Raw genomic sequence first — 142,588 nt, 5'->3', positions numbered from 1 at the left:
TCCCCACATTGAGTCAAGTTTTATACAAATTGATTTGCAAGGTATTATTTTTACAGAGCGTTCACTTACTGAGATTTAAACATTTCTTATTAACACTACTCGTGAAAGAAATTTTCTTCAAATATCTAAAAGCACGAAAATTCATAACAGAACGTGCAAATATATTTCCTTAAAATTTGTAATTATTAACGAGTGGTAATACCATAATTATTGTACAAAATTATACTCCTTGAACTTACATACATATATCTCTCTGTGAATGAGCAATAAATCTACATGAAATGAATATGTATTCAAAACTAGTGCAAAAATGATTAGAATCAAATTTGCAAGAAACTGTTTCTTCGATCTTAGATGCATTGCTTTCGAACAACTATAGTTTGACTAGGCGAGTGTTCGATATTAGACAGAATCTGCAATTGCTACCCTATTCATGATAAATGCATGATACAATACGTGTAATTGCATACATTTCTCGTATCGATTGGCATGTCTTGATTTTGGCATACGAACTTTTTACCTAATTTCACGGATCGTACTATCGCTACTTTCGCAATGTTGAATGCAAATATGTGCACATACACTGTTTGAAACAATTAAGAGAACACGTTTTAATGAACGAGAATAATATTTTGTTCGATAAAGTTGTTCAATTAAAATTTTTGTAGTTACAGACTCTGCAATGTTCTTTTAAAAAAACGATTTTAAATTTTGTTTAAAAAGATGAATCTCCAATTATACAAGACAGTGTACTTGCACGAAAAACAATTTTATTGTTCATAGTTCATTGCACATTTTAATGACTAGATGCAATCCTGTGACTAGTGCTACCTAGTAGGAAAGACTAAGAGTTTGAATTACATGTATTTCTATATTACTTTTACATCAACAAATATTCAAATTCCTTCTCGAATTTCCTTCTATACTTAATTCTCTACGAAGGCACTGTTAAACCATACCAATAACACATGAGTGAGTAAAAAGAATTTTTGGAAAAGACTATAATCTTATTTTTGAATAGGTACATCGCATAAGAGTATTTTTTCTGTATAAAATTCGATTAAAAAAAGATTGCAGTTTTCGGAGTACAATTTTTTTTATCTTGAAGAGATATTTTTGAAAAGTCCTGTTACACTTATAAACAATCTCTACCTGGCAAAGTATGACTGATTTTTCGTTTATATCGATAGTACCATCCGTGTGCAAATTAATATTCGTAGGTATAAGTTGTAAAAAAATACAAGGTTCCTCGCGTGTTATTTTTATCACAAGCTGATCATTTATTTCCATACTGTGTAAAATAGAGATTATATCGTGTAGTTAAAAATACTGTTAAATCAACGTGACTGACAGTAGTACGAGCTTATCGCTATTTATGAATGATTAACGTTATCCATTTAAACGACTGATTAAAATTGGCAATATTATCACCAATTTATCTTATTTAAGTAGTAAATCGTCAATTATTTCAAATGCAAATATGCCAAAAAATTACTATCTTAAAAAGAATTATTGTTCCAAATTGAACGAATAAATAAAAAGTTCTATACAAATTCAGTGTACATGAATCAAACTAATCGCATTTTCATACCAAAACACTTTTTCCTACTATTTAAAAGAAGGATTGCATCAACTATAGCTTATTTTAAAAGCACCCTGAATAATCAAGAAAAATACCTAAAAAAAAATAATAAAAAATGCTTAAATATGATTGATAATTATGAACAAATTTAATGGTTTAACAAATTTCGTTACCCCTCTTTTTTAGAGTACTAATTACAAAAGAATGCTGCTATGATTATTTTTTTAATTCACTTAACAAATCTGCACTTGCTTGTGCTTTTTTCTACACGTTAATGCGTCGAAACAATAAATACATTTAACGTGTTGAAAAAGAAAGACTTCCATTCGACTGATTTTATTAATAATTTTATAAAGAATGAATATATCAAGAGATGGAAAACTACGAGGATAATGTTAAAGTTACTTCGTGGAACGTTTAGTGGACAAACGTTCGACTAGTATTGCACAAACGTCGATTAAGCGCTGATAAGGAATCTCAGCTTCAACAGAAAGTATATGTTGGTATTTTTACAGGCTGTTGAGGAATAGGGTGTAAAACGTGAAGGGTGTAGAATATTCATCACATCGAGCAAAAAATATTAATGGTAGTTTGGTAGAACAATGAAACCTTATAGGGTTGGAACCACTTGTTGTTTTTATAAATAAATAATTATCTTACCATTTTCTGAGTTCACTAGCTGAATTATGTTCTCTTTTGGAAATTCCTGGTCTTGACAGGTGTTTTCCACTTACTCGAGTAAAAAGATACTGTTTCCCCGCATGTAGAAATTACAATACAAAATCATTATCATTACATGCATACATCCTCCCAATTTTGATCACAGAAGTAACTTTGAAAATTATTTTGATATTTATAATTCCGACGTATTAGTACATCTTCTGCTTTCTAGTGAATCTGGAGACTCAACCAAAACCACTTCAATACAAACTGCTCTCATTCACTTTACCAAATATTATACGCCCCTCATCTCCTAAATCCTCTCCCTGAATCGTACATATCTACTTATTTAACATAGTACGCACGCAATTTCATAAAATCATAAACGAATCACGCGTAAAATTCATTGTCTTTGCACCCAGGGGCCCATCGAAGTCCCTCCACTAGCACTTGCCGCTGGACGAGACCTCATCACGCTACATCGAGGTCTGATACACTTCTCAAGTCATCAAATTAGCTTAGAATGCTGTTGTATTCTGATCCCTAAGGGTACGTGTTCACTTGATAGTGAAACTATCGCAAATTGCTCTCTAAAGTACTCTCAAATACTTACTATGGATCTTACGTTGAGAGTAACCGAGAGCTACTAAGGTAGTTGATTCAGTAGTCGATCGCTTAATAAGAGATATCGATTCTTTTAATGAAAAAGTACGTTTAAAATGAAGAAAAAGAGGACTTTTTAATAGTCAATTTATATCGTTTAAATTACTAATGATATTTAGTAACAAAGATAAGTAATTACGACCACTTTGGCTAATAAAATGCTAGGTCCAAAAATGCACGTGAAATCAGGTGGTCCTATCTACAGCAAAGATATAAATCTGCACTTTTTCCAGATGCAACCTTACCATACACTAATACTTCCTACCAAAAACACTATCTGTGAGTACTCACGAAAGCAATTCACAGTAGTCTTGCTCTCAAGTGGACGCGTACCCTGAAAAAGAGAATTAAAAAAGAAAACTCCCTCCGAAGAAACAGTCCCATCAAGCAACGCCCCCAGAAGGTCCCAGCCCGAGGTTCCGCCGAGCAGCCACAGGGTGCAAGGACTCAACAGAATTCACGTGCGTCCGAAATCACACGAGTATATTTCAACAAGGCTCAATGTTATCGAACAACGAGTACAGGCGTCCACGGGTCGAAGGCAGGCCGCGTCCCCTCGAAGCGAAACGTATGCTATCATCGGCGAGAAGAAACCACCCGATTGTCCGTTTACCCTTTCGTTGCGTCGCCGAGCGACTGTGTCTCCTTAGCGCCCTGGTCGAGGACTGCGTTCCCGATCACTGTTCACTCGCGGTCCTTGCTCAGGTCCGATGGCAGCTCGCAGTTGGACGCCGACGTCGCCGCCGACGCGGCTGTCGTCGGCGACCGCGGCGACGGCGACAGATTCATCCTGGACCCGACTGGCAGCGACAAACCCGCGGCGCTCATCGCGACGTTCAATGGTATCGTGATGAACGGCTGATTGCTCTGGGCCGAGCTGACTGGGGTCACCGTGCCTGCGAAACAATGCCAAAAACCTCTACTTGGGAAACAGGAAGGACAGGACCCAGCCGCAGGGGCTACCCTTCAACGATCGCTCGGTTCGGTGTTTGACGCTTGGAGGGGCACGTGAGGGGGGGGAGTTAGGCCTAGGGAGGAGTTAGGATTTCTCACCTCCTTCTTGAGAGATTTGCACTGGTTGACCGTTTTGCCCGATACCGAGTAGAACCCCTGGACTCGGCGAGTAAATGACTGTCTGCGGCATCTGGTACATTATACCTGCGGACAATTATGGGTGGCGTCTTGAGATGATGGGCGAATGTAGACATGAGGTTTTATGGGTATATTGTAGCCTGGGTGGTGATGGGAACATGACTTGTGGTATGCTCTGGGAATGATGAGGATTTCTTTTTCTGAGGTTGCTAGATATGTGCGAAGTATCGATGGCTATTTATTCACCCTTTAAGAGCTTAATGAAACTGTGAATTTTGGTAAAAGGATGTTTATTTGTTAATTCTTTGGAACACTTCTACACATTGTGACAAGTTTTTTATTTTTTACTTTATTTTTATCGATGAATTGCCATGCTTGATTCTCACTCAAAATGAACTCTTAAAGGATTGAGGGGGATGTACGACTAGAGAGATTGAAATTATAGTGACTTTTCTTAATTTTATGTTAACATTATTGCACTTGTCTTTTTTGTTTCTTTAGTCGTATCATTAGATATAGTAAGTCATTTTTTTATGTAGGAATATTTATGGTAGACTCCAGTTGTGGGAGCTAATTCCAAATGTGTTATTTGTTGCAGGGGTTTGCGGTACCTATTGTTATATCAATAGCTTTTACCTGAACGCAAAAAAGAAATTAATTTTTTAAAGTATACCTACTAACAAATACTGTTCCCGACGTGGCAAATTTTTTATTTGATTTGTAGTCTTGAATATTTTGGGGTATTAATATTTGGATTATCTAGCTCGTATGACGAGTTTGCTACAAATCAAACAATTTATCGAAATTAGATTTCAAGCCTTTAAAAAGAAGGAAACAATAGTTTATCGAAACTAGACAAGTCCCTAAAAAGAAGAAAATAGCAATTCATCTAAAATTAGACAACTCCTCAAAAAGAAAAAAACAACAATTCATGGAACCTAGACAAGTCTTTATAAAGAAGAAAACAACAATTTATCGAAACTAGACGAATCCTTAAAGACAAGAAAACAGCAATTCAGTCGAACTAGACAAATCCTTAAAAAGAAGAAAACAGCAATTCAGCTTAACAAGAAAAATCCAAATAAAGAGAAAACAGGAATTTATCGAAGCTAGACAAGCCTTTAAAAAGAAGAGAACAACAATTCTACTTAACTAGTCAAATTCTCAAAAAGGAGAAAACAGCAAGTTATCGAAACTAGACAAATCCTTAAAAAGAAGAGAACAGCAATTCATCCAAACTAGAGAGATCCCAAAACGAAGGAAACAGCAACCGAATCCTTACTTCCTTCAAAATTACCTACCCAAGAATTCCACTTGAAAAATAATTCCAACTTCTACCCAAATCCACAGAAAAATCCATTCTACAATAAGAGAAAGGCGAGACATGACCAAGGGGTGAGGGCCAGTGATCGAGGTTGGATATCAACGGTGTCGGAGTTATCAAAATTCCGGGGGAGACAGTTTGCCGCGGGGAACAATGGAAAGGCGAAAAAAAAAAAAAACCGTACGTCATGCTGGCGATCGGTAAGTCGGATGGCATCCACTCCATATATTAGCATCGATATTTATGTGTACACCTGCATCGGAGCGCAGCTTTCGACCGGATCTTACTTCCCAGTTAGGCATCGCGTCGTTGTCTTAGTTTGGTCATCGCGGCCCGTACAACTCCTTATGTACTCCCCTACACGGATAACCTCGTCATCGCTCGCACACTTTTCGCATTTTAAGTGTCCTCTTTCCTTTATCTTCTCCCCCTCCCCGTATCGTCCCATCTCGCTCGCTCCCTCCCCGTACCGCATCACGCGTTTACCTCTCTGATACCATTCTCCCGTTTCTACGCTCCTCTCTGTCTACCGACCTACCTGACTGATTGGATTGCACACGTTTGCTAGGCTACCTTAGCCTCTAACGATTTTCCACGCCGGCTTTTACCGCTTCGCTACCCGCGATCTCGCGACTCGTGGCACGCCCACGAGGAAATTCGCTAATTGCTGCTTGCACGCAGCTGCGATTATTTCGTTTTTCTCGGCCCACTGTTCTTGATATAAACTCGTCGCTGTGCCCTTTATTTCTTCGAGTTATTCGCCTATTTTCGTTCACTCTTCATTCTGATCAGATAAAAATTAATTGGCAGCATTTAAGTGGGAATTTATTTTCATCTTGATAAAAATCGATTTTGTTTTTTATATTTTTTATATAAGGAACTGTTTGGTGAATGGTCTTCAGTCAACGAAAAAGGGTGGTTGAGGAGAGATATAGGATCTTGTCTAGGAAAATACTATAACTATTTGGATATATGTCTACTAGAAACATTCAGAAAAATTGAAAATATTTTATAACACAGATTTAATAATAAAATATTATTGTTGAAGCAGTCGATTTTTGTATCAATTGAAAAAGAAACTATTTCCTTTTTGGAAGAGTAGTGCCCTCGAGACAGTGCCTGTATGCTCGTAACGAGTTACGATCCTATAACGAGGATATATTAACATTATGACAAGTGGAGAAATCAATTTTATTGCGACGAGATAGAATCAAGTGGAAATAGAATATAATACTCCTTGATTTTTAGGATACTTAAGCAGATTTCACTTGAAAGTTACGATTCATTGGTGACGAGCTTACAACGAGAAATACGTTTCTGTAAGTCTAATCCACGCATACTTTTGTCTTGTGAACGATATCAGTGAGAGTAAGTTGGTCAAAAGAAAATGTAAGAAACTAGAGAAAGCGTAAGAAGAAATTCCTTAAAATAGATTAATGATACTGACGTCATAAGTGAAAATATGTTATTTAACACCTATAAAGTATTGTGCCTGTTAAAGTTTTGCCTGTCTATTAAAATATTGTTCTATTGTATGGTAAATACAACTACCTTATATCTACTGCATTCGTTACTACATATTTTAATTTTTTATTTGATTAATAATCTACCTAAAATGTCTTATCACTTCTAAAAATAAGAAACTCTATCTAGGAAGAACTTTCGTTGCTTCCAAGGGTTGTCACTTACCCGAATGATTTTTTGGGAGATCCTTCGAAACGGGAGAATCACCGTCACTGGTATCTCCGTCGCTCTCATTGGCGCAGGTGTCTGATCTCGGTGAAGTGCCATCTTCCTGGAAAATACAAGAATATAACTTGTTAATGGGAGAAGTGTAAAATGATTCTACTATGAAACACATTAAGAAAGAAGATGGACGTCAAGATAAACGTCTTTAAGAAAGAAGGTAAACTAAAATTCAATGGTCACTCTAACGTTTCACCAAAATGGTATCCTAAGTAATTAAAAGGCATTTTCTATTTTCTACAAATTACATCGAAAAAGGAATGCGAGGCTTACAAAATACAAGGACCATTTAACAAAAGAATAGGCACACTACGTTTACATGTTACGTAACCGACGCACAAAGTACAAAAGCATCTCCATATTAGCGATTTGAAAGTGTCTTCCATTTACGAGTTAGAGTTCCAAGAACGGCGCAATAATCGGCTCGTGTATTTTCACACACGAAAGATCGCTCGGCGAAAAAACTCGTTGATTTCTTGCGTTTCCACGTACAATTATTAGCTTCCCAAGCTGCGAAGAGTAATCAGTTTAGCCACTCAGCTGTCTACCTACGTGAGCGCATGGCTAATCAGAGGCCTGCATGAATCAGATTTTCATTTCGCACGTATCGAGTTTCCCTAGAGAACGAGTCTCTTCGATACGAAATTTATGAATCATCCTTGCAGAAGTTGCTTCGTTAGCAGCTCAGCAAATGTCAATTCCTAACACCTGAACGCAGGGACAGAGATACTGCATGTTTCTCATGAGAAGTCACCTAGAAAGCATTACAAGCAATGCCTTCCAGGGGACTTCTCACGAGACACGTACACTGTCCAAGTATGGAAAAAGCAGAATCTCCTAAAAATAAGTTACTCCTTTTTTCCACTGAAGCAAGGCATAAAATGTTCCAAAATATCCAAAAATGCAAAAACCTCGATTTCACATTTTTCTGCAGCTACTGCCTTTCTCCGTAGTTGGACAGTATAGTGTCCATGTTCCAGAGAGCGAGGGAATCGAGTCGAGTAAAACATCGCGTCATAAGTGATGTTACAAAGATGTACCAGAACTGTAACGGGAGCGGTGGATTCCAGGACCTTAACGAGTGGCGGTCGGGAAACGAGCCAGAGGGGAGAAGACCGCCTGGTCCAGCCTGTAAATCGCAGATAACGCCTCGGTAATAATATCGGCGAGCCAATCAAACCGCCAGCTAACCAATCAATCAGCGAGCCTAGCGAGCAACTAAGCAAGCGACGAAACAACCGACGAACCAACTTACCTACCTACCCACCTAGCAGGGAGAGATGCGCGAGCTTGTTCGCGCGCCTTATATGGCCATCCGCGGCGGCCTGAACTCGTACACCGCGCTTCCACGGCAGATTCTCACAAATTTACGCAGGACTACGACGGTTTCCCCAGGTGACTTTCTCTCCCCCGACCGCCACCACCGACCAGACTTTTTCTCCGTCAGCGTACCGTACGGGGAGAGACCTATGCGTTTCTACATGGATTTCGACTCCTCTCGTTAGGGACACGTATACGTGTCGTCAGGACGCCGATCGCGTTTGCATCCGAGAGAAAGCAAATCGCGCCGCTGCCCACGGAGATTAGGAAGGAGGTCCTCTTTCGATGGATCGCGCGGTTATGCCAGATTGACGTGAGCTTGGTACCGCGGAAGGAGGTACCACTGTGAACCTCGAGGTTCAATCTGCGGATGTTGATCCTCTGTCTCGCTCTGGTTCCTTTCCATAGTGCTCTACGGTTCTAAGGACTGGGAAGAATTCTATAAGAGTAGTGGATCCAGACAGAGCCAGGTGCCATTGTGGTCGTTGAGATTCCCCTGGTTCTAAGTGATTTAGTATTGTGTAATTTGTATTAGTCTCAGATCCAAGGGTCCGAGAATGGCTTTGAACGTTCCTGAGGATTAGGGACCCCGAGGAATGGAACTGTACTTGAGGTTGAGTTTAGGAAGGTTGTTAAATTTGGAACTCCAAAGCTAGCTTAAAGGAAGTACTCCAGTTTCGAGGACTCCGCGTGGCCTCAGGCTCCAAAGCTGCAATCCATTTGTATCCAGGACGGCTGAAGACTAGAAAAACGTGGTGTCCCTCGGCCTCGAGGCGCAGAGGGAAGACTTTCCGCGATGCTCGGATCTCCACGTCGCAAGCTCGACTTTCATCAAGACTACTACTTGGCAAAGGATCTCTGAAAGCATGGAGGGCTGCGAGAGTCAGCGGCAGGCGTTGTCGGCAATCACTTCCGAGTCGCATTTGTACCCCCCATTACCACGGGTGTGTATAGAAGGCGCGACAAAAACCGGCATTCCTGATTCTTAAGTTGGACTCTATATAAGTATCTGCCATCGCGAACATTGCCTGTATATGGCGACAACCAGGCTTTGACAAAGGTGACCGTATATGGTATTCTGCTTCCACCTTCCATACCTTCTCTCTCTCTCTCTCTCTCTTCCCCTCGCTCTTTTTCTCTTTCTCCCTCTCTCTCTGTTTCCATCTCCATCTCCCCGCCTTCTTTCTCTTTCCCTTCCCTTTCAGCCCTCCCCCCCACCTGTTTGCTGCCCTTCTCTCTTCCGCCCTGGCTGGCTTCTTGCCGCCGCCGTCTTCGTTCTCTTCGTTTCCTCGTGCGCGATTCACCAGGGTGCCTCCTTAGCGAAATGCATCATAATCGTTAAGTCGTTAGATCGTAAATCATGCCTTCGAACCCCCGCCGCAACTGATCCACGATACGAGCTGTACGAAACCGCAGGAGAAGCGAAGAGGGGAGAGCTTTCAAGTGTGTTCCTGGCCTAATGGGGTGCCTGATTGTCGATCCGAAGACGCGAGTGCGATACCAACCATCCACGGATGGTGTTTCTCCTGCTTTGAGGATTTTTAGTATTGATAAGAACCTGGCGGTGTGTTATTCTTTATTCTTTCAGTATTGCTGCGGATTGGAGGTCTCCTGATATCTTCTGGTTAGGGGTCCTATGCTGGTACGCTTCTTTGGGTAAAGAGAGGGTATAGTGGACAGGATTTTAAGATATAGTTTTCGTAAGTTAGTTTGGCTCTTATCTTTGTGGTCCGTTTCATTGTTAAAGGGGGTAAGATCATAGGTGAACCTTATGGCTGAAAAGCTGAGGCGAGGCTGATGAGTCCATTAGAGTACAAGTATCCTAGGGTTCTAAAGAATTTCTTATAATCTGCAGGTGTAGAGCACTGTGCGTTAGCCCAGAGAGACCTACCTTGTAAATCACTGCGAAAAGGTAAATGACAAAGTGGAATGCTGTTCGTTGGTGTTTCATTTTTTTTAGTTCTAATTTCTTGCGTCACTGATTGCAGCATTTATAGAGTTAGTATATATTTTGTTTATATAATCCATCGAAATTCGTTGTTAAACAGCGTAATTACGTCTCTGGCAAAGTTATATATCGCACTTCGGTTGGCCTTCCTCTCTTCGATGTTTAGGATAACGAGCTGGTAAAAGAATTTCCTAAAATAAGCAGCGACTCTGACGCATTAGCGATTATTTTCATCTTCCTTTCGGCCGCTGCCATTACGTTATCTACACCAGGGAAACGGTTCTCTAACTACACAAATTAACAAATATCTGTGCTAAACGAGCTTCTTTAGACTAATCGTGGGAAATACACTCACGCACGGCTGAAAAACGAGAGCCTTGAAAGGATCTCGCTAGTGGCAGCAATGAAACGAAATTCAGCGAATCGTTAATGGTGAAAATTCTTTAAAACCACTTTTTCCTACCGTGCGCTAACTATCAAACTAGTTGACCGATAATCTGTGTACTTTATTTCCTTCAAGCCATTTAAACCGTTCGAAACCCTCAATACAGAGATCTGAAAATAACCGTAACAATTTCTTCAAGTTCCACTAGTTTACCTAAAATCCTTTGCTCACTTTTACGCACCGCAGAGTAGGCCACGTTCAAAATGATTCGATCGTCATTTAAGCCAGAGCCTGCCTCGAATGTGTTAATCCTTCTGCAATTCGTTTAAAGTCAATTTCGTTCTTCGTACGAATGTACTTGCCAGATCAGATTTGCAACGAGACAGCAGACAGAGAGAGAGATAGATAGAAAGAGATAGAAAAATGTCACTGCTAAATAGAATTCGAATGGTATCTCCACTACACAACAGGTGGGTGTTCTATACCTACCTGTTCGTACAACTGGCACCTCGTGCCAACCGAGTCTCGGCGATTCGTAAACACACACAGTCGTGCGGGACCGTATCCATTAAGAACGATAATATTGTACGGTACGTGTAATATAAATATTATCACAGTATTTTACAAAATACACTATTTACACATGTGATACATCAACTGGTCGCGCCCAGCCGTACAATCGTGATTGCTTCTCGGGATTATAATCGTAAATTAATATATCGTTATTTGTACTTTGTGCGACGGTAGAGAGACATATGCTACAAATTCGTGTATTTCCATTCAAAAATGCGGTCTCCCTTCATATACTCCTCTCTTCTCCATTTCTCGCGTTACTATCTAACGACGACTATCTACCTATACATTATACCTGGACTCTGCCATTTTTTTTTTTGTCTGTTTAATAATTAAGCGATACAAAAAGACAAACAACACACAACACGTACACACACTTAAAGCATGCGTGATGCGATGGGACGAGACGGTTTTCTCTACTCGGACGGAGGCTTCCTGCGGAGGGGATGAGGAGGAGGAGGAAGTGGGAGATTCCAGGGATTAAATTAAGAAGGTATTTTAAATACTAGCTACTTAATCTACGAAAAAAGAGAAAATAAAAAAAAAAACAAACAAACAAATACTACACATGCCACTTTCAGTACAAAAAAAACACATTACGGGAACAATGTACGATGCACAACAATGTGTATATATATATATCTATGTATATATATATCTATATATAAACTCAATGCGCAACAATGCCAAGCGTGCACCGCCGGGTCTACTGGCTCGGACTCGCACCCACGTACGACGATTTCTCGTTTCTTCGTTGTGTGGTTTTTTGTCCCAGGGAAAGGCGGAACAACGCCTCGACCTGAACGACATGAGTATTAAAAAAGGATGCCCCGCGCGCAAGGATCTCTCTGGTCTAGGGAACAGAAGAAAATGAGGGAAAACGCTTCGCGCGGACGGTTCGATATTTCCTTAAACTCCGACCTGGCGAATCCCACGATCAAGGTACAATTGTTACAATTGTGCGGAATACAGCTGAGTGGTTCGAAAACGAAGCGAACCGAGCCTACCAGCTGCTCTCTAGACGTTTAATTGTCGACTGGACTGGTTTTCCCCTCGTTCAGCGATCGACGCACTGCTCAGAGTAATTGGGGGATCACCTTTCCGAACGATTCGGGAAAGTGAGTTATTGGGCTGGCGCATGTGAAGCTGGACTTCCTTTTTCAGTCATGCGGACTGAGTTTTGCGGATGATGCTGTTGGGCACTGTCGAGTGAAAAAGGTGGAGACAGAGGAGCCTGTTGTTCCAACTTTTTGTGTTAAGGCGGTCGGTTCATATGCGCCGATCCAATGGGGCTGCCAGAGAAGCCAAATTGATTAACTCTGAGATGTAAAAAGTGGAGGAAATCGGATGATTTTTCTGGAGTTTAGAGCACGAGTTTATTAATTTAGCTTCTGAAGAGAGGAGAATTCTCGGTACGATGCTATTGCAGTGTCTTATAGTATCTCTCTCAATTTCAATCAGTAATACACAAATTTGTTCAAGTAAATTTTAAGCAATTATTTGAGTAATTGCAGTGCAGATTTTTACTGAAGTGTTGGGATACGATTCAGATTAGTGTAATGATAATTTTAAACAAATCTATGGATTACTGAATGTGTCGAAGATTGAAGTGATTCACCAATTATTTTAAGCAGGCTTCTCAATGAATTTGCCAGATGACAGTATTGAATGGGGTTCCAGTTCCTTTCGATAGAATAGCTGTCCCTAGACTTGGTTCGCCTCAGTTCTGCTTAAGTATCGTTGCTCGGTGTTGATCGATCAACTTTTACAACGTATTTACAAGGTCTATAAATAAATAATAAGAAAGGTTCCGCCGCCGTAAGTATTATAAATACGATTTAAGTGAACAAGAAGACGGGGGGACACATACGAGTATAATATACGCGGCTCCTCGAGTAATTCATCACATGAGCTACTACCCTAAGCTACAATTAACAAACTACCCCTCCTTTCTCTGTTTCGTTCGATGTACGATATTTCCATCGATATGTGCCCTCTGTTAACGTCTTATCTCGTAAACAATGCGACTCGAACGGGTACGTCGCCCGTCACTCCTACAATATCGTAGATAAAGTCTTTGGACTTCGATTAACGTATAGATCCAGCCGTCAATTTGTCTTCCTCGAACTTCACCTGTATCCTTCCTTGAATTATTCTATTCTGGTAATCTCTGCTGAGACGATCGATCGCTCTCAACACCTTCGTACCATAAGTGTAATTTAAATTTAATATTATAATATTTTTAGCCCGAGAATTTGAACTCCTAAGTCTTCTTTTTTAAGTTCAACCCTTCAACAGTTTAATTTGTCTAGAAAACGCAGCTTATATGCTGTTAAAGGACAAAAAGATCATGAATTCAACCCTTTGCACTCCATGTCCCATACTTGGTCTCATGTGAAAACAGTAATTAGTAGGATTCATGAAATAATCCTGTACAATAATACGTAAAAACATACAAAATATCAGAAGTAGAGAATGCGATATAATATTTGAAGGGTGAAGCAAACTTGTATTTAGTTTTCATAATTTCAGTAGTAGATATTCATAGCAAACTTGAATGTATATAAACACTCAGATAGTAATCACAGTAAGTTGTTCACAAACATTTCAATAATAATTAACTCTACATTCACTTTACTAGTATTAGGCGGTCCCAGAAGTTCATCTCGCAAACTTTCATTTACATTAATCCACAATATATTTCAATCTCCAAATGACCTAGTACGTACTAATTGCACGACGTTCCATCAAAAGCCAATAACCATTTCAGTTGCCCCTCTTAAGTTCCATTGAAAATTGCAAAGGGTTAGAAGGTTAATCGTTTCTTCGAAATGATCGTTAAGAGCGTAGATCCATCTCATCAGAATCCCTCGATCGTTCATCAGAACTGTGGACGGTGAATCTCGTATACATTACAAGTACGCGTCGACTGGACTAGATTTATACGTTGTAAACGGAGCAAGCTATACGTTTTCTCGCGCTCTGGATCGGTTTTCATTGAAAACACCGTCGTGCCCGGCTACCAAGCGTCGATCACCGTCCCTGAACAATCGTCGACCGCCGTGCACCGTCGAAGACACTTTCCTGAGAGGCCTATCCGTAACGCGCAATTGTGGGCCACGAATGACTTTCTTCGTGTGTTAAGTACCGAAACCTGCTATGTTAAGTACCGTCGACCCCATCCTAAGGATGACAGGTGTCCGTGGGACCTTCACGCGCGATATCGTCGAAAGGGGAGTTAATTGCTCGGACTTGACAAGCCTGTCGCAACGAATCGCCTTGATTGTCGTATCGAAAATTGTGCTAGCATCGACGAATTCGATTTCACTTCAATTAATTTAGGGGAAATCGTTCTAACACATCAGCTCGCGACAATTGCTTTCTAAAATTCCGAAGTTTGGATCGGACTCAACTAATCCTGGCTGCTGTTCTTCCTCTAAGATACAAAAATATGTATTTGACATTCTTTGCAATTTTCCTAGTTTGCTCTGAACATAAAGCAGTGAAAGGCTTCGTGGAATGGCTAACTGCGATATTCCAACAGCTACAGAATGCTGTGAAATAAATTATAAGAGAAGCACGTGTAGCGAATTTCAGTAAATAAAATACTAACACTGGAATACTATTTAATGTAGCTATGAAAGCGATCTAAGATCTGAATAAATACCAGCGAAGGATGCGAAGAAGTCGATAATACCTAATTTAGTTTCGAAAACGTCGCGATATTAAGTACTAACGCGCTGAGTGTTCTGAATACTAATTCCAAGGCGCAACTAACGTTATTCGCGCTTCGTATGAAATCCATCTTCCTCCCTGCGTGCGCGAGAACAAAATAACCGTACTTTCGTCAGGATACCGGATGCGACGCGCCTCATCGAGAATTTCGATACCTCTTCGTCCGGAAAAGAAAGTCGGATGTCGCCCCGGAAGTTCCGGCGCTAATTCGTTATTCAGCTTGCGCGACGCACGATTTAACGTCCACGTGGTCTCGATAACGAGGCATCGAGGAATCGTGATCCCCTGCATGCTTAGCTTTTTAAAGCAACCAACACCCTAGAATTCTGCAGCTCGAGTTCCAGTGGCGCTCTTAACGTGATACTCGAGTGACGATGCTGAACAATGTTCAAAAGGGTTTTCGTATAATATTTAGCCATTATAAGTTCGCGACTCGGTGAGCAGTACAATATGCACTCTATGCGCTAATGATTCTTCTGGAGTTTCAAGAAGATAAGAGAACCGCTAATTCTGCTCACCTATGGAGAAAGGCAGAAACTACAGAAAGATGGGAAATTGAGTTTTCTGTGTATTTGGATAATTTGGAACATTTTTTGTCTTGTTTCAGTGTAAGATAACAGTGAAAGATTTTACTAGATATTGTACTGTAATAAATCTATAACATTTTTTTAGTTACTGAAGTTTTATATTTATGATTAATTACCTTTTTGTGGAGAATAATCGTCACTTAAGTTTCACGTTCTATATTATTGGTGGAGACCAGATTCAAGGCGTTTAACGACGCGACGCTTGGCGTCTTGGACGGAATCACGATATAGAGAATACTATTTTGGAGATTTTTGAAAAAGATGACCCAGCTTCTCTGACGAAAGTGGAGGATATCATTTTAATTATCTATGCACCGAAGGTCTAGAATCTAAGATCTTTCTGAAAGTCGTCCCTAGGAGTTTAGAATTACTATTGAACCTCTACTAGGAGAGAAGCGTCAGAGATTGATACGACTTTGATCTGACAACTGTCAGTCAATCAACAGCACCTAACAAATAAGGCAGACGTACTTACATGAGCAGGAAGAAGTGTAATGATAATTGAGGTAACCTCGAAAGAATGCTTTTGAGTGGAGCAGCTGCCTAATGTGTTTATTGTGACTTTCCACGAGCCTAAGATATTTGTATAACTTGGCACCCAGGTGTTAACACGCTTAATGTAAATTCGACTGTTTGCGAAAGCCATTTCGGTAATCGTTACGATATCTGCCTTTACAGATTTTTTGTACTGGTAAATCTCTTGAAATATATGAATAAATGTTCTTTCACCGAGTTAAACTTACATAAAACGTAAGATATGGGCTTCCATACAATAATAGAAATATATATTATGCAATTGAAAATTCCATGCGTGCAACTGAGCAGAATAGTATTAGAAACTACGACCAAAAATTTGAAGCAAATCAGATGAAAATTGACTGAGTTATTGTCGCGACATATGTGAAACAGATGTCTAGGATAAATGTGAGAATTTTATCCCCTCTACTAGGAAGATCTGTTTTAGAACCAATCAAGCGATTACAGTGACATTCCAATGACTAATTCAAGCTTGAATTATTTTACCAGTGTTAAAGCTTTGAACGGTTGCCCAGTCTTTAGTCATCACCCACTTGATCCAAATATTCTTAATTCATGCATACTTAATCTTGCACAAGAATAAAAAAAACACATTCTGCATAATCGACTTCCTTCAACGAAGCCCCACAAATCCCTAACACCTGGGTCCTCTTGCAGGGTACACAAACTCAACCAAAAATTTACACAGCGAGCTACTGTCTTTCCCGACTACCGTGACACCTATTCCCACAATCTCACTACACCTCGTCCACCCACCCACGCAGCCAATAGCCATTACAAGACAGTCTGCAGCGCAAACAAACTCGACTTTCATAATCTACCTCGGTTCGACGGTCGTATCTATTAAATGCTCCGCGTTCTCTGGAGCGAACCAAACACGATTCCCGCTGACTGATCACAGGCACCTAGACAGCAATCGCCAAGTAGCAGGACTTGGCGGGTCCTGTCGTAGACACGAGCCTAAGATATTTGTCAGGAGCCAGGGGACCTGTTAAATGCTCCGCATTCTCTGGAGCGAACCAAACACGATTCCCGCTGACTGATCACAGGCACCTAGACAGCAACCGCCAAGTAGCAGGACTTGGCGGGTCCTGTCGTAGACACGAGGCGAGCCATGGGACCTATTAAATGCTCCGAGTTCTCTTGAGTGAACCAAACACGATTCCCGCTGACTGATCACAGGCACCTAGACAGCAACCGCCAAGTAGCAGGACTTGGCGGGTCCTGTCGTAGACACGAGGCGAGCCATGGGACCTATTAAATGCTCCGAGTTCTCTTGAGTGAACCGGACACGATTCCTGGTGACCGATCACGGGTATCTAGACGGCAGCCACCAAGCAGTGGGGCTTGGGCATGGCTCGTCGTAGACACGTAGCGAGCCGGAGGACAAGCGAGTGCCTGTTCGAGTGGGGTGGTACTACCGCTGGGGATGCGAGTGCGACATATGGGGATGGTAGGCGGCGTGATGGGGCGGCAGGGGCGAGGGGCAGGACTGCTGATAGGGTCCAGCGCCGAGCATTGGGCCCGGGCTGGAGCAGGGTACCAGGTGCGAGCTCGGCGATCCCGCGTGTGCATGCGCGATCAGGTGCGCGTGCTGCGCGTGCGAGGGTGGCGCGTGCTGCGAACCCGGCGGCGGTGGCGGCGGCGGGGGTGGCGGATGCCCGGGAGGCCCTCCAGTCGGGCCGCCACCAGGATATCCGCCGTGGAGCGAGCCACCGTGAGGCGAGCCATACACCAGTTGCCTTACTTTCTGCTCCTCGTCGGCTATGTTGTACGTCAGTTCGGTCTCCTCGAACCCGGTCGCGGACATCCTCTGGTCGCCGGACGATCCAGACGCTGGGGGGTCGGGGCTGTTCAAGCAGGTCTGGATCAGGGCCTTCCCGGCCTCGCTTGTTATCATCGGCTGGAGCTTGCGTGTCGCGAAGGTGTACACGTGCCCGGTCTCGCTGGCCACCAACAGCATCACCTGCGTGCCTGTCAGCGTCGACAGCTCGTACGCCTGCAACCAGAGACGATGATTAATTACGGTGGTGTCCTGGCAGAGTGATACGGCGGAATTGGTTCATTAACACGTTCGGTACGGGACGTTTTCGGTGTACTGGGATAGTTTCTTTCGGCTTGTTCTTCTCGGTTCTGCGATGTTCTGACGAATATGCCTGGCTTGCTCGGGGGATGAAGAGTTCGGGGATATTTGTCAGAACATCTGCTCGTTAGGACACGCATCCACTGTGAATGTAACCTTAAGGTATCATCCGTGTGAACGATTCAGACCGATTGATGTCTTATGACAATTATGAGATCACTGACACGAGAATGTTAGTGGCGTATTTTGTGCCACCAATTCCTAGCTTTAGAGGCTACCGACACTCTGTCGACGCACTGTTCACGATTGGCGCATAGGAAGTTATATGCTACGTCGATATTGCTTCGACAGTGGCAGCGAACGTGTTAATATGTTCAGTAGGGGACGTTTTTGAGAGTTCTACCCAGGATTTAGGTATCTTTTTCCTCTCTTTGTTCTGTGATGTCTCAAGACATCATCCGTAGGGATCGTTCATCCCCTTTTAATGTCATGAAATGATCAGTATTGGACATGTTAATGGATACAATTGCTACCACGTTTTGGTATCGACCTGATCGAGGGATCGTTCACTTGTGTTCGATCCTCGGACCTATTGATACACGAAACGTAGCCTAGGCGCATTAAAATCTAGCTAAAAGTCGATTACAAACTTAACAGAATTTTATAAAGAGTGATCCTGTAGCTTAGGGACAAATAGTACCACCACAACATCACAGAATATCGTGTTTGTATATAAAATCTGTCGACTTTTAGTTAAGAAACGCACAAGAACATTGTGGGCCTAATAAGTCACGAAGAGTCCCTTTTTAACCAATACCAATTGTCTACTTGTCCATTAAGTAGAAAAAGTAGAATTGTCCAGTCTATAGTCGGCCCTTATTTACACTGACAAAAGTGTCCGTCGCGTGCACCTAGGCTAATGTGTCAGGTGCTGAGTAAATTATGATGATTTAAATGACATATAAAGTATGATATATTATATCAATATGATTTTCATTATATTGGCAATATCTTGTTGATAAAAAACAGTTCAAACACATCAATTGGATTATTTTTCTAATGTAATTCCACATCACTAAGAAATTTTGCTTTTTCTCTTATTCTCATGTCTCGTCTTTCTCGTGGTTCAGTGGTTAGGTTAGCCATAATTCAGACCTTCCTTAAGAGTAGACTTTTGAAGTTAAAACCCACGAGTTTAATATTTTGACGCTGTCGGACCCAAATCATGGAACAACAGCTATAATTCTGGCTTCGAGAAATGGATTTCTTCTTTTTTATTTCTTCTATCGATTGGGTCTATCGTTATATTGTTGTCTTTTGATTAGATACTTGTTAACAGAGAAAATCTGAATACTATGCGCGGGAAGTTTTTGGGTCTGAGGAGTCTACAATCCTCATAAATCCTGATGAATTTATGGTCATTCTTTGTGGGAGACCGTAATAGAAAAAGTTTACAAAGATAGGTTTATGTACTATTTGGTAATGACTAGTAAGTGGAGCATTTCATCCATCTAACTCATTCCAGTAATGGTCGAGATTTACAAGATAAGAAACAAGTGTCTATAATTCTGGCAAAAAAATTTTGCCATATTTTACATAGAACAGAATGTGTAAAAGTAATTTTAAAATAATACTAATATTCATGTAAGATACTTTAATCTTTTTCCTACAAATTATTTATCATTATCATTCTACCAAAATGATGATTTTAACGCTATTTTTTTTTAAATTGTACAAGACAGACTCAGATCTCTTGAAAATGATAATAACTACAGAAGTGAGTGCAAAAATGCTATCGAATTTGATTCATCTCCACAAGTCTCGCAAACATAGCTTCAAGTATTATATTACACTCTCAAACGCCTTCACTTTTAAGATTTATCTTCTAGAAAAAAAAAGAAAGCGTAATCTGAAACACAAATTCATATGAAGATCTCTGAAATGCAGTAACAAGTACCTGCTGTTAGACCTCCAAACGTTAAACGCGTACCATGAACGCTTGATTTATTCAGCGATCCATATGGAGTACATTTATGCAAATTCTTGCCGCCTGCGCAATGATTAATGCACGATTTTTATAAATAATTAATTCGAGGCACGCAATAGAAAAGCTGGCTGCGCATTTTTCCTCGAGAGATCATACCTTTAACGATACGTCGATTACCAAGCTTCGCTGAAATGCTTCTTGGATACACCACGGATGGAATTCAAGCTTTTTACGTTTGCATGGAAACACATTGTATGGTTAATTAGAATTCTAACTAGTTCAACTTGTTAACAAAAAATGTGTTGGTTGAGGGAACACCGCATCCGTGGCGTAAAGATGAATAAACATAATGAAACGCTGTGAAATCGCGCTTCTGTTGTCATGTTATGGTAAAAGGCTCTTACATATTTAATGATGAAGAAAATATTTTGTATTTCACGAAGTTCATTTGAACTAGTAAAAGATTTCTCATCTGATATCTCATTTCTCAATTAAAACCTTTAATTAAGATTATGACGTCATTAATTATTTTGATACTGCTGATTCTATCACTACAATTTTATGATTAATATTTAAAGAAATCAAATATGAATTTGGTAATATGGTTAATATTAATATATTATTTTACTAATTACTTATGATTTTTAATGTTTTTTTAATGATTTTTAATGTTTTTTTAAGTTTTGTTGTAAAGCAATTATGTCAACTTCGTATCAAAACATGGCTAATTATAGAGACTCCGTCTTCAGAAAAGGGGAACAATCTATCTTTGGTTTTCTAAATTCGTATGAAAGATGCAATTTGCTTTAGGTTCTTCTACGGATTTAGCTGCGACAGCATTTTGATCAAGAAAGCAGCTGTAAAACAATCTAACTGTTGTTAAAAATTATCGATTTAATGTCAGAAAATTTCAGACTCTTTTCAATTTTTTCCCCGTAAACATTACACGTTTTTTACGAAGAAGAAATACTCAACAATTAGATATTACTTTCTAATGTAAATTCAATTAAATTTTGCCAAAATTAGAACATCATTTCTCAGAAAACTTTAAAACATTAAATGTATCAATTTAAACAAAGTTAAAGCTACTTCTGCCATTACTACTCAATGAAATTAACTTGAAATGGGACTTGAATTTCACATTGTGGAATCCACTATAAATATTTTCAAAAGATAAATAAGCTAAATGTTTTATTCTAAAGTAAAGCAGCACTATTTGTAAACTTATATTACAATTTCCCGAAATTTACTACCATGTTTGCTACAGGCTTCCGCTGACTAAATGTGTAGCTCAGCCTATTACAGTGTTGCTCAGTGTATTTTCATCCAAAATACACAGATAAGTTGCTGGCAAAATACGCATCACTGGTGGCACAGTTGTAACTCGTAAATCGCGCGGTCGTTGAGTCAAAAGCGCGCGTTTCTCGTGGGCAATCATCGATCACAGGACAATAATGTGTACGCTTTTTGTTCTATTAAGTTGGTACGCATGAAATGTCGATTTTACAAAATTTAAATCTCCCATGAATTAATACATAATCGTAAAACTTCTTATAATACTTATAAACTAATTCTAATCTATTATTGAATCTAATTTTATTACGTATCGGTGGATAATAAAAAGTTCTAAATTAATGTCTCTGCTTGTAGTTATAGATATATGTATTATACGTATTGGTAATACTGATTTATTTCGAGAATTCTTTCTCTCAATGGTTTTTTATCGGTAGAATCTTGAATTTCTTCTTGAATATTGCTGAAATTATAGAAATCATGACAGTACTGTTAAATTATTTGACGAATCTTAACTTTTCAGTAATATAACAAGAATAATCGAAATATTCGAGTTATTATTAAAATTAATGAAAAATACTCTGAAAATAATAAATAGTAATATCCTAAATGAATCTAACTGTGAGTTAAACAAAACGAGTCGTCGACTATCATAAAAAACAAATTTGACACGACTTTATCCGATAAACATATTACCCGCGACCTAACCTACCATATTTAAAATTGGCGGTAAAATCATCCCTGTAACGAATGCCTAGAAACCAGCTTCGATTACAATAAAACTTTACCACATACCCTTAGTTACCTTAAGAACCCCCAAAACTCACACCTCATCGAGCACTCGACAATTACAACAAGACAAATCGCTTTAAGTCGAAGGATCTATGCAAGCAGCATTCGAGGACCTTACAATTAAAAAACGATCATACTTAATCCTCGAGTGATCTCGATCAACTTGAGCCCAACTTTCAAACCCGTTACAAGACATCAAGAAAACCGACATTTCACGATCACCACCTCAACAAACCCCTTCACACCTTCACCTGAACCTCCTCGTCTACCAAATTCGAACGCACTGCAACACCTCGCCGCAAGAGGACACTGATCCGATCGCAGCAATCGATCACGATCGACGGCCGCGGCGCAGCTAGACTCGCCTACATGAAAATATCCCGGGACAGGTGTCGTGATACGAACCTTCTTCATTATCCCGGTTTTCCTTTTGGAGAAGGTGGTGTACCTTCTCAGCTTGTTGTCGATGTACTCCATTTTAATCTTGACCCGTCCCTTAGTCTTCTTCCCGTTCGAGGGTGGCGACTTCTTCGGCTGGCCGAGGCTGGTGAACGACTCCTCCAGGTTGTCGGGCACGCAGTCCGCGGACATCGACATGCCCTGCTGCTGGGACATCGCCTGCCGCGCGTTGCTGTCATCGTAGCAGACGTCCGACGCGGTCCTCTTCAGGCCCCGCTGCACGGATCCCACGCCGGCGTTCGGCGCGCCCGCGGCGGCCGCGGCGGCCATCATGGTGGCGCCACCGCGGCTTATTTGAGAAGTTGCAAGCTGGGAGGTGGACGGTCGGCCGTACATTTCCGAGCCAGCGTCGCTGCCTATCATCCCCATGCTGTACCCAAGGCTCGCGTACCGACTGTCTCTTCCGCCGCTAGGGTTGTCCATCACGGACACGCGCACATTTATTCCCTTTCCCTCGGCCCTTCTCCGCCACGGAATCGCGAATAGTCGGCGCAATCGTTCCCACGTGATCAACCATCTAGAGGAACACGGGACAACAACACGCACTGCACGAGCGCTCCCCGCGAACTGAATGCGCGCCGAGTATCGTAACTTGACCTACGTGCTAACGCGGTGCCTCCGCGCGTCCCTGCGCGACTCCTCGCCCCCACCACTCGCGCGGCACGCGGTGAAAAAGTAGTCCGTCGAACTGGCGCGGCCTCTTCCATAGGAAGATCCTCCGAAATTTCCCCGTGGAAAAATCGTTTGGGTCACGGTGGTCCTCGATCCAGCGGCAGTTGTTTCTCGAAGGGCTCTGGTGGTCGGAAATTCGGCTCGGAAAGATCGCGCGGAGTGGTACAAGAATCGGCGAGAGGGCGTCCCCGGCTGCCATATTTAGAAGTAGACGTTACCATATTAGGGAAAGTTTGCCAAATATGGTGAACAGAGGTGGTCCTTCCTTTTCAAATGATCACTCGGCGCGCCACGACAAAACACCAATCCAACTGACAGTAGCGCTTCCTGCACGCCTCTCCTCCCCCTCCTCTCTTTTACCGGTATGTCCTTCCTATTTCTACGTGCTTGCTAAAACATAAGGTTGATAAGCGGTTCTTCTCTGTGTAGGGCCGCTATTTCTTGCTCCCGTATGCGAGCTTTCGTGATTTTAGGTACTTTTGTTTACGTTTCGGCTGACCGCATACCGCGGTTCCGTTCGGTGGGAATTATTCGATGGATGATAACAAGGGTTGATATGGAACGCTGTGATATGCTCCTGAACTTGTTCGTTGCAATAAGGCATCATTTTTGAGGTGCTACTGTTAATCCTGGTGGACGTCCCTAAGTCCACATGGTCCTGACATGAATCACGTTTTAATATTTATAACCGAGTATATGTAGAACGTACTAGGCGTTAGGTAGGATAAATCTGTCAGCTTTGTAGATTTGATTCTAATATTGGATAAAGGAACCACGGTATTCGCGTCAGCTTGCGTTTTTTATGTATGCAAACGTTTCGAGACTGTTTCTTTTATTCGCGAATTTGGTCGTTTTAAGTGCCAGGGATTTGTACGAATTTTATGTGCTATCTGGTTTCTGTAACATATTGTAACTTACATAAGGAGAGTATAATTTACAGTCTATGTCAATAACAAAATTGCAATTATAGAAATTAAATATTACATCTGTATATGTTTAATGTACTATGAGTATTATACGTGAAAAATAAAAATTAAGGAATAATTCAATTATAATTTATGCATAGAAATTTGTATATTTATTTTACTTTTATGTATAAAAATTTATTTACAGTTGTATTATGCATTCTTATCAAAATTTGTTTAATACTTTATTTCAACACGATTTTGTTATGAAACTAATACCTAATTTTAATATAGTCTAATAGGCAACCCATAGAAATCTACTTTAACAGGTTCTTATAATTGTACATTGTATTACCTACAGAATAAATTATATATTAAAGAAATCTAATATCACATTTGCTCTTCAGCTATGATTTATCCCCTAGAACTTATTCCCCAGATGCTATTGCATGTGCTGCAGAAATTAAAGTATCATGAACTTCTCGAGCATATGCAACTTGTGCCTTTACAGTCATTAAAAACTGAGGATAAGTTAAAGCAGGTCCTTCTTGTGCTGCTACAGTATCAGTTCTTGTTGGTATTACAGACACAGGTAGATATCGCAAGGAACTGGAATTTTGTGATAAACATTCAATAGAAGTCTTCAAATGTAATTCTATTTGATCACAGATGGAATAAAATTCTTCCATGTTTTTATTGAAACGGTGATCTGGTTGGTCAATGCTCTTGAGAGATCCAACATCCACTAAACTATTCTGATGTAATGTTTGTGCTGCAGTTTTAAGGGCTATAGCCAATGATTCTCTCAATGGTCCAATTAATGATTTTACTTTGGATATATTGTCAAGTTTCTCTTGTGTTTGCTGCTGCTGTTGCTGTTGCTGTTGTTGAACCTGTTGCGGTTGCGCTTGCTGTGGATTTTGAGGAATCTGAGGATTTACAGGTTGAGTCATTTGCCCCACTCCAATAGCCCCTGGTTGTTGAATAGGAGGAATATTCATGGTGATCCTAGTAATTCAAGAGTGATAAAAAATTTATGTATCATAAATATTTAGAATATCGTAAAGTTTAATTCGGTAATTTTGATCTGACAGTTTAATTATAACCTTAACTTACAATCAATTATAAGCTATAAGTAGCTTCCCCTATCTTTATGGTTTAAGTTTTAAGGTATTTCGTACTTGACCATGGAAAGTATTACGAAAGAATTTTACCTATTTTTTTATTAAATACTTATTTGTAGAACAGACAAAATAGGTAACCTAAAACGTTTTGTTTTCGATGAAAACATACGAGCGTGTGATAATTTGCCACTAGAGGGCTATTAAAAAAAAAGGTTGTGACATGAAAAAATCAGCTAAAGAAATATAATAAATCTTATCGTCATTGATAAATCTAATTAACAAATTCTTAATTAAATATTTCCTTCTTTTTATTTCTCTATATTACAAATTTTCAAATATCATTATCTTCTACGTTCACATTTCGATTGACTTATATACAGGGTGTCTCAGAATCAAAAGGAAAAGGGAAAGGTAGTAATTCCATACGAAAATAAGTTTAAAGTGTAGAATAAAAATTTTTAATTTTAATTTTCGTATTTCGAGAAATGGAAGTCGAATTTTTATCGCTGCCTCTGAAACACATAAAACTACTTTAATATAATGTTTTCTGTTAAAGTGAGAAGTCAATTTTTTTAAAAAATAAAGTATAGTGCAGAAACTTTACCTTCCCGCTCATGCATATAGTTTCGAAACACCCTGTATATATCACTATACATATTCATAGAAACTACACCATGAAATTTCCCTAGAATAATCCATTTTTGTAGACTTAATAATATGTTAATGTCCTATATAAAACAATATTTATTAACGTATTATTTTTCTATTCGAAATCGTCTAACAGACCTAATAATTAAAAAGAGGACGATTATGTTTAGAAATGATTGAAAATGAAATCGAAAGCTTCAGAATCAGCCATAAGAAACGCGTTCTCATTACTTGATATTTGTTCCCTTTCTATATCTTTCAAAATGAAAGTACGATACCGGTCGTTGTCCACAATTTGAATTTACTGTTTTGCTTCTTGTGTACAAATACAAGAGGAACGATATTTTCAATCGCATTCCCGATTTATTTCATTTCAAAATGTATATAAAGTCTATGGTATTAGAAGGATTTAAATCATACGGGAAAAGAATCGAAATAAATGGTTTTGATAAGGAGTTCAACGCTATCACAGGTTTTAATGGTAGCGGGAAATCAAACATTCTGGACGCGATATGTTTTGTCTTAGGTATTACGAACCTTGGACAGGTATATCACTGTTTTTTACGTTTTCTGTTTCTAAAATTGTTTAGCTATGATTTAAACATACATTTGCGTTAAATACAACTATCTTGTTTTATAAATTATTATCTTATTACTGTAAAGGATACACTTAGTAATTATACATTTATTTTATTATTACATTTTTTATGATCAATGTTTCTCATATGATTGAATATAGAACATTTCATTCATCTTAGGTGCGTGCTGCGTCATTGCAAGATTTAGTTTATAAGTCTGGTCAAGCAGGTATTAAGAAAGCCAGTGTTACTATAACATTTGACAACCATGACAGGAATTCATCTCCTATGGGATATGAACACCATGAAGAGATAACAGTTACAAGACAAGTAGTAATTGGCGGTAAAAATAAGTATCTGATTAATGGCTCTAATGTGCCAAACAAGCGTGTACAAGACATGTTTTGTTCTGTTCAATTGAACGTGAATAATCCGCACTTTCTTATAATGCAAGGAAGAATAACAAAAGTTCTCAATATGAAACCTGTAGAAATCTTATCTATGATAGAGGAAGCTGCTGGTACACGAATGTATGAGACTAAGAAAGAAAGTGCTTTAAAAACTATTGAGAAGAAAGACAGCAAATTGAAAGAAATAAATGATGTATGATTTACTTTTGAAGATTATTTTACTTGACCTATTGATTTAGAATTTGATAAATGATGTCTTATTTCAGATTTTAAAGGAAGAAATAGGTCCAAGATTAGCAAAACTTAAGGAAGAGAAGACACAGTATGTAGAATTTCAACGCATAGAAAGAGAGTTGGAACACTGCAGGAGGATCTGTATCGCATGGAAATATGTTAATGCTTTGAAAGAAAGTGAAAAAGCAGAAGGGAATGTCCAAGTTGTAAAGGACAAAATAGAGGAGAAGATGAAAGGCATTGCTGATGGGGAAGAAGAACTTATAAATATAGAAAAGGAATATGATGAAATAGCAAAAAAAAGAGATGCAGTAAGTGATTGGATTAAAGAAATAAGCTATCATACTTTCATAATTTCAATGACAATTTCATTTCTTTTAGGAAGCAGGAGGGCAATTACAAGGTTTAGAGAAAGAACTACAAGAAGCAGAGAAAAAGCAATACAAATTGGCAGCTGAAGTTAATAGCAATAAAGAAAGTATCAAAGCTGCTCAAAAAGCAGTAGAACAATTGAGGACTAATATAGGAGATGATGAGAATGCCTTCACATCAAAGCAAAAGGTGTTTGCAAAAGTCGAGGGACTTTTTACTAACTTGAGAGAGATGGATGAACAAGATCATCAAGCGGTACTAGTCGCACAAGAAAAATATCAACAAATCAGTGCTGGTTTGTTACAAAATCAGGATGGCGAAAACGCAACACTAGAACAGCAATTAATAACTGCAAAACAGAATGCAACGGAAGCAGAAACGGAACGTAAACAGTGTACAATGACATTAAATCATAATAAAGAACAATTGAAAAAGAAACAAGTAGAGTTAAGAAACACTGGCGACGAGCATAAAAAGTACACTAAAGATCTAGAAGATAAACAGAAAGATGTGAAAAATTTGGAAAATGAATTGAGAAAATTAAATTATGAAGATGGCTGTGTGGAACAGCTTACGCAACAAAGGCGTAACTTGATAAATGAAATAAGAGCATTGGAAGAAAAAGTGGATTCTATTGAATCGAGATACCCTCAAATTAGATTCGAGTATCAAAAACCTGATCCCAATTTCAATCCCAAATCTGTGAAAGGAGTTGTATGTAAACTAATCACTGTTAAGGATAAGAAAGCAGCATATGCTTTAGACATTGCTGCTGGTGGAAAGGTAGAATTTCTATAAATTTATTTCATATTTCAGATATATTTGATATTTCAGTATTTTATTGATAATCAATTTATTGAATTCCAGCTGTACAATGTCATAGTAGATACAGAAGTTACTAGTAAAAAGATACTTCAACATGGTCAATTACAACAACGTGTGACAATTATTCCTTTAAATAAAGTAGGTGGAAGGGCCATGGATAATCAAGTACTTTCTTTGGCCCAAAAGATAGGCGGCGTGGAAAATGTTCAGCTAGCATTGTCTCTTATAGATTTTCCAGAAGAGACGCGACCAGCTATGACTTGGATTTTTGGACAAATTTTTGTTTGTAAAGATATCGAAACTGCCAAGAAAATTGCGTTTCATGATAATATTAAGAGAAAATGCGTTACTTTAGAAGGAGATGTTGTCGATCCCGCTGGTACTTTATCTGGTGGAGCACCATCAAGATCTGGATCCATTCTTTTAAAGCTAGACGAGTTAAAAATTATTCAAAATGAATTAAATGCTAAGCAGCAGGTGTTTAAAAATGTTGAAATCACTTTGCAAAATGTAAAGAGCGTTGCGGAAAAATATACTTCGATAAAGCAGAAATTTGATTTACGAAATTATGAAATCGGTGTAGTGAAACAAAGATTGGAACAAACAGTATATTATAAAATAAAGGAAGAGGTACGTTTCATGGGTTTAATATTTGAAAATTGGGTACTTATGAAAATTAATCTTTTCAGATTGATCTGTTACAAAACAATATCCAAGAACTTGAAGAGAAGATACAGCTAGCGCAACAAAATGAAAAAGACAATTCTAAACGTGCACAAGAATTGGAACACCAATTGAAAGACGCGGCTAATATTCGTGACAAGCAACTAAAACAAGCTGAAAACGAATTAGAAAAGTTAAAAAAGAAAGCTGAAAATAGTCGTAAAGAGTGGCAAAAACGTGAACAGGAAGCCAAAACACTTGAATTGGAGATTAAAGAATTGAAAGAAAGTATCGAAGCTGGAAAAAATCAACTGCTGTCGTCGGAAGAGAAATTGAATTCCTTACAAGAAACAGTAAATAAATTAGAAGAAGAATTAAATGAAGCAAAAAATAATGTAAAACGCTTACAGTCTGACATAAAAGAACAAAAAGATATTATTAATAAGCAGAATGCTCAAATGCGAAAACTTATGACAAGAAAAGAAGATATCATAAAACAAAATAAAGATGCAGAATTGGATATTAAAAAGCTAAATCATGAAATAAATACAATTAAGAGTTTCGCTGCAGAATGCAAACAAAAGGTCTCTGAACTTTTACGAAAATACGAATGGATTGAACAAGATAAGATCTACTTTGGAAAAACAGGTAATATGTCTTAATTTATAAAAAATTTATCATGCGTTTATAAAATATTTTTTTCATTTTTTTGTAGGTGGAATCTATGATTTCGAAGTCAATAAACCATACGAAATGGAAGAAAAAACACAGCGGCTGCAAACCACACGCGAAAAATTAAGTCGCAATATTAACACGCGTGCTATTACTTTGTTTGATAAAGAAGAAGAACAATATAATGAAATGATAAAGAAAAAAAGAATAGTTGAAAATGATAAACAAAAAATATTAGAAACTATTAAGCATTTAGACGAGAAGAAAAAGGAAACGCTGCTTAAAGCTTGGGAACAAGTATGATTAACTAATAACGAATTTAAATTAAATATTTATGTTTAAACTGCATTAAATAATTATTATATATTAATTTTTAGGTAAACAAAGATTTTGGATCGATATTCAGTAGTCTATTGCCTGGAGCAGATGCAAAATTGCAACCCCCTGAAAAACAAACTGTTATGGAAGGTTTAGAAATAAAAATTGCATTTTCAGGAATCTGGAAAGAGTCATTAGGAGAATTATCTGGAGGACAGAGATCTTTAGTAGCTTTATCTTTAATTTTGGCTATGCTCTTGTTTAAGCCTGCGCCCCTCTATATTTTGGACGAAGTTGATGCTGCTTTGGATCTTTCTCATACTGAGAATATTGGTATAATGTTGAAACGACATTTTAAACATTCACAATTTATTGTTGTATCATTAAAGGATGGAATGTTCAACAATGCCAATGTGATATTTACAACTAGATTTGTCGATGGAATGTCAACTATATCTAGAAGCGAAAAAATAAGAAATAGATAAATATATTATAAACATTTGTCTATATAACTATTTATATAAATAACTAAATATTAATTATAATAATTATGTATATAATAAATATTTTTAAAATAATCATTTCTGTACAACAATATAATTTATACAAATTGTTTTGCACATGACTGTAATATATAATTACTGTTATAGAAATACTAAACGTTGAATACTTTTAAATAATTACAAAAAAAAATTGAATTTAAAATACGAAATTTTATTCTATAGGTATTGACTTTTTGTTACTACGAAATATTTGTAGATGTAGAATCTACTAGTCATAAAGTATTGATAATTTACAGTATGCATTATACTTGAAGTACGTAATTATAATTTAGAGAAACTTATTTAAGTATGCGCCCTCTTTAAAGAATAATTTCTTACAATGCCACTATTTTCGGTAACTGAAAGAGAATCTATTATTTGTAGCCTTTTTCATTATCTATGTGTTCTATGTAAAATATAATATTAAGAGAAAAGCCATTCGTAATGCTAGGTTGGGTTTGCCAGGTTTGCCCAGTTAATATCTTTAAAGAAGGGATGTTGTTTTATCTGAGGTATTGTCATCCTTTCGTCTGGTTGATACTTTAGTATCTGAAAATACAGAAGATTTAATAGACATTGTTTCATATTTTATATTTAAATATAAAAGACAATTTACGAACGTACATTAAGAAGTAAAGATTTTGCATTTTCTGATAGCTTGTTAGGAATGTTAATTATGGAATGTGACTGAAATACGTTCGGATGTTTTACTTGAAACTTCTGAAATATACAAAGTGTTTAATGCTTATGCCATATTACATATTACAAATTTTGTTCTATTTCAACATACATTGCCTACTATTAACTCATACAAGATTACTCCATAACTCCAGATATCTGTTGCTGGAGTAAGACGGATCATAGGTGAGAACGTACATAATTCAGGAGATGAATATGGATATTTGTATTTTAATATATCTATATCGTGATTAGGAATAATGTACGTCAATTGCACGTGCCCATCATCGTCAAGTAATATATTACTTGGTTTTAAATCAAAAACTATAACTTCCTGTTGATGCAAAGCCTCCAATGCTAAAAGTATTTCAGCGGCCCAAAGACGAATTACGTTTTCTGGTACTATCCAAAGTTCTTCTTCTATATCTATATTGTTGTTCTTTTTCGATTCCATTAAATCTGTAGTATAAATATATTGTATTTGCTGATCAATCTGTTCATTTATCGTGCAATAGTCACTTGTTTCAATTTTGTTACTGGTTTCCACAGACGTATTTAATTCACAATTATGCACAGTGTAACCAGTTCTATTATTTTGTTCATCTATTGCGAAATGTGTGTCGACAGTTTTTAAATTATCTGTAGAAGAATTTGTCAGCTCCTTTTCATCGAAACTAAGATCTTTAGAACTACCGCTTAACGATGAACTATCAGTACTACATTGACTTTTTGTATTTTTAACATCGTTTAGTGATAAATAATTAGAAAGTATCACATTTTTGTCAGGTATTTTTTCAATTGTAGTGTGCCTGTTTACATCGTCAAATCCTAATGATATTGCATTAATATCTACTGATACTTCGTTCCAATTAGACTGATTTACACTGTTCTTCAAATTCAGTAATGTAGTATTATCTTCGCGATTCATAAAATGGTCAGGTTCACGTAATCGATTTACGACAGAATTACTTTCCTTTAAAGTTGCATTAACTGATTGTAGTAATATTTGTGCTTTTTCTAATAATTGCGTAGTAGATACATCGCTATACTTTTCATAGTTTTCTTCTACTGGTACTGAATGTATTTCCATTTGTACTTTAGGATTTGTACTTATTATGTTCAGATCTTCGAGTGACCCCGTAGTGCCCTCATTTTCATTTTCTATAGTGTTATTTCTTAAAATAATATTATCATCGTTGACTGCTTTATCATTTGCTGTATCATTCTCCAAAATTACTTTATCATGTATTTTATTACTGCTGACTTTATAATGCGATGTTACAAAGTCCCACAACTTTCCGCGGCTGTAATTATAATTGCATTATTGCACTCTAATTAATTTGAATAAATAGTAATGTACAATATTTTTAATTCTTACCTTAGATGTTGCAAAATTAAGAATACAGTTGTTTCTGTTTCAATACATGCATGTAACTGTACCATGTGTGGTACTTGACCACGTAATATGTAATTACTTATGTTTTCTTTATTAGTAGACAGTTTCTCTATAGCCTAAAATAAACGGACATTATTATCCAAATAACGTATGTGCAGGAAATAATTTAACATTAAAATTATTCATACTTTTACAATATTAAGACAGTCTCTTCGCATATCCTTTACAAGCATTACTGATTCTATAATTTTGAGTACTTTATAGTATTGAAGTTCTGATATAGGTTTATTTAATAATGAAACATTACAATTTAAATATCTGTTATAAAGTTTCTCAGCACGTTCCAAATATTTTTCTATTTTTTCTTTAATTATTCCAGCCCTTATTTTATTAGAATCAGATTCAACACCAGACCGTAAACTGGAGATTCCCATTTTGTATTGAGTAAATGCTTCTTCATATTCAGTGAGATCTTCATGCTTAAATGCTGCACTCATATGAGCAGCTGCAATTAAAATATATTGTGAAGAATCTGTGCATGATTGTGGTAAATCTGAACCATCATGTGTTGTTATTGAGAAACTTAAATCTTCAATAGATGAATTAGTTTTTGTATTACTATTTTCAGTTTGTAAAAGTGTAGAATCTTCCTCACTGTTAATATTACGATTTGCATCTTTATAAGAGTTATTATTCTTATTACAAATTACATGATTATTCTCCAAGTTACATATACTTTTCCCTGGAATGGAATTTTCTACAAGCAAATTATTAGATATATCATTGTTTATGAATGTTTTTTCACTTTCAACTTTGTTGTCTGTATCACTTAATTGTACAGACTGCAGTTCTTTAGATTTGCTCTCTTCTTGAGCTCGTTTTCTTTTACTTTTAGGAGTGGAAGTAGATAACACAGAACAAGAATTTGTTAAAGATGTTTGAATACTTTTTGGTTGTAAAATACTTTGAGAAACATTATCAGTAGTAGACAAAGAGTTTATACACATATGACGATCATCCTCTGCTGAAGTGTCAGAACTAACAGATATAGAACACTCATTTAAACAATAATCTGCATGACTAGTTTCAAAAAACTTTATGAAAATATCACTAGAATATAAATATGAATGCCTCCCTATAAATTCTAAAAATTTCAATGCACATTCTCTTCTTTCTTCAATTACTTCTGTCTCAAATCTACCAAAGAATTTTGGTTTCGGAAATGATGGAAAGCTTTCTTTAATCTGAGATTTTGAGCACAGCGTGTTCAATTCTGAATGCAACTTTTTAAAATCATTATAACGTTTCCATACAGAAACTTTAGAGACTTCTTCATGAGATGTTTTCAGAAATACCTAAAACAATAAAAACTATTGTAAATGATAACAAAGTGTTAATTTTGCATAGGAAATGAATAAACTAAACCAAATGTAAACTAAATAATTGATTTTTAATTTATTTATACCGACGTGTACTCAAAATGTTAATATAAACAATAAATTTTCAACTTTTATATTATTTCTACTTTGTATGCATTACTGAATTATTTAAATTTATTGAATAAAAATTGCCACGTAATTAAAATAGTTGTTTTATATCATACCACAGATGTGACTTTGTAGATAGTAAAGCCTTTTTTATGCCGAGTCGTTTCAGGAATAATAAAACGCCTCACCCATTTGTCTCTGGTGGGTGCCATCGTTTGTACACTTCATTAAACTGTAAAACCAGAAGCTCGATAAATTATCACTTTATCACTTTAATTCGTGTATTTCTATAATCGTACTTTCATGTATATAGCTTTTTTCTTCGTTTACGAGGCATGTATATTGCAACTGATTAATTGTCAGACACTGTCACTGCCATACACTTGCATTAGCGGTGTACAATTAAGTACGCCCACCGTTTTCAGTAACTATTCACAGTTCAGGTGTCTCAGCGCATTTTTAATCATTTTATTGTCTAATTGCTTAAGTCATGGTAAACGACGATCGAAGCAAGAATTCTCCTTTCTTAGCCATTTTTGAAATATAGTTGCGCAAGCGCCGTCACTAACTAGGTTACCACTATTATGATTTCATGTTAATGTTATGCCGTGTGACTATTTACATATTCTAATTAAACAATTATAATGTAAGAGGATCAACAAATAACACATTCCTTCGATCTTAGATCGTTTTCATTTAACTACCTGCGTAGTACTACGCGCGTGACAATTTAGTAAAGCTGATCGATGTATAAAATAGAAAATCGAATTCAAGCTTTACAAGGAGGTGGCATTTGTCATTGACCTTGTAATATTACCATTCTCTGAACTACGTAATAGTTGTCTCAAATGTTCTAAATAAAAATTTACAAATCTATTTACTGCATTTATGCAACTTCATTAAATTAAATTGGAGGATCGATTCCATGTTACGAACCTACTGCAATGTGTTTCGATAAAACTTTTTCAATGATTAATAATATTGACTTTTCAAAGTCGTGAACTGAGAAAAAACCTAGAAAAAACAGCTGTATTGACTATTGATACAGTATTACATAAGTATTGACACACTGGCAATTTAATTTCTATTAGAGTTGTCCTCTCTTAAGAATATGTAACACAACACTTTGGTAGAAGGTGCTACAAAGGTAGTGCACGTGAATAAAAGGCGGGAACATGTTATTATGGTAATGTAAATAGTATCAGTACAAAAGTACAAACCGATCGGAGTGTTGCGATTGGTTGTAGAGGGAAAGTAACAGTTTGTTTCAGTTTGATTTCAACACCATGCTCAGTATTTCTGATCATTCCCAATTTCAATCCCAAATCATTTATTTCTTTACGAGTCTGACGCGAGTTGGTACTTTGTAGTACAGAAGCATACAGCAGCATACAGATGCTCATAGAAGAGTAACCATGATAGCAAGTGGAAAGACTAAAACAAAAATTTTTCTACCAGCGAAGCAGAAATTAGATATTTTGGAAAAACTACAAAGTGGAGCAAGTATTTCTGATTTAGCCTGCGAATTTAATGTATCGAAAGTCACTGTTCGGCGTATTGGAAAGGAGGGACCAAGTTTGAAGAATTTGATGAGTGAGGAGGCTCAGTTACTGCAGAGGAAAATTTTGAGAAAACCAATATACGAGGACCTAGACTGCCTCTTGTACCAGTGGTACTTAGACCGAAGAATGATGGGAGTTACACTCACTGATCGCTTATTGAAAGAAAAAGCTTTGGACATCTGTAGTCGATTAGGTTCATCATCAACATTTTCAGCAAGTAGAGGCTGGCTAAGAAAATTCAAGCAGCGTCACGATATTCACGTACTTTGTAAACACAGAAAAAGGAGAAGCACAGGTGAGGAAGGTCATGACAAATTTACTACTGTAAATGTTAGTTGTGAAGATGAACAAGAAATACAAGAAGAGCTGCAAGACAAACTACAAGAAGAACCACCAGAAGAAGCACAAGAAGAAATAAAAGAGAAATCACAAAAAGAGATACGAAAAAAAGTAAGAGAGGAACCACCAGAGAATCCAGAATCAATATTAAGTAGTGAGGAAAGGAAAAAGAAAGATTTGGATACCTTGGTTGAAATTACTGAGCAATATGCAAATAATGATAGGATAATTTTAAGATTAGGAATGTTTCTTAGGGAATTATTGGAGGATAAACAAATACCAGAGTAATAAAGGAAAGCTGTCAATGTAATAATCTAAAGAAGGTAACACAGTTCAAGAATGTATAGTAATCTGGAATATTTTTAACATCATATATTAATATCAACCTTCTTTCAGGATACAAGTCTCTTTAACACTATCAGTGACTTTGACGTCTTATCTCAAAGTTGGCACTTTGAGAATTGGAAGGCATGGAATACTATTTATAAATATATAGTAGTCTCTTGTGCCTTTCACAGTGAAAACTAATATCAAGTTTTTTACAGAATGGCAACCTCTTGACTATGACTGACAAACAGTTAAATATTCTTACCAAAAGCCAACTCTATCAACAAATCTAAAAACGATAAGTTACATTTTTTAAATATGTATGACAATCCATTTTACTTTTGACAAGAAAACAGTGTTAATTTTTTTACAGGAAAAGAAGCTGATTGCTTCTGCCATAGTGGATACAATTTTGTAGTAAAAGAAGTTACAGTTTATCTAAGATGTAATAGTGAGAACAGGAATAAATAAATTTATTTTTTCAATAAATTGAAAATTAATGCTACATTTAATTCATTTAATTTAATTTTTACGTTTTATCTAGTGACTTCTAAATTTGTTAAATAAATTAGTTCTCGATGTACTTATACAACATATAAGTTTCATAATTTTGTTTATGTAATATGTAGATATAATGATTATAGAATTATTATTTAGGAAAATAAGTAGCCTCCTCTTCATACTAATTAATTGATAAATGGATTTACGCAACATTTCTTTTTGTATAGTGATTTATATTTACACTTGAAATATTTATGTTTCATTCTAATTCCTACCGCTCGTAGCGTCGTAATCTTCGTTTCGACTGAATCGATAACGTTGGGTGTGACACGAAAATGGTATGAACCCTCCAGGTGTGGAAGAAAAAAAGTACATTCGGTGGGAGGTTTATCTTGTCCTTCATCAATAGTGACTTCACATTACATTAATGATGGACCAGATGAGATATAGCATAAATCTATCCTATATCTCTTCTGCGGTTTGATCTACTCATGCGCTGAGAACCTTTCATGCGGTACTGCTGCTGTGCTGCTGCAATCAGGGAGCACTCAGCTTCCACCAATCTTGCGTTACAGAGGGCCTTTCAAATCTATCTACATAGATAGTTGACTGACAAAAAAGGGTACCATAGAAAAATACTATGTCAAGCACGAATGAAAGTGAAATTAGTGAACGGTGGTAAACCGTTCTCCGCCCGTTTACTCCTTACCTGGGCGTTGTCTCTTCGAGAGCGAATATCACTTTCCATTTCGATTCGTGATCATGGGTGATAATTCCATTAGGTTAGGTGAGTGGGAGTATAATCAAATTGAATCCGCTGAATTCCTTATGAGTGTCCCCTTTTTAACATTGACGCTTTACATATGCAGAAAATTATGAAATGCTTAAGGCCCTGTACGATTTCAAGGCCACTTTCGCGAAAACTCTCAGTTTCCAGGAGGGTGATCATTTCGTTCTATATCAGGCCAATACCAAGCAGAGGAATTGGTGGCAGGTGGTCAATAGAGATGGACAAATTGGATATATCCCTTCGAATTATGTCACCACTGTGAAGGTACATTATTAAGTGAACCACATAATTTCTTTGTGAATGGATTTCAGTGATTGAAATATTTTATGAAACATAATTATCTCCAGGTGTCGTCTCAAATATTGATAGAATTTTTGGAGGATTGCATTACGAATGTAAAGGCAGAGACCAAAAAGCAGACAGGGTCATTACACCTAGATAAACAAGATCTTCTTTTGAAATTAATAGAAAAGAAGAAACAGGCAGAATCAAATAGGAAAACTAAGAAACAAGCTCCAATGCCTCCAGATTTTGGAAATACTACGCCTAGCAAAGAGATCTGTTCGGTGCCTGTTTACAGCATACAAGATGTTAATTGTGTTCAGAGTAATACATCATATGTGACAGCTCAAACAACATTGCACAGCAACAATGATAAAGAAGAAGCACCAGTTGTGCCACAGTGTCAGCAGAATGTTATAACTGATCAAAGGAAGTCATCACTACCACGTCAGTCTTCCTCTGAGAGTCAGAAAATTCAGGCTGAAGTTCGTAAAAGTTCTTCACAGAGCAGTGCTAGACAAACTCCTAATAGTTCGCCTATAAAAAATAAAACATCAGTATGCGATATTAATTCCCATACGGCTTATCAGTTGCTTGATCAAGTACGTAGAAATACTCAATTAAGCTATGAGATGTCCAAAGTTGCAGTCACAGTAGTAGTTTCTGGGCTGCAACAATTATTCCCAAAGAATGTGAGTCATTACTTTGAGGCATTATTGCATCAACTGGAAACACCATTTACAGTGTCTCAAATGAGCATAGAAGAGACATATGATGCTAACAGATTGAAAGTAATCTTTACAGAGCTTACATCTTGCAAAGAAGATTCACAACAAAGAAACTGGATGCTTTATGAAGATGAAGCAATCATTGTTGATTATATAAAAGAACTAACTTCTATATTGGTATGTTTTCTATCATGCAATAGAGAAATGAATCTCTTTGTTCTTACATGGTTTAAGTACCTTCATACTTTATGAATATTACAGACGAATGCAGATGCAAATGTATCTAGGTATGTTCTACAACAGGATCAGTACAATGGAGTTAATGTATTGATACAGTATTACCAAATGGAGCCAAGATGGACTATTAGACAATTGCTGTTACAGTCATTTGGAGTAATGTGTAGCTTAGATTCTGTGATCTTAACTATAATGTTAAATAGTGTATTACCTATGGAACTAGCAAGGTAATATTTAATATTTACGATATTACCCCGGTGCGAGTCCACAGCTTAGACGACAGGGCGAAACTGTATCATAAGCTGGATATTATTTACTATATGAATTTCATATAATATCGCCTTTATGAAAGATGATAAAATAAAGAGAGAGGCGAGTGACCGAATAGATGTCCCTGCCGTGTCGAGCGAATTTATGGTTCGTAACTGTCGTCTTTACAATGAAATTACAATCAAAGTAATGGGGGGAGAGAGATTTATATCGTGAGCTGAAAGTTGGACTCGTATCGAGGTAATACTATATCTTTAATGTCTTTATTATACAATATTTAATTTTTCAACGCGTATTTTTCAATAGAGACATGAGGAGTAATCCTAGAAACGTGACAAAATTAAATTATTCTTCGTTATTGCTTACTATGATTTTTTCTATGGGTGAACCTATGCCAGTTACACATTTGGGTGAGTAAAGTATGTAATGTATTAAGTCTGTTGCATATCCAGCAACAAATATCTTTTATTTATTATAGAATCTCTTATTCTAAATTGTATTGTAGAGCAACTAGGTCAAGATTTTATAGCATTCATCCTGGACTTAATAGAGAATCCACCTGACATGGATTTGGAGGATCAGATTCCAGATCTATTTGTCAACTTGATATTGTCTTATAATTTACAGTTCACCAATTCAGAGAATATAGTTCTCAATGCCTTAAAAGAGAAAACAGTGGCAAAGAGTTTTACTGAAAAGATTTTACTTCTCTTTAATAGAGAAGGTGAGTTTTCTGAAATACATAATATACATAATAAATGTACATTTTAAACTGTATGTGCTATTACAGAGGATCCTGTACGAATATTCGATCATGAACCACCGCCACCCCATTCTGTGCTGAAACTTTTCATTGACCTGTTTAGCAATGATATCACAGCAAGTCTTTTTTACACTAATGATGTGAAGGTTCTAATCGATATTATATTACGGCAGCTGTACGATATGTTTCCTGGTGATAAGGTATTGAAATATGAGACAACTTTTTTAATCACTGATTTCGTTATTCCCTTACTGACTATAAATTGCTACCTAACCTGTTAATGATACAAAAATAATGTATGACTTATGATAATTATTTTTACAGCGCAGACAATACTTGGAATTGTGTCGAAGAGTGCTTCGCACTTCCAGTTACAACGAGCACAGATATCGTTCAGAAGATTTACTCAAATGCTTCACGAGGTTTGTATGAATATATTTATCAGAATTATAAACATATATTTATAACCAAAAATTTCAATTTTACAGAATATTCTGCGAAGAGACTGGAGAGAGCCAAGAAGATCAACAGTCGGTACGCGAGATTAGCAATGAATTTCCGCATTTATTTAAAATGTGACATTTATTTTCATCCTCCAATAACAAAGACTTGGAGGAAGATGATTTACAGTCTCTTGTATGAAGATGCTTTTCCGTGTCTAATCGAAGAAGAGCTACGTGGAAAGTTACCGATCAGAAATCTTCTTTATTTTTCTAACTTCTATTTTGCATATTATACATACATATATATATATATACATATATATATTTTGCTCAGCTAAACGTAAATATTGAGAACGCACACAATTTTCGCAGTTCTTTAAAACGCAAGGAGATTATATTTTTTCCTTTTTTAATTTTTCTAGTGAACTATACCAGTTCTAGACAAAAAAGCAAAAAGGTATACAAATAGATCAAAAGTAAAAAAATTATTTTTAATGTATATATGAACGAGAAACTTTTTTCTTATTCTAAGTATGAGGACCATTAGAATATGTAGGATCACTACAATCAACTTTAACTAGGTGAATTAGGGTGATGAGAGTAAAGTAGTTTAACTACACAGGTAAAGGCCGTAAATTATCATTCAATATAATATCAAAAATTAATTCGATCGACGTAATTGATAAAATCACTCGTAGGGCTACTCTATGAAAATTTTCTTGTTAGAGGGGAGAAATGAAGATTTGAAAAAACAATGAACCGGTTATGACATGACGTATCTTGTTCTCTTAAAATATGTAGTCTAGTCTATGTATGTTCGTACCCCGAATAGTGTTCTAAGTCATACGTTATTAATTAATTATTTATGCTCGATTCTCGTGAACGATACTATTTAGCGTTTTTTCGCGATCTTTCCCACGCTGGAATTTAATCGTGACAAGGTTTCAAAGTTTATTAGTGCCACCGTTTACTATAGTATAGTTATCAAACTTTCTAGTCTATCGCTAGCGACTCTATTTTTTTAAATGATATTGTATCGCGTTACGTTTGCAGCTATTGACATGTCAATTATGAAGAAATCTCAAATTATTATTGTGATTATAAATCATGTTAAAGATATATATGAAGTCTAGGTAAACGAGTAAATAAAATAATGTTTCTTTTGAAAAGTAATTCATCGTGAAGTCATTCAATCGATCATTTCCAGGAAGAAAACGATTGTCTGGTCTTTTTGATGGTGTTTTATTAACAACAATAAATACTGTTCATGAAAAACTTAGCAGATGTGGTGCAAGTACATGAAAATTTTCGATTTCGTTACTTGGTAAATCAATAATTGTGATTCGTGTACGTATAGAGTTAATTTTCGGCGCTTGTTAAACAGGAAGAAATGTTTGGTGCGAGGTCCCCTTGAGTGACACTGAAGCCATCTAAAAATCCTGTCGAGATCCAGTAAACTTCCGCGTCCGAAGAATTCAGAGACGCGTCATGACGTTAGAAGATTTTTTTATATGCTTTCAGACACTGTTCTCATGCAGTTATATTTGCTTTTGTTTTTAGAAACACGTTAATGATTAATTTGAAATATCGCGACCGTCGCACATATACTGTCTTTGAGTTGGCGTGCTATATCACTGGCACATCAGAATGTTTATTCTCCGGTCATCATCTCCAAAAATTCTGAAACATACAGCATTGTACAAATGAAAGTGTACCGAGGTATATACAGGATGTAACATATATACGTTTCAATATTTTAAGGGGTGGTAAGGGACCTCAAATGGGTCACAAAATGTTCCATAACATAGTGTCCGATCTGCTTCTGCTTTACAGTAATAATGCTTCTTATATTACAACAAATGTATCAAATTACATATTATTTAAAAAGACTGAGTTAATAATTGCAAGCAAAAATGAAGTTTTAACAGAGTATTCTCGTATTTCAAACATAATCTTTCGGTAATTCTGAACAATATTATTCATGAAAATTTGAGTTATATGCAGATCATAAAGATGTAGGTGACAGAACCGCTTAAAATACGATATAACATAAAATAAGATAAAAATACACTATCTGAGTTTCAATGAGTCGCTCCTTTATGCTGAGCATTCCAAGACAAACAGAAGAGAATGATTGCGTACTACAACTAGATGCCATCTGAGAGTTATTATTTACTAATTCATATATTTCGTTGGCAACGGTTAGACGGAAATAAATCATAACAGTAACAGTTCACAGGTTGTTCGGTACTGAGGAAGGGAAGACAAGAACAGTAAATGCCAAAACTAAAATTTATGTATCAAAGTTGGAACGGAATATGAGTAGAACAGTGCACAATACACAATCGCTAGAAAGTTAACACGTGAGAACAGATATTTTGCTTCTCCATTCATTGGTTCAGCAATGATGGGACATTATTCTGAGAATTGTAATGGTGCATAGTTATACAACAATAGAAAATATGTGGAGATCTTTTGCTTCAGTTTCTCAGAAGAATGTGCAATGGAAATTTCAGAACGCAAGGGAATGATGCAAATGGTAAATAAATAAAGAACTTCTCTCTGCAACTTGCCTCTAAGTTGAATTGAGTTTCCTTTTAGAGGAAACCTGTTCACTCTGCAACTTAGAGGAAAGAAAGATATAGACTAATATAGAGGAAACATTTCCTTGTCTTGACCTATTTTTTTTAGGATAATTTGAGCAAGATCTGTTCTGCCACTTTTATTAAAATTAAATTTGTACAATATTGGTATGTGTACGTATAAATATACTGATTCGATCAGTCCTACTAATTTATCTTTCTTTCCTCTACAATGTCTATAAAATCTACAGACCTCAAGGAAATCATCTTCAAAATTGCGGAGGAGTTACATCACGAAACCATATTAAATGACAAGTAACGATAACAACATTCAATAGCATAACTTACCATCAAAGTCAACAGTGCCAGATCCATCGGAGTCGATCTCATCGATCATCATATCCAGTTCTTCATCCGTTATTTGATCGTCTAACTCTCTCAGGATCTCGCGCAAACATGAAGTAGGGATGTAACCATTTCCTGCACAAGAAACAGAAGAAGACAAGCGTTAAGTTCGATTCGGTAGGTTCTTTCAAAAATAGTTTACTTTCAGTTCGAGTGTTTATGATTTATAGATCTGGTCTGATAGAAAATTCTGACTGGTCGAGGTAAAGCGCATTAGAGTCATAATTCAAAGATGCTTCGTGACGAAGCTGATTCTTGGCTAGTGGCCCAATCCGATCCAAGACTTCTCAAATTCACGCAGCTTTGATTCCCATATGAAATCGTGGACATCGTGTCCCGACGCTTTTACGCTTGTACGTATTCCGAGAATCTGGAGCTATTCTGATCCGACCGACATATCTCTCTTTACCCTCTTTTCGTCTCCTTTTTTCAGTCTGTTCTCCAGTTTCGCAAACAACAATAGTCACGATTCTATCTTGTCTAATTTCCCTCTTGCGTTATCCTGTCTAATTTCCCGAAAAGAAAAGAAAGTAATTTCTTGGCGTCAAATGAATGATCGAAGATCGAAACTTTTCCTTTTTTTAACACGTCAAAGAGTTGGTCACGCTTTGGCTGCGATCCAGACGAATGGGAAGGATAACGTTACGTCATGATTACGCTCTGGGAAATCGTGGACATGTGTTTTTACTTTTACCTTCTTTATCGTAGAGCCTGAAAGCTTCTCGGAGTTCCTTTTCGAGAACCTCAGCGTCCTCCTCGACGATGAACTTGGCGGCAAGCGTGACGAACTCTTCAAATTCGAGGCGCCCAGATTCTGAAAATTGTTAAGATTTTCAGTAAGATAAATAGCTGGTATTTTTTACTCTAAATTTACAATCGTTTTTTCGTAGTTTTCCTTTCATTTCTTCGTCGATATTATTCATTCGTAATATAATTCAATATTGCTGAAATGAAAGAAAAGTGATGGTAACGAGTAAACTTTCAGACTTGTGTCTGACCAATACACGAGTTATACTACTTACTGTCTGCATCTACTTCCTCGATCAGTTCATCAAGAGTCTTCTTGTTGAAGGGCTGGCCCATCAATTTGAGGATATCAGCCACCATGTCAGTGGGAATGCTCCCACTCTTCTCCCTGTCGAAGCTGTCGAACGCTTTGCGAAGAACTGAAAATAGAATGGAAATACGTTTTATTTAAAATTCATCTATGACGGTAACAAACTGGCGGTAAAGCTACGTTTTCATTGGACAACTTTCACTCAGGAAACTGAATTGATGAGCTAGAAGTTGATCGAAGTTATCTGTGTTAACTCAATTTCAACCAAGTTGAAAAGACGATTTTGATGAACTTTAGGTTGATCAATTCGGTTGTCCAATCAAAAGTTGTCTAATGTAAATGTAGCTTAAAAGATCGACATTTCCCTTTTACGCGTGGCTAGATAGGGCAAGGAGCTTACAAACGATACTGGTTCAGATTTAGAACCCGATGTTAACGCCCTTCCGTACCATCGTGATTTTGGCACGGTGCTTACTTGGCTTACGCCATCGTTCACGCTAGTTAGACGATTTATTTATCGTTGTCGGCTGATGCGTTGAAATTTGACATTAATTTACACGATAACGTGCTCGATGTTTCGAAAAGAATTGATGATTCTGCTCTACCTTTCATCAACTTGGTTTCTTTTTTATCATTATGAACAAGTTAAATATCGAATTGTATTTTTTAAAATATTATTAAGGTAGCTGTCCTGGTACAGTAGTATTAGGAAATTAATTACACAATGCTTCATTATTCAAGACTATTTTGTTTCCCAGGATATGAGAAAATTTTCCAAAGCATTAACAGGGATGGAAGAAAGTGACGATATGGTAATGTGCTATGGCGTCATGCTTCAGAAATTCTTGGAAATTACGAACTTTACATTGCTGTAATTCGGTAACTAGATGGTAAATTATTCTGTTTCTTTTTTATTAAATTCTTATGGGTGTTTAGCATCATATATTAGTTTTTATAAAGAACTTCCAAATTAATTTTTAGAGATACAGCTAAACATGTCACTTCAGCGAGGTATAGATCTCGATACAGGAATTACGTGTTAAAAGTTGAAACTCTGAAGGCGAATATCTCGGATTTGGGATGGTGAAATTTCTTAAAATTTCAACCAGACGTAAATGACACTTATATTAACACACCATTAGAATCTCAAAAATTTTTTTAGTAAGTCATTTTTCGGGACAACTACCTTAAATGTCTCAGAAGGAAAACCCAAAATCTAATTCACAAAGGCAGCATATTGAAATTAAGGAAGCTTTCTAGAAGAAGATTTCAAGATTTTGAGGACTCTGAAAGGAGATTTTGGAATCTTAAGGATTCTGAAAGAAGATTTAAGGATCTTAAGGATTCTGAGAGAAGATTTCAGAATCTTAAGGATTTTAAAATCCCTTTCAGAAAAGTGGCCTGGAAGCTTGAACGATGAGAATTCCGATCGTTACAGCAGAAAGCGCGAGAGCAGGCTCCATCGAGAGGCAGGATCGTGTGGGACGGAACGAGCTTCTATTTTTCGATCGCTCAACCGTTTCTCGCTGGAGAAATTCACCCTCTATTTTTACCGATCTGATTCCTGTGATTGAATCGTCACGCGATACTCGGCGAACTCCACTCCCCGTAGCTAAACATAGGCACCTGCTGGCTGCCCTCGATCGGAATCGAAGCGCAAATAAACTCTACCACCGTGGTACGGAGATAACTTATCTGGTTCGTTCGTTTGCCGCTCTATTTTCATCTTTCGTAGCCGAAATCGAATCGTTAACGTTTCTCTGCGATTAGAGCAACAAGACTACACAGGACAATTGTTCTTGAATTATACTTTGGCATGAGAACAATGTCTGTTTTCCTTTCTACCAGCGAAGTTCCGAAATTTTTATAGTAGAAGGACAGGGGATGATTGGAGGAAAGAAAAATGAAGAGGTTGAAAAAATGGAGAAAAACTTTAAAAAAAGTTCATAGTTTCTGCGAGTGAATTTGATGAAAATAACTATAGAAGTAATTTTGTATTATATGAAAATTGTGTAAAAAATTTTGTATTGACGTTGCATTTAATTTGGTTGTGTTCTTGATGGATCGAAAGCGAAAGGTTGAGCGAGGAGAACAGGAAAACTAAATATAGTTACGTTTACTAAACACACCGCGACTTTTCCTCCCCTGATATTTGATATCCTGTTGAAGAAAAAGGAAGGAACGAAAGGCTTTTTTTAGAACCTCGTTCTCGTTTGAAGCAACTGCGTTTAACGATTTAAAGGTCACGTTTAATATGGCTATCCTTATAGTAATACAGTAACTACGAGTTACATACCAGCGATTTGTTCAGGGGGAAGTTCATCGGCCTGCAAACACAAGAGAATATGAAATTTGTTATTTAATAATAATACTTTTCTTATTAAAGGAAAACTTGCAACATGAACATTTGTTTGTAAATTATACATATCTGTACAACTGGTTACATAGAACGGTATTTCACGATTAAAGAAAAAGTTTTGGTCATTACCCACAAATTATTGTATTACAACTGAATTAGTTTGAAAAGAACAGAAGAGACTTCCGAATATTCGTGCATTGTTAACATTGAAATTACTATATTTAGGCGTTAATCAATTAATATTGAGAATATCCCTTCTTCGGTCGACTCGTACTCTCGAGTAGACGCAATAAAAAAATTAAAGAAGTATTATATTTCTATGTACTATTGCGATTCAAATCGACTGAAAAAGGGAAACTGGGAAACTGGATAAATTTCGCCATCTAAGAAACAATCACGTTTCCAGGACCTCGCATCTCCGGAACCACTGTAATCAATACCATCGAATATTTCTAGTCGCTGTTAGCTGCTAATATCCGTGCACGATAGACGAAAAAAATAGTGAAACAAAAATCGCAGGCCAAGAGACATTACGGTGAAGGGAGAAATGAAGTAGTATCAGAAACAGAGATACAGTGGATGCAGGCATTCATCGACAGACATCGTGAACTGGTATTGTTTTCCACTTTACTCAATTCTAGTTTGCGTAAGCTAATAACGAATATGATAGGTGTATTCCTAGAATAGAGATATATATTCCTTATATTACGAAATATATTCTGAATATACTACTAATAGATTAGTGGTATATTCCTAGACGCGAAATTCAATGTCTTATGAATCAATCGATTCGTTTTGTGCATATTACGAAAACATTTGTAACAAACACATGATTTCGAATCTTAAATTAATAGAAGTGATCAGAGATATTGATATGTTTCATTCTTAGCCTATTTATTCGAAAGTTGATCGCTAAGAAAAAATTATTTTTCCAAAAAAAATAATGATCAGTGAATGGTTTAGATTAAGAGCACAAAGACTGACACGAAAAGTACGAATAAATCCCTAACACTGCAAAATCACACATTTCTATACATTTTTCCGATAATAAAAAACACAATTTATTGATTAAGAACTTGTATTATTGTTAATTAGTATATACTTTCATTTTAATTGGACTAATGAAATGACACACGTTCAGATCGAAGAAAAACTTGATTTTGATCCTTTCACGCACAATTTTCTTTTGTATTATTATCACTGTTGCTGAACTGAAACGACGGACTATCCCAAACTGCCAACTTCACAGTTTTCGTTAACTGAACACAGATCCATCACGCGATAGTGCGTGATCGGTTACTTGCGGAGAAAGTCTTGGTATGGTAGAAAGTTAATAAATTATGTCCTATATTTCATATGGATCTATGCTATGCTTCTAAAAGTTTTCAATTTCTTATGTCATATACTTGCAACGAAAATAGAACAATTCAAAAGAAATACAGTTTCGATCATGAAATAGATTATTGGTATACCAGGGAAGTTAGTACCCTGCCTCAAGTCTGCTTGGTATACCTATAGTAATCAATCGAGATCGACATGAACTGGAATTTTTCGAATTGTGTCATTTTTCTATTAAAAATATATCTGGCAACATGTATTTTATGTAAATTTATATTCATGTATCGACTTCACTAACTACACTAACAATCACAGAATTCTATAAATTTACAGACGCTTTAATGTTTTCAATTAAAATAACTAAAAAATTGTTGCGTTTCCGTAATATACCGTCAAAACGAATCGATTCTTCTGTAATACCTTGAATTATCGCATCCCTTCACTATTCCAGGAACGTTCCCCATTCGCGCTACTTCAGAATACCAGAAGGTAACGTAACAAGTGTCAGATGCACGAGGGAAGTAACAATAAAGCACTGTTCACGAGGAAGATAACAATGATAGGAACAGAAAGAAAGAAACGAACAGAGATAGAGTCGGCGAGGCGTTACTAACCCTCGTACGACGAATGGTGGGTCCTAATGACCCTGCTTTCGCGTGCCGCTGTGCCACTAAAATATCCACCGTACGAGGGTTAATAGAGATACCAAAAAATACGATAAAAAAATAGAGAGTAGACAGTAAGAAAACGTGTATGTTTACCAAGGTGACGACTTACGATATCATCAATAGAACATACCATGGTGGCACGGTCTTTTTTTTTTACTTAATAAACGTTTACTTTAAGAGAACACTGTTATACTACAGAAACGGCGGCGTCGAGGGTGGATCCGATTCACGGGGTAACCGATGCTGGCTCGTCGGTACGTGTTACGTCGAGGTATGGTGAAAAGCTTGCTGTTCGTCGGGGCACTGATCACGAGTCACGTCTGCCGTCGCGGTAAATATTCGAATAGGAGGATATAGCGGTTGCGTGCAGAACCCAGACCGCACCCCGCGACCCTCCAGCCAGTCCCCTGCCTCTCCTCCGCGTTTCCTCGCGCGGGCCTTAGAGCTTTTGGAAAGGCGCTTGCGCTATTTCTGGGTTGCCAGACGACGACAGTCGAGAGACTCGAAATCAGGGCTGTCTTTTCGTTTCTCTCGCCTCCAGCCTTTTCCTGTAACGCGACTAGAAAACGCTGTTTTGGTACCGCGGTCTTACCTTAGCGATCGCGGGGGAGGTACTGTGCAGAGCTGGTAAGGTTGCGTTTGGAAAGAATGTGGATTCGTGTGCTTACAGTCGATAGAATCGTGTGATTTCATGTGCACTTTCTGATGTAGCGTGTTATTGGCCATATTAATCATGATCATAACTGGTGCAACTTTACTACCTCTGCGTAGTATACTGATGTTGAAGTTAGAGATAGACATCTGTCCAGCTGTTGAAAATTTCATGACCAACTCGTTGGCTGCGAAAGAGCCTAGATAGCACACGATGCTTTGGAGACGTCTATTTTATGTTCATTTTATGCCTGAATGTCTTACGAGATTATTTGGACGTCTTAAAAATGTCCGACAGTGTACGTCTTAAAGACTTCTGAAATTTATGTCCGTAAGACATTTTAAAGATTTATGTTTTTGAACGTTTTAAAGACATCTATTTTTTTGTCTGAACGTCTTAAAAAACAAGAAACAATAAAGACGTTTTTTGGACATTTCTGGGACTTTACTGAATGTCTCTAAGGCGTTTTTAAGACATCTTTGTACTGTATAAGAGATGACCAGTGTCGTTGATAACACACTACTTTAGATTCTTTATCTTAATATTGGAAGACTGATATTGTACTAAAATATTAAAACTATTGAATTATTGTTTCTAACGTGGTTATTCTTTAATGGATGCCAAATAGGTATATCCATCAACTCTTCGTATTCTATAGGGTCAATAAATGTCTCGTTCAAATTTACAAATAATTTTTATCACAAAATTTTGATTCTTTGAATCTACACTTCCCTGTTAGTTCCTTTTTCTTTATTTCTAGATGCAAGGTGAGAATTTTATGAGTTCCAAGAAAGTTTCCCCATTGCAATTTTCGTTTATGGATCGTAAAGATATTTTCGTGGTCTTACAAGAGACATTAGGCAACCCGAAGATTCCGATTTTTTTTAAACTTCGTGGGTTCGTTGGAGACACATGTTGACGTGACAATGATGGTAGTCAGCTTTTCACATGTTGAGCATACGTCGATTCAATTAGTGTTAATTGTGACCGCTTTGGCCAGTATATACTACTACATCCGAAAATGTGTCTGACCAAGGGGTATATGTATATATAGATGAATAAGGAAACATATAAATATACGTGTAAGGGGTGTTTTCACCCTGAAGAATCGAATTAGAGTCGATATAAAAATCTGAGATCTCCAACAAACCCACAAAATCAGAATTTTCGGGTTGCCTAATAGCCCTTGTCAGAATTTGTCAGATAATCGGTTTTCATAGCATACGATTAAGTAAAATTCATTTTTCTATGATTCAGCTCAAAAATCCCACAATATTTACGTACTAAAGCAAGAGTCAGCAGTCTGCAGTTTAATTCTAGCCACTGGACATCTTTCATAGTCGAAGTTTTCTCTCATGTTTACGAGCAGATGGTCGTTGGCGACCGAAACTCTCCGACGAAAGTGTTTCTCTTTTTAATTTTAGCTGCTGCAAAAACGTCTCGTGGGTTCCAAAGATCCTTGAATTGTTCATTGAATCCGAGACGTACACTTCTCGATCTCACACGCTTTTTCTGAAAACGATATCGATACTGAAATAGAATAAAAAATCTTGGTAAAGAGGAAGGCATGTTTTATATATTAAATTAATCCCTGTTCTATCTCTCCCTAGGATATTTCGCCAGCGATGACAGATTGTTCCGCGGCGACTGAGCTTTACAAAATACTGTGGATAGACAGGTGGACAATTGCCAGTGGAGTATCTTTTCCGGTCTGGGCACTGATCTAGAAAAACAATAAACAAACGTTGATATTTGTTCGCTTATAGCTTTCCAAATCCTTTACCTTGTCACGCTCAAAGACTGCATTCTTGGAATATAAAATATGGACAGCTTCAAATAGACTGGTAGAAGTAGCTGCCTCGCCAGTTAAGATGTAGGAATGTTGGGCTATTTTATATGAATCTAAGAGCGCTAATAGGATGCATAACGTAGTTATTATCGATGGAACATTGCTCGATAATAAGCTGGTAACGCTGCTCCTTTGTGAGAATCACCAAACCAGTGTCTGGAGAACGAGCATTAACACTCTTGGAATAGATCCAAAATGCACGTGGCTGAATAGCATGCCGTATAGTAAACGCTGTAAACTATTATTTATTGACCATTCGAGCGACCAGCACGTTTAGTCTGGTAAGTATGGTAGGGCAGTACTTTGGAGACTTTCATAGGCTCCAATTCTCAATGTTCCGTGAATAATAATCGAAGAAAATCATGAGGATTACGCGAATATCACGCGGTGGTATAAATCAAACCAGGAAACTGATATGTCTCTGCCAAATGCATAAGTACGATGGTGCCAATGCAAATTCTTTATGACAGGAAAGTCGCGTAGTATAATTTTCTTTATTGCTTCCTGCAGCTGCGCACCACTTTTATTCCATTTATTTGAACGATGTGTCCCAGGCGGAAAATCGTAGGCTGATACCTTAACCGAAGAACGCTAGCTGATTTGGGAAACAGGTGATAATAGCTTTTAGTTCAACTTGCTTGTCACGTAAGTAAATGTTTGTATTTTCACTTATGTACAGGAATAGAATGTACAATTTGGCGAGGGATTTTCCTCCACCGAGCTGTACTCTGGCAAGGTTCCAACTTAAGCAAGCAAGTAAAGCATTAGAATGGTCTGCGTTCAACTGCTTATAATGGATTACAATCTGTGATCTGCTATAATCCGTCATCTGTAGTAGAAGCGGTGTAATTAATTCGCGCAGAGATTTTTGGTCCCTTGCACACGCTGAACCATAACTTAGAACGATTGCGCAGTAACTGGTAATGTGAACCGTTAATGTAGCCATTCACCCTGCCAGAAAAATAAATTTTAGAACTGGAAACTGTTTCTCAATGAGCGTAGCCCTTTCAAAGAGCATAGTTTAGTTAAAAGCAGTGAATCATGCCAATCTTATCCTGATTTTGAGAACTGAAATGATACTGCTAATTCATTTACTATAAATAAAGATAACTTTATTATATGTACGCATTCACTCGTATCAAAAAATCAGTTACAGAATTTCACAAAATCATCCAACATGATGAATGACCAGTCACGCATTCCACACTGTACATATTATTATTGAGAACCAGTCGACAATAGCGCCAACAATGCACTGGTTGCACCAACAGAAAATATATAATTAACAGCTGGAGTGAACGTCTTCAGGATATAGAAGGAACACACAATTACAAGTGCCAAGAATAAGGCATTGTTGTAAAAGATAGAAAATGTTGTTGCTTCATAGTCAGCCACTTCATTTTTCTTCCACAAAATCCTGCAAAATGTTTCCAAGAATTAGAATTGAGAAAATTCAAATAAATATATAGAAAAAGGACTTTGAAAATTTGTAAACTTGGATTTGATTCTGTTAGGAAAATAGTACTGGGGTATCTCAATGATTCTGTCGTAATATGCCAAGTGTTAATATAGAAAATTCAGTATTACCTTTCATCTTTCTCCTTTTTGCTCATTTTCTTATCTTCTGCCAATTTCCTACTCATCTCCTTCGTCACTGCATCCTCCCTCTTCACTGCAATCTGTAAAAAAAATACATTTAATATTCTCCCAATACCATCAAGTGCAACATATGAAGTACGCAGTTTATGATACCTTGTGCTTCAAAATGAACTTAGTATTCTTGTACGCAAGCGCTAGAGCATATGTACTAGCTAATGTGACTAAAACGAAGGAGATCAAGTTCGCATAAATGTCGATGAGATGAATCCTCCAGAAGAGCCCTGAAATGAAGGTTACCTTCAGAAATAGCACGTTTTCTCTACAACTATTTGTTCACTATCAAGTTCATGATATAAACACATATTGAAATCCATCGTAGATCATACAAACGTAATCTTAACAACAGTAGATTTAATATTTATTATAGTTCTCATCTTCTATACTCACAGATGGGGATCGCCGAGACGATGAAGGCATTGCCATAAAATAACGCCGAGGATTTAGTCGACACATTACGCGAGAAATCTTGAAGAAGGAGTTCTTCCTCTTTGGTAAATGCTTTCGATTTTCCCGACATTTTTCGCGTTACTTTCTCGATTACTTCTACTATGCTTCAAAACAAACGGATTGTCACCGAACCTTCCACGCGAATTGAAAATTTCAGTGACGATTCAGTACGCGTGCGCAGAGCTATACAGTGTGGAGGTCCAGTGTGACAACGTGTCCGTAGAAACGTCATTCCCATGGGTGGTGATAGTTCTCGATTTCGCCATTAGAGGGCCATAGTAGAGCATACCTAACCCTTTCACATACAATTTTCTTTCGCAATATTTACCTTCGCTGCCGATCTGAAACGATAGGCTATCCTAAACTGCCAGCCACACAGTTCTCGTTAACTTAACATAGACTCATCACGCGATGGTGCGTGACTGGCTACTTGGTGAGATCCTGATCACGCGCTAGTGCGTGATCGACAGCGAATAGTAAATAAGTCAAGCTCGTCAAAATATGTAATGGGGTTAATAGAATAGGGGAAAATAGGAATTTGTGTAAATATCCACAGTCTGTTTATATTAATCTCGTATGAGTAAACCAATCTCATTGGCAGTAAATGACATTTCATCGTTCCCAAATTGCCGAGCTGAATTATTTTCGCGGAAGTAGCGATATCCTCTGCGATCGATAATAATTTGTTATAACTATTCATTTTAGTAAACATAGTGTATAAATTTCCGAAGCTACAATTCCAGGAAACAGTTTGATATGAATAATTTCCAAGACGCTATGATTGGACCCTTTTGTCTTGCGCGTTTGTTAGTGTCACTGTGATCATATGCTGACAGAAAAATAAAATGCAGAGCTACCATGAGAAATTCGAGATACCATAGGTAGGAGTTGGTCAAGCAGTACTTTTTCTTCATTTTATTTGTTTTATCTGGTGAACGAACTATAATGATTTTACTTTCATGTGAGTTTGAATTTAACCCTTTAGATATACAGGGTGTTTGATTAGAGATAGGAGTGATTCTGCACTTCAGAATAGGACGAAAATCAAGAATATTGTATCTGCGATTAGGTTTCGTTTGTTATTCATGAGTTTTTTATCATTAATTTCTTCTATTTGTATCTTGTATAAAGGGGATTACGTGTTAGTTAATTATCAAATAAAAAGACATAAAAATAAGTCTGAGAAAAATTTTTAAAAAATTAGTTCTAAGCGGAGTTTCGAACTTGTGACCTCTGGATTGTGAAGCTTGAACTTTACGCTCACAGCTATAATAACTGAAGTCCAAGTTTTTATTTCATAAGTATTTCCAGCAATGAATAAATATTTAAAGCCATTTTTTATAAAAATGGCTGGCTAGATCCCTTTAGTATTTTGCATTTTTCGTATACCCAGCTGCCCCTATAATTTCAGCCTAGTCCCTTTCGAAAAGTGTTAACTCTGGTCACGACCCTCCCTTGTCAATCAGAAATTTAAAAGATAAAATCGCTTATTTGATATTGCATCGATTTACATTACAAACTGAGCGATAAATTCAGCTTTTTTAGTGTTAATTTCCAGCCATGTAAATGATGTAATATTCAGTTAATACTTGCTTATCTACTTCCTTTTATTATAATTCATGGACATCTACAATCTTTAATTCGTTCACTAAAAAGTCTATTTACGTATAACCTTTTACAGAGAACCGATGATGCCTAAAATTGTCAGGTATTCAAAGTGTCGACGATAGGACAGTGAAATATGACATAGCAGTTTGAGTGACCTGAAAAAAGAAATTTCTATCTTTTAATTCCTATGTTACACAGAATTTCGGCAAAATCAGTACACATACCGACAGGAACGTCTCGAAGTTCAACGATATCACCTTGAGCGCTGTTAACTTGATCGGTGTCAAAGTATTCAGAATCAGAAACTGATAGAGAACTCGAGACTTGGTGTACATCAAGTACCATATGCAGTCTAATCTAGATTCACGTATTAATGGAAATGCAAATAATTACTTTTTGTATTCTATTAACTGTTGCTCGATTTCTTCTATACAGGATGTCCAGAAAAACGCGTGATTATACATCGACATTCCACGTTTATTCAACACCCCATATAGAAATAATAATTAAATTAGTAAAAAGCTTTTCCATTCTTACGCGTCGTAATATAATTGCTCGCTGAAGTTCATCAGCCTCTGGCCAAGAAGGCATAAGAAGAACAAATGAACGACGTCACCAGCCAACCAAGTAGCATACCTGACTACGTCGGTTGGATTTGTTCTCTTCAGTAACATCTAAGAAAATCGACAAAAAATAAGAGACTGATTCTATTGCGATTAACTAATTACTTGTTTGATTAGTAAAAATGTAAACCCGCTAATTTTATTACAAATCGTATCTACTAATGAAAATTAGTTGACTACTGACCATTAAACCAGTGAGACTTAACAACATGATGTTTATCGCTACTTGAAAGAACAAGGTCGTCGAATACATTTCTTGAACGTGTTTCGTATACCTGAGCAAGAATAAAGTTAGGACGAATTGTCAGTGTTAATAGAATACGAAACATGAATGATAATTATGCAACTGCAAATAATGTTCTCACTCTAAAGTTATCATGTGTTCTTTTATGGATATCTTAACTCTCTTGTACACTTGCTCTTGCTCCTCCTCTGAGAGGTATATATCTTTGTATTTCTCAAGATCCTCATTATTCTTCAAGATATTTATATCCAAAATGTGTGCCGTTTTCAAACGGTAGCTATATAGAAGATCACAAATGTTATTCACAGTTTCTGATTAGAACCCAATTCCTGATCAGTTTAGTATTTAAATACGTGTATGAAATTTATTTGGATAAAAATTTCTCCCAAAAAATTGGTAAATAATTATTACCTATTTTGATATTTACACGTAAAATTTAATAGCTACTAGTGAGACAGAATTTAAGTGACCTGCTAATGCTCCCTTTATATTTTACTTTAAGAATTAAATTAAGAATTAATTATTATTATTTTTCCCCTTTGCAATAACAAATTGAAGATGGAACATAGGTTTATACGAATGACAAAACATTTTTTGAATTTGGTTAATTTTTTCGCGAATACATTAGGAAAACCATGTTCCTTATTCTTAAGTGATCAGGAACTAGGCCAGTAAGGCTAAATGGTACATGAAAATACTTACCCCGTGATTGCGAATAAAGCGCAAGAGTGTTGAATGAAGGTAATATACATTACATCTAACGAAACAATTAGATAGACAGCCATTGCGGATACTATGCAACTGTGTATGCTTGTGAAGAGGTAATTATCTTGAGCGTCGAAAAAATAATATTCAACTGGGTACATAAGGTACTTGTCTTCTGTCTCATTCTTGGTCAAAATATCCTTTGTAATTAACACAGCTCCCATGGCAAAATATACAAGTATCAAGATAATCATGAAACCTGAGATAAAACGTTTAGACAAAAGAATATACGCATAGTCGAGCTTCAGTAATTCGAATCTCAAGCACATATTATCTTGGAGACGTCTATTTTATGTCCATTTTATGCCTGAACGTCTTACGACATAATTTCCAAGAGCGTACGTCTTAAGGACTTTCAAAATTTACATTCATTGTTACCGATCTAAAACGGGTGTCTATCCTAAACTGCCAACCACAGAACTCCCATTAAGCAAACATAGATCTCTCACGCGATGGTGCGTGATCGGTTACTTGCGAAAAATCCGTGTAATCGGCAGCGAAGATATTATAAAAAGTGCACGAGTCAGACTCATTGTTATAGGTGAAGGAATTAAAGACATACTGATTTATAACTTTAGACGATTTAAAGATGTCTCTTAGTTATTTTTAGGACTTTATTGACGTTTTCAAGATGCTTCTGGGATGTGGTTTTATCTTCGTGTACAAGAGGTTTAGCAATCTAAACTTTGACTTACAAAGAGACGCTTTGTATTATAGAGGTACAAAAAAAGACAGATTAGAAACAACTGATAAAGTAAATGAAATGTTCTTGCTTACCTATATACGTCAATGTATATTGTTTTCCTTCCATCGCGTATTTATATAGAACATTATACTCTGGAGTATCTTTCAACCTTTCGAAAGTGCTTTCAATCAATTTCAATATGTACTTCACCTGCAAAGTAAATCATACACTTCTCTCTCATATCTTTCGTAGATATGTTTTTAATACTATATTTCCGTTTTCACTTTATGAACAATTACCTTCTTACGGTTAATCACACCATTTATATATTTCAATAATCCTTGAAGTGTGGTGGAAAGCAAAGGTAGACACTCGATCGCAACTGCATTGTTCTTCCCCAAGTTAAACAAGAAATCGACAATCTAGAATGCAATACAAAACAATCGATATAGTTTAAAAAATATTTTGGACACATTTCTGTTCGCACCTATACTTAAATTAATGATCTTAAATTAAAACGATTAATCAGAATCATAAGCAAGGCAATTCCGTTTTATATCAAACTCCAAGCAGATTTTTTTTCAAGAACATTGAATGAGTATTATTTGTTTATAATATAATTAATATATAATAATTTATGAACACTGTTGTACAAATAGGATTCTCTTCTCCAGTTTAATTGTAAAATGGTTAATAATAGCAGAATCGTCGTCGTGTAAAGTATCACAATGAAGTTAATATTGTCAATAATTATACTGACAAAACTAAGAGTTTAGAGACACACGTTTCACAAAGAGTTTACGAGAAAAGACAGATGCAACGTTAGACCATTGGTATCAATGTTTCAGAACGAAAAAAAGCGAGCGATGGAAATCTAGTCTATCGCATTTTTCTCTCTCGACTGACAATTGGAGCAACAACTACAACAATCAAGGTAATGCCTGTAACAACGTAATATTTGCGTTTGACAATCGCGAAGAACGACAGTTCGTTGTTTCTAAATTGATGAGTGCGAACGTTTCAGCGGTAAAACAATTTTCCTTGCAATCGATAGCAATCATCTCTCCTATTTGTATTACAGACGTAAGTAGATATGCGTACGTATATCGTAGCTGGGCTGTGCATATTTTAACAGTTTTGATTCTATGAAATGGCATGAATAATTCTTTAGCCGTCATCATCCCACCGATTTATCTACACGCTGCAATTGTTCTTTAGCTATCGGTGCAATCATAGCTTGTCGTAGAAGGAAACTACTGATGCTGAAAGCTGCCAGAGAAAGTTGAGGAAGTGCAAAGATCAAGCAAAGTTAATCTCGTGTCTAAGAGTCATCGAAGACAAGACGGATCGCTAGATGGATTTTTTCGATCATCCTGCATATTCGCTTTGTAAGCGTGTTTTGATACTAGTGGGTACTTGGCCAGCTGAGAATCTCTGCAGAAGGATCATCAAGCACGTGGTGTTCATCAGCGTCGCTGTCTGTTTGCTACTACCTACGGTAAATTGCTCTTTAGAATATTTTAGATGATACTTTAGTTATGCGTTTAAGGTAGTCAATTTTTACCTTGAAAGCTGGTTAAAGTTTGTTAAAAAATGTCTCTGTTAATTAGGATTTTTAATGTATTGACGTTTTCGTGAAGGTTGCGAATATAAAGCGCCCAAACTAGCATAACTCCAAGCAGATTTTTTTATTGAATTGTATACGTACACAAATCACGTTTTTTAATAGATTTGAGCATTTATTTCTCACGTTATTCTTTATTATTACATACAAGTGGTCTTAAAAATATATGGCCAGATTGTTCAGTAATAATGTAATACATATAAAATTATGTGTATGTATTAATAAAAAGGCAAATAAGTTGATGAAACGTTATCTTTAAATATACATTTAACATTCGAATTAGTAGCGTCATTTGATGATGAATACAATGAAAATGAAACGGACATAGAGTTACTGACGAAAATATGTGATTAATAATAATTAATATAATATATATTAACACATTGTTGACCATCATTTTACGCAGAAGCGTTTCAAACATTGTATGCTACTTTGAAATTCGGAACGCATTTGCAGTACTTCCAGCGCTGTCAGCTAATTTTGGAATACAGCTTTAATAAAACATATTAATAAAACAATGACTTCACCTGTAATGAAAATAATTATAATGCTTGCATTTTGTATGAACGAATTGAATTTTGAATGTTGAATTAAGCCTGGAAATTGGCTAAACATGATCGACAACTTTATAGCAATAATGTTCCTACGTCGTTCATAGTGGAAAATCCATTGTTACCAACTTGTGTACTGTTGTGTACGTACTTCAAGTTAAATCAAAGCACATTATGCATCAATTATGCATCTCATTTATATCACGAAATGTTGTTAAATTATCTAAATAGATTTTTTGACAACTTCCAGGATAAAATTCTCTTGTGTCTATGAATCTGTTCTACATGTGTTTTGCTATCCTAACTATTCTGATGTTACTTTAATTCAAATCTAACCTTACTCTACTTAATTCTACATCGTAACAAAAAATTAGTAGCTTTGAATGCTACTAGCTACGCGGTGATACCGCGTAAATCATTAAAAATTAAGAATTGTAATTATGAATATACATTTTTTTTCACATTTATTATTTATCTTCAGTTACATGTGTTTTACTATATGTTGTTTATTTATATTTGTGTTATCTGTATGTTATCGAATAAAATAATATAATTAACGTGTTTCCGTTTTTGAATTATTCATATTTAAAATTTTGAATATCAATATTTGGTGTAGCTTACATTCGATATTCCTGCGAGAAACTCTCAAATAAAAAATGTTTAACTTTCTAAAAAAATTAACTAACTAAAGTTAAACGATGTAATTATGCAAATAAAAATTTTTATTCCATTATCCCTTTGAATTTTATTTTTTTAACTTATGTCTATTTCTTCTCAGGAGTGTGATATGTCTTTATCACAAATAAAATCCTTGCATATATGTTCTGTTTTATGTAACTTTCTGTCCATAGGTACATAGCTTGTATGGATAGCCTCAGTATTATAGAAAAGCTTTATATTGTACTGTTTTTCTATCACAGATGTATTTTGTAACATTTTGCATGTATTTCAAAAATTTAGATGCGAGAAAAATGTACAAAAATTACAGTAAGTGGTTTCATTATCATTAGTTATTTCAATTATTGTAGAATTGTATTTTGTTCTTCTACATAGGCAGAATTTTAACTATTTAATCCATTATAACAAGTATAAAAAGGAAGGTGTGTTAAAAGTAGTTAAAAAGATTTTGAGGATTTGGAGAAATTTAAGATGAGTTTACAGGATTTACAAATGTGGCCAGTCTTTAGTTTATTAGATCCAAAATTTGTTTCAACGATTCGTTTGGCTGCTGTATATGGTAACGTTTCTCTTTCTTTTACTTTGTTATTTTCATATTAGTAAATATGAATTTGTAAATGAGTATATTATTTAGGTCAAGAGGCATTAATGGTAACAAAGGATGAACAAGTATATATACTGAGTCCTAGTCAATGCAATTTCCTTCAAAAAGGTGATGTTTATAGTGCTCTAATTCCAATAAAAATTAATGAATTATGCAAACAGAATATTAAGACTTTTGCACATGGCGGTGGTACACATGTCTTGGCCCTTACAGAGAAAGGAAAGGTATTTATAATATACTTATAGCAATATATGTTAAGCTTTACTTACCATATTTTAAGAATTTTTGATATATTAATTAATAAGGTAAATCATATATTAGGTATACTCTTGGGGAAATTATCGTTCCGAATCGACAATTGTTGATACTCAAACTATGTCCCCGACTATCATAAAATATGATGCAGAGGATGAATGTATTATTGATATAGCTTGTGGATATTCTCATTCATTAGCATTAACAAACTGTGGACAGGTAAAATTTCTGACTCAGAGGTGCATAGTCTTTTATAATAGTCAGACGTATTTGTAGGTCTATGCTTGGGGTGAAAACAGTTCTGGTCAAGTAGGCGGTAAAATTAGTGGACCTCAATATCAGCCCAAAAAAGTGTCAATTAATAATGAAGTCATTTGTATTAGTTGTACTGCATTATCAAGCGTGACAGTTACAGATAACGGTGAAGTGTATAGTTGGGGCTGCAATCATAGTGGTCAACTCGGAATTGGAAATATTGCTAATCAAGTCAATTATCCATGTAAAGTTGAAAGTCTTACTGGGGTTATAATAAGTATTGAAATCTTACTTAAACGTATAATTAAATATACTTCCAAATACTAATACTTTACGCTTACAGAGAAAGTAGTCTGTGGTTATGCACACACTCTCGCATTGAGTGACAAAGGAGCTCTGTATGTTTGGGGTGCAAATGAGTTTGGGCAATTGGGACTTGGTAACAAAAAAGAGAATTCGTATACTCCAGTTCAGGTAACATAGAATAAAACGAAAGTATCAATGAATTAATTAAATAATTCTTCAATATCAATGAATTAATTATTCAGTTAAAAGTGCCAGAAATGGGAAAAGTGTTGGATGTAGCTGCTAGCCATTACAATCATATAAGCGTAGCAATGACACAAGATAATAAAGTCTTCATATGGGGTCAGTGTCTAAATCAAAGCGTTAGAACTCCAGTACTTGCTTCACAAACATGTTTGGATCCCGTTTTCGCGTTATATGCGACACCCAGAGTCATGTATCGACCATTAATCCTACATATCGAAGATAGAGATGAAAATGAAGACGAAGGAGCGAGCTTGATTGATCATTTGAGAGAAGCATTCGATGACTCTGTACGTATTCAAGTAATATGATGTAATCGTTACAAAAAATACCGACTCTACTAATTTTCGTGTTCAAGACCACTAGTGATCTTGTTATACAAGTGGATGGAAAACCTATCCATGTTCACAAAGCTATTTTAAAGATACGTAGCCAGTACTTTAGAACATTGTTTGAAAAACACGATACGGAGAATGATCAAAGGTAGATCGATTAATTTTCAGTACACTTAATTTTGTTTTTTACCGATGTAATTAATTATTTTTTGCAGTGTTATAGAACATTATCAATTTTCCTACAACGCGTATAAAGCTTTCTTGAAGTATTTATATACCGCTAAGATCGATGAATCTTTTGAAGTGGTTTTAGGTAATTATCCATTTCTATAATTTTTCGATACTTCCCAATATATTCTATAAACGATGAGCTTCTTTTTCTTGGATAGAACTATTACATTTAGCGAATACTTACTCTGAGAGTCAACTGCAGAATTACTGTACACAGATATTAAAAGACTTGATTACTGTTGAGAACGTGGCCCCTATATACAGTGCTGCTTTTAAATCTGAAGCTAAGGTAAGCAACGTTTCATAGGATAAATTTCCAAGTTAAAATTGTTAAAGTATCTGAGATGCGTGTTTGTAGGAATTAAAAGAGCGTTGCTTCAAGTTTGCTTTAAAACATATAACTGCAGTGATGCAAACTCCAAATTTTGCTAAATTAGATGAATCGGTGCATAAAGATTTTATAACTAAAGCTACCGAAGCAGGTAGCTTCAAGACATAATTTCAAAGAAAGAACGTAAAGATTTGAATCAAGACAATTACGAGGATTTTTCAACCGAAGGAAGCTTTTGGCTACATATTTCACTATGTACGATTCAAACGTTTATGGTGAACAATTTCTTTATTTGTTTCCATAATTGTACGAACACGAAAAATTGTATTATTCGTATGAGATGACAATATTTTCTGTTAAAGCAGTGGTCGACAGGGTCGTCTAATGTGCTCACGATCCACTTTGCTAAGATCCCTGATGGGTGTTATTTCTATTATCGTATAACAAGAATACATCTTACGAAGTATCTACACATAGCAGGTTCTTCTTCCACTTAATTCAACAAGGAAATTAATTCTCTTAATCTGTACTCTTACATTCCAGTACGTCGTACCTCTTGTATATACAGTTTGAAATAAAATTTCGTTAATATTTCTGTCAGCCCTTTTTCTGTCTACTGACTATCTTCTCGCTAAAGGGATATGTGATCGATAGACTTTACCGCGTTATACGTCGTACAGTATTTTTATTACGATATTCTCAGTATATACAAGCAGTAAATTTTTGTTCGTATAATATGTACGTAACTACTGATTAATAATGATAGTCAATAATGGTAATTAATAAATAATCATACTTTATATTTATATATTTATATGTATCGGTAATATTAAGGTAATCGGTTTGCCATTTGGAAAGTTGTCTTTATGCGTCTTATATCGCGCGACCATTGCGGCTGCAGTGCTCGTTGCAATCCTTCACTTCCCCTCGACTCTTCCATCCAACAGAATAATCCTCGAAGAGCCCCGATTGAAAATTTCAAACCATTCACGGTGAAACTGCGCCCGAAATTGCAGGCTGCTAGATCGCCCCGCGGAATACATAATAACTTTTCGTGAATTTCATTTATGCGTGGAACGGGCGAAACAAGCTAGATTCTATCCTCCATCACTGCAGATTTCTGCTGACAGTATCGTCTCGATATAAGTTCGATGGACATTCGACTTATCTTGGTATTAAATTTTCAATTTACCTTTTCCTCGACTTTGAGAAAGCAAATTCAAGTTGCTAAGGTGTAAAGTTACCTTAGGATCTACACTATATGTCATATAACTTTTTAGAAAACAAAAATGAGAGATGTTATACGAGTGTCTCTTTTCTGTTTTCTGAAAAGTTTGTTATATAATACGTAGTGTAGACCCACCTTTACATTTCTTTGTATATGTAATTGATTACAAGTTGAACCTGTGTCGAGACAGTACTGTATTGTCTGAAGCATTTTCTTTAAAGATAGAAACTCCTCCCTTCGTATTTTAGCTTCTTCTGAAGTGGTCAGAATCAGGGTTGCCATACGAATTCCCTCCTTGGGTACAGTGGAAGACATTGTGAAATGGGGAGAGAAATAAGGAGTGTGCTATTGTATCGTGTTGCTAAATCTTGCTCGGGCCTAGGGCCTAAACATGTACTAATAGGACACCTGTTATTTCTTTCCCCACTTCTCAATATGTCCCACTATAACCTAGGAGGGAATTCATGCGGCAACCCTGGTCAGAACGCATTTTCAAGGGTCCACTATAGACAGGTCGTGGATGGTTCAACAATATTACTTTAGAAGATGCGTCGGGCAAAGTACATCGGATGCATGCCAAGCAGACGCAGCCCTTTGGCGAACGATTGCATCGAGAATCGCTTTGCAATACGACGAGTGAACAAGAAAACGCGAGGTGATGCACTCTAGAAGATGTCGTATTGAATTCGATCTAGCTATTCGGCTAGGATAATTAATTATTTGTCCTTCTCTCCACTCCATCTCACACCCCCTCCCTCATTCTCTACCCCTTTCCCTCACACACGCGCACACACACGCGCAGCCATAAGCACACATTAATCATTCACTCTTTCATTCTCTTTTGTAGTTAATTAGAGCGTATTTAGGCCTGCGGGCTACTTTTCCAGCGACTCGCTGTAAATCCCATTGACAGAAGTAAGATTTCTTTCGTCTCGATGAAGAAAGAAAGAAAGAAAGAAAGAAGGAAAAAATAATATCTCATTTCTCTCTCTTGCTTTTCCACGGCATTCGTCGGTCCTCCATTATCTTCTTTCCCTTTCAATCGTGTACGGGATCAAGCTTCCTCGCTTGTTCTCATTAGTCAAGTTGCTGGTTGCTTGGCTTCCAGTTGTTCATGTTCGAGTAACATGAAGTCACTTTTTCACGATGTGAATGTGTTATTTTATTTGACTTGAAATATTCATTGAAGTACCAAGTGAAGCTCAGGTTTTTTCAACTTTTTTTCACTTGGAGTAATGGATGTTAAACGGTGGGATTTTAGAGAAAGCTGACACAAATACGCGTTTAAAATATTTGGCAATAAATTTAGAATTTGTTGAAATTTGATAGCCATCCTAGTAAATACCAGTTTTTTTATATCATTTTGGAATCCACGGCTTCAAGCTAAATAATTGAATTCAAGCAACTTGAATTGAAGAGGCTTGATTTCAAGTTCACTTAATTTCAAGTCGCTTAACATCACTTTCTTTAATGAAACTGTAGATATCCACTGCTCTAAATTTCAAAATAGAATCCAAGTTACTTGAATTCCAGTAATACTTGACTAACGTGAACAAGGTTTTCAAGTCCAGATTCTTGAATTTACGCTATTTAACACCACTTTCTTTGACGCAACTGTGGCTACCCATTTGTTCAAGTTTAATATAATTGAATCCAAACTACTTGAATTGAAAACGCTTGAATTCAAGTAAAACTCGATCAATGCGAACAAGACTTAACAGAGGACCGACGTTCAAACGCTTCACGATTATTGTACGTTAAATTACATATACATACATAGGAGTCGCAATTTGTCGTATCGTGATCGAGGGTTACGTTTTCGTTCGGTGATGTTCCTTCGTTCTCATTCACCTTGACGCCTGGCGTCGCGGTAGAGGATCGTTTAGAGTCTCTCTGCAGACTTGTAATAAATCGTATCGGAACCCTCCTCGATTCGCCGATTCGGTGGTTCAGAATCGAGTCCAATTATGAGCCCTTCGAAATCTTCACGTTATTTTCAAAATTGGATCTCCACGATGACACGAAGCGGAAATGTATCGCGATGCATGGAGTCGAGGTTTCCAGCGCGGAAATTAAGGGGTAATGCCACCATATTATGACTATATACATGTATAAATATAATTTTTTTTCCTTTTCGTTTCGTTAGTATACACGCGAAGATGAAAATATGCAATCATATTTTCTGGTACAGTGATGAGTCTGATAAAATTATTAAATTACATTACAGTTTTTGATCGAAACCTGATAAGCAAGGAATAAACTTTTTTTGTAGAAAAATTTCTGCAGAGTTTAAAATATATCAAATTATGTAGTAATATTTAAACCTTTTTTTTGTATCTCTTTCTGTGTCGATAGTAACTCGTTCAAGTGGCTAATGCGACCGTGAACAATAAAAATAAGAAGAAAGTGAAGAGATAAAAAATTCGTTTTATCAAGACAAATTTAAATACTTGCTTGGAATTAGAAATTTCAATAGTATCAAAAGGGAGGAAAACATATGCAAATGTAAATTAAGCGACTGAGGCCCAAAATTGCGTAAATGCAACGTTATTGAAAAATGTAAAGGTGTAAATTCTATACATTATTTTACAGAGACAAAAAATATTTCATAATAATAAATACTATATATACGTGTACTAAATGAAAAAGGTCCACAAAAGAAGTCTGTGACTTATAAAAAAGTAGTGTACTTTAGCGTTACAAATACTTAAATTTTTTCAATTTTTAAAACGTTGTAGAATCATAATAAAAAAGAAGAAATAGTAACGAAAAAAATATTTAGCTATGCTTTAGATTAGATAGAATTCTTTTTCGTAACAGTTACAAGAAGAAACAGAATTCACTGATTATAATTGAACATGAGAGCCAGACTAACCCAAGTCCATCTTTTTCAAAATTAAGTTTTTTACAGCATCTTACTACTTTTCCTACACTTTATTAAAGTAACAGGAATTGAATTAAGTTACGTTATAAGTGAAGAAAATTTAATAGCATAAACTACTTCAAATATCATGTTAAGAAACGAGTCATCGCATTTGTTTTTTGCATCTCCTGAAAAATAACGAAAAAGGACTTGGCTCGCGTTGGTTCTCAGGTACACATAAGCTCACTAAAAAAAGAAGAAAGAAAAAATAAATATATGTATACAGTGAATGAAATGTCGCATTTACGCCATATTGGGTCCTCACAAATCAAAGAAACCAATTTCGAACAGTTTAAAGAATCTTCCTTTTAAAGAGAAATCAAACATCAATATCTTCGAAACTGCTAGGGTAGTCTAACCCCTTGAACGAACCTCCTTAACGACGTCGGAAACGATTGAAAAGAAAAGTGAGAAACGATTGCTCCCGTTCCATTTTCGGTGTCGGCGGGACAAGGACGATCGAAGATCCGAGGAGATTTCTCGTTTGCTCGAAGACTGGGAAAGGAAGCGAGCGACAGGCAAACGAGAACGAAAAGGGCGGTGTTCGAAGACTCGGCCGAGTTCCGCGACAGAGGGGAGCCGTCTATGTATAGGCGATATCTGCTCGGTCGCGTCGAGACGGCTCAAGGATATGAAATAAAAATCAATAGGGAGTAACAGACTTCCTGGAAACGTTCCAACCGACGTTATTCTTCGAGCTCCTCTCCGTTACCATCGATCTGGATAAGTGTCTCGCGGTCACTTCGACTCCAGCGATCGCCCCTAACGCGAGTGTCGACGATACGGATGGGCTGGGGAGTTCGAGACTTCGTGTCCTCCCAAACGATAGGAACGCTCGATCTGGACCGTTTTCGATCGCATCACCTTCCATCGAGTCGATCAAAATCCTCGCGATCCGAGCTCTCTTTCACGATCCTCGTGGAGACCTGGTCTTTTCTTGCAGGGAACTCGTGGCTTCGATCCTTCCAGCGCTTTTGATTTCTCCCCTCGGCTCGGGCGATTCGGCAGGTACCGTGGAAAAGAACAGTCGCCGCCTTTGGCGGCTCAAAGGACTGCCACGAATCCGTTTCGGTGTTCCGCTTTTGGTCCTAACGATCCACCGAGATGTCGCGCCGATTTCGTTCGTTTAATATGATCTGTTGATCGGGCTCATCGGGGAGCGAGTTCGAAGGAAATGGTTTCGAAGTCTCCCTTGGATTTGAAACGTTTGGCAGTTGGACACGTGGTACGTTCAGTTTCAACGTTTCGCGAGGACGTGTCTCTGTGTTGTTTTGCAGACTGGGTCACATTAGGACGCTCGAATCGGTCGAATCTCGATCGATGGATTCACGATATCATTCTCTTATCTTTCGTTTCGCGAGTAATGGGTTTCTCGCGAGCCGTGATAGTTGCGCGTGATATAGTATGTACAAACATACGACGATATATATATATATATATATATATCTATACACGCTACATATGTATATACTTATATGTATATATGTATAGTATGTATAATGTTATTATACATAATGCATTGAAATTATCGCAGTGAGTTTAACGCGGCAAAGTAGACGCGCGTACACGAGACGCACGTACACGCGTTTCTTCGCGTACAGTTCGTTCGCTGCTGGTCTACTAGCTGACGAGTCGGTTTAATCGCTATCGGTTTATCGTCGAATCGAAATTTCGCGTCACACAAGAGAGTCGACTTTCGCAGCTGCGCTGGTGAGACACTGTCAAGATTAATAACACGTTCGTTGCCGATCCGAAACGACAGACGATGTCGAAACTGCCAGCCGCGCAGCTCACTGTTAACTGAACATACTTGCCACACGCGATGGCGCGTGAGCGGATATTTGCGGAGAATGTCTCGCCACGCGCCAGCGCGTGATCGGCAGCGAACGTGTAAAGCGTGTATGGAATGGGCGGTAAAAACCGAGGCAAGAAACGCTGCTGGCAGAAAATGAAGGATCCAAGGGTGGGGGGAACGAATCGCTCAAAATGGAACGCGCCCCCGAGAAAGGGGAAAAAGAAAAAGGGTAGGCGATTTGGAAACGACATCTAGCAAACTTTCTTTTTATCATTCGCAATCCTCGCGGAAAAGCGACGGTGCTCTCTTTTTCTAGAAAGTGGCTGTGACGGAGATAGTCTCCTCTGGAAGTTTTTGTTAAGGAAGAGAGTAGTGGAGAACAGGAGAAAGGAGTGGCTGTGATTTAAGGAGCTTGGAGCGACGAGTGGACATTCGACCGACGTGTTTGAAGGGTTTCCGACTTTCTTTTTTCGTAAACGAATTTTGGGTGTCAATAGAGACTTGAAATTTTACTGAAATGTACTGAACTAAATTGTAATGGTTCGTTTTTACTACTATCTTTTATAAGTATGTGATTAGAAAAGTGAGAAAGTAGAATGAGACTGAACAAGGCAGACATTTTGTATTGTCTAAGTCCGCACACATTGGTCTTATGTTTACAAGAGCAGTACCAATGAATTCGTGAAGTTTTCCCGAGGAGAATGAGCCCAAACACGACATATATCAGACTAGTATTAGCGGTAATTAATTTGAATCTTTTACCCCGGTTAATTGATCAAATGTGAAACTTGGTCCGAGATACCTCGTGTTTGGGCTCATTTTAGACAGGAAATTCTCACAAATTCATTGAAGCTACTTTCACAAAAATGGGATGACAATTATAGAAATTAGAATTTTTATGTGTCAACGCAATGCAACTGTCTGACCTGCCCCTGCTCATTTCACTCACTTCCTCAGTCGAATTTCAAAAGGGCCAAATTGCGAAACAAAAACACTATTCCTCTCCATTTTAGTACGCGGACCAGAGTCGATGAAATATGAAGCAACTTCGAAGTCGATGAGGTTTCGTGCAGACTTAGAAGTTAACGTCGTTCGATAGATTCGAACGCAGATTGACCTGTTCCGCCACGTGAACGAAGAAGAGGAGGCACATGCATTTAGTGTACGCACGCAGTGTCATTCTACTTACAGTAGTAATCGCTATAAATAATTAGCTTTTAGGTTACCCTTAACTAACTTAGCCTGCGTTCGTGCACCCTCTCATCCTGATCGTTGCGAGTAGAAGGGGATCGGCGCTAGCACCCCGAACGAACCGAGAATCCGCTCTGCCCCTTGCGTCCCTTCGCCATTCCCCTCAGCCCTTTCTTAAGGGCACGGCGAGTCCTTCGTCACACTGGACCGCGGATCTCTCTCGAGCACCGACGACGCAGCTTTCGAAATCCCCTACGTCCCGGAGCTTACCGTTCTAATCGGTTCCTTATTACGTTCGCCTCGCTTGTTCACCTGTGGCGAGAGTTTCACAGTCACGGACCAGCCTGCGACGTTCTGACGTACTCGTGCTACGTACCGATCCTGAACGCGATCACGGGAACGCTGTATGCCAGTGGATTCCTTTGGGGGATGTTGGCGTGGGAAGATGAGGGGGAGGGTCTGAGAAGCAACACCATCGTCGGCTGTGTACACGTATGATTAGTTGAGGATTAAGGAGCGTAAATTGATTTAACAGCGGAAGGATCATTCGCGATTTCTCAGAAATGGATTTTTGGTATCGATGAGTGGGTAGATATTAGTGTTTAATTTTGAGGTTTCTTTGTTTGTAATTTAAGGAATTTGATGTCTATGTTATTTTATGTTGCGTGGAAGAATGTGTCTAGCTTATACAGGATGAAGCAAAAGTCATTTTCTTTATTTTCTTTTTTACTGTAAAGTTTGTGAAGAAAAGTAGAAGTGTAATTCAAGGTGAGTGTCGTAATAGTTGACTATGACGATACCTAAATACTAATATTAATTTTCTTCAATTTAGGCTTAAATTCTGAAAAAAGCCAACGTCTGACCACAAACGGATCATTTCTACTGTGTAAATCATGCTGGTGTCTTTAAACACTTCAGCAACTGTTTCTAGACTAAACTGCTATTATCTTTATATTCTGACAAGATAGGATGATCCATAAAAAATTTTCTATATTAAACATTCAGAAAAGAAAAAGAAATACGAAAATAATTACCACAAATAAAACATACCCACAATTCTTCAAAATAAAACACTGACTTCTGACTCACCCTGAATAAACCACAACTACGTACAAATTTTGCTCTGCTTCCTTAAGAACGTGAATTAGTATTCATACACAAAAATTTCAACTCTCCTTGTCCACTAATTTATATTTCTAAAAATCTCTTGAAAACGATTCTTCAAAATGGCATCCCCAATTTCATCGTTTCCCTCTAACGAGAGCTTTCGAGAAAATGCTGGCATTCGGAAAATATTAACACAGCCACGCTCTCTCTCACGCGTGCGTGGCTCGAGCAGGCAACAGTCATTGGGCGAGATTTCCCTGCGGCGCTAATATCGGCCGGATGGTCGGACCCTCGGCTCGCCCCACAGCGTTTAAGTCTCCGCAATTTGTACGAATGCAATCGACTCTGCAGTGGCTGCACCGCATTACAAACATGCGCGCGTATAGGTGGCCTCTGAACATATAGATCGAATTGCGGCTCGCGTTGCCCTGCCTCTCTGTGTACAGACAATCGCGACACCGAGCCACGCACTCGGATTAAAACGGGGGCTCTCTCGGTGATCTCGAAAAAAAAAAAAGATGACGGGAGGACGTGTCGCCAGACCTCTCGAAACACGGGTCAATCGTGGACAGGACCGACTCGCCTGTGATCGATACCAAACATCCTGATTCTTGATTAATTACGATAATAAAGTAGACTGTAGTGGAAAAGAGAAGTCGTTTGATAGGGTATTGTGAAGACTGAATTTTTTGGTTCTGAGATGGATCGAGAATCCAACGAGAATGATATCGTAAGGAAGAAGTATGAAGACAGGTACGACGATGGTTTTGCATTTTGATAGTATGAATATAGTGCCCTGAGGTATAGTGATTTCAATGGTGTTTTCTAAGATAGTCTTGAAGACAAGTCACCAAATGTGTCCTTCGGTACTTATTGTTAGCGTAGAATGTGCTCATTTAGTCACATTTTTTTTTATTTCATGTGTATAGATTGCACTGATTTAATTTGGAATTTGTTTTCTTGGGCGTTCTGTACAAGGCGTTCGATAATAGGTAGCAGAAATTTTAAAGAGTGATCCTACATGATAAAACAGGATGAAAATTCAGAATTAACACTGAGAATTAAGCCCCTTGATTTCACTGGATTTTCAGCCCTCTGGTAGACTGCCGATCACGCGATAGTGCGGGATTTTTACATCTACTATACGTTCCGCCGGCACTGAGGCTTCCCTCAGAGAGAATATTTAGCTGGCTAGGACTTTTTCATATTCCTGGCTCATTTTAATTTTCATCACATTTTAGCACATACAGACTGAGTCTCGCAATTGTATCACCTAAATTTTCTTGTAAACAATTTGTAGAATAAAAAAATGTTTCAAACGAAACTTGTTGGATACCAAGAGAAGCGTACCCTCGACGCCGAACAACTTTGGTTTGAAACATTTTTCCACGCAAACGAACAGCTTAAAACAGAATTTAGGTGATACAGTTACGAAACACCCTGTAGAATCCCCCTTAAAATTCTCGACACCTGTTGTCAAACGTCCTGTACATATCACAGAGGCACTATAGTCATCCTGTGGGGAAGGACACGTGAACAAGCCCTTGTTTCGTGTCGCGCGAAACGCGTCGGAAGCGATCCTCCATCCCTCTGCTTGGTCGCGTGACACTGGAAAGTAACTACCTCTGGTCATCGTCGCGACCTTCCTTTCCGAGACACCGAGGCTCCGTCGGAGGCGCGAATCACAGCCCCGTCCTCGAATCGCCAGGACCCCGTTGGTCGATCGCACTCCCCGAATGTCGGACAGAAAGGAGAGAATTGGAAGGAAAGAAAAGAGAAAAAAGAGCACTTGTCGCTGACGTCGAGCGTCGGCCCAAGGAGATCCTCGGGCTCTCTATCCTACCTGTGGCGCACAGTTTCGATCGGCCCCCTCCCCTGGTAGAGGGCGTACGCCATCGTGCCCCGTGAATCCGTCGCTCCGAACGATACGCCTGTCTCTGTCCTTCAGCACACTCCTGTGCATTGATATGTCTGTTTAGGTTCTCGTCTCGTCGTCAGCGGTACCGTCGACTCGTTGTCACTCTTCGGATGACCGTCGCGCGCGCTCAGCTCGACCGTGCACAACCGAATCCGCGTCTCGTCGGCCGACCGACGGCTCCCTCAACGATCGAGGACGGCCCGAAGAATGGTCGGCCGCGGGAGCTAGACGAAGCCTCTGGCGTCGAAGATCGCTGGGACGCCGACGGAGGCTGGCTGCGCCGCGACCCTCTGGTTCAGGGGGAACAGGCCAGCGATCAGGACCAGGCTCAGCACCAGCAACAGATGACCACCGCCGTTCACGCTGGTGCCGCTGCAGGTCTCCTTCGAGGCCAGCTCCAGTTTCGCTGAAACAGGAAACAGTCAGCTGGAGTAAAGGGTTACTTGGGTTATCGCTTGGGTGTGCCTGCGACTGGGACGTTTCACTCTGGACTTGATCGTTGCGAGTGAAAGGGGATCGGCGATAGCACCTAGAATTAATCGAGAATCTACTCTGTCCCTTTGGTCTGCAGGATGGTATGAAATCTGCTGCCTGGTGACGTCACGAGGTAGAAAGGTAACTTTTCGAAGGGGACGGGAATTGTTTCATCAAGCAGCGATTGCTAGGATTACCTTATTCTAGGATTGCCTTATTCGGATTGAAGTTTGTTCGCATCAGTCAAGCGTCTGAACAGAAACTTCAGATTGAGCTACTTGGATTCAAGTTAATTGAGTAATCTGAGCAAGCTTTGACACTTAACGAATTTAAACGAGGTTTGTCTTATCGCTATGACAACCGCTTGACGTCACATCGGCGTCATTTTAAGCGATTTTCGAAACTAGACGAAAATAAAGTGACTTTCGAAGGCCCTCACTCCTTTCCCTGGACTCCCTATCTTCGCAGATCGGATGGTACGAAACCTGCTGCTTGGTAACATCGCGAGGTAGAAAGGGAACTTTTCCAGAACTCAGAACATACCAGAACACTATTATTATTTAAACCTACTTTCTATGCTATTAAATTCTCCATCACTGACCCTACACATAGAATTATCAATATCGCAAACTATACCCAAGCATGGTATGAAACTTGCTTCCTGATGACGTGATGAGGTAGAAAGGGAAGTATTCGAATGGGGTGGGTATTGCCTCATCAAGCAGTGATTGCTAGGAATCCCCATCCAATTAGAAAAGTTCCCTCTCCACCTCGTGATGTCATCCTGACTGTGTGACGTGACCGTGTGCAGTGTAACCATTTGAAAGAAAGAATTTCTCACTAAAACCAGAAACTATTTAAGAAAATTTCCAATTTATCTTCGTAGATCCCCGTCATCATAGATTATCAGCGTAGCATAGATTACTAAAGGTCCATTATCCCAAAGTGACGTCCTTCATTCAATTTCAAAAGCCGTCAAGTGTTGCAGTCTCGCGTTAATGAATTGGGTTCGGAAACACTATCGCGTATCCGAAATTGTTGGCGGTCTGTGGCGCGATATTAGGCGGAGTGACGCCTCGTCACTTGCTCCCAAGTATGTACAGAACCCCTGTTCCAGCGAACGAGGCTCGAGGTTCTCCTGGCTGTTCTTTTGTACGCTCATCACTCGAACATCAAACAAGGCGAAAGTTCTGGGACGCCGCGGCGTCGACGTCTTGCAAAGGGGATGGGACAATGGGAACAGCGAGGCAGACGCGAAACAATCACCGCGGGATTCGTCCCTTTGACGCGGTAACAGTCGCGTAATCGGCCGAATGTGCGAGCAATAAAAGGTGGATCCTGTTGTTCGACGAACCGTGGGACGCGGAGGAGCGGGCGATAATTAGAGCAGGAGAGGCGCAGACTCGATCGCGCCGATTACGAACGGCAAAGAATTCCCTAGCTTTGTTCGGGACGAGTGACGTGACGTGCGAAACTCGGCTCAAATGCACGAGATAATTTTCGTCTACCACTGCACGACGGAAGGCTTCACTCTTTCCGGTACGGCAGCACAATTTTTGCGCCACTTCAGCTTTACGAGTACTGCATGATGATACGCCGGTACAGAAATTTTATCGTTTAATGCGACTGAAAGAGTTAATACTCTTTAGAAAGATTTCTAGATGTTCTAATAGCTGTTCTATTTAGATACTAAAAGTTTGCAAATGTTTTACTGTTTGGTTCCATAGTTGTTTGAAAATTTTAATATTGGAATGATATAATTTTCAAATTATCAAAACTTCAAATATTCAGATTTTCAGGTATTAAAATATTCAAATATTCAAAATTGCAAATATTCAGTTATTTAAATGTTCAGATATTCAAATATTTAAATATTTAAAATTTTAAATATTCAGATATTCGAACATTTCAATATTTAAATTTTAAAAATTTCAAATATTGAGATATTCGAACATTTAAATATTTAGATTTAAAAAATTTCAAATATTCAGATATTCAAATACTGAAATAAGTTATTCAAATACTCAGATATTCAGATATTCGGATATTGAGATTTAAGTATTGAAATATTCAAATATTCAAATTCTTAAAATCCTTGTTGCTTCAATTTCAGTATTCCAATTCCCAAAACAGAATCCTCTACTTCCTCACCAACAGCTTCCCGTGTGTTAGTGAAGTCAATTTCGTTGCAGAGAGAAACCATTTGAAGTACAAATCAAGAGGAGTCACCAATAGTTTCGTGAGTTTCAAAAGAGAAATCGAAACCTTCGAAATTCTGATCACTCTACTGGTAAAGGCTCTAAGTTAAGCATAGACAAGTGACAATTCATGAACGACAGTCTTGTAGGTCTAAACCCCGATCACAAACTAAACTGAATCCTTCTTCTTCTATCTAACGAATAAAAAGACAATCGACATAAAAAATTCTGTTAAGTCCATAATCGGCCTATAGACCAACAAAATAGTCCTCAAGTGTGAATTGTCCTCAGCTGAAACGTATCCCGCAGACAATAAATACAATCACCTTCAAAATGAATGTCTCGCTGAGCTAACCGCAATAGGTTTCAGGCGATAATTGTTTGGTTCGGTTCCAAGAGCCAAGAGTAATTTAGCCCACGCTTACCCCAAGCTAATAATCTTAGCATAGAACGCCAACGGGACGAGGAGTTCCAAACTTCTCTACGAAAAAATGATCGGGGATTAATGGACTGGCTGGATAATTATAACCGTGCTCGCCAGCCAGGATAATGCAAGGCAACTGTTATTTGGGTCAGGCTACCTGTTCCCCTCGGATCTCGCGGCCCCGCTGAAAAGACTAGTCGTCGATCATCTCGCCAGGCACGAGTCGCAAAGTGTCTTCATCGCGATTATCTACAGCCCCGGGCTTCCGTTCGTGGGAGAAGCTGTCGAGAGGCTGAAGATACCCGACGACAGCTACCCCGGAAAAGTAATTAAGCGAAGATATATGTCGGCTAGGGGAAGTTGGCCAGCTGCGAGTAGTTCGATTACGGCACCCTTCGCGACCCGCCAAGAATTCCCCCAATCGATCGCTGAATCGAGTGTGTTCGGAATATTCGCGCACTGTAGCCTGCAAAATATAGGGTGATACTCTTGCTAGGAGAATTGAAGCAGTGCTGTTGCGAAAATGTTGCACTGGGAACTATAGTCTGACGTAAAGACTGGCAATCTTCTTGTGCACTTTTTAAGGCAGTTCTTAGGCAAATGTTAGGTCTGAAGACTTTGTTCAAATTTTGAGGAAGATTAATTTGAACTCTAAGAACACTTGTGCAAAATGTGGAATCTATTTATGTATCATATAGGTATCGAGAAATTGTTAATAAAAGTTGTCAGCAGGGATCAAATCAGTATGTTTAAACATATACTGATACACGTACCAGTCCTGTACAAATTCAATTTTAATAAGTTGGTAGAGTTGATTTTGATGTTTCGAATATGACGAAACAAAGAAATATTCCCTCTATATCTGACTGGCTCCCCAGAAAAATATATAAAAAAGTACATACACACACATTTCCCTTATTGGCTGAATTGGTCACACCTATTATTTCTACTTGCAGCAAACCGAGCACTCTTGCTCCAGTGCTGTCTCACTGATAACTTCTAAGCTCCCAACAGTACTTGTTTTCCCTTGTAGTATCAGTGTGTTTCTTACGTTCTACAAAGGACGTAAAGAGATCGCTTATTTACTTGCTTGCCTGGTTATGCCGACAAGGATAACGTCGTTAAAGGAAATATTCTTTTTCGGCGAACCTCCGCTCGACGCATGGACGTGCAAGGAAGTTTTTGGATCTCCCGCGAGGGGAATTCTGCCCTTGTTAAGTTCATCCGCAAAGCGAGACCGACGGAAAAAGACGAGCTCCTCCGAGCTCTTTATAATGCTAACGAGGGAAGACCTTGTTAAACCAAGTTTTCCTTCCTGCTGCCAGGGAAAGACTCTTTCGATCCTTCAACAGTGGCCCGACCTCTTTGGCAACAATGGTAGCGCAGGGGTTTAAAGATACTTGAACGAATGGGTAGGATTTGAATGGGAACTTCGGAGTAGGGAGCAGGAAACAAGGTATATGAAGAGAACATGGGAAAACATGGCAAGTTTTTAGTTCTTTATGGGGATAGTAGTTTTGGAGTTCAAAGGAAGCCCTTATTATTTTGGGTTATATCGTATGTTATAGAAACTATGTTTTATTGTATGTTAATATTGTATATTATAGAAGCTATGTCCTCTGTTCACATTCAATGCGTCGTGGATAAACTCACTCGCGTTATCGAATATCCTTAGACATTAAAAGTCGATACTTCGTCCAAAGGATTGATTTTTGGGTCTACGCTGATTCGATATTTCTTTACTCCTATCACTCAGTACTATAAGTCCTCAAAGTCTTGAAACATTTTCTGTACACACACAGACAACTCGTTTCCCTCTTACATATCAATATTTACCTACAACTAAAGCAAAAGAACAGCTCCTTCTCACAGTTCCTCACGAGCCCATATCGAATAAGCTCAGCGCACCCCAACTCTAAACCGATTCCGCGTCAGCCAGCTTTCCCTGCTCCCTCCTTTCCACCCCTTCATCCATCCAGATCCACTCGCGAGGGAGAAAGTTGCAGCTTAAAAACAAGCGAGGAAGGGACGTTGGAGAGGCGGCAGAGGGCAAGAGGGTGCAAAAGGTGGCGAAAGGGAGCAAAAGGGGTCAAAGGTGACGAGGAAGGACGAGAAGGGAGGTGGCCCGTTTAGACGAGAGCAAGCTTTATCGGCGCTCGCACCTCAGAAACAAAACACTGATAAAGTTAAGGGTAGGCGAGGCGGTCGGGGGGTGGGCGCCAGAGGGGTGGCGCGGCGGGTCGAGGGGTAGGGGATCTGATCGCGGCAGCCAGGAGCGAAAGGAACGGTCGAACAGGGTGAACGAGGGTGCGGGGCTGGAACTGGCCGCTTGGCGCGGCAGGGTGGATCGATGCCGCAGCACGTCCGTGCGCGCGAACGTGCGCGCGTATGCGTGCACCTGACACGCGTGCCATTGCCGCGGAACGCATTAATCGGCGATTAAGCCGCGTCTACGTCGGGCCAGATGCAGACCAGCGGTTTTACGCCGCTGCGGCAACTCGCCACCGCGCGTTTCGCTGGCAAGGATTACAGTATTTATTCAGCCGCTGAATGCTTGCTGCTCGTCAGCGTGTACAGTAATGACTCGAGGACTGGAGCTGGTGAAGGCAACTGGAACGTTTCGAGTCGCTGCGAATCTGTACGCGTGACGAAAAATTCGAATCACTTTGAACGTGTTTCGAAGCTTAAGGGCTCTTGAAAGTCTTGGTAGTTTTAGAAGCTCTGGGAGACTCGATAGGTCTTGAGAAATGGGTAATAATTCGAGATCGTAGAAGCAGTTTCAATATGTATCTTTGTTCACGCAGTACTATTAAGGTAAAGTACATTAAAGATAGTTTGTAAAGTTTGAGGAGTCTTGAAAGAGTTTCAAGAGTTTTAGATTTCGAATCTTCATAGCTACAGTTACAGTTAGAATAGTTTGAACATTTGAATATTAGAAAATTTGCAACATTTAAATTTAGAAACATTTGAAGTTTGTTATATTTCAAACTTTTTGTATTGCAACATCGGAATATTAGACATCTCTATATTTAAAAATTTTTAAATTTGAATATTCAAATATTAGAACATTAGAATATTTAAATCTACAAATACGTGCGTGAAATTTTGAATACTTATTTAAAAATTTTGTAACTGCATAAAAACTCTATCACCATTAATTTCCCTGAGTATTCGCGTATAGGGAGGCGGGAGTCAATAACAGTTGTCGAGAGTCAATAATGGTAATGATTATCATCGACGATTATACCGTTTCCCCTTCGCTGTACCAGTAGACAATCAATCAGTATGCATATTTAGAGAGGCTAGATTCTCGTAAACGAGCTCGTGTACGCTGATTAATCGCTATTCACACGGTGAAACATTAAACAACCGCGTAAAGGGAGGTACACGTTTCATCCTTATCTCGATTCTGAATTTCATCGCGCTTCATTGAAACGAGAATAAAAACGCACACGATTCCAATCCTCTAACAATAAGCTGATAAACGCGAATTTAACGTGAATCTTGGTCGATCGAATGCAAGTGGATCATTCAGAATAGTATATTCGATGCGGGGGTGTTCAGGGCTGCGTGAAATTGAATCGTCTGGATGGAACCATCGTGTTGCAGAGTTTTTTCAATGCAATGGCTGCACAGTGGGCTGGAACGAGGGTATTCCTTGGCGAAAATCCAATTTTTCAACCGTAATATTTTTACAAAGCGATATGTTCTCGGGAACAGCAACCCTCGAGAACCTTCTATTTTAAATATATTACTGTCATGAAATAATTCTGGGACCAAAAATAATAGTTCAATGTCATGATTTTATAATAAAAAACGATTTTTTAAAGCGTGACTTTGTGACTGAGGACAATTTGTGCAAGATCAAGCGAATCTGCCAAAAAACTGACAGCTTAAATTGTCAGCACTGACCCACTCAGTATGTTTATAGATATACTGATACAAAATTCAATTTTAATAAGTTGGTAGAGCTGATCTTGCACAAATTATCTTCAAAAAAATATGTCGAAACAAGGAAATATTCCCTCTATATCTTTCTTTCCTCTATTAATGGGTCTACACTACATCTTACATAACAAACTTAAATAACTTCAAACAGAGAAAAGAGACACATGTATAACAACCCTCTTTTCTTTACATAACATATAACGCAGACCCACCTTAAGGGTGCAATGTACCTCAAATAATTGACTGTCACCATAAAAAATAAACTCCACTAAAAATAACAACTATCCATAAATACGTTCAATAATTTTGCCCAAGAACCACTCCTCTTCAAACCACCCAATCCTAATCCAACTTCTGCAGAGAAAATCGACAGATTCGCAACAAATATCTCACAGTAAATTCCATCTTCCGTGGTCGAGTGAAATCAGTAGCAAGCCAAACGCGCAGACATTGGCTTTATCCTAAATAATGTTACGAGGGGCACAGGTTCGATCGAGGGGCTGCTGGGGGAGGGTTGGAGCGGGCATAAACGGGGCAGGATTTTGGACGAAATTCAAAGCGATACGGGTTAGCATAAATAATGTTTTATAGAAGAATCGTTAGCAGGAGCGAGATAAGGGCATTATCGTCAACGTGATCGCAGCCACGGCCTGTTTCCAGCGGAGAACTCCGCGCTGGCGCCGTGTCAACGGCAGTTCTGTTCCGCATAGATTGCACGGAACACGTCTGACGCAGGGGTGCATTTAGCTGGATGACGTCACGGCAGCGATAGGCATCGGTATCGGTCTCACGGTTGCGACAGCGTTACGCCAATGACTCGAATTCGGATCGTTAGCGACGATGAGAATGACACCTTCGTGTCCGTTCCCGCACGCTGATCACCCTATTACGCGCTGCGTCCCGTGACTCTCCCCCAGACCAGCTTCCTTCGTTAACCCTGCTCAGCTCGCGGTCCTAAAAATTCCTTCGAAGGTCGCGACGAATTTTAGGACTACAGTGATTCGTAGCTTTGCTACTTGGCTACTTTTTCTTGTGAAATTAATCGTACATGATGAATGGGAATGTTCTATTTTGTTTCGCTATTTATGGCAACTGAATAATTTATGGGTCACTCGAGGCTCGTGGTAAAAGCAGTTTTTGGCAAATTTTGCAGTGTGGAAGGAGATTCACAATATTAGTGGGAATTAAAGATGCTATAGTATTTTCTGATCTTTCAGAAAAAGATAAAAATTGACGAGGGTCATGTGTGCGAAGGGACGTAAATATATATTGTGAGAGGGAAATAAAGAAGGAATAACTTGTCACTTGAGGACCCTAATATCTATTTCTTTGCTACTAAAAAGAGAGTTAAAATTTTTCAAATTTCTAATTCTACAGGCACTCCACAATTTAACACACGCATCTTCCATGTCTCATACTTTCAAATTTAATATTTCTAAATATTTCAAACTTTCAAATTTTTAGATCCTCGAAGTCTTTTCCCTAATTACATGCAGTATCTTCTGAAATAAAACATGTTCCACTCGTTCTCGTAAACAGCTTTCTCGAAGGGGTATGAACCTATCACTGTCACCCACAAACACAGACCATTTAAAGAATTACTATACATTAAACAATGCTTATCTGACAACAAATTTCACGATATATCTATTTAAAAATATTCGTACCTTTCATCGATTCTCACTATTTCTGTACTCTAGAACTCTCTACACTCCATTTCTATATTCTAGACAAGACACATATTCTCGAGATCAACTCAAACCTTAGAATCTTGTTTTATTTTCCACATCAAGGAAGGAGAGATAAGTGTTCCACAAGAGCAGGACATAATCACTGCCAATGTTCCCGAGACAGGGTCCATGTAGCATCGAACTTACATCGAAGGAGGACAGCGTATTATAAGCATGTAGGGGACGACGCAGTTGCTGAAGAACACTCAAACGCGAGACGTGAATCCGTCGGCAGACTCTCTGGCTTGTAACCAGGGAAAACGCGCTGCAGAGTGTATTTGCGGTTACGCCAATGGTTTACCGTGTAAACGGTCCATTAGTGCTCGTGACAACGACACGTTCCCGTGCTCCGCTGTGTCTACCTTAACCACTGTGCGGTTAACCTTTCGAAGCCCACCGACGTAATTATAAAGCAATGCCACGATGTCGTCGTTCTACATCTCTGCTTGGTCCAGTTTTACTCAGTTCGAATTTGCATGCTGAAATTCGAGCGAGCAGGGTAATAGTTTTATTCGAGGAATACGCTCTGAAAGTTTGATAAGGAAAATGAGTAAGTGGAGTCGGACTGAAACAGGCGAGGCAAGATACTTGGAAGATGTAGCAGTAGTGGTGGACTGGGTTCGAAAATAATGGTTGTCAGGAGACACAAGGGGTCCTACAACTGATTTTTAGAAATGGTATCTACATAAAGTTTGGTTACATGGAATAATAATAATATCTATAGGAATTTGCTTGGTTTCAGCAACTCACTGAAACAGTTTTCGTAAAAATAAGATGATGGGGCAAAGTGGGGAAAAAATGATAGAAAATTTGTTGAACAAGGTAGATGATCATAATTTCACTATGGTAACATTTAATTTAATGTGCCTTAGAATGTTTCTGAATGCCTATTTGTGTTAGAGAAATTGTCAAATATTTCATCGAGTTTAGAGTCTTATGAGACACCTAGAACAGTGATGTTATTTTGGGATTTGAATTTTTAGTTCATGGATTTCTCATAGGAAGGGAATTTGAAAGCACTGTGAAATTGTGATCACCTACCTTAAACAGTTCATCCCCCTCCAAAAAAGCTTTTAGAGCTTTTGCATTAGAGATTTTCGAAGACAAAAGTGTCTGATTCTGCTATTCTTGTATACCTCAAACTTGAAACATTTCACTCTGCCCCTATTCCCTCTACCCTGTCAACTTGATTCGAACCACCTCTAGAACCAAAGAAGCAGAGAAAGGAGAAACGTGGACTGTCACTGTTCCCTCGCGTCCCTGATGAATCTCCTGAAAGATCAGCTGAAAATTGCATCGGGCTCTATCAAATTGGACGTGGCACATCGCGTATATCCATATGGACTGGTCTCCGATGGCTTCGCAAAAAGAGACCAAGATACCCGCTGCAGGCACAACGAATATCATTTGAAAGAGGAGAAAGGAGCAGCTCGGAAGTGGTGGCGACAGGCAAGGAGGGGCAGAACCGCGGGAGCAATTTTCCACCGCATCGCCGTTTTTGTTCCACCGCGATATCATTCTCCTATCTACTCTATCCCTCTTTCTCCCTTTTTCTTTCCGTTTCTCGGCAGCAGACCTATCAGCTGCTTCAGAATTACTGTGTCCCCTCTGTATCGTTTCCACTATGTGGTCACGTGCGCTGTGGTGATCACGTGCGCTCACGTGAAGATGCTTGATCGCTGATGGATCTTTTCTGAAACGACTCCTCGCCAGCGAGGCAAACTGGGTCCTAATCTTCCAGCTTCTCGCGGTTATTTGCTATCTGTGTCTGCTTATCTTGGCATAGTTTGGTCGAGTTTACCTACACTGAAGGAACAATGATAATAGAAAAGTTCGGGACCAGGGAAGCCAAGATGATTGTCTCATAGTGTACATACGTATACTACTTTGCGAAAGTAGTTGGACAGTTCTACGTTATTGGAAATACAGGAAATACCTACACTGTTTTATTTGTATTAACTGCTATCAAATGTTACTCTCATCAGTATTTGTAAACCTTATACATACATGTATAATCGTTTGAGATGAAGTTTGTAGCTAAAACTACATCATAGAATTTTTCTTGGTATATTTTACATATTGCAATAATGTGGAAGTGTCCAAATACTTATGCATGCTAGTGTGGTTCAAGTGTGGAGCTGTATCGGAACTATGTGTGTACACTATCTGACGATCAACTTGGCTTCGCTAATTGTGTACTTTTCTACTACCATTTTTCTTTTAGTGTAGCATGCCTAAAAGGTTTTCAAAGTTTCAGAATTTCGTTTTCTATTAGGTCATTCCATAAATAATGCTGTTGAAGATCTTATTTTTAAGAAAATCAATGTTTAGAATTTTGTTATACTTAATTATCGATATTACTGTATTACTTTCTATAACCATCTTTTATCTTCTAGATATCTGTACAACTCATTTTTCAAAAAATTTCTGCTCACTGGACAGAGAGTGTGGAATGAAAAGCATAAATAATTATGGGATTACTTAATATATTCGTGAGTTGAAATTCATCAGCGATTAGACGCGTCTTCGATTCTTTGAACTCGGTCATTCGAATTCAAGTGAAGTTGAAATTTTTTCAAAATAAAAATTCAGGTCAGTTGACACGTAAAGTATTGTTCATGTGAATAGCCTCGTTAGAATATTTTATAGCCCATATTAAAGAAAAAGGTTTCTGACGTTTTCTATTCACGTTGTATTGATTGGAAATACGAGAATAATTCATAATTGCAAAATGTTTATTGATTAATATGTGAGATTGTATTACAACATATGTATATTTGACTTGTATAAGAATATCGCATATATTTCTTCTCACTTACTTAGATTTGTATATTTTAGTGTAAATTGTATTTTCTCATATGAGAAAATAAAAACCTAAATACTAGATCTTATTAAAATCAACAAATTTTTATAGAAAATCATTAAAGATTAATATTAAGTTTCGAGTCAACTTGACCCGAAGAGTATACAAGAATTAAAATAAATAGAAAAGTCGATATAAATAAGATTAATGTTAACAAAATAATATATAGGTAATCTCTAAACCGAGACATTAACATAAGTATACAATTAATATAAATGAATATAAATAGAGAAATGAATATTTCCATTATTATACGCCCTATTACGGTTTATTTTTACGACTCCAGTATTCTCGGACGCCTGAGGTGTGTCCTTTGCGAGATTTCATCCGAGATCTCATCGGGGGCATAAAAAAGGTCTCCCTCGCTCGCTTTTAAGAGGTCGTCCATGAAAAAGCAAAATCTTATTGCTACCAATAAAAAATTCGTAACTTCACTATACGGACATAAACTCGACCTTACAAGAAAAACGTGTTACTGAAATGGACAAATGGGAATTGTTCCATTTCAAGAAAAGAGAAGTATACTCTTTTCACTGACATTAATAACACGTGACAGGGTAACGCGAGCACTGCTCCATATCAAAACAAGTTTCCATTTCACTGATACGTGTAACTCTACCCATATAGCACAGAGAGGTCTTAAAAACGTCTTAAAGACATCCAGTAAAGTCCTAAAAATATCCAAAAGATGTTTCTGAGACGTTCGATGTTACAAATCAGTATGTCTTTAGGATGTCTTAAAAAACATTCGTAAGACGTGTCAAAGACGTCTAAATTATGTTTATAAGACGTTCAGACAAGAAATAGACGTCTTTAAGACATCCAAAAGCATAAGTCTTTAAGAGGTCTATATAGTGTGTCTTTAAGACGTCTTATAGACGTAAATTTCGCAAGCTTTCAAGACGTACGGTGTTGGATGTTCCCAAGACATCCAAATTCTGTCGTAAAACGCTCAGGCATAAAATGGACATAAAACAGACGTCTTCAAAACGCCGTGTGCTATCTGGGTACCTTAACTCGAAGTTTCAACTCTTTACAGTTCAAATTTGTTCAATACTATAACAGAAGTTTCTAAACTTCAAATTCTTTCAAAGTTAAAATCCACGTTTTAAGTTTTCAGGGTACAAATTGAAATAAAGTTCAAACACTTCCAAAGTTACAATCAAAGTTCCAAATGTGTAAAGTTCAAATTCTTCCCTCGACTTTGACCGAATATCTTCAACTGCAGACCAAAGAAGGTCGTCGTGTCAAGCACCAATCAAAATTGGTTTCTCTTTCCATGCGCCCAAGATTTCGGTAGCCATTTCTTTCTCTCGACTCGCTCGAGGGCACCGCGAGGCGAGCAGCCTCGATTAATGGCACCTACAACTCAAATGGGCCGCGAAATTGCTTCTCTAAGCGTGGAACTCATTTCCCTCGACTCTAACTAAAACCATACCCTCCCGCGATCGCTTAAGATTAATCGCTAAATAACGAGGCAGCTCGTCAAATTCGCCTGGGATCTGAAGCGTGGAGGGGTAAAAGAATATCGCGAAACTGCCTCGCTCCCGTCGTCGCTGCGGGAATAATTTGCTCGGGAATATCGCGAATTTTTAGGACGAGAAAATCGCTCCCTCGGGAGACGTGTTTCAAGGACCTGAACAACCATTAACGCTTCCCACTCTGAGAAACGAGTTCGATCATCGTCGGCTCCCAGTTTCCATTATTCATCTGGAGCCCCGTGCCAGCTTCCTATTTGATCTTCACAAACTGCTCCTCAATGACGAAGAGTCCGTGAAGAAGTCTTCAGAGCACGAAGAAAAAGCGCGGTGAAGGACGACGCGTGTTTCACTCAATTCAATCTTCTCGAAACAAAATCTACGAGTGGAAATCGATTCGAGAGGAGAACCGACTGAAAGCTCGTCGAAGATGCTATTACGTTAAAAGGTCTCGAGACGTTTAAAGCGCGACGTAGAGGAGGCTTTTGTCATCGTGACGGGCAACGATCGTGGCCAGTAATCGGATTTGCATAATGGACGAACTGAATCGAAAGAAAGCGGATTCGAGTTAGTCAGAAGCGTCGTGGTGCTTAGCAGCGTGGCACGGGTCCAGTCTCTGGTTCGCGAGGGACCATGTTTAACGTGACTACATTTACACTTTGAGGGCATACTTGATTTTCGCGCCTTTCGGGGCACACTGGGCCCATTTTGTCCATGTCTATTATTTTTACTGTTATATTTGATAGTTATCAAAAAGTTTGAACAAATTCTGGGATACTTATTGAAGTCTATAGTTTAATGTACCATCGCTACTTGAATCAAATGTTTGTCGAATTAACTAGGAAAAATAAAAAATCAGGATTTACTATGATCAAAAAGGACCCAGTGTGCCAACGAAAGGTTAATGGCCGTTTTCCTTACTTCTAGTTACCTTGGAATTAAAGTTAACTAGAAATTCAGGTACACTGAGTCTCATCGATTCGTAAGTTCCTATTAAGTTTGTTACGTTACATCGCTTAAAATAACAACATTAAGCTGCTGCTTTAAAACCAAATTGATGGATGTTTCAGGAAGGACCATTTAGCTAATGTTCATAATTTTTACTTTGAAAAAAATAAGACCACAATAGCCTATGGCTTCAATCGTTTTGGCTTAAATGTTTGGAGAGATGCAGTCAAGTCACAGCAGTCTAGATGTTCAAGCCATTTTGGGTTTGCAGTAGTGAGTTATCACTTAGGATAAGGTTAAGACAAACAAAAATTACAGTCGTAGCTAAGCTATTTTATGTTGCCTGTAAAGCAATATTTGAATTGCTTTACACTTAAATCGACTGCATTTCGACTTGATTCCGATGGAATAATTTAACTAAGGGTCGTTAGAAAAAATTCTGAATCACCTTTCCAAAACTGAAGACCAAAAATACGTTTCTTCAGACGTGGAACACCTATTCCACGTTGTAGTTCTTCCACCCGATCAAGCACCCCGACAGATCACCACGATCCTACACCTCCCAACCGAAAATTGCGCGAACTTCCGCTGAGTCGAGTAACAGAGAGCCTCGTTAAAGTCTGTCGACGCGAGCTGGAGGAGCGATACTTTTCGCCAGCTCCAGCGGCTAAATGAAACGTATTTTCTACTCAACAGGTGTCACGGAAGACGATCCGAGTTCGATCCAAGAACCGAGAGGAGCGAAACTTTCGCGGCGAGTGGCATGTTGGCGTTCGAGTTTCACTCCTAAAAGCGAGGTCCTCGAAGCGACTGAAGGTGGACATTACTCACATGTAGCGGCGAGAAGCTGGGGGAGATACTTCTTCCAGAACGTGCACTGCCTCACTCTAGGCCCGTTACCGATTTCGGAGCTGTTCGTGTCCAGGGTCAGATACTCTTTGTCGGCGGCAGTGTGTGGCGGCCAGTAGGGTGGTGTCCACGTGCCAGAGTTGCCTTCATTTGGGTCCCTGCGCAATGAGATCTTCCACCATTATTTCTGGCGTTTTGAGGCAGAGGAGCAAGAGTCACGTGGGTGCATTTTTTGAGAGTGAAGCTTTTGCTAATTGTAAGTATTTCAAGACAGCATTTGCGCACTGTAGGGGCTCGAAGTTCCAATGTTTTAATGAGTTAAAACTATGTATGCGCTATTTAATTTAAAAAGACACGAGTTTTTTTAAAGCATAAGTAGGTACGCTTTCATTCTTGTTCATGATTAAAAGATTAAAAATAAAAATAAAAATTGTACCTATCTTATAAGCTTCCATTATATAATAATATAAGTTCGAGGTTTTAAAAACGTGACTTATGCCATTTTGCCTTATAGATACATGGTTTTTATATACGTATTTGTTTCGCTTATTCTCTTACCGACGATTACGTCGAGAATCACCCTGTTATTGAGAACTCACCCTGTCTTCGCAAAGTTCGCCCAATATCTCATCATTCTCTTTGACAAGTGCACTTCCTCGTGTGTGTAGCCCTTGGAAGGGTCCAAAGGCTCGCCGAAGATGTAACTGATCTCATCTGCGTGCATCACGCCAGTCCACCTCGGCCATGGATTATTCGCAGACCTGAGAATCGAAGTGGAACGTAAACGAGCAAACTGTGTTAGAAAATGAGCAAAGTGGTCGAAGGAAGATGAAAGAAAATAAAAGAGTCTATACTTGGGGACAACTCGAAAGGCATCATTTGATGGAATATTCAATTGCCTTTGTAAATGTGTTTGTGTATGAACGAATATAATTGAGTTCCTTCACATTAAACAAAAAGTAGATTCTTTAGAAGAAAAAGAAATAGTAAATGACCTACTGCTTTATTGAAATCGCTGTATCTCGCCGTCGACTAAGGTAAATGTCCCTAACGCTAGTTTCATTCAATTTTAAGCTGAACTTCTAATTTACTTAATAAAAAGCAGAAACTAGTATCATAAAATATTCGGCTGCTGGGACGCGATTCAAGTATCGAGACAGGCATTTCCAGGTTGTCCACTAATTGGGACATTTAGCGTCTTAAAGATTCAAGTATTGGGACATTTACCTTCTACAATCGACGCTTACCTGTGCTTGTAGTAGTACATGTAAACAGTGTTCCCCGTGTCAGCGTATCGTCCAGCGAACTCGTTCACGTTGCACGTGAACTGGTAGTCGCCGACGATTTTGTCCAGGGCGTCACGGTTCACGTGAGGGTCGTCCGGGTGGAGCCAATCGGTGTACTCGTAGATGATCGCGTGACGTCCGATCTGGCTGACGTACGGGTTCAGCTCGGAGATGGCGCTGACGAACTGCTCCCTGCTGACCTTTACGTCCTCGGTGCCGTCAATGCGGAACAGTTCGGTCAGGTAGTAAATAATGAAGTAGAAACCTTCTTCGGTGTTGGAGCCCATCATGATGTTGGCCTTCTTGAAGGACGAGGTCGCCAGCGAGCGTTGAGGTGTCTCGTCGAGGAACGCGCCGTCGATCACGGGCACGAAGGGGAACTCGCAAATACCCAGGGTGCCCCACTCGTTCTTCACCAGCTCGATCGGGTCCTTGACCAGCAGGCAGTCGATCACCTCTTGGATGTTCTCGCGATCGTGAGGGCATCCCATGGCCTCGGCGAGTCTGATGCCGCGGACTATCGACTCCTCGCGGGAGATGATCGCCCAGGGCGCTGTAGGTGATCCAGATTGCATGATGGCTTGGCTGAAGAGGTGCCTGAAACGCAGAGAACGCCCTTTGCAGTGGTGGTCGCGGGTCGCCGATGAGGTTCCTTAGAAAGCTTCGGCTTAGATCGGATAGCGGAATCGAGCAGAAGCAGCGACTAAGGAGAAAAGGTATGCACCTTGACAGAGGCGAAAGTAGGTGCATAGAAACGGAAACGGCACCCGCGCTCTCTCCGAACAGGGTCACGTTGTCAGGATTTCCGCCGAACGCAGCGATATTGTCGCGGACCCACTGTAGGGCCATCATCTGATCGAACAGACCGGCGTTCCCGGGTACGTCCGACGTCCCGAAGTACAGGAAACCCAGGCTGGCCACTCGATATTGCATCGAGACCAGAATCACCTTCTCCTCCGACACCAGGGTTTTGTGGTCGTAAACGTCGAGGGTCGCCGATCCGGAGTAAAATCCACCTACAAGGATGTCGCGCGATTCCATCTCTCTTTTCCTCCTCCTTTCGAAAGAAAAATCTTTGCTGGCCAAGCAGACCGAGCGCGCGAGCAATTCACTGACAACCGATGCCTGTCGCTGCGCATCGGTTTGCCCGCGACAGTCCCGTTGGTCCTCGCGTTCGATCGTTCCTTACCAAACGTTCGCCCTCTATATTCCTCGACTACTCTACCGCGACTCGTTTCCCAGGGATCCGTGAAACGATCGCGAGGCAGCAAGTAAAAAACATAAAAAAAAGGAGAGAAAAAAAAGGAAAAAGAAAAACACTAGAGACCGAGTTGTTCGGAGGCTCGAGGAACGTGTGCGCGAAAACGTTCGTCGTACGAGTTGGATCTAGAGAAGATTGGACGGAACAGGTGTCAGCTAGAACTCACCACCGAATATCCATACCATAACAGCGGCATTGGTAGGCCTAGGCCGTGGCGCGACCACGTTCACGTAAAGACAATCCTCGCTGAGCGGCGTGTTCGGGTTCCACATGGTGGCGCCCGCGAAATCGCCGAACACCGTGTCCAGGATCTGCACGCAGCTGTTGGGCATCGTGGTCGTGTTCAGGATCCCCGACCATCGCTCTGCTGGCCTCGGATGGCGGAACCTCAGAGGTCCTGCAACAGAATCCCGCGACCCGTTCGTCTCCTCCGCTTGTACGCCGTTTCGAAACGATCGAAGGAGATCTCCTTCTCATTCCGAGGCGGACCATCGGACACTCCCCGTACCAGGTCTCGACGTACTCTTTACGACGCGATCGTTCGAGCGCGCAAGACCGACCGAAAACAAGAGGAGGGAGTCCAGGGGGAGGATGGGGGGAGCTCTGGCGAAAGGTTAATCGTCGTGTGAGCGGATATAGACCGGATCTAGACGAGTAGGTGGAACCTACCGAGAGGTTTCTGCGCGTAAGGGATCCCCAGCCAGGCGTCGACCTCCTTTCCCGTCGTCGCAGTCATGGTCTTACCCCTGACCTTGCCCTTCCTGGTCTGCACCACCAGCGGATCGTCGTTCGAATTGAGGGCGGCCGGTTTTGGCAGCTCCTCGCTCATTCTGAAACCCTTCGCGTCCTCGTGCGACGACACGTCCGCCGCCACCGCCGCCGCCGCCGCCGCGTGGTGTCTGCTTCTGTGCGACGGCGAGCACCAGCACGCGCTCAGCTGCATCAGCACCACCGTTAGACTCAGCACCGTCAGAGCCTCGAACCTCGTGAGGAAATTTCGGCTTCTCGGCATCGTGTTCTCGCCTGGAAAAGGAGGAAAGCCTTGTCAGTAGACTGCGCTGGTTTTTCTGGGGAGAATGAGCCCAAACACGGTATCAATCGGAGTATTCGTACTTCTGATCACTTATCCGGGGTAGTCGGTTTGAATTGATTGCAGGAGATTGTGGGCCGATTTGTGCCGTGTTTGGGCTCATTTGCATGGGGATTACTTCAGCTAGTCGTTGGTACTATTTTGGTGGAGATGTGATGAAAGTTATGGGACATTGTAGTTTTTGGTAATGGACCTTTGGCGATAGAGATCACTGGACCTCACATGTTTATTCTATCTTATTCTCTCTCTATTTACTTCTCTAATTTAATACTTCAATAAAATTAATCACATAAAAAACGGTGGACAGAACAGGCTATTTAAGTTTGACCGAGAACTCACTGCTAATAAAATTTAACTAAGTGTCTACGTAAAAGCTCGAAAACTGTTGTTTCTTTTCTCGTGAGAAACTGGCTAATAATACAGTTCGGTCGATCGATTCACATTAATTTGAAACTCTGAAAATGGTAAATTTTTTGAAACTCATATAGATTCTTCTTCTCGTTTTTCAGTTCATAGTTAGCTAAGTTCAAGACAAGAACCAGAATGCAGCTTTTGCTATTCCATAATCGTTGTAAACAGGACCAAGCAAAAAAGAAAAATGCATCATAGATAAATCCAGCATCGTTTCACTGAAGTTCAACAAGATTTCAGTTCGAGAAGATTCGAATACTTTTTTCGCAGCACGTCGGATGTTTTTCTCTGGCCAGAATCACCGTCGCTCCGCATCCCCTACGCATTAGAAGGAAATATATTGTACAGTTCTACACGAAGGTCCGCGTTGATTGGTCATTTCCTTCTACGTGTTTCGTCTGTGTGGAGCGCTGGTCACGCGCTATTACTTACACGCAGTATCGAGGTGTTACACGCGGAAGCGTTCGTGAGAGAACGCTGCGTATTAGTGTCATCAGGAATGACAATTTATCGCCCAACGCTTGCATCTCCGCTAATTAACTCGATGGGGAAGGAAATCACCTGACTCTGGTCTCCCGTTTCTTCCTCGTCGATTCTGCGTCGGCGAATAATCGAAGAGGAAAGAAAGTTATCGATTTCGGTCGACGATTTCCTCCATCCCGCCGATCCAACGTTTCCTCGCGATCTTTAGCCTAACTCTAGCGCGATCGGTTTCTCCTCGGCTCGTACATCACTCACCAAAAGTCTCGGCCGAACGAAAGGACGTGACGGTTCACGGAATCACGGCGTCCTTCCCCGAGGGTCTCCCAACGTGATCGCTGTCGTCGACTCCACGGCCACTGTTCGCCACTTTTCGTCCCGCGGATCGAACGGGCGATCGAAAACAGAAGGGTATCGTGATGCTGCGACGCGAGCTGCCTTTGCATCGAGGTGTAGGCAGACACAGAGGCCGCGACACGAACCCGTTGCAAAAAACTAGTTGTCCATCTCGTCGTGGTGGCAGCATCGTGCAACGCATCGTGACCCACGCGTTTAAATAGCCCTAGATAAATCTGTGGTTGCAAGGCGAAACGACCTGCGTCGTGTTTCCACGAAACTCGAGTTAAGGCCTTAATTCTGTGAATCTAAGGTAAAACGACTTATGCCACGTTTTCAAAAATTAGAGTTGAGGTCTTAATAGACATCTAGGATATACAATTTATAGTTTTAAAAACATGGAAGGATATTAATAGAATTTTTTTTATCTAATAATGAAGACTCAGGAATACATAAGTTGTTGGATTCCCAGGAATAATTAACTTGTATGTTAACTACAATATGCTTTATTGCAACAGTGCGTACAGTTCGACAGTGAACCAAAGTCTGCCTTTTCCACCGAAGGCAAGCATCAAACCCTCTTGAGAGGGTAAGTGGTGGTGGAAACTCTGTAGGCCTCTTGAAATGAGTTTATGGGTTTTTCCATGGTTGTGCTTGTAAGGAACAGCAAGGTTGCCACACGAATTATCAAGCTGAGAAATGCTAGGTTTCCAACAAAGTCTATGAGACAGTAGTGAAGTTGAAAATTTTAACTTGACTGACTTAGGTCGTTTTGCCCTGCAATCACAGAATTGACATCTACGATACAGAGTTTACATTATCAGAATGAAGAAAAGGCATCGAAAGGAATCTTTCACATAAAAATAAGGGTTTAAGGAGACACAAGTTTGTAGAATACTATTGAAGCTGAATACTTTAAGCGCCAATGTCTCAAAAGTAAAAACATCTAACTTAAGTCGTTTTGCTTTACAACCACAGAAAAAGTACCGAGTTTCCCCTTCCAGAGTGGTCTGGAGTTCTTGGCCAAAATTTCATTTTTCAAGTCCCATGTTTTCGCCAAGTCATATTTTATTTTGGACGACAATCATCAACCTCGTAATCCAATCGTATATTGATGTTATCAGCTGATTGTGTGATTGAAGATAACGGGTCAAAGTCAGGGTTTTTGGACTCGTGTTTATCTACCCCAGAAATGTTCCGCAAAGTGGTTCTGAGCTGCTAGGAACAAGTTCGAAGAGAAAGTGTTTTGATTACTTAGCCTGTAGATATATGTTACACTCTGATGGCTTCTATACAAACATATTTTGATAACTTAGTTATAATCTAAATAGGTTTCGTAATTTATGCACAAACAATGCTTTTATAGTTCTCCAATATTTCTCCTCTATAAGATCGTTGCTCTTTTTACTGTCTCTATTTTCTTAGAACTTAATAGTCTCATTTCCTTTCACTTCTAGCTCCGACAAGACAAATAGGCATCATTGACACGCGAATTAACCTTAGCCAGTTTCCGTACTTTATTAGCTGCTTGATAGACAGTGGGATAATTGGCCAGAGAAGCTGAGAAGGCAAAATTATGTTAAGATTTTATCAAGCTTCAGACTTCCATAACTTTGCTAAAATTCGTCTAAAATTGATAACGAAGAATCCTATATTTCGACCTTTTACGTCAATTTTGCGTCGATAATTATAAAGATCTTCAGATTTTTCAGTACAGCAATTTCACAGTTGCATGTGCAAAAATATAAATCACTAGGTAAACCCACATGTCACGAATTGCCAGCTTGCGTTTTTTAAACTACGTAACATACAGATATCTCTCGCGAACCGATAGATCTCGTCTAGATACACGTGCAAGATAACATATCTCGATCTTCAAAAACAGGTGCCATATCAGGTTTCCCCTGGCCACAGATTTTCGAGACGAACTTCCATCGAGCTTTTCGAAACGAACTTTCGCCGAGCTTTTCGAGGCGAACACCCCACCACGCGTCGTCGCTGACGCGCCAGTTTATCCTAGCTGATCGATACAGCCATACCTCTCGTTTATTTACGCTCTTTGCTACTTTCCGGTCAGAAGTCGGACGAGCAGTCTCGAACCGACCGAAGCGTTTGTCTCGATTTCGTTCGAGCCGCCGATTGACAAGCTGTAGAGGAGGAAGGGGAGGGAGGGGACACATCGACGCAGCGACCCGGACAGCATTACGAGCAAACAAATCGAGAGCGAGTCAATTACGCCAGAGGGGGGGAGCGCGATCGCTCGCGAGCCCGCGTAGCGAGCAATTCCCGCGGGCGTTTCGAGAGACCTCGGGTCTCGTGGCGCGTGGAAATCGAATCGGTCGATTACAGAGGGAAAATGCAGTAGCTTTGCCCCGTGAAATTCGCTCGACAGGGGAATTTCGTTCCGCTTTGTCGCGCGACGACAGCCCCCCTCCCGCTCGTTCGAATTATTATTCAAACGACGACGGATCGGCGATCAAAGTTATGCAAACTGGCGAAACAACGCGTCGCGTATCCGCTGAAAGGGAGGGGGAGGCAGAAAGAAACGCGGGAAATGTAAATCAGGGAGGAGGGGTGTAGCAGCGATTGCACGGGCGGTTATTTCGATTAATGTGGGGACGGGGGATGGCGAGGGTCGCGTGTAGCGCGACGAGCGGATCGTTCGATAATTAATTAACCGCTGCGTCGACGTAGGGGAAAGAAACCCCAGCGAGACTCGCGGCGAAAGGCAGCGCTGGGGATTATGTTAATTGTTGCATAAATATGGGGCGATTTAATCTTACTTGATAAACCAGAGATGCGGAAGTTGCAGATGCGAATTGGAGATGAAGACCTCGGGGAAGGAACTTAATAATAACTTTCTTTCATTTTATGGGAGAGTGATTTTAAAGTTTGAAGCGGGAGGCTACGGGATAAGAAAAACGAGGTGGAATATTCTTTAATAAGATTAGGGAAAACTGTTGGATAGCGTTGTGTTTTTTGTTGACTTGTCGAATTGTTTTTGGGGTTTGCATGGACCTGCCAAATTATTTCTTTTTAAAGTTATGAAAATTGTGTTAGGTCTTGGAATTTGTCGAGATTTTTATGATATAGAAAATAGAAAATCAGCAAATATGCATATACCAAGTTTTTACTCTGTGATATTCAAATACATGTATGTTTGGTTATAGTTACGATTTCTGTTGCTTTTTCAGCGAGAACGATTTCTAATTTTCTAATACTCAAGTATCCAAATATTCAAATATTCAAATATTCAAATATTCAAATATTCGAATATTCAAATATTCAAATATTCGAATATTCAAATATTCAAATATTCAAATATTCGAAAAAATCAAATACTCGAAAATTCAAATATTCGAAAATTCAAAAATTCGAAAATTCAAATATTCAAACGTATAGATTTTAAAATATTCAAATTCAAATATTGAAATTTTCAAATATATTATGCTAAAATATTCAAACACTTCAATGTTCAAATTGTCAAATATTATATCATTGTAATTATAACCAATAACAGTAACTCTGGATGAGAAACAATCAAGATTCTACTGTACCAAATCCAAGAGAGTGAACCCCATTTATACAGAGATAATACATTTCCAATCTGTTAAGCAACCTCAAGTTTCCACAAATATTCACAATTTTAAATTAGTACAAATTTAGATAGATAATAGAAGAAAAAGAAAATTTCTATCAAAACGTGATTTCCCTCAAATAATTTGCTGAAGGGACTCCGTTCTAAATTTCCTTAAGCATCCCTATTAAATTATTACTAATCCTCTGTAAAACCTCTTATATTCAAATCCTCCACTCCCAAAATATTCGTTCTCTAAAACCTTTCATTAGAACAGGATTACCAATGCTCTCAAACAGCGTAACTATAATCGAGCTCTGCAACTAATTGGGGACTTATCCCAGTTTCTATTATTCTTCTAATTCGCCACGGGACGAGAGAATACACGTCAGCGTACGACTTCGGGCGAATTCGTGAATGGGAACGGATATCGCGACGTCTCGAGACGTACGCGAGATTAATTGGCTCCGTCCCGTTGGCAGCGCGATGAATGGTCGGCACGTCGCAGCAATTAGCCACGCCACGACGCGACCAGTTCCTGCGATAGAACTTCGATTTCGATTCGCTTCCTTGCTCCGTGCCAATTAGTTGCTCGCTTCCTCGGCTCTGTTCTTTCGGCTGATTCGTTGCTGCGAACCATATGATTCATTCCTCCAAAGTTCGTCTTTGGCATATCTTTCCCTGCATTGAACTTGGGCGGCGACGAGTCTTATTGTTGAGAATCTTTGAATTCGAGCTCAGTACTATTCACTTCAAAATTACTGAATTCAAGAAATAAAGATTTAGTGCTCACTGATTCACTCACCAGTCCATTATATGAATAAATAAATTTAGCGCCTGTTAGGTTTCCATCAAGAAAGAAAGCTCGAATTAAAAATCTTGCTTACGAACTATTGCGGTCTATGGAAAGAAGTCGAACATAAAATTCATTATATCTCATAAACGAGGACAGACAAGACAGACACATCGATCAGACAAGACATTATATGACTTTTTCCAGTGTTTCTAGGCATAGAATCAATTATCGAACTGTATCCCACATGTTATGAAAGTCCCTCTATTTTTGACTTGTTTTTTCATGTAGAATCACTTCTTTTCCCCTTGTACCATTAGTTTTGGAGCAACCTGTATATTTATATAGACTGGTTCGTAGTAATCCCAAAAATACTGAGGATAACTCCAAGTGTTCATCACTCTCCGAAAATCGAGCGTTCTTGAAGAGAACGCTATCTTTACGTCAACCTGGAGGAGGATCTTGGATCAGAAATCTGGAAATACTCACAGCGTCCAAGCGGATGTGCGATGGAGGTCGAGGGTGTACGCAAGGGTGAGCTAACGACGAAGACGATGGCGGATGTGGAGGAGAGACCCTTCCTTCGATCCTGCGAGGGGCAGATCCGCTTTTCCGATCTTCCCTCTACATTCCCAGTCCACGGATCATCGCGCGGCTGCAATGGCAAGAGAACGTTCAGAGGAAACCTTGGCCAATGGGGTAAGATAAGAAGAAAATATAGAGATAGAATTTTCTTAGTTATTTCTCACTCACAAATTACTTTTAATAATATTTAACCCCTCGAGGGTTATATTTCATCAGTGGTCATCTGAGAGTACATTATTAGTAAATTAATAAGAGAGGGACTTATTTGTAAAAGAGGGATAACGCTTTTTTAAATAAATATTAAATCACGGTTTTTATTTAAACGTTTACCGAGAGTTGGTACTTGAATATTATTAGAATAGATGTGTAAGTGGTTCTACTTAAGTGGACCATCCTGTATACGACATATATATGAAAAACATGATTTTGGTCATGACATATATGTGAAAGCCTGAGTTTGATTAATAATCATTTTGAAATACAACAAGCCACTCAGAAAGAATTTATTTTATTTATTTTTATTGCCTCGTGGAGGACCCTCCAATGTAGAAAGCTAAAATGCAAAAGCACATTTATAATCATAAGTCCAGGCGTGAGAACATGGAAAAGGCAACGTGAAGATAGCAGGTGGGATAAAAAAGGAGACATTTATTTCTTTATTATCGTTTTAATAAATTCCTAATCCCAGAAAAGGAAGCCATCGACCTTACACCGACGCAATTTTGCACGCCTTCATAAACAACTCAACAAATACCTCATAAAATTAAATAAGGAAGAAGCTGTGAGCCCCAACTTTAATAAGACAGCACGAGTTCAATAGGTCAAAAGCGTGACGCAACGCGACATCCAATCTTCTCTGCCTCGGTGACGACCATTCAATTCGAGACTCCTCGAGTTGCGATTCGATCGTTTCCGGGACAGAATCGCGGAGATACTCGGCCGCGAATTCGATAAGAATGAGATGAAACGAGGAATTGAATCAGGAGCTGTAATCGGAACGCACACAGGAAGAGCCGAGGAGGCGAACGTCGCGGTGGGTTCCCCCATCCTTTTCGACAAAGGCTTTTCAGGAAACAAAACCTTTCTATCTGTGTCGCGTTCCAGCCATTAGGAGAACTCATCCTAGGGAAGCCACTCGTTCGCGACGAATCTCTTCCTCGTGATTTTTCCTAGATGTGCATCTTCGTGCACAACAGCCGCGATTCTCTAAGAAATTGAGAGTCTGCTCTCATTTCGCCTGCATCTCGGGTATCGAAACTAAACGGGAACAAAACCTTCGCGGATGCGACTGGCAATCATTCTCTGGCAAAGAACCCTTTGAAAGAGCCACCCATTGTATTATACGATGGAAGATGCACCGTGAGAAATATTCGGATGCTTCAAATATGCATCTTCGCGTTATGAAGCGTCCAAGAGGAAGGAACACTAATGAGTCGAAAAATCGACATCTTGATTCTTATACTAATTTGAAGGTATACGTTTCTGAGGATGTGTCTTTGAAATATTGAGCCGAAATTCGAGTGAATAATGGTTTTATGATGGTTTTTGTTCCATTGCGCGCTAGACTCGAAAAGTTAACATAGAAGAATTTAGTGTCCTCATGCAGGGTGCCCTAGAACTGGAGGTTCAAGCAGAAACATGGTGATTCTACATCTGCATAAAAAAATAAGTCGAAAATATATAGGGCGAGTTATTTAACTCTTTCACCTAAATTTTAAAATTTGGTGTAAAGAGGAGTATATAGTGAAATAATTAATTTTTTGCTATTTCACTTCTTTATTAAAATGTGGAAATCACCTTGAGTTTTTTAACTATAATATGCACCATTTGATTATGCCATTCGAATGTCTAATCGATAGAGAATAAAAAATTATTAAGGTACATGGGGCCAAAAATGAATATGTATGTAATATAAATTTGTATTATGTATTATATGTAACTTTATATTTCAGATATATTTGAGAACCGAATGAATTCTCTTTTTATGCTAACACGAGAAACATAGTTTTAGTAAAGGAAACAGGTTGTGGATTTTTAATTGCTTTTCAGAAGTCTCGATTTGCATACAAATTGTGTTTTGTGCAGCTTTTGGTACGACTGTAAACACATTGCGAATAGTACATACGTGTTAAAATGGATCGTGCCATTATTGAATAAACAGCAATATATTTAGTTATTTGTCCGTTCAATAATGAATTCAGACTCTATTTGAACGTCGTAATTGGCTTGGAAATCAAAACTGAACCCGCAATATACAACTGTTGAATGCCCAGATTTGAGAAGTATTGATCAATGGATAATTAAGGGTATACACAACCGTGCATAAGTACTTGTGCACTTCCATATTATTGGAAATGTATAAAATACACTTCAAATAAAATTCTCTAACATGGTCTTGGAGGCAGACCTTATCTCAGATGATTAGAAAGTTTATAAATAGTGATTTAAAAGTTTCAAATTTCATATTTTTAAAAACTGTAAAGTTTAAAATTTGTATAGTTTTGAATATTTAAAATTTAAAAGTTTTTTCATTTTCAAATTTCATACATTCAGAAATTACAGTTTTACATTTTCATATCTTCAAACATTTCAAATGTTTCTATTTTCAATTTTCATATTCTGAAAAATTTCAAATTTCCATATTGTAAAATTTTTTTAATTTTAAACATTTGATGTCCTTTTACGTAATTTTTCCCATTTCATGGTTACAATTCCTGAAACTCTGTGCCTGATCTCTGAGCAACTCCTTCATATGAGAAGCATTAAAATTTCGTCGTCCAATCACAAACACTCGTGCCTTATTTAACTAGTCCTAAACCTCAGCTCCATAAATGAAATCTAACCACACATGTTGCTCAATCTACAGATCCAGATACTACAGTCTACGAGGTATCCTAAGGTACCACTCAAAACCGAACAACAGGATCCTCGTTGCATTCGATTATTCGCTCCTCGATCGATCAGACATCCTCGAGTGTCCTCGTGAAGTCTGGCGAAATTTTCATTTCCGTCGAGGCTGGGATCTCACGAAGGACTGAGGACGTGCTCAAGAGAAGGAACGACCTCGTAAAATGTGGAAACGCAGAATTCGGCCCGCCCTTAATGAAACCATACATCTGGTTCTTAAGTCGTTCGAGGACACCACCCTCCCCGTTTCAGCCACCCCTCGCGTCGGTCCATCGACCAGAGGTTTTCTCCGTAAATTCTGCAGTCGGTCGACTTACAGCCAGGCAAATAGACTCGGGTACACACACGTACGGTCGACGGAGTAATCCAGGAATTTCTAATAAGCGTACGCCCCACTTTCGGAATTCATTTCGCCCTCGCCCCGCCTCGCTCGCGCGAATAATGAATTTGGATCGCCCTGCCAGGAAATATTCGATCGTGTTTCCGTCTTCCCACGGAATCGAGGTATACACAGTATGGGTAATTGTTTGGTCGCTTCCGTGTTGTATTGGATCGCCGAAAACGCGAAGACGAGCGAAATTAAATCGTTAGGATAGCTGGCTGAATTTTTGCTGAACGATGTGCCCTCGTTATTCCGAGGGATGGAGGGGAGTATTTGATATGGGGGAAAAGAATGAAAGGAGAGTTTACAGTTTCTTGGTGCTCGCGTCTGGAAAATGTGGGATCATTAAACATTGGTTTCGTTTTAGGGAATGGAGGGTGAAACGTCAAATTTGGAAGAAATGGTTTAATATATGAATAATGGAACGTTAAAGTATACTCGTATTTAAATATTCAAAATTTTAGGTATTAAAATTGTAGATATAATTATTTTTACATATTTCCATATTTAGTTTTAAATATTGCAAACCTCATAGAACTTACGAATTTTTAATACGAAATTATATTACTTTCGATAAAAATGAATTATTAATTACAATTTTGAAACTGTATTTGAGTCTTCAGAGTTATTAGTTCTTGTAAGAACATCTAAAGTTCGCCTGAAATATGTCTGACTTGACTTATTCTACTGCTGGCGCAGGTCAGACACAGCGACGTCAGTAGAACAAGTCAAGTCGGACATATTTCATATGCATTTTAGATATGTCTACATTCTATAACTTGGATAATTCTTCGAATTTTTTTAGGGATGTTATCTTAAACCACTCATAAAATGTCAATCTAAGGTAATAAATAAGAAAAAAAAATTGATCCTTTTAATCCATTAAATTTTCACATTAAATTCTCAAACCCTCCGTTCCTTCAAAAATTAAACACTTTTTAAATCCTTCAAATTTTCAAATATTTAATTAACAAATTTTCAAAGCCTTTTTATGTACTTTTTCCAATTTTCTGAGTTCCAATTCCTGGAAATTCGCATAGGTTTAAGTTTAGAGACGTATTTCATGACACAAAAATCGTCCATGGCATAATTCGAATACTTTCAAAGGAGGAATATCATGAAAGAACAATCTCAGATTTTTGTATCATCAGAAAACAGGAGATACATTTAGGTGTCCAAGCTGAAGCAGGACAACATAGAACAACAATCCTGTCCTCTGGCCCTCGAATATCCCCCTTCACAGTGGCCACAAAATATCATGGAAGAACAACCTTCTCTGTAGAATAATTCTTTTTAGATTCTCAGATTTTCGTATCATCAAAAACAAGAGATACATTTAGGTGTCCTGTTTCAGCTTCCTGCTTCCTACATAGAATAACAGTCCTGTCCTCTGGCCCTCGAATATTCCCCTTCACAGTGGCCACAAAATATCATCGAAGAACAACCTTCTCTGTAGAATAATTCTTTTTAGCTTCTCAGATTTTCGTATCATCAGAAGCAGGAGATACATTTAGGTGTCTAAGCTGAAGCAGAACCTAACCCAGACCCTATATAGAACAACAGTCCTGTCCTCTGGCCCTCGAAAATCCCCCATCACAGTAGCCACAAAATTCAAAACCTTTTCCCTGACCCATCACCGTACCTCCCACGTAACAAGCCATTTATCCGTATTCATGCCGAACGTGGGTTCCCAAGATGAACTGCGGCGTAACGCGAGTCACCCTTCCGCTACAGAAGCACGCATTAATATTAATCGGCTCTTTGAGATCGTTTGATCCGATCGTCAACGCGGACCCCTCTTCCACGAGGGAGCGGCTCGCGCAAGGTATCGAGATAAAAGCGAAAGAAGTCGAGGCGAGGGTGGACGAAGGGCCAAGAGGCAGAGAAGCAGGATTCCTCTCGGAATTATCGACTCTGCGCGCCCAATTTGCCTCCCCCGTGCAATCTGCTTGCTGTTTGTCCGCGGGCACAATGATCCTCAGGAATTTCTGACCGTCCATTCTACCCCAGCCGTCTTGCGTCCCCCTTCGTCGACGTTCCTGGGCGAGTTAACACTGTTAACCCTGGAAACAATGCTCGTTGCCAGGCTCCCGACGTTTCCGCGTGTTTTCCAGCCGTCGACGATCCCCCTCGACCGTGGAACGAGTTTCGAGCGGACACAAAACCGTCGATGCTGCCTCGCTGCGGCTGCGTTGAAAGACTGACGGAAGAGGGACGCGTGTCCGTGCAAATGGTCACCGAGAATGATTTCCCTGGGGTGGAAAGCCAAAGAGATCCATTTTCCAGCTGCCAGTGGAAAGTTTCTTTCGCGGGTCTTTTCGAGGCGAGACGGTATGTGGCACACTGCTTCGATGTACACTCGTTGCTGTGTGTGCTTTTGCAGTGGCTCATAAACTTGCACTGTGGCGGAATAATTAGAGGAGCTTTCGAATATCGGAGGACTGGATGTGGAATTCTTGGGGATGAATCTTGGCGATGTAATTTTGATAAGAGAGTTCGTGAAATGGGAAGTAGAAGTTATTGTATTTTGAAAGTGGGGAATGTGATTTTTGTGTGGAAATGTTATTACTTTTGGGGAACACTGTACTATAATGAAGTCTTTGGTTATATTGTAATTTATGTTTTTTTTTTGCGTGAGTGATTTCTAATTTTTAAATTTTCGTACACCCTGTCATTTATATCTCTTTCTACACCTTAAGAGGGATCTCAAAGGCAGTGAGGTTCTGGATCAAGGATCAGCCACTGATATACCACAGTGACATAATGAAAAAACTTGTCACTCGTTGAGAGAACTAAGTATCCCTAAATCAGAATTATGTTGAAAAATAAACGTACCATCTTGAAGCTAAAGATGGGTCTACACTTCATGTAATATAACAAAGATATACAAGTTTTTAGAAAATAGAAGTGAGACATATATGTAACATCTTTCTTTTTTATAACAAAGACATAACTTTTTAGAAAATAGAAAAGAGACACAAGTATGACATCTCCCTTTTTTATTTTCTAAAATATTACATATCTTTGTTATATAACATGTAGTGTAGACCCAGCTTAAGAAAATTGTACCTTCATTCTTATTTTGATTTTCTTCAATATCCCTTTTCGTTCTCAAGGTATACGCAAGTGTAAATTACTTTTCAGTTTCAGCCAATCCTCGTACTATCTCACATATTTTCGCGTGGAATGATAATCGACTACGTAATACCGATAAAAATCAGGAGAACATTGGGAAAATTATGTTCCTTATCGCGCGGAATGTTATCATAGATAAGCTATTTTTAAACGACTCGAGGTCAACAGTTTCTTTCCATCGATCGGCTGTCTTATTGATCAACAGGCCGCAAACTCATCGTCGTCGATTTTTCTCGGAGATAGCGAAAGGTGAGCCGGATCTTGAGTAACGATGGCAACTAAAACGTTTCGAATCGCTTCGAATCTGTATATATGGAGAAGAATTCGAAAGTTTTGATAGTTTTAGAATTTTTTGGAGACACAATAGGCTGTAAGAAATGGGTAATAATTCAATAGCTTAGAAGCATTTCCAGCATATATCTTTGTCCAAACAGTAGCATTATCATAATGTATTAAACAGAGTTTCGAAAGTTTGAGTAGATTTCACTGACCTTTGGACATATTATACACTTTACAAATGTTAAACAACTTTTTCTTATAGATACAGGGTGTTCCTTTTATCTTGCACATCCTAATATTTTCGTTACTTTTGCTGATACAAAAGAAGTGTGTCAGGTCAAACTGTTTTGGTTCAAAACTAAGAATATTCTGATCCATGATTTTTCTCAAGGTCATTTTTTCCGAGTTTTGAAGGTCATCGCCATCTTTTGCACATCCAAACGAATTCAACGACCTATGACATTATGACCCTTAAACGATCTTAAATGAACATATACATAACCTATACTACATTTTATTTTTCATTCTTTTTAGGGTGGCTTTGATATTTGCTATTACCGTAATTTCTCTACTTCTGTAATTCTTTTAAATGAATATATACATAACCTATACTACATTTTATTTTTCATTCTTTTTAGGGTAGCTTTGATATTTGCTATTACCGTAATTTCTCTACTTCTGTAATTCTCTTAAATGAACATATACATAACCTATACTACATTTTATTTTTCATTCTTTTTAGGGTAGCTTTGATATTTGCTATTACCATAATTTCTCTACTTTCATAACAAACAGTATTTCCCATTTATAAATCACAAGAAATAAATAAAACGCTCGAAGTGATTCGAGTCTTCGTAGTCTCGAACAGCACCGACTCGCTTCGAAGCTGAGATCCGTACTTCCACCCCTAATCGTGAGTCCTTGTTGCGTCAGTCTATTTTCCTTCCGTTCTGTCGGACAACGATACCGAGGGCAGAGGGGCACGGTAGAACAGAGGCGAACAATGGCTGCTTCCACTTGCGCCTGGTCTCATCGTTCCACAGGGATCGAGGCATCCCCCTCGATTCGTGTCGCGATCTCAATCCAGCCATTCCCCGCGTTCGATACCTCCGAGTGGAAGCTTTTCGTCGGCCGAACAATGCGCGCGGGGGCAACGTTTAAGCGCGAAAGGGCGCGAATCCGCGGCGTCGGGGGGCCGTCACAAAAGCGAGCAGCTAGGAGGAACGCGACGAATTCGCGGTCCATCGATTGCCAGGCGAAAAACAATGCCAGCGGGCCGAGCGAGCGGGCAGCTCCTAAATAAAACCCGTAATGGGAATCATTGTTTCTGCCTCGCCGACAGAACGTCGGTTATTGTTCCGACCCGTTCATCGTCGAAAAAACGTTTAAACGAAACTGTTCCTCGTTCGACGTACCTCTACGCGCGACCGAATAAATTTCCCCGCTCGGACGTCTGCCTCCCAAAGCGTTTTTCGATGCGTTCCACCGCGGTTTACTGAATCGGAACTACGGATTCGCATTTTTCGTTACTCTTCGAACGCATCCCTCGAAACGATTCGTTTATTTGCGAGGAAGGATTTGATATACAGAAGTAAACGTCCTGATAAGTTTAACCCTCGAACAGAGAACTGTTTTATGTTTACTATAGGAATATTATTGAAAGGTGGTATAATTATTAATAAGGTGGTATTAATAAGGTGGTATAATACTTAGCATGTCAAGATGAGGGTAAAAATGAAATATAGATTAGGTTGGAAAATCTAGAAATTGTGTGAGTATTTTCTAGGGGTGGTTTTTAAGCTTCTGTTTAGCCTGTCGAATTAAAGGGATCCGTACCAGAGATCTGTTAAAAGAATTGTTGAACTCTGTGACCTATTTTTTTTTCCAGTAATTTGCTGCCGCCAGCTTCAATGAAGTTGCGAATGAGTATTCCACTAATTGTGGTAATTAAATTAATTATACGGGTTTTTAGAATCTTTTGGGAGAAAATTATACGAAGCTTAATGAATCGTTTCGAAGTGGTACTTTTAGATATACACACTGGGACTTTTGTTTTTCAGATTTAGGCGGTTTTTCTAGATTCGTTCATTTAGTGTGTTCATTAATTTCTTAGAATTCTCCACGAAAATTGTATTAAACTAGTTTCCTCAGGTCTTAAGGAAAGGAGTTAGAGTAGAGAAAAGGTACAATTTTTAGCAGAACCACTTTTCTAAGAAGGGACAATAATACATTGTTCCAGATTTAGTTCCAATTTTCAAGCACGTAAAATATACTCATCCTCTTAACGTCCTAGATAGTATACAGAGGGAGACGTCACACAAAGGAGACAGAAGACTGATATCATTATTAATTATCTTGAACATGAACCAAAGGTCGTTTCTACGTTACTGTATAGATAAACAGTAGACAATATAAGTGACAAAAGGATTATTAACTTCAACAAATAATTAAGAAACTCACTCCTTAACGTGGTACAATAGGAATCTAACCCCAAATTATGAAATGACTAGTTCTTCCATTTTCCAAATAGATAAGGGACTGAAATTCGGTATAGTTATCTACTGTACAGTACTAAAAAAAAACTAATTTGGTAAAAAACAGGAGGGGCCAGAGACACGATGTAAGCAAGTATTCATTACTATCTATTCTATATAATTTCTCAAAAAAGCGACTAAAAAGTAAGTTAACAAAATTGTGCATTTTAAACTTCACCGCAGCGAAGCATGATTAATTTTCTCGTTTCTCATAAACACGTGAAAATTAATAAACACAGTCCAGTCACAACTTACAAGAAAGCCTGATAAAAAACTGAACTACTACGCCCAGTCCTATTAAACAAAAATTAAGTACAGATACTTACTGTATAACACTAAAAAAAAAAAAAAATACGTTGGTAAAGGGCAGGAGGGGCCACAGACACGATGTAAACAAGTACTGCATAATTTTTTAAAACAGTGACTAGAAAAGAAGTTAAAAAAATTGTGCATTTGAAACTTCACCGCAGCGAAGCATGACTCATTTTCTCGTTCCTCATAAACACGTGAAAATCCACAGTCCAGTCATAACTTACAAGAAACCCTGATAAAAAACTGTACTACGTCCAGCCCTGCTAAACAGGGCCATTCGTTAAGGAGCAACAAGATATCACCTCGTCATAAATTGTCAGCGGAGACGCCTCGAAACCGAACGCAATCGCGTCGGACCTCACGCACAGCTGGGAAGTCCGCGTAATTAAGACAAGGTGTCGCGTAACGTGTGCTCGAAATACGACGAGATACGAACGCTGCAGGGGGTTGAATTTTTCCCGCTGAGCCCTCACGAGAAAGTCGAACTCGTAAGGCGAGCCCCTCGTCTCTAATTAGTTGGCCGCTTTCCGTACTTCGGACGAAAGCGTGCTCGAAGAATTCGACGACCTCGGCTCGTCCCGGCCGAGTTTCTCCCTCGACGCGGCGGATTCGGCCGCTCGAAGCCTCGCGAGAGAAGATGGAAGGGGGGAGATAGAGAGAGGGCTCGCGAAACTCCCCGAGGCTCGAAGCCTCTGCAATTCGACGCCGGATTCGGGGTCTAATAACGGCGAGTCGGGGGTTGTTGCGCATCGCTGGACCATCGCGAGACACCCCCTGGCGCATACGACGCCACGTCCCGGGAACTTTTGTTGCGGAACTCTGCGGGACGAAAGTCGTAAAGGCGTTTATGCACGCGCCTACTTCGACCCACCACGCATCGACCCACATTTCAGCTACCCAGGAGGGGAACTGATCGACTACGCTTCTTTTTACTGTTCCCACTGTTCAGGCTTTTGGGAGCGAGACGTGTCCTCTTGAAAAGGTCTTTTCGACGTTTCCAGAGCGTTGCTAGCTTCTGTACTTGATGGTGTTCGACTATTTACAGGAGAGCAAGTAGATACGAATGAATGGATCTTTCATTCTTGTTTAATTCATTAATGTTCTTTTTAACCAAATATTCGTTGTGGTATATATATTGGGAGCGAGTCGTGTCTTTCTGAAAACGTTTTTGGGGACGTTTCGAGAGCATTGCTAGCTTTGGGTCGAATGACGTGTTGATACTGATGTGTACCTAGTGGTGTTCGACTGTTTACAGGAGAGCAAGTAGATACGAATGAATGGATCTTTCATTCTTGTTTAATTCATTAATGTTCTTTTTAACCAAATATTCGTTGTGGTATATATATTGGGAGCGAGTCGTGTCTTTCTGAAAACGTTTTTGGGGACGTTTCGAGAGCATTGCTAGCTTTGGGTCGAATGACGTGTTGATACTGATGTGTACCTAGTGGTGTTCGACTGTTTACAGGAGAGCAAGTAGATACGAATGAATGGATCTTTCATTCTTATTTAATTCATTAATGTTCTTTTTAACCAAATATTCGTTGTGGTATACATATTGGGAGCGAGTCGTGTCCTTTTGAAAACGTTTTTGGGACGTTTCGAGAGCGTTGCTAGCTTTGGGTCGAATGACATTGATTTGCACAATACTGTGAATACAATACTGCAAATAAATGTTACTGTTTCTGCTTTGCAGCACTGTGCACCAATCAGAGGTCCTTTCTGATCGGTTAGCTGTGCAGTTTTTTTCAAAAGGACATGGATTACCTCCGAAAGCTTCAATAGTGAAAACTGTACATCACTTGGTCGTAAAAAGCTCAAATTTTTGATTCATTTTTTATAAAATATTTAATTTTGCAGCAGAGGACGTAAATGGTTAAGTTTCTCAAACTCGAGAGACTTATCTGCATAATTGTATCTACATATCTATGGAACAGCGGAGTTATGCACGACTGCTGAATTTGTGTCTATAAGCCAAATCAAGATATAGGAAGTCACATTTTCGACAAACTTGAGTTTACGTCCTAGTTAAAGTGAATAAGATAGAATTTGTCTTAACAAGACTAACTGTTCATAACTTTGTAATCTCTACGAGATGGAATTTGTAGTCTTAATAAATGGAGATTGAATTAAAGAAACTTCTCCCTTAAGAAACGAGATCAAAACTTGGAACGTTAATACCTTGAAAATAGAAGTTTCTTTCCTTTACAATCACAGAAATGACGTTTCATATCGCTTACTTGTTGCAGCAGCAGCATGACTAAAAAATAATGATTTTTTGGAAAACGAAATAGTTCGACGTATAGTACAGTAATTTGTTTTTATAAGAGTAGAAAGAACAAACCTGGTTATTAAATAATTCACTATGTAATATCAGTCTTTTTCATATAATTAAAACTGAAATCTAGGATACATTATCTATCATATCGTCAGCTTATTCTAAGTACCTATTTCTTGTTTATGAAACTGATCAAGTTGACACCTCAGCAACTCATTTATCTCTCGACTTCTTTCTGACCTCTCTTAATCACCTGTGTTATTTATTATACTACAATTGTTCTTATCTTATCTTTTAACTACTCGCACAATATCGAGATTCGTATTTTACAATTAGCAAAGAGCTCGACTCGAAATGAAATCATACAGGCTGTTGTTTCAAAAATGGCAAACAATTGTTTACGATTTTGAGAAACGAGGAGAAGATTGAATAGACTGCAATAGTATAGAGACAGATGCATCTTCTCATACACTTTTCGTTGTATATCTTATCTTATAAAGAAATGTAACTTTCCAAGCTTTAATTAATACTTGTAAATCTGTACTTTTACAAGCATCTATAAAAGTATCTAATAACAGTCATCAAGAATGACACATCGATAACAATACTGATCTTCACAGCGATTCTATGTCCATTAATATAGTGTATCTCTATGTACATAGAAATAGAAGTAGCATAATTTAAGTTACTTTAATACGATTTGGAAGAAAATTCAATTTCCCACGCTAAAAGAGGTTTCTTTTATAAGCCTTCAACAAAAAGAAAACTGAGCAAACTGTGTTGTGAGCTGAAGAAACAGAAAAGAATAACAAAGATGTCCTTCGTAACGAAGATAACAAGTTAAGTGCCTTGGCAGAATTTTAGCTTCTCGATAAAGCTTCGAAAACTATTTCAGAAATTAGATAATCGTGTTTAACTATACAGAAATAACACTCTTACTAAATGCTCGATAATTTTAGCTTTCTATTTTTCCATCATATATCGTACTGTAATTTTAGATAACAGAGTGTGCTTATCCGCTTGAAGAAAATTTCGCTGGAGATAATTATCTCCAGCCACTGATGGCCCACGCGACACTTAACTCGTTAACAGATTATTTATTGAATGTATGTTTCAAGATAGTTGTATAAGGCAACATATTTAACATTTACTGAAATTTATTACTGATTTCGTAAATTTTTCCAGAACAGAGGTATATCTCAATATAAACTTCCTAGAACAAAATTTCGTATTTTATATCCTTTCATATTTTACAATCAATAAGTCTTCTTGTTAAATACTCTACATTCTTTCTAATAAAAAAAAAAGAATACTCTACATTATATTTCGTAACTATAACATCAACTTCGAGTATTTAAATTGTGTCTTGGATGGATCGAATTTGTAAGAGACTAGGTTCCCAAAATGACGTCACTGTAAGGTACTAAAAAGTGTAAAATATTTCACAATATATAAATAATCTAATCTAATTCCAATCACAAGATAAAAGAACTACTTCACTTACAACGTAACAAATAAATTCCTGTTACTCTAATGCAACGAAGAGAAAGCAATAAGATCCTCTGAAAGAACTTAATTGAAAAAAAAAATAGACAAGGGTTGCCCTGGCTCTAAGGTACAGAATTATAAAACGCAGTATATAACCTCCAAAAAGCCTCACACTTTCCCCTCGCCCCTCGCCACCCCGTGTATGTCGCAGCGCAATGCCGCGAGAAGAGGAGGAAGACCAAGGGGTGGGTTCGGGAGCCACTGGTGACCTAGAGATGTCGCTGGGTTAGCGTGTCCATAGGCCATCCATAACACCGATACCGGTGATACACGCTCGGTTTCGGCTTGTCATAGTCTGGCGTGCAGCCCTGCAGATACGCGGTGCCCTGGTGCATCTACATACGGACGTTTCACGTTCCACTTAAGCCTTCTTCTGCATCCTATGCCTGCACGCGAGCCTCGAGCCGCTTCCAATTGACAACGAGGCACGCTGTACACAACGGCATGCAATCGTGGAGCTAAAGCCTGAGCCCCTCCAACCAGCCAGGCGGCCGAGTCGCAGAGGTGAGTGGAAGCGCAGAAGAACACCGTTCTTTATCTTAAAAGAGGAAGCTCGAGAGGCTTCCAAAATTCATCCGTCCGTGTTCAACGGAAACTTTTATTAACCTCCTGCCTCCTCATACGCGCGCACGTTTCAGGGGTTTTCTTTTTTTCATCCCCTCGATTTACGTACGTGGAGTGCAGAGGATGTCGGGCACAAGACACGGAATATGAGGCTGTCAGCAAATCCTGAGCCCTTCACGCGGACACGATGTAATGAGAAAATCGACCGCGATAAACCTGGCGACAAACAATCGCGAAGATTCATTGTCAATCCCCTGGCTCGAGGATCGATCGCTGTTTCGTATTTCTTCCCCCATCCTCCGCGTCTCGGCTCCCCGCATTGGCTGACAGCCTCCTCAACCCCCTTCTTCGAAATTTTCATCCAGCCTGACAGCAGACGACGCACAGTGGAGCAAACGTACTGTGTATTGCGTCGCGGTCGCATTGGCGATAACGCTATATTTATGGCGATTTATCGTTATTATACGCACTTCTGATGCGTGTTATACGCGTCTCGTATAACTTGGCGCATTCTGAATAACATTTTATGGTAGCAGTTAATGATCAACCACAGCTGCTGCTGGCGATTATACAGGATGTCCCAGATTTTAACGGCCAATATTTGTCAGTGTGTTCTATGGGCACAAATAAGAAGAAAACATTACAGAAACATAGGTCGTTTAGAGCTTTATTCGAACTTTATAACAGGAACATGAAATGTAAAAGAAATAGTAATTTGTGGTTACTGAGATACAATGTGGGAATATACTAATAATATTTACGTTTAGTTTATCTTTACTTAAGCTAGAAAATATTATTATCAGAGGTTTATTAAACTGTTATGATATTTTTAGCCATTTTTCAGGATTGATTAACGTAGCATCTCAAAATGTCTACTCGATGAGGTCTAACAACTTACTGATAGTACTAACGAAACTTATGACTTCAGAGTTTAGAGTAAATATAGCTAGAGGAAGACAGACTAAATGTAAATATTGTTGTTGGTATATTTCTACATTGTATCTCAGTAACCACAAGTTACTATTTCATTCATATTTCATGTTCCTGTTATAGCCTAAATAAAGTTATAAACGATCTACGTTTATATAACATTTTCTTCTTATTTAGACCCACAGAATACTCTGACAAAGTTTGATCGTTAAAATTTGAGATACCTTATAGAAAGAATCTACACAATAGAAAGAAAATACCCTATCAACTAGAACTGGCTTTATGATCTATGTCAATTCAACATCTTATACTCCCCTCACTGAGTACTATAAGTCCTTAAAATCCTGAACCACATTTTAACACCCTGTACAATCTGTGTCTTTATACCCCATTCCAACAATAAAAAAATAAACTCAAACAAATAAACTACGTCTAATATTTGTCCTCTCCCCATGCATCCTCTAATTAAACAGCATCACCCAATTACACATCGTGTCACTTTCAACTGCTCTTAACCGCAACTAAGTGGTCCAAATACCTTCGTCCAACTTTCCCATATAAATACTCCGCTGCGCGACAGGGAGACGCGTTCCAAAGTCCCTGCTCATCGAGTTACCATCCCGACGAAACAGAGAATCCCCCAGCTCGAACATTCAGGAATAGATATCCAGCGTACGAGAATGTCAGGTCGTTGATTTATGCAGGAATGGGGCGGGCTAGAAAATGGGTGTTTCCGAAACGGTTTAAAATTCCATATCGGAGTGGCGTGGGGTATTTTTAGCCAGGCTGGCTTGAATTGCTCGCAGCCAGGCTAAAAATATCGCCGACAGTGTTTGCGAGGGGTGAACGAGGGAAGAAACAGTCGGTTGCGGTGGATTCATCTGGATCCGCGGCGATTATCGCGAAAGTGGAGCGACGTTGGGGGAAGAAACGTGCCAGTCGAGCGCCGAGCGTACCCCCCGTGTCACGTGTTCGAATAATCCGTGGACCTAGGTGAGGGGAGGGAGGGACGGTGAGGAGGTCGGGAGGGCAGAGCTGTCCGTTGTTTCCCTCACAATGACGCGGAAATTTTCGGTCGTTGCATGAATTTGGCAGGGACAATGTATCACGTTCGGGGCGGCCGACGGGTAATAGGTAGAGGCCAGGACCGCAACGTATCTGCAGTACAAGCCACATTCGTAGCAGGGCGTACGCGGGCGCACACACTCGCGGGTTGGCGCGCGCACAAAGGCACACGGACGGGACGGTCGAGGTGTGTGCACGTAAGGGCAGCAGAGAGAGCACGTGCAAATATACGCTCGCCAGGCCAGCGCGATTACCCCTTCGCGGAGCCTCCTCCTCGCTGCGAATCTGGCTTTATACAGCAGCCGAATTTCGAGGGGACTGGTCGAATATTACGGCGAAAGTGGGCTGGCCAGCTTTCTGACATTTTTGTAGGCAGTGGACGGCTCTTTGATGAGGGCTTTAAGCTTTGTTCGGATTAGTCATGTTACTTGAATTCGAGACACTTGTGTTGAAGCAGCTTGATGTGAAGCTTGTGTTCACGCAAATTAAGTTAGATGAATTCAAGTGGATCGAATTTTAAAGTAATTTGAATTCAGGCTGTGAGGTAAAAGTAATAAAAATGGCGTTGAAAGAGGTGGTGCGTCCTGATTATTTGGTTATGTATTTATGAAATAAGACGTACACCTTTGACAGCTTCCTTGACGTTCTCATGTTCGTTGATTTGCTTAAAATTTGCCATGTATGGTAAGTATAGACAATGGCATGCATCAATTAGTGTGTGTTTTAAGGCAAGGAAAAGTTGAAAAGTAACACATTCATATTGGTTAAATTGACCCAAGTCATTTGCATTTAAGCTATTTGAATTCAAGTAACTTGACTAATCTGAACAAGGCTTTAGGGTAAACAGGGCTGGATTAAGGGGGAAGACAGAGGGCTATAGTCCTTGGGTCTTATCCTCCAAGAAGCCTCATTTTCATTAAAATAAGTTTCTGTAAAAACTTGAGAAAAGAATTATTTTTGACTTGATAATGGTTTTCTTTAGAAGTCACATAATCTCACTATTTGTACTTTTTAAGATGCTAGTGAAACTGTCTTACCCTTACAGGGTTGGAAACTAGAACAGCATATTCTAAGGAGCACTTTCCATATATTCATTTCATTCTCACAGAGTATGCAGTGTTGCTCTTCATTTATGCTTAATATAATTTAGGTCTCGTTAAGCGCTTTTGTAGAAATAGAAATAGAAATAAAAACGTTATCGAAATATTGGTAATTCATTCAGACCAACATCTGATTAACACAATATGTCACTGGCAATTTGTTTCAAACACTTTAAATTACTGAAATCTGTATTTCCTTACTATTTATCACGTTCTATTATAAATAAGCTACTACTCAAAAATAAAAACCAATTAAATTCTATATTTATATGAGATACAAGATTATATGGAATATGAGAATGGAAAGACGGTACAAATCCAGTTTAACTGAATTTAGTGTCAAGATACATGATAATAAGCTACAAAAATGTGGTTTCACTCTAAAACCACTAGACCACAAAGGATTAAAACAAGTGAAATTATTTCGAAATCCAAATAAACGTTCCATTCTCCCAAAGAATAAGTAATCTCATGTAAACAGATCGCATTATTCCACAGCTTGCTTCCTAACAGATTAAAATTAAAATACAATCTCTGACGTTCCTGACCCAGGTTCGCAAACAAATTTCCAAAGGCGGCACTCCCGCGAATTCAGAGCGAACTGAATTCTTTCTGCACACTTTTCGTCGCTGCACAATGGCCTGGAAAGCGATATTTTGTGGCCAAAATACAAAACATGTTCATATCGATCTTTTTTAACTGAAATATGTTTTCTGTAATACAACCTGGTTATTTACAATATTTTTTTCAAAAGGATACACTAACTTACATAACGAAAACAAACAAGGAATGTTGACAAGCATCCAACGCGACACGCGGGAGTTAAAAATCACACAAACTTAAAAGTACCAAGAAACAGCACTTGAAACAAACGTAATTCTTCCCAACAATTTCAACTTTCATGTGAAACAAGTTCCAGCTTTAACATTTTTAAACATTTCTTTGCAAGCCTTTTCAAAGTTATAATTGTTATAAACTTTGGATCGTTCCTAAATCCATTGAAATTTATTAACAACACAAGTAGATAATTAAAATACACTTACCGATAAGCATCAAAGTATAACTCAAACCTGTCTTTTAATATTCTATATGAGTTACAAAAATAATTACTTTTATCTTCATTTCCATAATTTGGTCTTCAAGTTAGTATTTCTCATCATATAATAATGTAAAAGAATGAATGTATTTGGATTCTGGAACCCTAATAAGATGCCACCTTGAGGCAAGGAAAAAGTTTCCCAAATACAGAAGCTGAAAAATTGGTTTGCGGCCACAAAATCCCGCTTTCCAGACCACTGTGCGCTGGTGCAGCGTATTCGAGCTCGTCCGAGCCGAACCGAGCCGCGACGGGTGCAATAAAAAATGCGAGCCGAGGACGCCGAAGGATCAGGACGATACGGAGGCTCGGTGATCCTTGACCCGGTTACCGCGACCGTGCCAAATATTAACCTAACCTGGTAGCCAGGTCCGAAGCCTGTCTTTAGGAAGTCGTTAAAACGAAAGGTCTTCTCCTCTCCTTAAACCGCGACACCGTTTCGCGGCTCGTTACTGTCGCGACTCGAGCTACCTCTGGCATACATTAAAATAATAATGAGCCAGGGTGTCTCTGTCCGCAGCGACGGAGGAAAAGTCGTATCCAGTTTCGTTCGACGCCGTCTCCCTGAAACGGAGCAAGCTGGCGAAGGGTGGCGAGGGAAGAGGGAGGAGGACGCTGAGGAAGTCGCGAGGGGGGTTGAGGGTGAACGAATCTGCGGGACTTTTTCGAATGAGTTGCTCAGCAGAGCGATTCACTGGATCGAAGGTTCCAATAATTAGATGGCGTCCCATGAATTCGATACGATCGATCGCTGTTAATTCTGTGGCTGTTTGGCAAAACGACCTGGGGGCACGTGCCCACTTGAGAATAAAACTATCGCGAGTTGCTCTCGAGAGTGCTCTCAGATAGTGTATCCAGCCTGTAAGGTAATTCCCAGTTACTCTCAGCGCAGTGTCTGGTAGTGAATACATTAGCTGAGAGTACTCTCGAGAACAGCTCGCGACTGTTTTCTCTCAGGTGGACACGTACTTTAAGTCAGAGGTTTGTGTTTTCGAGATATTGGTGTTTAAAGTTTTCAGCCTCGATATCTTTCGGACCTGTGTCTTTTTGGACCCTTATTTTTAGATGAAGAAGTTGTTTTGAAGCCCTTTCTTCTTTTTAAAAATATAAATTCTATATCTTAGGTGTCAACTAAGGACTCGAACTTTTTGAAGATGTGACACAGGTCGTTTTACCTTACAATCATAGAATTATGGATAGAGATTTCGATATTTCGAGTAGAATAGCTCGACGAGATGCATTGGGCTCGCGATTGGTTTTCCTGAGAAGGAAGATATCTTTTCGGTGTTGACATATGTTGGACTCTTAAGAAAATGGAGTCGATGGATGAACGAGAATGCAAGCTTTGGCGACAGCCTCGAGCACATCGTCATGAGGCTGAAGCTGCATCCACTTCTTAATGCGATTTAATAGCGAGACTTTCCTCTTGTATGTCGCGAACACTTGTGATGTCTGAATAGAGACTCAGGAAGGATTATTTATTTCAAACATTCAAATTCTAAGTACCTATGCTATTTTAGAATTTTAATTAAGGATCAAAGAACGAAGGTAAAAGCTAGAATTGCTGTAAAAGCTATTTAGAATTATAGTTAAGGAACGAGAGTGAAAGCTAGAAATGAGATAGATAAAATACAGTAGGTATTGTATTGCCTAAGATAAATAATATAAACTGATTTTACAATTATTGAAAAATTATTTTTAAAAATTCTGCTATGGTACCATGGATAGCCTACACACCTAGATGACATATGAAAAAATGTAACTTCGTACGACATATTGAGCCCGTCCCTGAGGGGGTTAAAGCACCGTGTGACGCATCGAATCTCTATTGCCCCGCGAGCCTGACTTTCTCGTGGCTGGAGTCCTCGTTAACGTGCAGACCGTCAGTTTCCAGCGATAACACGGATATCGAAAGTTCACGCGAGCAGCGGCAGCGGTCGAAAGCTGGCAATGGAAGCAGGTGCCAGCCAGAGCCAGACACCGAGACCCGTATTCCTGTTCAAGCTTTTTGCGATCCTTCTGCTTGGTCGACCTCGAGAGAACGCGACACTCCACTGTTCCATCGTTCGAAACTCCATCGTTCTCCGCCGACACTCCACCGTTTCAATTCGAGAGATCGATCGGTGGAAGAACCCGAACGAAGAAAAGACTGGCGACGCGAGTCTCCAGGAGGAAACGCGACTGTCACAGAAACAGGAACCGCCTTAGCTGTTCGACGAGTCTGAACGCGTGGTGTACGTATGAAACGCGTATCGATGGTTCTCGTTCGAGCGAATCGTCGCCTCAAAGCATCCCGCGGGAAGCTCGAGCCACTCCAGCAGCGATCGTGAAAAGCCATTGGAACACCGCGAGTCGGATAAGTCGAGGGTTAATCGCCAGACTCAAAGAAGCGCGAGCACCGCGAGTCTCCTCTTCTTTCGCCCTCCCCCGCGCTCACCCTCGCCACGGCAGAGAGCTTTTCGGTTCTTGAAAGCTCTTCGGTGCCGGTGCCCGCGACGCTAACATGCTTGAAAAATATTTCGTCTTTCCCGGAGGCGAGAACTCGCGGCGCCAACCACTCTGGGCTGTGACGGAAGTGCAGCAGTGCCCGCTTAGCTGCGCCGAGTTCGGGACCTTGTCGATGCAGCTATCGAGGGCGGTGACTTTCTGGGAATTAGCGAACTGCTTGGCGACTAGGGTGACGAGTATTTAGTACGAGAGAAATATGTGCTCGCAAGGAAGAGGAAAGCCTTGTTCAGATTAGTCAAGTTACTTGAATCCAAGCCACTTGTATTCAAGTAGCTCGATGTCAAGTCTGTGTTCACACGAGTCAAGTTACAGTGGTTCTAGGTTAGTTGACCGAAATTTCCTCGGGATAGTTGGCCGTCGTTATTTCCACTACTTCTTGGAAGTGACCTCGCCAAGTGTCCTCAGCGTGACGAATTTAAAGTAAATAAGTTTGAACGCCCTGAACGAGATCCTTTACCTATTATGTCGTGTATCGATATCTCACTCGTACTCGTTCTTTATTATTCCACCTGTTTACCCATTCTGAGAGGAACGACTTCGAGAAAGAAAACACTAGGGAATTTCTGGAAGTAGACCTCCCGAGATAGCTGGGCAGATCTGGTCCTGATCCATGGCCAACTAACGCGGAACCATTGTACTTGGATCACCAATAATTCTACTCATCTGATTAATATTTTAATAATTATATGTATATGTATGCAGCAATATAATATATTACTGTAATATCTTTGGACATTTTTGACAGATAGACTTTTTTGATATTTTGAGATTATGTTAGCAATTGTAAGTCAGTCGAAAACAGTTGATGGTAGTCGAGGGTCGTGATGTGACCACAGTTACTACATGTCAAGCAATATAAATATTTACAAGGTAAAATCAGAAGATCAAGAAGATCAAGAAGATCAGCTGAGAATCGAAGCATAATAATAAGATAGCTGCAATATAAGTGCAAATAGAAGTTAAAAGTGTAAATAAAGGTTCCGAATATTGTATATAGAGTCCCTACAAAATGACGCAAAAAATCATTATAATATGATGCATAGTGTAACCTCTATTATCAGAATGACTTGAAGCGCAACCTCTACTAGAAGTACTACTTTACTGACTTATTCTACTTGCAGCGTTACGTCTGACCTGGCTAACACACAGCGTCAGTAGAGCAAGTCCTCTATTCTCAGACACTACACGCGCAGTTTGTGTGTACTTGCATGCAGGAATAATTAACAGTCCAGTGGCAAAGGTGTGCCAAACCTCAGTTTGTGATTGTGTCATATAAGATACTTCGTACATTGTTTACGTTATCGGCGTCAGCTTGAACCAAGAATCCATTGTTATTAAAGAAGCGTTTAGATATTACATGAGTACATAATAACACTAAGTAGCATGTGAAATGTAATAAATATTTACAACGTATTTGTTAATTTCATAATACTAACGAGCCATATGTTTTACATAGTAATACAGGGTGAGTCACTCGACTGTATCACCTGAATTTTCTTGCAAACTATTTATTGCGTGAAGAAATGTTTCAAATGAACGTTGTTTGGTATCGGGAATATGCTCCTCTTTGCATATTTATAACAAACAGTTTACAAGAAAATTTAGATGATACAGTTGCGTAACTCATCCTGTATAGTAGCATTTCTATTCAATATCTTTAATACACATAGGTACATATAGTAAATACTGTATGAATAAGTGTACTTCGATACATAAATAAAAATCAATGAAACTTCAGTCTTAAATGCCTCCGAGTAATCATTTAATACAGGTCAAAGATGCCTCAGGTTCCCCATCCATCTCTATCCACTAATAGCTCGAAACCTCAAATATAATTTCAATTTCGTCATCCTCCGTTTTGATCTTACTTCAGCGCATACATAACCACCCTTTCAAACTTCCAACACCTGGTCTCGAACTCCCTTCACATCAGAGACCCATCGTAAAACACCTACACATCAGGGACCTGTTGTCCAACACCTTTCGAGACTCCACGCCACGTCTCCGCGTCGTCCTCGCGACCTGCGCTAGGCTCCACCTTTTTCCCTGCACGCGTCGTACGTCGCCGCGGGTGCATAATAAATTCACGAAAGGTGGACGAATTAGCCCAGAAAAGCGTCGAGGATTTCGGTTGGTTCGGTTCGTCGAGCTCCGTCGAACTCGACGCAGTCTTCCGAGGCGAGTGCACGGCGGCTATGCGTCGGGGAACTGCTGCAGCCGCAATGCAGTTCCGGTGCAAGGAAAAATCGTTCGTGGCCGGATGCACTCGCCCCTTTCTTCCTCGATCCGTCGAATGGCGATGGACGAAACGAAATCGCGACGCTCGGAGACGCTGCCCGACTTCGAGCGTGAACGCCTCGAGCTCTCTGTGCCCCCCTACCCCTTCCACACGCCCCCTTGACCGCTGTTCGCCCCACGGTTCCGCGAGAAGGGGGACAGCACCGCGGGAGAAGCCGTAAAAGTTTTTATGGAAGCAGCATGGCTCGTCCAACTGAAGCGTAGTCCCGAGTCCTTGTCGCTCAAGGAAGTCACGTGACGCGTGGGTCGTGCATAAGGAATTAGAGAGCAGTAGGGGGCCTGCTGGGGAGCGCGGGGAGTCAGATTGACCCGATTCGATAAGCATCTGCCGCGAAAGCTGACATAACGAGCGTAACGGTCGGCGCTGTGGCGAGCAGGGGAAACCTGTCGGCCTATGAAACTCTACTCCACTTGCTGGCGGACTATGCGTACGCCCCTTCCACTGGGCCCCTATGTGAGCGTCGTGTTTCAGGAGGATAGCTTTTCGAGAGGAATCGACTGAAAGCTAAGCTTTCAATTTTGACCTGACCATACAGGCTCAGAATAAGGGTTAAGCCATTCTCTGCGCTTTACCTTCTTCAAAAATTTAAGGACTTACAAACTTCTTAACTTTCTAATTTCAAAGTTCTCAAGCAGCTTAAACTTTCAGATTTACAATTTTTGAAAATTTCAAATTTCAAAATTAAGAAGCTTGAAAGTATGAAAACTTGAACCTTTGGAAGTTCGAACATTTTAAAGTTTGAAAATTCGAAACCTCGAATATTCCCAAATCTCTCAAAACTCTAAAATGCAATATTAACACTACAACGCTAATTTCAAGAATCACAATGCAGCCAATGCGGCGTCAGCGTTCGTCAAAGTGTTAATCTCGAATCTCACAAATTACTGTTATCAGATGACAAGAAAGCAGACTTACAGCCCTACAGCCAATTAGAGCTCCCTGCCATCTCCTCATCGTCCAACAGTGCTAATCGTATTACCCCCAAAAGTATCTAAATATTAATCTCTCCAACTGGGCAGGTTCCACGAATCAATGGGCAATTAAAAAATAACGAACTGCATAATCCATCATACCTATCAACCCCAGAGAACCGATTCCTTTCCCCCGTCGACGCAACGAGCGAGCACGTTTGATCTGCGCTGCGATCCAGGCACAGCGATGCCAGAGGAGGCGAGAGACCCTCGACAGAGGATAGAAAGAGAGAGAACGATGTTCTCGTCACGCGATGCCTCAGCCGGAATACGGTATAAACAGCGGCCGTGTCGACTGACACAAAGCCCTAGAAAAGGGAACCTCGTCGGCGTGGAGAAAGGTGAACGGGGGCGCGAGTAAGTCGTAGGGGATAGGAAAGGATAGATTAACCTGGTTAGATAGAGATCTGGGGAGAATGCGGTGGCATAATAGGGCCGCGAGGGTTCGCGTCGGTTGGTTGCAGTCGCAGCTGCTTTCTCCTCGAGCTCCTCGGCCCTCTAATATCCTCGGGCCATTTCCAAAGCCGTGTACGTCTGCGTGCCGATAGCGACGCTGCTATTCAATTTTCTCCTCCTCCCCCTCCCCAACCCCTGTCTTCCGTGTCTACCCTCATTCGTCTTTTCCGCGAGGTTCCTCCCACCCGGCGGACGATTCGAATTTTCTGATCACGAACGATTAGTTTCTCGCGCTCTAGCTCCTCGTTTCACCATCTCTGTCGCGTCGTCCAATTTCTGGCCTGGCCTAGAAGGCTTATGAATATTGCACCGTGCCACGACCTTTTCTCGCTCCTCTTCGCCGCACCATCGTCTGCCACCCTTTCATTATTGACGACAGCTTTCTTTATACGCTTACGGCGAATTCCAGACGGTGTCCCTCCAACCCCCTCCCTCGGAGCGACCCCTACCCCGTCGCGGAAATTACTTTTTTCAGCGTTCTTTCTCCCGTTCGCCAACAACCTTCGACCGACCCAGCAACGCCAGCGTGACGCGTTCCCCGTCGCCGCTGTAGAATGCGACGAGGCTCGTTGAATCTTTCATTCGAACGAACTCGTCCGACCAGAGACGAAATTAGTTGCGTAGAGAAAATGCGGGGAACTAATTAGGGTAATTAGGGGCTGTCCCGGGAATCGATGCGCGAGCGAGTTCGTCTTCTTTGAGCGGGGAGGCTTGATTCTGGGCAGGAGCCTGGTCTTTTAACCTTTGTCGTGGCAAGATGGCATCATCTTGATTGAGCTTCGAAGCGTAAATACAGGGTTTCAGGAATTCAAAGCTGGGAATTAGGACGGATGCATGAAGAGGCTTCAAAGGTTTGAAACTTTGAGATTTGAGGGATTTAAGTCGTTAGGAATTTTGAAAATTAGAAATTCAAGAGTTTGAGGAACTGAGAATTTGGATTTTGAATATTCTAACTTTTAGTTTTATGTGTACCAAAGTTGCGTAAACTCAATGTTACTGAAAATGTGGATACGTACGTCCTGTACATTGTATATATTATTTTCCTGAGACAAAAAGACATTTTATAATGATAGACACTATACAGACACCTACTAAATGAAAAAGATCTACAGAAGAAAATCTATGACATACAAGAAACTGGGGTATTCTTGTGTTATAAGTACTTCAAGAAGAAAAAAGAAATAGTAAAGGTGGGTCTACACTACATGTTACATAACTGTTATATGTAAGTGTAGACCTATTTTAACAAACAAAATATTAAGCTAGTGTCTGAAATCTCGTGACGCTGAAAATAATATATTTCAAAATTCAGCTTGATGTAAGAGAAATATATAATATAGTATACTATTTAAGATACACGACGGTTATCTTCTTCAAATCAAACATCTCAAAATAAGAAGGTTTCTGAACTTGTACTACTCTTCAACTCGCCAATTGATCTCTATCTACAGTTTACCTATAATCAGAATGAACAACTACTAAATATCTAATCTACAGTGTCTATAAATAAACTAATTACACTAATAAGTTTCCCGATTTTCGAAAAACTAGTCGCTATTCGTTCCAAGCGAATAAAAGTGAATGAAGCTAGAAATTGTACTCATAAAAAGTGAAAAATAAGAAGGCTCATGAATTTGCATCGGTGAGCGCGAAAAATGCGGAAAAATTCCGCGGTTTCACACTACAAGCTGCAAAGAACTCCGCGGGTCAGAGCGCGCGAGAAGAACGCCTCTGGACCAGCGGACAATTTGTCGCAACGTCTGGCAGAGAATCGCCACAAAGGACGAGGGAGGAAGGTCGATTCCGCGAGAGCGAAGCAGAGAAACGAACAACTACTTTCGAGCAGCGTGCCTCTGTGCTCCCGGAATTGCAGAGGCGCGCAGATACGCTGCGCGATAACAGTGTCGCGCGAATAAAGGCCAGCGTCCTTATCAGGCCGTTGATCTCGGGACACTTATCGGTATCGAGATGTGCCTCTTCTTCGGGGGCCCATCGGCGATCAAGCACCTATTCAATCTCAAAAAATACGCCTCCCACCGAGCTGTGCGTTCCCTGCCTCCTCGCCACGAGTCGACCATTTTCGATAACGCGGATCTTCATCCAACGCCATTTCTCACGGCTGAACCGAGGCTGAGCTACTTAAGTAAATTCGGTGAACTTCGCCTTGGCTAAACTTGATCGCCGAGAACTCGCGAGAAAGATTTTCTCTGTTCTCTTATTCGATTGAATACCATTGCGCAAGCTCCTTTTCTTCAGAGGAAGCAGAGTTATTCGGTTATGGTTAAGCGCTTTGCTCTGGTTATAGTTGTGGAGAATATATAGTTCTTCCTATTTCTTGCTTTTTAGTTTTTTATATACAGGGTGTTACAGAAACAAGAGGCCAAACTTTGGTATTGTATTCTACATTTTTTAAGAATGAAGAAGGGTTGTATAAACATAGGTCCGGATATTTGAAATTTCCATTAATGCATAAAAATCTGCAGTTTAGTAATCGCTATCGATATTCAAACGTTAGTATTCTTAGCAAAATTTGCCTACATGCGCCAGAGCATAAAATACGACCCTTTCCCTTATTTAAACTCACACTTTTAACATCAAGGTTAATACTCATGGATCCCATGAACAGGATATCCAACCTAGCGAACACTTATACAGGTTGTCCCAGAACTTGTGGTACAAATGAAAAGTATAAGTGATTTTGAATAACAAAATAAGTCGAAAATGTAGAATACAATTTTTTGATATGTACAGAAGTATAGTTTTGAAGAGTGTTACTGGATTAGTGTTTTGAAAGAAGTCTCGTGGAATGCATTAGAGGCAAGGCTTTCTATGGGACTTCTTTCAAGACTTAAACAATACACGGTGTAAGGAGAATACTAGTCACGGTCTGATCATTGACTATTTCTACTTATGATAAGCTAAAAGCATTTTCCTTTCTATGGTTCCTTCTCAAATATCTAAAACTAAAAATAAAAGGGCTACAGGCCATTTATCGATAAAAAATAATAATAATAATTTTCTCTAAAACGGAACACGATATCAATAAATGTTATTCTATATCTTTTACTTCCTTATTTTATGTAGAATCACCTTATTTTGGCTTGAACCACCAGTCCTGAGACACCCTGTACTTCGGAATTAGATTTGTTCAATAAGTCATTGGCCCCTTTTCAAAATGACGTACACAAATTTAGCTGGAAGTTCTTACCTTGAAGATATTTTATAATAGATAAAGCCTCACATAATACCCGTAATTATACAATTCTATGTTTCATAGTGCCTGTCCCATTTAAATACGAAACAAAAAGGTCAGTGCTCCATTGTTCTAAATCAGAATACACCTACTATATTTTTTGTATCATATACCCTTTTGTTCCAATTTCCATCGAAACAAAAACGAGTCACTAACAACCTGATACGAACAAAACCCTCTAATGGCAGCTGCTAGAAGAAGAGGATCCCTACAATAAATATAAACCAGAATTAAAAATCATTCCTTCACCTCGAAATCCCCGCAAACGTGGCATCGAATTTTCAGTAAACCTCCACCCTCCCAGCAGTCAACGCGTTAACTTCGCAACTCTCGATAACGAGTCACAAGATTACACCGAGTAAACCTCGTAACTCCCGATTACAGAGAAGCACGGGAAAGCAGGGAGGAAAATCTCAGGTAAAGTTTGAACGAACCACGCCGAGAACGATCAAATTTCCCACCACTTTTCCCCCGACTTTCCCCTGTATCTCTGGGGTTCATGGGTCTCACCAGCGTCGCGACCCATAACGTATTTAGCGCACTCGGGCAGGTGCGACGGGTTCTCATGGCCGTCGAGGGCCGATTAAAAAAACAATGACAAGGTTACGTACAGGTGACGAAAGGAAAATTGACGCGCGGAGGCTCGCTCTTTCCCCGTGGCTTCGCGCGTCGAAGCTTTGTCGGATCAAGGATCGTGTCAAAAGCTCTGCAACGGGAGGGCTCGCGTGTGCGCGCGTGTGTTACGCGATCGAGGAAGACTGATCGACAGGGATGAGAGAGACGAGAGAGAGAGAGAGAGAGGCGAGAGGTGCGTATTGGTGTGTGTGTCTGCGAGCAAAGAGAAAGAGAGAGGGACGGAGAAAAGGAGAAAGAGAAGAGAAGAGAGAGAGAGAGAGAGAGAGAGAGAGAGAGAGAGAGAGAGAGAGAGAGAGAGAGAGGCAGTAGATGGCAAAGCGACGGCGTAAAGTAAACGTTGGACACACACAGGTAGCCTTTGCTTTCGTTTGAACTCGCAATCAGCGCCGGGGACTAAAAATAGGAACCGTGACCCAACTACGCTCGATTCCACAATTATGCATTTCCTCCCGTTGTCCGACTATTTTTCGCTCCACGCGGATGAATCGATGCGCCGTTGATACGCCGCGTCGCGTCGAGCTGCATCGCGACGCGCCACGCTGTCCGTGCACTGATCTCTATAGGACAGTGGATCAGGGTTGCCAGACGAATTCCCTCCTCGGGAATGGTGGGGGAAGTTGAAAGGTGAGGGAAGAAATCTGTTAAAGGCAACCTAACGCAGACCTAAGTCACATGTTTTTGTCTTCGAGATATTGGCGTTTAGAGATTTCTGCTTCGGTATTGTCTTAGGGACTTGTGGTTCCTTGGGACCTTATTATTAAGGGGAAACGCTCTTTTAGAGCCTGTTCTTCTTTCTGGAAATGTAAATTCGTTGTTTTGCCTTTTGAAACGATGCTGCTCTTGTAACATTTTAGTAATGTCTATGTTGGAGTGAACCAGTGCAAGCAACTGCTTTTGGTCCAATCTAGGCAATTTGGCTAAATAATTGAGAATATTTTGGGTAACATTAATTGTAGGTACAAACTTAAAACTGAATACAGTAGCTTGTAATTTAATAGGTGTACTTTCTGTTTATACAGAGTGATCAGTTTAACTGGAAATCCGTCGAGTGTTCCCAACATTTATCGCAAACGCCACGTAAATGCTGTTACTGTTATCATTGTAAGTGCTGCCAACTTTCATTAATGGGTTTCCAGTTAAACCGATCACTCTGTACGTAATTAAAAGCCATACTACTTACTTCATAAAAACTAGAAAGCTTCCAGTCGTACGCTAAAATATTAAATTCTCAGTTGCTTAAAACAGACTGTGTTATTACTCAAAAACATCAAGTGATGTCGCATGATACTAATTACCACATTAACTAACTTAGTAAATAAGCAACACATATTGTCCAACAACCTGTCAGACCACACAAATTCTTTATACATTACAAGACACACTGATGGCCCAACCTAGACATTAGTCCAAACTCGACAACATTCCCCTATCCTCCAAAAATGTCCCAAGTGTTTGGAAACACCCTGTATAGAGATCAGCGTGTCTGTGTGCCGCATCGACGACGTCGATCGAGAGCCCATCCGCGTGCGCGCACGTGTGTCGAACGCGACCGACACAGAATCCAAATTCCCCTCCTCCTCGACCAATCCTCTCCAAGCTCTGCTCACCATCGATGGTGCGCGGTGAATTTGCGACAATTTTTAATTATATCCGCCAGCGGCGCGGGTTCGCGGGAAAAATAACCCGGGTTGTGCTAACGGTCGAACGTTTATCGGATGGCCGCGCGCGAGCACGATCCGCTTACTTTGCATAAACGCTGGGACAGCGGAACGGTGTGCAGATACTCGCGCGATTTTCTAATGCACTACCCCTGCTGCGCGGTCACGTTCACAGGCTAATTAACTTTCAACGATTCTGGTTAATTCTCGCAGAGCTTTCGACTTTCACGACGATCACTCGAGGAGAGATTATTATACTGCAACTAGGGGAGGGTGGGATGCACTTGATCGTCAGGGGTGCTGAGGTGACGAGGCGATGAGTCTAGGCGCGCGATTGGCGATGAACGACAGGTCTGTGGACTCTGTGGGGTGATAGAGTGAAGAATCATTTTTTTATCTAAGAGTAGAGACACATAGGGAGCTGGTTCCCAGCGCTTGTGAGCTGGCGTTGTTGAATTAACGAGCAGAATGAAAAGGAATGAGAAGGAATAAACGAGTGAGAATAGGAAGTACCAGTATTTCACCTGAAACAACATCGTATGTCTCTTCTAGTTTTTCCAATCGAAAATAACAAAGATGGAGGTATAATTAAACCGAGAAAATTGGTGTTCACCGATTGTGGCTTGTGTGTGCTAGTAATCCTCAAGGGGGTGATTAGACGACCACAGTAAATTGCTCCTAAAGCGGTGGTACGTAACTTAAACCTTAATATAAAAACAAAATACACGAAATACAACTAAACTCTAGGTCCATGGGAACACTGTACTCTTCTTTTTTTTTACATTTTTTGTCTATTTTTATTTTAGGCACAATGATCACCCTGTCTGATTATTCCCTTGAGGATCACTAGTGTGCACCTAGACTAAGGCCCACGATGTGGCTTATAGGGTGGCTCACAGCGTCGCGTTTACCATAAGGTGTATTAGACACAAGCTGGGACCTCATTCTTTATAGGGCCATATTTTAAAACCTTACTTCTTATAAAGGATATCAAAAATAGCCTAGGAAAGTTAAGAATAACGTGATTCAATATATAAAGAGTTATGGGAATGTTTCTTTCTAAAAGAAGGGTAGGAGTAATAAAACGTAAATCCATTATACAAAGTTGAGATTCAAAACTTCAAAAATCAATATCTCAACTATAAGAGCTGCTAACTTGTATCGTCTTTCTTTATAACTATTGAGAGCTGTACAAGAAATAGCGACGAGTTTAAAACGAGTAAATACCGTGATGATCTTAACAATTCGATTACCTCCTTGCTGTTAGGTACTCGTCTAAATACCATATCATTTGTTTACTTGCTTGCGTTTCTCTGCATATTTGATCGATAATCAAGTTTAAGTAAACTTTGACTGTTCTGTCGTAGTTCTCGCCTACTCAACCGACTCAGCGAACAATCTTAACGCGACCGCTTGAGGGTACTACGGTACTCCTCGATACAAACTCACAACCTCAAACCAGTTAGAAGACTGAAGAATGTAAATAATTCAGTTCTAAGATCCCTTTACCAGCACCTCGAAATTGCCTTCTCAAGTACAAGAACCAGGTACAATAAAAAAATATAAAAAAGAAAGGAATACATGCTAGTGTACCAGAGAACATATCACACATGTATTTCAAAAATCAAAAATAACACAACTTAAGAAAGTAAGTCTTTCAGAGGAAGCAAAAAACTATTTTTAAGTTTAAGAAAAAATTATTTACTAAATACATAATATTCATATAAAGAGTAGTTTAACTTAATGAAAGTTATGTTACTTAAATATAATTAGTCTGAGAATAGTTAAATGATTTTCTTGTTTTTATTTAAATAATTTGTGATTTATATTTCAAGAGTTCTTTGAATAAAGTCTGTAATTTTGATCTTTAACTAGCAAACTTTTTATAATACAGGGTGATCAGTTCATCTGAAAACCCCCTAATAAGTGTTGGCAGCATTTATTGTAAATGCTATCAATACTTATTAAAGAGTTTCCAGATAAACTGATCACCCTGTATTTCCCAAACTGCTTTATAGCTATAATTAAAAAATAAGCTTTCTGAGCTGTATCACTTTCAAAGTACATAGTACACGTGCGATACATCAAACCAACATTATAGTCACAAGAAAGGCAGGCATCCTGCAAGCGAAACGCGATCGATAAATTTGCTATTCGAACCTTTTCAAGGACCCCATCTTCCATGGGCACCAATTCACTACTCACTTCCGGGTCTCCCCTTGTCAACCCCGTTTCTTTACCACTTTTCCTCGTCACCTCTGGGCCTCTTGTGGAAAGTGTGCAGTGGACTCGAACGAATTTTAGTCGAGTATCGTTTTCACCAACTATTCTGGTGTTGTAAACCAGATGTAAGCGTAGACCTGAAGGTCCTGCGTAGCAAGACGTCGTTATCGTCCTGAACGTTACAAGGAAAAAGAGAAAGCTTCCCTAGCTACTCTCAGGACGACGACGACGTATTGCTACGCAGGACCTTCAGGTATACACCTAGGGTAGGTGTCCCAATTACTTCCACTTATCGCGTAACTCTATTTAATTATTTTAGGAGCTGTTTAACCTATAAATCGAAAACAAGAAACTGATAGTTTTACCACTGGTACTGTGACTATTGAGTGTGATTTCGCGGTATAAGCATGGCCAGAAAAAACTACAGCCAAGTGTGAACCGCTCCATTCCAAAGCTACATAGAGGACCATTCTTTTTAGCACCATCACGACCATCATTGTGAAGTCATAGTACATCTATGTGTGAATCCTCCTTAATACTCGTTATAGTTCACTACGATTCGAGCATAAGCGGAAGAAAGTACAGCCAAGTGTGAACTGCTCCATTCCAAAGTTACATAGAGAACTATACTTTTTAGCACCATCACGACCATCATTGTGAAGTCATAGTACATCTATGTGTGAATCCTCCTTAATACTCGATATAGTTTACTACGATTCGAACATAGGCAGAAGAAGGTACAGCCAAGTGTGAACTGCTTCATTCCAAAGCTACATAGAGGACCATACTTTTTAGCACTATCACGACCATTATTATGCCGTCATAGTACATCCATGTGTGAAACCTCCTTAATACTCAATAGAGTTCACTACGATTCGAACATAGGCAGAAGAAGGTACAGCCAAGTGTAAACTGCTTCATTCCAAAGCTACATAGAGAACCATACTTTTTAACCCTGTCACAGCCATCATTATGAACTCATGATACAGCTATATGTGAATCCTCCTTAAAATTCGTTCAAGTTCACTGCAAGTGCGTGGAGCATCGAAAGGCCGTCCTTTTCTCCAGCGACCACGGGAACGTTGCGGGATCGACCCCGAGGAACGACTCGAACGCGTATCGAAGAGCGACGGCCTTCACCGCAGCGCAGCGAGATTTACCGGTGACCTCGGCTAGGAAAATCCGATCCTCGATCTCGAGTGTATCCAGCATCGGCTTAAGCCCATCGAGATTTATCGGCGGCGCTGGCAGGCCTAGCCCGCCGTTAATCCGCGCCACATATTCCTCGATATCCATTCGCCGATCTTATCGTTGATCCGGCAGCTTTGTCGCCGTAACTCACGCGGACTAATAGGACTACCGCAGTCGGCAATCTTTGCTCGAAATCGATCCCGTCCTTTCCCGAGCCCGATGCAGCTTTTCGTCCCCTTCGAAGCGCGCCAACGCAGGGTGCATGCAACCTTGCGTCGATCGGTCAACGGAACTCGGCAACTCTTTCGCAGAGTAATGGGGGTGATGTATGGTCGTAATAATTGAAAGATGGCACAGTGCTTGCAGGGAGAGTCCACGAGCATGGGAATTGTTTTTAGGGTAAGGCTAGGTGTAATTTGTAGTGTATATATTCCATATAGCGCTGAGACGTATTAGAAATATCTTAAAGACGTCTAGTGAAGTCCTAAAAATGTCCAACAGACGTCTCTGGGATGTCTGATGTTAAGGTAAATGTTCCAGTAGCTGACCATGTTCCGATACGTGGACCCTAACGCTAACTTTATTTCATTTTGAACTTAGATTCTAATATTAATTGATTATTACTAATAAAAAGTAAAGAATATTATCATAAAATAGTTTAGTTACTAGGAGGTAATTCGAGGGTCGAGATATATGCATTTTTTGGTTGTTCATTTACTAGGATATTTGACGTCTTAAGTGTCTAGGTATTGAGACATTTACCTTATAAATCAGTCTGTCTTCAAGACGTCTTAAAAGACATTCATGAGACGACTTAAAAACGTCCAAATTACGTCTGTAAAACGCTCAGACAAAAAATAGTGTGTCTTTAAAATGTTCTATGGCGAAATGTTTTAATTCTGAAATACCTATATTTTGTAATACTTAAATATCTGAATTTTAAAATATCCCAACATTTAAATACCTATTCGAAATTTCAAACATCCTATTATTTCAGTGTTCAAAATTACTAATTTAGAAATATCCCAAAACTCACCTATAAACCCAATTTCCCAATAAACCCTACCTGATATAATAACAGTAGTATACAGGCTTGGATTAAGGGAAAGCTAGGGGACCTACAGCCCAGACCTCATCCTTTAAGGAGCCTCATTTTTATATATATATATATAAAACTAAATTTCTGCAAATAGTTAAGAGAAAAATTATTTTCAATTTATTACTGTTTTTTTTTAAAGTCACATTTATTGTGAAGCTTTGGAATTTACTTTAGCCCAAGGATTAATATAGCTGTTCTTTATACTTTCAAAAAGTATGGAATATTTCAGTATAGTATCACTAACATTGGATCATTATCCAGCCCCGAGTCGCACAAAATCTTAAGCCACCCCTAGTAGTATAAGAATATAGTAAGATCATTGGAATTCTAAATATAACACATTAATAAATACTAGTATTAATATTACAATTTTCAAAATGCTCTGATGAATAGTTTCTCGTACGGGCTCGAATATCCCTGCCCATAATTAGACACCTCTCTGTGCGTCTAAACGCGAGTGGCATCCGCAGTACATGCAACTGCAATCTGCCTCCCTCTCTTCGTTCCTTTCGCGAAACAAACTGCCCACGAGGAAAGCGAAATTGTCGTCGTACGACGCCGCAATGAGCATCACAGAGAGTGAACGAGGAGAAGCTTGTTCTGTGTAGACTAAAGAAAATGAATACATCGCACATGTGGGTTCACATTTCAAAACTGACGCAACACAAAAAGAATGTCTCTCGGGAAAAGCAAAGAAGTAGGTATTCATGAGTTTTAAATAAAATTCTATTTATACTAAGTAAATGGTATTAACAAAAGGAATAGAAAGATTTAGCTAGTTATTTTTTTTTTTTAATTATTTTTCTGAAGAATAGGTGCTTTTAGTTTTTAATGAATGTTATACAAATAATTTGTAGTTTATATTTGTAGAGTGCTTTGTATAGATTCTATAATTACAATATTTGATCAGTAAATTAGTAAATTCTATTCTTTTGAGTGAATAGAAGCGCGTTCTTTAATTGCTTCAAAAATTGCACATTTTAAGTTGTGTCATTTTTGGAAAACATGTGCGATGTAATAAATGGATTTTTTTAAATGGAAAGGGGCATTCACAGATCTATCGTCTTGTTCAGGCTTCGCGTGTATCTCCACGGAGGAACGTACTACAGTTTTGTCCCGATAGAAGCTCACCACTTCCAACTAGTGAAAAGTTACAGAATATAAGAAACTGTTTTCTAAAATCAGTTTATACACTAAACACTTGAGATTCACTCCTTCAAGCTGAAGGTAAAGTGAAACAACAGTTACAAGAAGATGCAAGTGTACCATCGAGCTTAAATGGAGAAAATATCGCATAGTACTCTTTTCCAATAAGCTAACGACTTGGAATCAGTGAGGAGACACAGAACCTAACAATGCTGTTTCGCAGTTCAGTTTACATACACACAATTCTGTAATCAGATATCAAAACCTGATATCACTTTTTCTTTAAAATCGAGATACTATGTACTGTCCCATGGGTTTCTATATCAGATTCATCAGTTTGCAAAAAATGTCTGTATATCACATACTTCAAGACTAGAACAAGGTGGCAGTTCATAACATGTGGGTCTACCTATTGCTTTCCCTACCTTTAAAATCGCTGGACGGAAGAATCAACAAATCTCGACTGGATTGCGGACTTTTATGCAAAATTAAATTTTTGTAGATATGATTTAAAAAATAGAGTTTGAGTAAAACATTTCATTCTTTAAATATCGTGATGCCTACTTTGCTTCGAATATTTCATATATTTTTGTATATAGCTAGCTTTGTATAGTTTCTTACACCCTGAAATTTTCAATAAACGCATCAAAATCCGCAGGACAATCATGACATACCAGGTCCAGCTATCCGACTACAGAATCTACACCTCGAATGAGGCTCCCCAAACGAAGGAGTACGCGAAAGGAAAGAACAGTTCCAAGAAAACGTGAGTACCATCGAGCCCGTGCCGAGACAACAGTGTCCATACCGCGAGGGGATTGGAACCGGCCGGAAGTGACGCGTGCCGCAGTCAGATCAGCCAGCCGCTCGATCCCTCGCGATTCCCTCCCCGTTAGCCCGATCTTCCGCAATTTCTGCACCAGCTCGCGGATCCGAATCGAGGCTGGCGCGTAATGGAGCAGGTAACGCAGCGGACACGAGGTGTTCGATCCCCTAGAAAGGGTCGCGAGAGTGTCACTTACGAATCTCCAAGGGAGCGAGGTAGCACCGTGGTCGCCTGTCGCTCTCCCGTGTCCACGACGAAGACGACGATCAGCGACGAGGTTCAGGCAGAAACGTGGCCGCTCGTGGGTCCAGGTGACGATGGTCCGCTGCCTCACCTCGGTTCTTCCTGCTCGCTGAGCGCTCCTTCCCTCGCTGCTTGCCTCGCTTCTTTCCTCCCTTGTTTTCCCTTCAGCTGCTCCTCATCCGTGTCGGCGATCCCCGAGCCCGCTGTCTCGAGCGAGTCGAACGCGAAGCTCGCCGCGAGCCAACCACCGAGCGCGATCCTCCTGGCGGGTTTCGACTGTCGGCGGTCCCTGTACGGCGAGGACGAGTGGCTGTGGCAACGGCGACGAGCTCGACGACGCAAATCGCGAGAACGAGAGGAGTCGAGGCGAGCGTGCGAAAGGCAAGTAGGCCGGTCAACCGTTCAGGCCGCACTGACGAGTCGAGCCGCGGCTAGTAAGGATGAACTGGCCTGGCATCCCCTCTCGGTCTCGCCCCACTACACCCTCTCGCTCTTCGCTAAACCTCCCTCCCGCGGTCTCACCCCCTAGACAACCGTCCCACTCCTCTCAGCCTCTTTCACCTTCTGTCTCCCGTTCGATCCCTCTTCCTTTCCGCGTTCCTCGAGCCATCGTCTGCCGCCGCTCGCCTCCTCCAGGCTCTCTCGCCCCTGTTCCTCGGGCACGATGGAACTTGCGACGAGTATACGGGGTGTTCGACGAAGGGTATCAGAAATTTTCGGGGATTATTACTGTGGTCGCAGGGCAAAACGAAGCAGCTAGGGATAACATTTTAGGGGAGAAGTTTTTCAGTTAGAGATTAGGGCTAGGGAAATCACAGATCTATAAAAGTGGGTCTACATGGCATGTTAGGTAACAAAGTTGTAGAACTTTTTAGAAATTAGAGGGACGTATGTATAACATCTTTCCTTTCTGTTTTGTGAAAAGTTATACAATATTGTTTCTGTACACCTGCGTTAAAATATACTGAAACTGAACACCAATATCTCTAAAACAAGAAGCTGTGACTTGTATGTCATTTTAGTGTCATCTTCTGATTTTGATGAAACTTGGTATACGAATAGTGCATCGAGAGATATTAGATATGTGTTTCTTTTTTAGCTGCTCATATTCATGCTTAAGGGATGAAAATCATTCAAAACACATCACAAAATGAACCAAAGTAAGGAAAAACGAAAATGTATATGAGAGTTTGCTTCAGAGTTATTAATTGTTGAGAAGATATGTACCTAAAGTACCTGTGAAATGTGTCTGACTTCAGACTTATTCTACTGGCCACGTGTACTAGCTAAATCAGACATAGAAGTCAGTAGAATGACTCAAATCAGACACACTTCACATTTGTTACCCAACAACCATTTTAAACATTTTCTTAAGTGACCAACTCTGAAACAAAGGTTTAAACGCAATTTTGTCACTCTAGCTTTTCATCTTATTTTGACATGCAGAATAATCTTTATAGCATTTTACATTTCAAAAATATTTTCACAATATCTTATATAACTTCGTATTGTTGAGTTTAATGGAAAACTTATTAGCAGTGGTAGTACCAGTTAACAGTAACGTGTGTTTTCCTCATAGTACATAATTCTTCATCAGAGACGAAGAAACAGATATGTAGTAGATATATACCAGTTAAGCCTAACTGGAAGATATCTGAAGATCTCTGATGAAATCGTTCTTAGGTCAAGAATCTAAAAGGATTGACCTTATCACTTATTTGGTAGATATTGCATCGATGTACATTATACGATAAATTCGAGTTCTCTGGACTTTTTATTTAGACCACTTTCATAATTACTGGCACATTTGGATACCTAATGATGGATGGAATTTGATGCAATTATGACTGTCGTATGATTGCTCACTTTTATCCTGCGATATTAGCACCTTTCTTAGAAAAAAGAGTCACTATTGCCACCTTTTTTTAAACCATCGCGAAAACGTCAAATTTCTTGGTACTTCCGATCGCAGAAGGAAGCTATTCGCTATTTTTCTTCGTCAATCGGATTGACCCGTGTCCAGTTCCCTTCCTACGTATTTCTCAGAGGCACAGCGTCCCGAGGAAATTTCCCAAGCGTTTTTCTTCGTTCCAGAAGCTCGATCCTTCCAGGATTTACTACATATCGATGCTCTATTAGCTGGCTCACGGGCCTTCCTCGTTGCCTTCGTCCTGGCTGCTCGGATTTCAGCTTTCCCGATAACCGGGTATTTATGCCATGACGATCGATACTCGCCGCGAATTTCATGGCCACCTAAAATAGACTTTTCGAATTTATGGAAATTCACGGGCCGTCCATGTTTAGACGATTACTACTGGCCTGTGTCGTTCGTCGGCTAGTTATATACTCTAAAACGGAAGCGTGGGAGATTTTTGGCAGGGAGGTTCAACGAAGAGTTTGAGAAAAAGTGGACTCTGCGATCGAGCTTCTCGCTCGTCTATGAAGTTTTTATTAACTATCCTTGAGTTCATTGAATATTGGATTGGAAAAGAGATATCAGCACGCTCTACGTGTACGTAGAGTGACTCACGAATTTGTTCAAGAAGAATTATTAACCCTTTGCACTTGACTGTCGCCTCTGAGGCGATATTATGAAGGCAAAATAGTAAATCTTCTAATGTAAAATCTTCTAATCCATATCTTCAAATTCTAAAAATATTGTCGAGGGACAGAGTAGTTTGGATAGCTGAGTTGTTCAGTTAATAGAGGTCCTCCAGCTAGTGATGGCAACTGAGACGTTTCGCAGTGCTTCGAATTTGTATGTGTACTTGAAGCTTAGAGTTCTTGAAAGTCTTGATAGTTTTAGGAGTTTAGGAAGACATATTGGAAATATGTATCCCTAGTTCAAGCAGTACACTTAGCAGTAAAGTATTGCAGAGAGTCTGAAAAGTCTGAGTCGTTTCTCAAGATTTTATAGAGTTTCAGATTTCGAATCATGTTCGAAGTGTTTCGAATCTTCATAGTTCTGAATAACGTCGAATCAGTTTAAAGTTGAAATTCCACCAGCATCCTCACCACTTTTCCTTATTTGTTTGAAAAACAGAGGTTTCGACGTTCGGTAAATAGAGATCTGCTGGTATCCACGCCACCTTTTTTTGTCAAAATGTCGATATGTAACTATGTACACAAGCCGATTGTGTGTCAGTGATTTATACAAAACGCAGGGTTTACTTTATAAAGATTGACATCGGATAGGAATTAAGCGTGAAAGCTTAAAACAAGGCAAATAGAAGGAAATACATACAGTATAGTAGTTTCCAAAATTGGGGAAGTAGTGAACTGACAAGGGACATCACTTTAGAATTTTCATGAAACTGTATATGAGCAGTGCATCAAAATATATTATACACATGTTTTTTTTAGCTGCAAATATTTATATTTATAGAATTAAAAGCACCCCTAAAGTTGAGGTGAAAAATATATTTTCGTAAATATCTCGAATTTCCTTTACGTCATCTTGTTGTTTATAAAAAACAACGTATTTTATATGTGTACCACTTTTTCTACCTGCATCAGTTTTCGAGATATTTACGAAAATGTATTCTCCACCCCAACTAAGGGGTGGTTTTTACCCCCTAAACATGAATATTAATAGTTAAAAAAAATACGCGCCTAATATTTTCCAGTGCTCTACTGGTATACTAAGTTTCATAAAAATTGGTAAATGACATTAAAGTGATGTCCCTTGTGGGTATCAAGTGCTATACATGTCCCATGAGAAGTCCCCTGGGAAGCATAAGACCTAATGTTTTTCAGGCGACTTTTCATGAGATACATAGGATTTCTAATGCTTCTGAAAAGCATGGGACTTCTAATAAAATACAATCAGTACAATCTATTTTCTACTTACAATTAGATACCTCTGCTTACCTAATTATAAAGTAATCTTCAAAAATCAAGTTATTTTAGTGTCTAGAATTACCTCTTGAATTTGCCCCCAAATGTAGCTGAATACACCATGTAGAAATCTTTACGAAGCAAGATACTTTTAGCCACCTGTATATGTATACAGTGACTGCAAAAATCTATCTCCATCGTAACTTGTGCATCGAATATCAATTCCACTTAATATAAACAGACGACAATTTCCAATTACGATTTTGAGACAAACCCAAGTCCTTATCTCTCAATGTTTTCGTCACTTCACTTGTCCCCAGTAATCGAAACATATTTTTGTACTTTATCGATCGATTAATTTCCTTACCAAACTACATATTTCTGCAAAAACGATATATGTATATATTAACAATTCAAGTCCGCGACTAGTTCGATTCTTCGTCACAACAGTTCACTAATCAAACGGTCGAGAGCTTCAGATAACGAGCATTCGATAACAGATTTGAAAGTTCAGGTGGACGATACCTTATATAAGAGGTGATAATTAACGCAAGCTAGTACTCAGAGGAACATTGTTCGTGCAAGTTGCCTAACGAAATCTCGTGAGTATCGTCACTCCCCGACGCACAGTGGGACCAAACGCGAACCTAGCTAATAAAAAATCCTATTCGCTAAATGTGGCTTGTTACATTAACCTTTTTGGGGTCGTTGTAAAGGGAAAGCTTCCCTTTTTAAATACAAAGTAGCTTCAATTACGAACAAAATTTGTTAAAACTTTTATAGCCATTTCAATTACATCTAATTTTCGAAAGATTATCATTTCTCCACTTAATTGCTATCGTAAAAGTATTTTTGCAGAATTTGAATTCAGGGCTGTGAAAACCTAAGATTCACCCCTTAAAATGCAAACATAAAGATTGTTGTAATATTTAGCTAAAAAATTAGCTAACTTTGAGCACGTCCACCTATAAAGGCCATTAAATATATTAAACTTCTACACAAAATCCACGAAAAGAAAAACAATTTAATAGTTAATATCACCACTTACTGAAACGTGAAACTTCAACCGCTCAGGACTATTACAAAAGTCAACAAAAGTCAAATATACAAACTTCAGCGTATATTTTAATCTATTTAAATAAATTTCATAGGTAAATGACATTTCATTCCAAAACATCTGGGATATAGAAACATAAACCACGTAAAACTTAAGCAATAGTGACCAAATTACGAATTATTCTTAGCTAGATTCGCGTTTGGCCCCACTGTGCGACGCTCGATCGAACTGTTCCCGCTCGAGATCGCCTTGGATGTGCAAAATCGCTTTGAAACGCAGCGTAGAAGCTCGATTATGCAGAGGGAAGCGTTCCGAGCCGACAACTCGCGAATTACGCGGTGAAAGTCCCAAGTGATATGGCTTTGATCGTTTCTCGCGCGATCGACCGCGAATCGAAGCGTTCGGGGTGGGAAAATTCTTCGCGGCCTTCAGGACTTTCGATCGAGCGATGCGCGCTGGAGCGAACGAATGGGAGATAATTTCCAGTCGAGTTCGAGGTTTTAATAGGTGGAGCCATTTTCTTCGTTCGGTCGGCATGAAAATTACGGGAGCACGAGAAGAAGCCTCAGTGGATCGCGCTTGCGACGCGTCCTAGTAATGAAATAAATACCTTCGACTCTGTGACGGTTAACCAATATTGCGTGGTATCGATTCATTACTGCGGGGACTTTAAAAAGCGTGTTCTTTTTCAGAAAGATGCAACCGTACGTGATCGTGTTGGCCTTGATCTTGGCCTCCTGCCAAGCGTTCACCATTGACAAGGATGTCGATATTGAAGGTAAGATATTTGTCTTCCTGCTTCGAATGTTCTACGATTTTTAATTAAATACAGAGATAACTGGCTCTAGCGTGGGGAATTATTTACGATCTAGACGATTTTATGAAGGAAAAATCTGGAGCAGGGGATAAATGAAATTTTTGAGTTTGTTCTATGAAGCAATTTAAATGATACAAAATTGTAAACTTAAAAGTTGGAAAATTTTAATAGTTGAATATTGGAGTATTTGAAATATTTGTTCATTTGGTAATTTGAAAATTAAAAGATTTGAGAATTGGAGGAAGGAGAATTATTAGGAAATTTCAATGCTTAAATATTGGAACAATTGATAGTTTCAGTATTGGAATATTTTAAAATTGGTACACTCGAAAATTTGAATAGGCACTGAAATATTTGAGGAAATTAGACACTTGGATATTTGAATTTTTGAATTTTTGAATATTTGAATATTTGAATATTTGAATATTTAAATTTTTAAATTTTTAAATATTTGAATATTTGAATATTTGAAAAATTACATATTTAAAAATTACAGTGAGTTTATTACAGAAACCTTTAGAAATTAAAAAATTTGAATATTTGGAAATCTAAATATCTCAAAACTCTGAATATTTAAAAATTTCTCAACTTATAAGTCACAAATCGCTTGTACCAATAACACAAAAATGATCGTAATGTGTGACCATAAATGCAGCCAAAAATCGTAACAATAACCAGTCACTTCTCTAGTTGCTTCCACATAAAAAAGTTTGAATATACCTAACGTATATTTTCATTCCCCTCAAAGTACCTCTGGAGTACAATGTGGAGGGCAAAGAAGGACGACTGGTTAAATTACTCGAAAAACTCAAGGACTACCTGAAGAACGGCAACGAGAAACTTGGACTCCCTGTTCTCGACCCGCTTAAGAAGGACCATTTGGACTTGAATTTGAACAAGAAGGGAATGATCGAGTAAGGGCGCTGAAAATTCAACACTCTTCCTAGACACGCGGAAGAAAATAACGATCAACGATCTACTGTTAACAGATTGCAAGGCACGCTGGACAATATCCGCGGATTCGGTTTGTCCAACTACGAAGTGCTAAAGGGCGATCTAACACTCGTTGGACTTCTGGCTAACGTCAGTCTCAGCTGGAACGAGATCGATTTGGTGACCAACTACCACGTTGAACACGGAAAGCTCGCTGATACCTTGTCGTTCTATGGAGAAGGGTTGATCCAGTAAGTTTGTAGTATAACTGTTTTATCGTTAGTTCATAATGTTCAGTTTGAGTATCTGAATGGCGAATGATAGAAAACGTGTTCATACACGGAAAAGAAGTGCTAAGTTGGAATTATTGGTCTCTTGTAGAATTTATAGAAAAACTTCAACAGACTTGAGTTTATAGAATCAGTAAAAGTCAACTTTGTATATTTAATAACGCTGGTTTTATTATAGTCAAGCCATCTTTGTTCATTTTACAAAGATTCATAACAGATTCTACCAAAGTCTACCCTGTTTATAGCTACTTAAGGCATTTTTGCAAGTTTTGTACGACCACTTTTTCCATGTAGGTTTTGAATATTCGAAACGAAACGTGAAGTTTTCGCGAGATTATTTTTTATTCAAAAATTGTGCTTACGTTTTGCAAGAGTACCTAGCTGCATCTCTGAACGAAACGATGAAGTTCGAATACGCTAGGGAATATGGATTTAAAAAAAAAACGCGCTTACAGTCGGTTCTGTAGTTCCCTAGTGTCAGTAAAGCAGCTTCATAATGATCGAGAATTATCGCTCTCTGTCTTACATAAGCTGTATTGTAGAATCGTAAAACAGAGTATTTCTTTTACTGAAATATACGGTGTACTAGAAAACAATTTCGGCTAATAAATAAATACATGGAACAAATGTGAAAAAGACAAAAAGAATACAACTGGCCATTTTATCATGCTGCTTTAAGGTTTTTGTGTTGTACGACATAATGAATGACCAGAGGAAATAAAAGCATACATTACCTTAATTTCGAAGAGATGAAAGCAGCTTAACCAATTATCCAAAGTGTGTGTGCTGGGTCTGTAATTAATGAAATATTAAATATTAAAGAATCAGTTTCTGAACGTTCAAATTTTCAGATATTCAAGTATTCTAATTTTCAAACTTTCAAACTTTCAAAATTTTGAAAACTCGGAAGTTGAAATCAAAACTTTCTGAATGTAATGTAGGTAGAAAATCATAATCACTAATTTTCTTTAAGATTTTTTTTTTCAATTAAATGCTGCTTTAAAGAAAGTATAATAAATCTTATTTCTTCGTTTAATCTAATATAATAATCGACATTTGATAATAATAATAATTTATTGAAATAATTTATGTTCTTAAATGAAAGTAAAATAAATCAATCGAAATCTAAATTCTTTTCTCACTATAATACCAACAGATTATAAAAAATATAAATATATACGAGTAATGAAAATTCAATAAAAATAAAATAATAAATAATTCAAATATATGTGAGTAACG

The 142,588-nt window shown here is 39.1% G+C and overlaps 11 protein-coding genes across 23 annotated transcripts; 3 read left to right on the top strand and 8 right to left on the bottom strand.

Moving 5' to 3' along the window:
• Positions 1-1,249: 1,249 nt before the first annotated feature.
• Positions 1,250-23,314, bottom strand: Bs (serum response factor blistered). Of its 4 annotated transcripts, XM_076386652.1 has the most exons (5): positions 22,713-23,314; positions 17,900-18,151; positions 7,011-7,116; positions 3,959-4,063; positions 1,250-3,801 (listed from the first exon to the last, which is right to left on the bottom strand). In XM_076386652.1, exons 1-5 carry the CDS (start codon positions 23,187-23,189, stop codon positions 3,590-3,592), a joined length of 1,152 nt encoding a protein of 383 aa, XP_076242767.1. In that variant the 5' UTR covers positions 23,190-23,314; the 3' UTR covers positions 1,250-3,589. The 4 variants fall into 4 exon arrangements, with proteins under 4 accessions (XP_076242767.1, XP_076242769.1, XP_076242770.1 ...); XM_076386654.1 differs by lacking the exon at positions 3,959-4,063; XM_076386655.1 differs by having other exon boundaries at positions 3,672-4,063.
• A 1,187-nt stretch (positions 23,315-24,501) lies between these two features.
• LOC143184433 (mediator of RNA polymerase II transcription subunit 29-like) lies at positions 24,502-25,635 on the bottom strand. Its single transcript, XM_076386657.1, has 2 exons — positions 25,460-25,635; positions 24,502-25,351 (listed from the first exon to the last, which is right to left on the bottom strand). The coding sequence occupies exon 2, from the start codon at positions 25,342-25,344 to the stop codon at positions 24,772-24,774; it is 573 nt and encodes a 190-aa protein (XP_076242772.1). The 5' UTR covers positions 25,345-25,351; positions 25,460-25,635; the 3' UTR covers positions 24,502-24,771.
• An 858-nt stretch (positions 25,636-26,493) lies between these two features.
• Positions 26,494-30,797, top strand: Smc2 (structural maintenance of chromosomes 2). Its single transcript, XM_076386646.1, has 8 exons — positions 26,494-26,661; positions 26,874-27,296; positions 27,370-27,648; positions 27,719-28,492; positions 28,577-29,164; positions 29,224-29,845; positions 29,913-30,166; positions 30,247-30,797. The coding sequence occupies exons 1-8, from the start codon at positions 26,494-26,496 to the stop codon at positions 30,670-30,672; spliced, it is 3,534 nt and encodes a 1,177-aa protein (XP_076242761.1). The 3' UTR covers positions 30,673-30,797.
• Positions 30,798-30,847: 50 nt separating this feature from the next.
• LOC143184430 (ribosomal protein S6 kinase delta-1) lies at positions 30,848-34,855 on the bottom strand. Of its 4 annotated transcripts, none has more exons than XM_076386650.1 (7): positions 34,590-34,831; positions 34,407-34,522; positions 32,992-34,158; positions 32,786-32,919; positions 31,520-32,711; positions 31,354-31,446; positions 30,848-31,278 (listed from the first exon to the last, which is right to left on the bottom strand). In XM_076386650.1, exons 2-7 carry the CDS (start codon positions 34,500-34,502, stop codon positions 31,177-31,179), a joined length of 2,784 nt encoding a protein of 927 aa, XP_076242765.1. In that variant the 5' UTR covers positions 34,503-34,522; positions 34,590-34,831; the 3' UTR covers positions 30,848-31,176. The 4 variants fall into 4 exon arrangements, 3 of the variants coding, with proteins under 3 accessions (XP_076242765.1, XP_076242762.1, XP_076242763.1); XM_076386647.1 differs by having other exon boundaries at positions 30,849-31,278; positions 31,354-31,449; positions 34,590-34,830; XM_076386648.1 differs by having other exon boundaries at positions 30,849-31,278; positions 31,354-31,449; positions 34,407-34,830.
• Positions 34,856-37,416: 2,561 nt separating this feature from the next.
• LOC143184431 (NCK-interacting protein with SH3 domain) lies at positions 37,417-40,804 on the top strand. Its single transcript, XM_076386651.1, has 9 exons — positions 37,417-37,806; positions 37,889-38,073; positions 38,157-38,996; positions 39,081-39,283; positions 39,633-39,736; positions 39,832-40,050; positions 40,117-40,289; positions 40,414-40,511; positions 40,578-40,804. The coding sequence occupies exons 1-9, from the start codon at positions 37,782-37,784 to the stop codon at positions 40,666-40,668; spliced, it is 1,938 nt and encodes a 645-aa protein (XP_076242766.1). The 5' UTR covers positions 37,417-37,781; the 3' UTR covers positions 40,669-40,804.
• Positions 40,805-41,758: 954 nt separating this feature from the next.
• On the bottom strand, positions 41,759-49,237 carry Tpnci (troponin C type I). 2 transcript variants are annotated; one of them, XM_076386659.1, is made up of 6 exons: positions 49,051-49,237; positions 46,873-46,903; positions 44,542-44,685; positions 44,214-44,333; positions 43,463-43,594; positions 41,759-42,212 (listed from the first exon to the last, which is right to left on the bottom strand). In XM_076386659.1, exons 1-6 carry the CDS (start codon positions 49,072-49,074, stop codon positions 42,184-42,186), a joined length of 480 nt encoding a protein of 159 aa, XP_076242774.1. In that variant the 5' UTR covers positions 49,075-49,237; the 3' UTR covers positions 41,759-42,183. The 2 variants fall into 2 exon arrangements, with proteins under 2 accessions (XP_076242774.1, XP_076242775.1); XM_076386660.1 differs by having other exon boundaries at positions 49,072-49,235.
• On the bottom strand, positions 49,087-51,079 carry LOC143184436 (uncharacterized). Its single transcript, XM_076386661.1, has 2 exons — positions 50,878-51,079; positions 49,087-49,500 (listed from the first exon to the last, which is right to left on the bottom strand). Exons 1-2 carry the CDS (start codon positions 50,948-50,950, stop codon positions 49,256-49,258), a joined length of 318 nt encoding a protein of 105 aa, XP_076242776.1. The 5' UTR covers positions 50,951-51,079; the 3' UTR covers positions 49,087-49,255.
• A 1,576-nt stretch (positions 51,080-52,655) lies between these two features.
• On the bottom strand, positions 52,656-53,697 carry LOC143184434 (translocon-associated protein subunit gamma). Its single transcript, XM_076386658.1, has 4 exons — positions 53,489-53,697; positions 53,195-53,322; positions 53,030-53,121; positions 52,656-52,859 (listed from the first exon to the last, which is right to left on the bottom strand). The coding sequence occupies exons 1-4, from the start codon at positions 53,616-53,618 to the stop codon at positions 52,661-52,663; spliced, it is 549 nt and encodes a 182-aa protein (XP_076242773.1). The 5' UTR covers positions 53,619-53,697; the 3' UTR covers positions 52,656-52,660.
• Positions 53,698-55,143: 1,446 nt separating this feature from the next.
• LOC143185090 (uncharacterized) lies at positions 55,144-58,064 on the bottom strand. Its single transcript, XM_076387825.1, has 10 exons — positions 58,038-58,064; positions 57,947-57,979; positions 57,773-57,895; positions 57,566-57,683; positions 56,726-56,987; positions 56,145-56,300; positions 55,964-56,054; positions 55,694-55,830; positions 55,381-55,513; positions 55,144-55,311 (listed from the first exon to the last, which is right to left on the bottom strand). The coding sequence occupies exons 1-10, from the start codon at positions 58,062-58,064 to the stop codon at positions 55,261-55,263; spliced, it is 1,131 nt and encodes a 376-aa protein (XP_076243940.1). The 3' UTR covers positions 55,144-55,260.
• Positions 58,065-60,451: 2,387 nt separating this feature from the next.
• On the top strand, positions 60,452-63,481 carry LOC143184569 (RCC1 and BTB domain-containing protein 1-like). 2 transcript variants are annotated; one of them, XM_076386902.1, is made up of 12 exons: positions 60,452-60,635; positions 60,702-60,885; positions 60,961-61,038; positions 61,144-61,154; positions 61,252-61,404; positions 61,462-61,717; positions 61,784-61,914; positions 61,989-62,279; positions 62,348-62,472; positions 62,540-62,637; positions 62,714-62,844; positions 62,914-63,481. In XM_076386902.1, exons 2-12 carry the CDS (start codon positions 60,798-60,800, stop codon positions 63,052-63,054), a joined length of 1,503 nt encoding a protein of 500 aa, XP_076243017.1. In that variant the 5' UTR covers positions 60,452-60,635; positions 60,702-60,797; the 3' UTR covers positions 63,055-63,481. The 2 variants fall into 2 exon arrangements, with proteins under 2 accessions (XP_076243017.1, XP_076243016.1); XM_076386901.1 differs by having other exon boundaries at positions 60,961-61,154.
• A 9,652-nt stretch (positions 63,482-73,133) lies between these two features.
• On the bottom strand, positions 73,134-142,109 carry LOC143184568 (acetylcholinesterase). 5 transcript variants are annotated; one of them, XM_076386898.1, is made up of 9 exons: positions 142,084-142,109; positions 97,684-97,849; positions 91,177-91,530; positions 90,674-90,904; positions 89,971-90,262; positions 89,208-89,843; positions 88,560-88,721; positions 87,943-88,118; positions 73,134-73,454 (listed from the first exon to the last, which is right to left on the bottom strand). In XM_076386898.1, the coding sequence occupies exons 3-9, from the start codon at positions 91,517-91,519 to the stop codon at positions 73,273-73,275; spliced, it is 2,022 nt and encodes a 673-aa protein (XP_076243013.1). In that variant the 5' UTR covers positions 91,520-91,530; positions 97,684-97,849; positions 142,084-142,109; the 3' UTR covers positions 73,134-73,272. The 5 variants fall into 5 exon arrangements, with proteins under 5 accessions (XP_076243013.1, XP_076243010.1, XP_076243014.1 ...); XM_076386895.1 differs by lacking the exon at positions 142,084-142,109 and adding an exon at positions 134,369-134,552; XM_076386900.1 differs by lacking the exons at positions 73,134-73,454; positions 142,084-142,109 and adding exons at positions 87,646-87,778; positions 134,369-134,552.
• Positions 142,110-142,588: the final 479 nt, after the last annotated feature.

Source organism: Calliopsis andreniformis, chromosome 10 (assembly GCF_051401765.1).
Source record: "Calliopsis andreniformis isolate RMS-2024a chromosome 10, iyCalAndr_principal, whole genome shotgun sequence".
Lineage (NCBI taxonomy): Eukaryota > Metazoa > Arthropoda > Insecta > Hymenoptera > Andrenidae > Calliopsis > Calliopsis andreniformis.
This window is presented reverse-complemented; position numbering and strand designations above follow the sequence as displayed.

Bases quoted from the DNA above. Each gene is read 5' to 3' on its own strand.
- Bs (XM_076386652.1), bottom strand. From the start codon at position 23,189: ATGGACAACCCTAGCGGCGGAAGAGACAGTCGGTACGCGAGCCTTGGG. The intron at 18,152-22,712 runs GTTCGTATCACG...CTCTGGTTGCAG, and splicing joins AAACCGGGATAATGAAGAAG to GCGTACGAGCTGTCGACGCT. The intron at 3,802-3,958 runs GTGAGAAATCCT...ATTGTTTCGCAG, and splicing joins GCAAATCTCTCAAGAAGGAG to GCACGGTGACCCCAGTCAGC.
- LOC143184433 (XM_076386657.1), bottom strand. From the start codon at position 25,344: ATGAATATTCCTCCTATTCAACAACCAGGGGCTATTGGAGTGGGGCAA.
- Smc2 (XM_076386646.1), top strand. From the start codon at position 26,494: ATGTATATAAAGTCTATGGTATTAGAAGGATTTAAATCATACGGGAAA. The intron at 27,649-27,718 runs GTAAGTGATTGG...CATTTCTTTTAG, and splicing joins TAGCAAAAAAAAGAGATGCA to GAAGCAGGAGGGCAATTACA. The intron at 28,493-28,576 runs GTAGAATTTCTA...ATTGAATTCCAG, and splicing joins ACATTGCTGCTGGTGGAAAG to CTGTACAATGTCATAGTAGA.
- LOC143184430 (XM_076386648.1), bottom strand. From the start codon at position 34,502: ATGGCACCCACCAGAGACAAATGGGTGAGGCGTTTTATTATTCCTGAA. The intron at 32,920-32,991 runs GTATGAATAATT...CGTTTATTTTAG, and splicing joins ACTGTCTTAATATTGTAAAA to GCTATAGAGAAACTGTCTAC. The intron at 31,450-31,519 runs GTATGTTGAAAT...TGTATATTTCAG, and splicing joins ATGAGTTAATAGTAGGCAAT to AAGTTTCAAGTAAAACATCC.
- LOC143184431 (XM_076386651.1), top strand. From the start codon at position 37,782: ATGGGTGATAATTCCATTAGGTTAG. The intron at 39,737-39,831 runs GTGAGTAAAGTA...ATTGTATTGTAG, and splicing joins TATGCCAGTTACACATTTGG to AGCAACTAGGTCAAGATTTT. The intron at 40,290-40,413 runs GTATTGAAATAT...TTATTTTTACAG, and splicing joins ATATGTTTCCTGGTGATAAG to CGCAGACAATACTTGGAATT.
- Tpnci (XM_076386659.1), bottom strand. From the start codon at position 49,074: ATGGTATGTTCTATTGATGATATC. The intron at 43,595-44,213 runs GTAAAAGTAAAA...TTTCTTGTGCAG, and splicing joins CAGGCTCTACGATAAAGAAG to GAAATGGTTACATCCCTACT. The intron at 42,213-43,462 runs GTAAGTTATGCT...TGTATGTTTCAG, and splicing joins TGGCACTGTTGACTTTGATG to AATTTTTGGAGATGATGACC.
- LOC143184436 (XM_076386661.1), bottom strand. From the start codon at position 50,950: ATGAGAGAAAACTTCGACTATGAAAGATGTCCAGTGGCTAGAATTAAA. The intron at 49,501-50,877 runs GTACGTAAATAT...AGCGTTTTCTAG, and splicing joins GACTGCTGACTCTTGCTTTA to TCGCGTTACAGGAAAAGGCT.
- LOC143184434 (XM_076386658.1), bottom strand. From the start codon at position 53,618: ATGTCGGGAAAATCGAAAGCATTTACCAAAGAGGAAGAACTCCTTCTT. The intron at 53,323-53,488 runs GTGAGTATAGAA...CCTTCATTTCAG, and splicing joins CGTCTCGGCGATCCCCATCT to GGCTCTTCTGGAGGATTCAT. The intron at 53,122-53,194 runs GTATCATAAACT...TTTTTTTTACAG, and splicing joins AGTTCATTTTGAAGCACAAG to ATTGCAGTGAAGAGGGAGGA.
- LOC143185090 (XM_076387825.1), bottom strand. From the start codon at position 58,064: ATGTTCTTGAAAAAAAATCTGCTTGGA. The intron at 57,980-58,037 runs GTTTGATATAAA...TTTTAATTTAAG, and splicing joins TGAAAAAAAATCTGCTTGGA to ATCATTAATTTAAGTATAGG. The intron at 56,988-57,565 runs GTAAGCAAGAAC...GTTTTATCTCAG, and splicing joins ATATACATTGACGTATATAG to GTTTCATGATTATCTTGATA.
- LOC143184569 (XM_076386901.1), top strand. From the start codon at position 60,798: ATGAGTTTACAGGATTTACAAATGTGGCCAGTCTTTAGTTTATTAGAT. The intron at 60,886-60,960 runs GTAACGTTTCTC...TATATTATTTAG, and splicing joins TCGTTTGGCTGCTGTATATG to GTCAAGAGGCATTAATGGTA. The intron at 61,405-61,461 runs GTAAAATTTCTG...ACGTATTTGTAG, and splicing joins CATTAACAAACTGTGGACAG to GTCTATGCTTGGGGTGAAAA.
- LOC143184568 (XM_076386898.1), bottom strand. From the start codon at position 91,519: ATGCCGAGAAGCCGAAATTTCCTCACGAGGTTCGAGGCTCTGACGGTG. The intron at 90,905-91,176 runs GTAGGTTCCACC...ATTCTGTTGCAG, and splicing joins TTACGCGCAGAAACCTCTCG to GACCTCTGAGGTTCCGCCAT. The intron at 90,263-90,673 runs GTGAGTTCTAGC...ACATCCTTGTAG, and splicing joins TATGGTATGGATATTCGGTG to GTGGATTTTACTCCGGATCG.